This window comes from Oncorhynchus nerka, linkage group LG18, assembly GCF_034236695.1.
Source record: "Oncorhynchus nerka isolate Pitt River linkage group LG18, Oner_Uvic_2.0, whole genome shotgun sequence".
NCBI lineage: Eukaryota > Metazoa > Chordata > Actinopteri > Salmoniformes > Salmonidae > Oncorhynchus > Oncorhynchus nerka.
In genome coordinates, this window is record NC_088413.1 from 66029058 (window position 1) to 66173236 (window position 144179).

Consider the following 144179-nt stretch of genomic DNA (forward strand, 5'->3'; position numbering starts at 1 on the left):
TTGATGTGGATGTGTGTGGATTGGACAATTTTCCTGTCAAAATGTAATGAGTACTTTTGGGTGTCCAGGAAAATGTATCGAGTAAAAAGTACATTATTTTCTTTACGAATGTAGTGATGTAAAAGTTGCCAAAAATATAAATAGTAAAGTAATGTACAGATACCACAAAAAACTACTTAATTAGTACTTTAAAGTATTTTTACTTAAGTACTTTACACCACTGCCCAAATGCCTTCACACCAGTACATTAGCATACTTTATATACTGTTACACATGCACTTATCACATAGTAATCCATACATAAGTTAAGGCCATGCATACTGAGTTGAAACCTGCATAAGGTGCACATGTACAGTACATAAACAGATGCATGCTCCATATATTTATGCGGTGGATACAGTCACATTATATTGTTGTGGTATGTCACAAAATCATGTTACGATCACACATATCAATGTTAATTTTATATATATCAATATGTTGCTGTCTTGCTAAGTGGATGGTCTCTACAGAAGGTATAAATGGTCCAGCCAAATGGTTACTTGCATAGTAGCAACATCAGAAATAGATAGTGTCAATGTAACTAAAATATACAGTATGTACAAGAACAATATCAGTGATAAACGAGGTAGTTATATGCATACAATCAGGGGTAAAGTGGCTGAGCAGTGGGATAAAAACGAATAGTAGCAGCAACGTATGGCGTGTGTGTTAGTTGTCATGTGAATTCAGGCACTGCAGATAGTACTGAAGACTGTTCTGTCCGAACCACAAATGAACAAGGGAATCTATATTCGGGGAGCCTGTTTCTGCCCTACCCTGGACTTTGGTGCGGGTCATGTGATGTCTCCTTGATCATCTCAAATAGATAAGTTTGTCTAGCTGTGTCCAGTCCAGATGGTGCATGAAAAGGCAGATAATCTCAGGGACGAAGGATGTCAGCATTGCGCAGCAGCTGAAACCTGGTCCCGACTGAGTCTGAATGCTCCTTGGCGACAACACCACCAGTCTGCAGAGCATTGAAGCTGTAAAACAGGAAATAACAAAAAAATAAAAAATGAGAACACATTACAACCTTGTCCAACATCAATTCACCTCCCAAGTTAAGATAAGAATAAGAATAACCTCATACAATGCAATGAAAACGATATTCACCTGAAGTGCTGGTCTGCTGGTCTGTGGCAGTGGCCTGAAGTACGGAGTCAAGTGTTGTTGCAAGCCATAGCTTTCCAACAGCACTGTACCATCCTCCAGTCCAACCAGCTGTGGGATGTTGACCCCTGTCACAGTGCTGTCCTTCACAACACCAGCAATCTCAGACAAAGTATTCACTCTGGTCTTTCTGAAGCGCTGCTTGATGAGCCCGAAGCACCAGTCGGGGGCAAACTTGGTGTGGCCTGTGATCAGGAAGTGAAGATCCAGACTGTGGTAGAGCTTTTTGCATGGTCCGCCAGACACAATACCAGAGCACAAACGTGTTCTTGTTTTGGCCACTACAGTTATCACAATTCAGATGCACACGTGTTTCCCCAACTCCGCAGTTGGTGAAGAAATGGTGCATGTAGTTGATGACTGTGCTGCCTTTGCTGGATGACATGCCTTCATCAAGTACAGTTGAAGTCGGAAGTTTACATACGCTTAAGTTGGAGTCATTAAAACTTGTTTTTCAACCACTCCACAAATGTCTTGTTAACAAACTATAGTTTTGGCAAGTTGGTTAGGACATCTACTTTGTGCATGACACAAGTCATTTTTCCAAAAATTGTTTACAGACAGATTATTTCACTTATATATCCCTGTATCACAATTCCAGTGGGTCAGATGTTTACATACACTGAGTTGACCGTGCCTTTAAACAGCTTGGAGAATTCCAAAAAATGATGTCATGGCTTTAGAAGCTTCTGCTAGACTAATTGGAGGTCAATTGGAGGTGTACCTGTGGATGTATTTCAAGGCCTACCTTCAAACTCGGTGCCTCTTCGTTTGCCATCATGGGAAAATCAAAAGAAATCAGCCAAGACCTCGGAAAAACAATTGTGGACCTCCACAAGTCTGGTTAATCCTTGGGAGCAATTTCCAAACGCCTGAAGGTACCATGTTCATCTGTACAAACAGTAGTATGCAAGGATAAACACCATGGGACCACGCAGCCGTCATACCGCTCAGGAAGGAGATGCGTTCTGTCTCCTAGAGATGAATGTACTTTGGTGTGAAAAGTGCAAATAAATCCCAGAACAACAGCAAAGGACCTTGTGAAGATGCTGGAGGAAACTGGTACAAAAGTACCTATATCCACAGTAAAATGAGTCCTATATCGACATAACTTGAAAGGCCACTCAGCAAGGAAGAAGCAACTTCTCCAAACCTGCCATAAAAAAGCCAGACTACGGTTTGCAACTGCACATGGGGGACAAAGATCACGCTTTTTGGAGAAATGTCCTCTGGTCTGATGATGCAAAAATAGAACTGTTTGGCCATAATGATCATCGTTATGTTTGGAGTAAAAAAGAGGAGACTTGCAAGCCGAAGACCACCATCCCAACCGTGAAGCACGGGGGTGGCAGCATCATGTTGTGGAGGTGTTTTGCTGCAGGAGGGACTGGTGCACTTCACAAAATAGATGGCTTCATGAGGTAGGAAAATTATGTGGATAGACTGAAGCAACATCTCAAGACATCAGTCAGGAAGTTAAAGCTTGGTCGCAAATGGATCTTCCAAATGGATAATGACCCCAAGCATACTTCCAAAGTTGTGGCAATGGCTTAAGGACAACAAAGTCAAGGTATTGGAGTGGCCATCAAAAAGCCCTGACCTCAAACCTATGGAACATTTGTGGGCAGAATTGAAAAGGAGGAGGCCTACAAACCTGACTCAGTTACTCCAGCTCTGTCAGGAGGAATGGGCCAAAATTCACCCAACTTATTGTGGGAAGCTTGTGGAAGGCTACCCGAAACGTTTGACCCAAGTTAAACAATTTAAAGGCAATGCTACCAAATACTAATTGAGTGTATGTAAACTTCTGAAACACTGGGAATGTGATGATAGAATTAAAAACTGAAATAACTCATTCTCTCTACTATTATTCTGACATTTCACATTCTTAAAATAAAGTGGTGATCCTAACTGACCTAAAAATTGTGAAAACCTGAGTTTAATTGTTTTTGGCTAATGTGTATGTAAACTTCCGACTTCAACTGAAGTCTTACATCTTAGACAAATACATTTAAAGTCAGTTTTTCACAATTTCTGACATTTAATCCTAGTAAAAATTCCCTGTCTTAGGTGTTTGTGTCCTGGGTGGCATCCTCGTAATATTACTGCATTGTCCTCTGCATAGTTGTTGATGAAATTCACCACTCGCAGCAAGTCCTCATGCTTCAGGTGTAACCACCAAGCCTTAGATTGGGGTCTTTTATTTAGACATGTCATTTTAATATTACCTAAATAAAAAAATTAAATAAAATCCCAATCAATAGAGTAACGTTAGCAAGCCAGCTATCTAACCTCCGCTAATGTTAGCTAGCTAACAGCAAGCTTTCACCTGGGGTCTTTTTGTTTAGACATTTAACATTAGCTAGCTAAAAAATGAACTAAAATCCCAATCCATAAGAGTAACGTTAGCAAGCCAGCCGTCTAACCTCAGCTAACGTTAGCTAGCTAACAGCAAGCTTTAACTTTGTGTCTTTTGTTTAGACATGTAACGTTTTTACCTAAATCAGGGATTTCCTCATCGTCTGATTCATTTTCAGAGTAAGAGAGAGTTATCATGGCATGATCGTCCTCCAGAAAGTAGTGCATCACAACTTTTTCCAACTGACTTTTGTCAATAGTGCCTGATAAATTCAGGGTAGCAATGTTATTGAGAGCAGAAGCAACATATTTGCAGTTCTCTATGGCTAACGTTATATCTTTCGAAAAACTGCAGTAGAAAGGATTATCTACACATTACGAGCAGCTCATTTTATAGACACAAGATGCAACACCACAGACCAATCCAAACTCATCTCTCAGCATGTCCAACCCACTCATTCTCAGCCAATCATGGCTAGCGGGAAGGTTGCTCCCTTTCTCTGTGGCGAAACCAACTCTGCTTGTAATTTATTCCTATTTACAGATAACATACAAGTTTGATATTAAGGCACATGAAAGTTCACATGTTCTAGAAAGCATTTCTGTCAAAAAAACACATTTTGAAAAAAAGATTTACTTTCGAAAAGCTCTCTTATGAAGTCGTGACAAGCGACATACGTCAAGTTTCCTGAATCATGTCACATATGCTACCACTTGTTTTCTTTGCTATAGAAAAAGTAACAGTCCAGATTATAAATTCAGCAAAAAAAGAAACCTGCTCTCACTGTCAACTATTTTTATTATTTTCAGCAAACTTAACATGTGTAAAAATGTGTATGAATATTTGTATGAACATAAGACTCAACAACTGAGACATAAACTGAACAAGTTCCACAGACATATGACTAACAGAAATTGAATAATGTGTCCCGGAACAAAAGGGGGGGTCAAAATCAAAAGTAACAGTCAGTATCTGGTGTGGCCACCAGCTGCATTAAGTACTGCAGTGCATCTCCTTCTCATGGACTGCACCAGATTTGCCAGTTATTGCTGTGAGATGTTACCCCACCCTTCCACCAAGGCACCTGCAAGTTCCTGGACATTTCTGGGGGGAATGGCCCTTGCCCTCACCCTCGATCCAACAGGTCCCAGACGTGCTCAATGGGATTGACATCCGGGCTCTTCGTTGGCCATGGCAGAACACTGACATTCCTGTCTTGCAGGAAATCACGCACAAAACGAGCAGTATGGCTCGTGGCATTGTCATGCTGGAGGGTTATGTCAGGATGAGCCTGCAGGAAGGGTACCACATGAGGGAGGAGAATCTTCCCTTTAATGCACAGCATTGAGATTGCCTGCAATGACAACAAGCTCAGTCCGATGATGCTGTGACACACCGCCTCAGACCATGACAGACCCTCCACCTCCAAATCGATCCCGCTCCAGAGTACAGGCCTCGGTGTAACGCTCATCAGTGAAGAGCACTTTTTGCCAGTCCTGTCTGGTCCAGGGACGGTGGGTTTGTGCCCATAGGCGACGTTGTTGCCGGTGATGTCTGGTGAGGACCTGACTTACAACAGGGTGGAAAAATGCACAAAATGTTTCTTGAATTTAACATAGAAATGCTACCAAAAATATGCTAAAATGCGTTGCAAATAGTCATCCATGATTCAGATCATATTTTGAAAGAGGAAGCAAAATATTAAACATGTTCTCTTTTCAGTTTCCTCTATATACACAGAATGATGATAACTTAAGGATTTCTTACCTAATAATAATAATAATAATGTAAAATTAACAACTTTACAGAAAGACCTGTATGAAGGCCAACTCATAGAAGAGGAACTTTGAGGCAATAAAATATTTTCAGTCTGGAAAAGCACGAGGGCTTGATGGTATATGAGTATAGGTATAGCAGACCTTTTTTATGTACTCAATGATCCATTATTGGCATGTTTTAATTACACCAACAAAAATAGCAGACTTTCAGGTATTCATCAAGGTCTGATTTCATTACTACTAAAACATTACACAGGTAGTAGTATAAAGATCCAGTCCATTTAAAAGAACTGGAGGCCTCTTATAATGTGATGTAAAAATCCTGGCAAAATGCATAGCACATAGAATAAAAGTGGTTTTCCCAGATATTGTTCATCCTGATCAGACACGTTTTTTTACATGGACGATATACTGGAGATAAAGTTGAAGTTTACATACACCTTAGCCAAATACATTTAAACTCAGTTTTTCACAATTCCTGATATTTAATCCTACAAAATATTCTGTTTTAGGTTAGTTAGGATCACCACTTTATTTTAAGAATGTGAAATGTCAGAATAATAGTAGCGAGAATGATTTATTTCAGCTTTTATTTATTTCGGCACATTCCCAGTGGGTCAGAAGTTTACATACACTCAATTAGTATTTGGTAGCATTGCCTTTAAATTGTTACAGATAACCTTCCACAAGCTTCCCACAATAAGATGGGTGAATTTTGGCCCATTCCTCCTGACAGAGCTGATGTAACTCAGTCAGGTTTGTAGGCCTCCTTGCTCGCACACGCTTTTTCAGTTCTGCCCACAAATTGTCTATGTGATTGAGGTCAGGGCTTTGGCCACTCCAATACCTTGACTTTGTTGTTGTTAAGTCATTTTGGGGGTGTACCTGTGGAGTACGTTCATCTCTAGGAGACTGAACGCGTCTCCTTCCTGAGCTGTATGACGGCTGCGTGGTCCCATGGTGGTGTCCCATGGGGGTCTACAAAAAGATGTCTGAGGCCTTGGCTGATTTCTTTTGATTTTCCCATGATGTCAAGCAAAGAGGCACTGAGTTTGAAGGTAGGCCTTGAAATACATCCACAGGTACATCTCCAATTGACTCAAATGATGTCAATTAGCCTATCAGAAGCATCTAAAGCCATGACATAATTTTCTGGAATTTCCCAAGCTGTTCAACTTATTATATGTAGACTTCTGACCCAATGGAATTGTGATACAGTGAATTAAGTGAAATAATCTGTCTGTAAACAATTGTTGGAAAAATTACTTGTGTCATGCACAATGTAGATGTCCTAACCGACTTGCCAAAACAAACTATAGTTTGTTAACAAGAAATTTATGGAGTGGTTGAAAAACAAGTTTTAATGACTCCATCCTAAGAGTATGTAAACTTCCGACTTCAACTGTAATATTCAACAATTACTTGAAACAATTGAACATTATGAAACAAAGATACCAGGCCTGTTCTTCAAAGGAGATTTTGAAAAGGTGTTTGATAAAGTACGACTAGAATTTATATATGCCTGGATTACTTTCATTTTGTTGAAACTCTTATACAAATGGGTTAAAGTTATGTACAGCAACCCCAGATGTAAAATAGTATATAATGGTTACTTCTCAGAAAGTATTGAGCTTTTAAAAGGAGTAAAACAAGGTTGTCTGTTGTCTCCATATATATTTATGGCCATTGAAATGCTAGCCATTGAAATGTGATCCAACAAGAACATTAAGGGGTTAGAAATCCAGGCGATAAAAACAAATGTCAATGTATGCCGATGACTCAAGTTTTCTTAGGTCCTCAAACTGGATCCCTGCACAGTCTCATGGAAGATCTCGATCACTTTTCTAGCCTTTCTGGACTAAAACCTTATGAGTACATATTACGTATTGGTTCATTAAAAGAAAGCATTTACCAATAAAATGGGTGGTGAAGTAGACATACTTGGTATTCAAATCTCAAAAAATAATGAACTTACCGTAATCAATTTCAATAGAAAGTTTGCAAAAATTGATATGATTCTGCAACCATGGAGAGGTATTTGATAAAGTATGACTTGTCTATTAATGGGGGGGGAAATCACATTTATGAACTTTCGTCCTATAAGTTTACTTACTAATGGTGCTGCCTACTCCAGACTCCTTTTTTAATCATATGAGCAAAAAGTTTTAATTTGGACAAAATTAAATGTGCCTATTTATATAATGAATGTGTGTTTGGGGGGCTAAAATTAAATATGAATGCTTTAAACCTCACTAAAAGCTTCACTCATGCATAATACTTAAGCCAAAATGGTTCTCCAGTAGATTAAGGGTCATCCTTTCTTTATAAATTGCCTTTATACAGTCTACAACTTCTCATTTCCCTAATTGAAAATTCAATTTTGGAACCCTAGTGAAACGGAGACGATTTCTACACGCTGTGTGGCATGTAGAAATCCCATTCTGTGTGGCCTAACACTGAGCCATTGTTGCTTTTAGACATTATAGCGCCAACATAACAATTAATCAGGGCAGCTATAGTAGGAAAGAAAATGAATACTTATCGGCAAGGTGGTATCTGAGGACAGTGCCACATTCAAAGTCACTGAGCTCTTCAGTACAGGTCATTTGCTGCCAAATGTTTTTTTTAGTTAGACTGCATGCACGGTGGCTGAACTAGCCAATCCACCAATTTGAAGGTTTGTCTACATACTTCTGGCCATGTTGCGTAGCAGCCTTTATGTAGGCCTACGGTCAAAGTGTCATGAAAATAAAGCTTGAGCCATCAGCCACAAGAGTCTCACAGCCAGCCAAAGACCAAAAATACATTTTAGTTGATGGGAAAAAGTGCTCAAGTCTTATTTCGACACCATGCTAAAGTATGGACATCATTTTGACAGTAAACAAGTTTCAGACTTGACAGGTAGTAGTGTTATTCATTTTATTGTACAACATTGAATATTTATTGTAAATGTCATAGCTTTATTAAATCTGGCAATACAAAATAAATCTAAGCATATTACATCACCGCTTAACAGTTAAAATCAAAAGTTGAGAACTTAACAAAATGTAACTATTCTACAAATCACAAGAGTATATCAAGCCTTTGACAAAGTATACATTGCAGTTTCAGGGGTAGAAATAGCAAGTGTAACAGGTGTGAAGTGACTAGCTGGTTAACAGTGAGAGGCAGTTGTGTTCAGATGGTCACTGGTTCAAACCCAGGTTGGAGCTTGGACTCAAGTGCCAGAGATAAGACAAAATATAGGTTACATTAATTACAGAATGCATCTCAACCAACATTATATGCAGTTGATTTCCCAGGCACAGCAAACATTTAGCTTCAGAAGTTACAAAACAGTCCAAAACGACAGCCTGCTGTCTGGACACTGGAACCAACAGAGTCAAAAAGCAGAGTTCAGTACATCCTCATGGCCTGCTGCCATTGAGGGGACCACACCATAGGGCCAGTAAGCAGGGAGTGTATGCCTACCTATACTGGGTTGAAATAGCTGGGGAGGTGTGATCCAAATCATTCCCATCAGTAGAAAGGTGTTCTGTTCCATCGATTGTATTCGTGGCAGTGTGTTTAGTGCAGATGAACCCTCTATAAGCGGCCCTGTAGGAGCGGACCCGCCAACATGAGAATGAGCAGCGTAAACGCACTGGACTGCAAGGACACGCAGGCTCCTTTGGGAATGGTGGGGTTGGTGGTAGTGACAACATCGGGTACCTTGGTCATATTGGAACGTGCGCCACCGTCAACTTTGGTAGTGTTCACAGTCATCGCCGGGGACCTTGTTGTAGGCCTACGCCTAATGTTTTGTGAGAAGACCTGAAACATGAGCACAGGGCCGCGTCAGTGGCAACAAACTTCACGTATAGAAAAAAAAAACATTTTCCCAATTTAAATCTCACTTTCGTCCGACAAATTTAAAAAACGCAAGAAAGTGTGAAGTTACCCTATGGCAGGCAATATGTTTAATTGAGAACTTACAATTACGTGCCATCACCTTATGAAAGAGGCAGTTTTCCCCATAAATTACCTTTATCTTGGATTCAGTATCTGAAGGTATTACCGTTTGACATTGCGCTCGTCTCATATTATTAAAGGCACGTTAGATTAAACATTCTAGTCAGACTGGAAACACCAGAGGCCAATTATCCACGTCATCATTAGCGTGTCACTGAGAACGCGTCTATTTGTAAACAATATGCAATAGCCTATGCCATTTGACCTTTCAGAATACCTAGCCTACTCCCCAGAATGTTGGGTAGGCCTAACGTCAGTGTAATTAAATAAAGTGTATATTTCACAAATCAAACATTGCAAATCATTTCAGAAAAAAAAATCTTACTTGTGACAACTGCATGGCAAGGAGAAGGAAGCCAATGTAAGTGATCACCATTTTAGTCATGTTGTCAGGTTCTTTCTTAGCCTCAATTAGGTGAGTAGCGTAACCTGTCTGTCTATGACTATTTTCCCCACTCACGGTAAATGAGTAGAGTGTAAATCCAGGGGATTTTATACCCCCACTGATTGTGACTTCAGGTCAACAGGGTTCGTCCCCATAACCACCTGTCTAGTTTGCCCCTCCAATGGAAACCTACAATTTACCCCAAGCCTCCCATAAAACATGCTTTCTAAAACTTGGTCCTGGCCTTTCAATTAGGACATAGACAACCAGGTGAGGTGAGTTCCTTGCTAATTAGTGTAGCGACTTTATTTCATCAATCAAATACAAGGGAGGAGCGAACCGCAGATACTCAGCCCCATCCTGGAATGAGGTTGACACGTGCTTTACAGCGTCTTTCATTTACTGTCAGCAATTCCAATAATAACCTTCGTGTTTTTAATCACTGTCTTTTTTAGGCCTATATATCACGGTCAGTGAATATGCCTATTAATTCACAAGTTTATAATTTGAAGAGCTTGATACTATTATGATCTCTCCTCAGAGTTTATCACCTGTTGTCCTCCCTGAACATAATGGGGGCATTTTCTACACGTGGCCTATAGGTAGTTTATGATGTTGAAAATATAGGCTATTATGTTATATCCTGATGATAAATGTCAAATAAATGTTTTACACAGAAACAGGTCTAGTGGTAAATATAAACTATCTACCACAATGACAACTAATTTGGCCTTTACATGTTCGATGCACTGTTGAGAGCTACATCCTGAGGGGTTCGTGCTGATTGTATGGAGATTGTGACAGCCGGTTAAATGGCGTCCCTTGACAATGCAAGAACAAGATGTTTGTCAGGAGAAGTGCAGTATTATCACAAGGAGAGTAATACTTGGAATATGGAGGAGGAATGGAGGGAAAAAGAGAGTCAGAGGTCTAAGAGAGAGAGAGAGAGAGAGAGGGGGAGGAAGAGGGTGAGCTTGGGTCAGTTAAATGATGGGAAATAATATGGTTTGTTAAAGAAGAATGGTAGAAATTTTAAGCAGAGAGAGTTGGACAGGAGGAGAAGTGAGTGAGGGCAAAGGGGAAGATTCCCGGTGTTTGTGATGCTTGTCGTTTGGTGCGACGCAGACAGGGTGGCATGTGTGGAGAAACAGAAATCATTGTCTGTTCTTTTGAGTTTTGTTGAGTCTTTGCCCAACAGTGATGTTAGGATATATAAATGATCCTGTATGAGCTTTTATGCCGACTACATTACGTTGTTACAGGTGTCAAGCTTAGGGGCATGTGGCTACAGTGTGTAGGAGGGAGGTTCCTAGGTGTGAGAAGTGTGCAGACAGGCATGTGGCAGCAGTGTGTAGGAGGGAGGTTCATAGGTGTGAGAAGAGTGCAGAAGGGCATGAGACAAAGGAATGTGTAACATTGGGGAAAGTAGTGGTATGTGTTAATTGTAGGGGTGCCCATGGGGCTGGGGATCAGAAATGTCCCATGCGAGAGAGGCAGGTTGAGGTTTCTAGGGATAGAGTAGTACAGAAGTTGTCATATGCTGAGGCAGTGAAGAAAGTAGAAAAATATTTGGTCAAGGGGGAGGGATCCTGAGAGGAGTGGTGTAGGTAGTAGATCTGTACCAGTACAGAGGGAGGGATTCTGAGAGGAGTGGTGTGAGTAGTAGATCTGTACCAGCACAGAGGGAGGGATCCTGAGAGGAGTGGTGTGAGTAGTAGATCTGTACCAGCACAGAGGGAGGGATCCTGAGAGGAGTGGTGTGAGTAGTAGATCTGTACCAGCACAGAGGGAGGGATCCTGAGAGGAGTGGTGTGAGTAGTAGATCTGTACCAGCACAGAGGGAGGGATCCTGAGAGGAGTGGTGTGAGTAGTAGATCTGTACCAGTACAGAGGGAGGGATCCTGAGAGGAGTGGTGTAGGTAGTAGATCTGTACCAGTACAGAGGGAGGGATCCTGAGAGGAGTGGTGTAGGTAGTAGATCTGTACCAGCACAGAGGGAGGGATTCTGAGAGGAGTGGTGTGAGTAGTAGATCTGTACCAGCACAGAGGGAGGGATCCTGAGAGGAGTGGTGTGAGTAGTAGATCTGTACCAGTACAGAGGGAGGGATCCTGAGAGGAGTGATGTGAGTAGTAGATCTGTACCAGTACAGAGAGAGGGATCTGAGAGGAGTGGTGTGAGTAGTAGATCTGTACCAGTACAGAGAGAGGGATCCTGAGAGGAGTGTTGTGAGTAGTAGATCTGTACCAGTACAGAGAGAGGGATCTGAGAGGAGTGGTGTGAGTAGTAGATCTGTACCAGCACAGAGGGAGGGATCCTGAGAGGAGTTGTGTGAGTAGTAGATCTGTACCAGTACAGAGGGAGGGATCCTGAGAGGAGTGGTGTAGGTAGTAGATCTGTACCAGTACAGAGGGAGGGATCCTGAGAGAAGTGGTGTAGGTAGTAGATCTGTACCAGCACAGAGGGAGGGATCCTGAGAGGAGTGGTGTGAGTAGTAGATCTGTACCAGTACAGAGGGAGGGATCCTGAGAGGGGTGGTGTGAGTAGTAGATCTGTACCAGTGCAGAGGGAGGGATCCTGAGAGGAGTGGTGTAAGTAGTAGATCTGTACCAGTACAGAGGGAGGGATCCTGAGAGGAGTGGTGTGAGTAGTAGATCTGTACCAGCACAGAGGGAGGGATCCTGAGAGGAGTGGTGTGAGTAGTAGATCTGTACCAGCACAGAGGGAGGGATCCTGAGAGGAGTGGTGTGAGTAGTAGATCTGTACCAGTACAGAGGGAGGGATCCTGAGAGGAGTGGTGTGAGTAGTAGATCTGTACCAGTACAGAGGGAGGGATCCTGAGAGGGGTGGTGTGAGTAGTAGATCTGTACCAGTACAGAGGGATGGGCCAACAAGTGATATATGTTTCAGTAAGATTGGACTTTTGGCATTTATAGTAATGGTTATCAACTGTACAGCAGGGATGGAACGTAAGTCGCAGAAAATAGAGCTTGTGGTTGCAGCTGCGGAGAGGTATTTGTGTGTGCGATACACAGGGTGTGTCAAGTGGTTGTGTCCCATCCTTTCAGGCTGTTGGCCTGAAGTAGGACTAAATGCATTTAAATAGTGGAGTATAGCATTTATTATTATTTTTGTTTGTGTAGTGTTAGATGGTAGGGTATTTTTTTTTTTTTTTTTTTATATATATAAAAAAAAATACAAATTTAAGCAAAGTATAAGGGAGTTATACTCCAGTTTAGTAGGTGGCGGTAATGCAACATTTATTGGATGCTAACAACCGTTGAACCTAATCGAAGAAGACAACTAATTTGTCCTTTCACAGTTTCCGTAGTTTTGTGTTACGTCCAGTACTACCGGAAACAAGAAAAAAGCGATCCAATGCTCTAAGAGGTCGCAATCAGATCGATCACAACAACAAACCTGTTTTAGAATTTTGGTAGGTAGAAGAGTACGAAGTGTTTGCCTCTCCATGCTGCTGTGCCGCATTTCAGCAGTGAGCCAGAGCGTAGTGAGATGGGGAACGAGTGTTCGGAGAGGCGCCCTTCTCCACCCTGCACTCTCCTTCAACACCAGCCGTTGTCAAAATGTCAGCTCCACGGAAGGTACGGTTCACCCTGCAGCCGCCCAGGGTGCCGGGCCGTACCGCGACAGTGTGTTGCTTCCCCGTACTGAATTCCCCATGAAACTAACCGGACAGAATCTCATAGACCGGGAGGTACAGATACAACAGGTAAGACGAGTGCTCTAGTCTAGCATGCTAATGTCATACTAACTAGATAGCTTACCAGTGGGCCACATGTTTCGAAACGGGTGCGTGTGACCGATTGCTAAAGAATGTCAGATAAACAAACAAGAGGTTTACTAGCCACTGCAAGACTCATTTTGGTTAGCTAACTAACTAACCTTTCTCAATGAGACTGTGTCTGAAATTCAGCTCTGTGCCCGTGTTATGACTATAGACTTGACAGTAATATGTCAGTGTATTGATTCTGTCTGTGTCTAGGAGTGTGGCTTTGCAGAACTCTACTCATGGCAGAGAGAGAGGAAGGCCAAGAAGGAATACTGTCTCCACGATGGCCCCCCATACGCCAACGGGGACCCACATGTGGGACATGCCCTCAATAAGGTGTTGTTATTTGCTACATTTGACATTTTAGTCATTTAGCAGATAATCCAGCTGTGCAATATTTCTCAACTGGACTTGAACCCAGAACAGAGATTAATCCGTGATGGCTCTCACTGGCAAGACAAGGCCTTTATCATAATGATTATTTGGTGTTGTGTGTTCCAGATCCTCAAAGACATCCAGAACCGCTTTGAGATGCTGAGGGGGAAACAGGTTCACTATGTCCCAGGCTGGGACTGCCATGGGCTGCCCATTGAGCTGAAAGCACTGGGAGAGCTGGGAACCAGTGGACTGAGCCCTCTGCAGATAAGACAGAAAGGTCAGTGGGGCAGGGAACAGACAGCTGATACATTACTGGTCACTTATTGTGGATGGATGGAACTGACTAGGTATCAAACCCAGGTCACCAGCGAGACCTAGCAAGGATCATGTTAGCCTATTGAGCTGAAAGTGTAGGCTGTTAAAAGCGTAGGCATTCGCTTTTGGAGCTTACACAAATATTCAGGTTTCAGACAAAATTACTCATCACATGCCTGTGGTTCACTGAAACACAAAAACAGCTCTGCCTATTGATTTAATAGAATCTGATATCCCCCTGTGTAGGTATGACACCAGAAAAGCAGCTGTGTGTGTGTGTCTGTTGATGAACTGTGGTCCCTCTGCTCTCCAGCTCGGGAGTTTGCGGAGGGGGCGATCGCTCGTCAGCGCGCTGCCTTCCAGCGCTGGGGTGTGATGGCGGACTGGGATAAGTGCTACTACACCTTTGATGGGACTTATGAGGCAGCTCAGCTTAAGGTCTTCCAGGACATGCACAGCAAGGTGGGATATATTCTATCAATTTGGGTCAGCCTGCCTCTCCAGAAGATCTGACACTCATTCTTTCGCTTGCTCGCTCTCTCTCCCCCAGGAGCTAACTGTTTGTTCTTGTGTTGTAATTTCTAGGGTCTGATCTACCAGGACTACAAGCCAGTTTTCTGGTCTCCTTCCTCCAGGTAGGCAGCACTTAGTGGCTTCTGGATATTGTCTCTGCTACATAGCTCTTCCACATACTTTTGGCCATGTAGTGTATGTGGATACCCCTTCAAATTAGTGGATTTGGCTATTTCAGCCACACCCATTGCTGACAGGTGTATTTTATTTATTTAACTAGGCAAGTCAGTTAAGACCAAATTCTTATTTACATTGACGGCCTAGGAACAGTGGGTTAACTGCCTTGTTCAGGGGCAGAAAAACAAATTTTTACCTTGTCAGCTCTGCGATTCGATCTAGCAACCTTCCGGTTACTAGACCAACGCTCTGCCCACTAGGCTACCTTTCACCCAGTGTATACAAACGAGCACACAGCCATGTAATATAGACAGAGATTGGCTGTAGAATGACACGTACTGAAGAGCTCAGTTACTTTCAAAGTGGCACCTTTCCAACAAGTCAGTTTGTCAAATGTCTGCCCTGCTAGAGCTGCCCCGGTCAATTGTAAGCGCTGTTGTTGTGAAGTGAAAACGTCTAGGAGCAACAACGGCTCAGCCGCGAAGTGGTAGACCACACAAGCTCACAGAACGGGACTGCCGAGTACTGAAGCGCATAGTGCGTAAAAATCATCTGTCCTCGGTTGCAACACTCACTACCGAGTTCCAAACTGCCTCGGGAAGCAGCGTCAGCACAAGGACTGTTCGTCAGGAGCTTCATGAAATAGGTTTCCATGGCCAAGCAGCCACACACAAGCCTAATAGGTTTATGTTTAATTTATTTGCACCAAAAAAACAACTTATCGTCAACAATACAGATAAAAACATTTAAATAAAAATACGGTGTGCAGGTGTGGTCGGTAGCCCATGGGCTGATATGTAAACCACACCACAAAAAACTATACTAATTCTATTTTGATTTATTTCACCTTTATTTAACCAGGTAGGCCAGTTGAGAACATGTTCTCATTTTCAACTGCGACCTGGCCAAGATTTTTATTTTGTTTTACCTTTATTTAACTAGGCAAGTCAGTTAAGAACGAATTCTTATTTTCAATGACGGCCTAGGAACAGTGGGTTAACTGCCTGTTCAGGGGCAGAATGACAGATTTGTACCTTGTCAGCTCTGGGATTCGATCTTGCAACCTTTCGGTTACAAGTCCAACACTCTAATCACTAGGCTACCTGCCGCCCATGAAGATGAAGCGAAGCAGTGCGACAAAAACAACAACACAGAGTTGCACATAAACAAACGTACAGTCAATAACATAAAATAAAAATAGAAACATCTATAGATCTGTAGAAGAGTAGGGAGGAAAGGCAATAAATAGGCCCTCGAGGTGAAAATAATTACAATTTAGCATTAATACTGGAGTGATAGATTTGCAGATGATGATGTACAAGTAGAGATACTGGGGTGCAAAAGAGCAAGAGGGTAAATAATAATATGGGGATGAGGTAGTTGGGTGTGCTATTTACAGATTGGCTGTGTACAGGTACAGTGATAGGTAAGCTACTCAGATAGCTGATGCTTAAAGTTAGGGAGGGATATGTAAGACTTCAGCTTCAGTGATTTTTGCAATTCGTTCCAGTCATTGCCAGCAGAGACCTGGAAGGAAAGGCGGCCAAAGGAAGTGTTGGCTTTGGGGATGACCAGTGCAATATACCTGCTGGAGCGCGTGCTACGGGTGGGTGTTGCTATGGTGACCAGTGAGCTGAGATAAGGTGGGGCTTTACCTAGCAAAGACTTATAGATGACCTGAAGCCAGTGGGTTTGGCGACTAATATGTAGCGAGAGCATACAGGTCGCAGTGTTGGGTAGTATATGGGGCTTTGGTGTCAAAACGGATGGCACTGTGATAGACTACATCCAGTTTGCTGAGTAGAGTGTTGAAGGCTATTTTGTAAATTACATTGCCGAAGTCGAGGATCAGTAGGATAGTCTGTTTTACGGGGGTATGTTTGGCAGCATGAGTGATCGATGCTTTGTTGGGCAATAGGAAGCCGATTCTAGATTTAATTTTGGATTGGAGATGCTTAATGTGAGTTTGGAAGGAGAGTTTACAGTCTAACCAGACACCTAGGTATTTGTAGTTGTCCACATATTCTAGGTCAGAACCTTCCAGAGTAATGATGCTAGTCGGGCAGGAGTGTGTGGGCAGCAATTTGTTGAAGAGCATGCACTTAGTTTTACTAGTAGTTAAATGCAGTTGGAGGCCATGGAAGGAGTGTTGCATGGCGTTGAAGCTCGTTTTATTAATTTTTTAGCAGTCTCCAAAAAGGGCCAGATGTATACAGAATGGTGTCGTCTGCGTAGAGGTGGATCAGAGAATCACCAGAAGCAAGAGCGACATCATTGATATCTACAAAGAGAGAGAAGTCGGCCCGAGAATTGAACCCTGTGGCACCCCCATAGACTGCCAGAGGTCCAGACAACAGGCCCTCCGATTTGACACACTGAACTCTATCTGAGAAGTAGTTGGTGAACCAGGCGAGGCAGTCATTTGAGAAGCCAAGGCTATTGAGTCTGCCGATAAGAATGTGGTGTTTGACACAGTTGAAAGCCTTGGCCAAGTCAATGAAGACGGCTGCACAGTACTGTCTTTTATCGATGGCGGTTAGGATATCGTACATGAGTACTAAAATAAAAAAGTTTTTAAAACGGATATCAAAAATTATAAATGAATTGATCAGTAACTATGATCACCATGCGCAATGTCAAGCATCGGCTGGGATGATGTAAATCTTGCCGCCGTTGGACTCTGGAGCAGTGGAAACACATTCTCTGGAGTAATGAATCACGCTTCAGCATTTGACACTCTGACAGACGAATCTCCATAGACAATTATTCCTCCATAGAAAAGATTGTAAACGGCCCTTCAAATTAGTGGATTCAGCTATTTTCCGAATCCACCAATGGCATGCTCCTGGCGGATGTCAGCATAGTGCCAACTGTAAAGTTTGGTGATGAAGGAATAATGTTGAGGCTGTTATTCAAGGCTGTTTTTCGTGGTTTGGGCTAGGCCCCTTAGTTCTAGTTAAGATAAATCTTAATGCTACAGCAAACAATGACATTCTTGATGATTCTGTGCTTCCAACTTTGTGGCAACAATTTGGGAAAGGCCCTTTCCTGTTTCAGCATGACAATGCTCCCGTGCACAAAGCGAAGTCCATACAGAAATGGTTTGTTGAGATTGGTGTGGAAGAACTTGACTGACCTGCACAGAACCCTGACCTCAACCCCATCAAACACCTTTGGGATGAATTGGAACGCCGACTGCGAGCCAGGCCTAATCGCCCAACATCAGTACCTGACCTCACTAAAACTCTTGTGGCTGAATGGAAGCAAGTCCCTGCAGCAATAGTGGAAAACCTTCCCAGAAGAGTGGAGGCTGTTATAGCAGCAAAGGGGGGATCAACTCTATATTAATGCCCATGGTCTTGGAATGAGATGTTCAGCGAACAGGTGTCCACATTATTTTGGCCATGTAGTGTATCTCTGCTGCGTCTCTCCCCCCCACCCCTCCTTTCATTCTCCTCCTCCTTACCTCTACTTTTCTCTCTCTCTCTCCCCCCCCAGGACAGCTCTTGCGGAGGCAGAGTTGGAGTATAACCCACAGCACGTGAGCAAAGCAATCTATGCCACCTTCGCCCTGGCCACCCTGCCCCCTAAGATGGCGGAAGCTGTAGGGGAGTTGGGCAGCATTTCTGTGTTGGTGTGGACCACCCAACCATGGACCATCCCAGCCAACCAGGCTGTCTGCTTTATGCCCAATGCCCAGTAAGTGCTACTGTCAACAGACATCCCCTCACACACCTACCTGCACCTTCAGTACTATACGGTATAACTCCCACCTTTTGTAAATGTGTTTTAATATCTCACACACAGGTACTCTGTAGTGAAGAGGAGAGACAGCTCACAGCTCCTCCTAGTGGCCACTGAGCGCGTTTCCAGCCTGGCAACACTGCTGAGCACAGAGCTGGAGACTGTGGGCACTTTCACAGGTAAACTGGACACAGACAGACAGACAGACAGACAGACAGACAGACAGACAGACAGACAGACAGACAGACACAGACACATAAACATTGTCATGTCACTCTGTCACTTTCTCTTCCCATCCCCACCTCCAGGTACAGAACTTGAGGGAGGAGTCTGCCAGCATCCCACCATTCCCAGGAAGGAGGTTCCATTGCTTCCAGCTAATTTTGTGACCATGGGCAAAGGAACGGGATTGGTTCACACAGCTCCTGCCCATGGGATGGAGGACTACAGTGTGGCCTCCCACTTTAAACTATCAGTGGTGCGTTCCTTTACTAATATATCAATGGGATTGACAGAACAATATCAGTTGGTTAACTTCAAAAACATTCTGGCTTCCAGGCTAAAAGCCATCATGAACTTCCAATGACATCTGTCCTTGAGATGGGCACGGTTTGTATTTCTATTAAGCATTCCCATTAGCTCTTCCTGGGGTCCAATAATCAAATGTCCCAACGGATGTTAGTATTCGATTACTTGAGTGGGTGTTCATTTTCAGAGTGAACCAATTTCAGGACTATTTTAACAATGAAAAAGCTTTTGTCTAAATTACATTATCCTTGTGACATTTTTACTTGCAATGATATACCAAAGAGTTTAATAACCACTACATTTGAAATTCCTAATTTAAAGAAACTGCAAACTTTTGAGTGTAGTTTTTATAATGGTGCATTACATTGCTATTGCCCCACTTCAAATAGCAATTACAGGCACTCATCTAAGAGTTTCTACAATACCTGACACAGATCAACGCAAAACACTCACCAGAAACACTTTTTTTGTAACAATCAGTTATATCTTAGTGAAAATCACACTTCTCGTTCACTGTTGCTGCTAGCCAAACTACTGATGAAAAGCAGCATGGCCTCTGTTTACTTCTGCCGTGTGCATTTGTGTCGTTCTGATTGGTCGATAGTCTATCATTTTTTTGTGTGTAACTCTTTATATAACAATGAGAATTTAGACTCCGTATATCTGAACGTCATGATATTATTTGAATAGTAAAATAATTTCAATTACCCACCCCTAATCTGTATGGCTGTGTGTGTTTCCTCTGTTCTAGGAGTGTATCGTGGATGAGGAAGGCAGGTTCACTGAGCTGGCTGGGCCTGAGCTACAGAGTCTGTCTGTGATGGGGGAGGGCAACGATGCAGGTAGGAAGAAACGGTGTGAGAGAGACAGGGAGGATAATGCTTAACTTGTATTGTCTAGTTCAACTTCTTGCTCTCTTTGTACAAGCTTTTGTGTGTGTTTTGTGTGCATGTCAGTGATCTCCATGCTGAAGGCTGTCGGTTCTCTAGTGAAGGAGGAGGAGTGTGTCCACAGTTACCCGTACGACTGGAGGAGTAAAGAGCCTGTAGTCATCAGACCCAGCAAACAGTGGTTCATTGACATCGCCAGCCTCAAAGACAAGGCCAAGGTAGGAATCACACACTGGGGATAACTCTTACTTACTTACTGACGTTATTGTCCCCATGGGGAAATTCTGTTGCAGTGTCATGTACACATTCAAAGTGGCGTTTAAATACAAAACACGATTGACAAAACAACATAACATTTACACACCAATAAAAATAATAATAGTAAGAATAAAAAATTAAATAAAAAAAAAAAATGTAAAGAAGAAAAGACTAGCCTGCTGGCCTTACGGGGTCAATGGGAACATTTGCCCGAGCTATTTAGGAGGGATATCACACCTGGCACAAATTATTGTCTCGTTCTATTTTTCCTGCTGAGGGGTGCCCTATACCTGCGCCCAGAGGGGAGTAATTCCAAGTCCAGGTACAGGGGGTGGCTTGGGTCTAAAATGATTTTGTGAGCCTTACGGAGGGCCCTGACCTTAAAGATCTCATCCAGGCCTGTCTGTTTGACTCCAAATACCTTGCTTGCTGTGGTAATAATCCTTCTCGGCATGTTTTTCTGGCTGACAGGGGCATTGCCAAACCAACAAACAATACAAAAAGTTAAAATACTCTCAATAAAGGATTTGTAAAACAGAGTCAGTATAGTAGAGTCTACATTAAAAGAACCCAACATTTTGAGAAAGTACAGTCTCTGTTGGCTCTTTTTGTGGATCAGGTCTGTACATTTACTCCACTGAAGCTTATTGTCCAAAAGGACACCCAGATATTTATATTCCTCTACAATTTCTATATTCTGACCTCTGATAGATGTTGCAGAGGTAGGTGTTGTACGCTTCCTGAAGTCTATGCACATCTCTTTGGTCTTGTTGGTATTGAGGACCAAGTGTGATTCGTCACGCCACTCTACAAAGTCATGTAGGACCGGGCCATGATGTTCCTCGTCATCATGCAACAGGCTGATCAAGGCAGTGTCATCAGCGAACTTAACGAGGTGTCTGTCAGTATGGGAACTAGTACAACTATTAGTGTACAAGATGTACAGAAGTGGAGACAAAACACATCCCTGAGGAGAGCCTGTGTTGGTATTGCGTATATCCGACACGTGGGGACCTATTTTGTCTCGCTGTGAGCGTTGGCTCAGGAAGTCCAACAGCCAGAAAACCAGCCCCCCGTCTAAGGAGAAGTCCCATATGAGTCTCTGTGCCAGAATGTAAGGCTGGTGTTGAAGGCAGAAGAAAAGTCAACAAACAGAACCCTGACATGGGATTTGGCCCCCTCTAGATGTCTATAGACCATGTTAAGGAGACTACACCCTCTAGATGTCTATAGACCATGTTAAGGAGACTACACCCTCTAGATGTCTATAGACCATGTTAAGGAGGGTAAGAATGGCATCATCAACTCCTCTGCTAGGCTGATAGGCAAACTGAAATGGGTCGAGGAGCTTCTGGGTGACACTGAGAATATGACTTTTCACAATTTTCTCAAGGCATTTCATAACTAATGATGTCAAAGCGACAGGGAGGTAGTCATTCAGCACAGAGGGATTAGATGCTTTAGGAATGGGTATAATTATTGAGTTTTTCCACAACACTGGAACTTGTTGCTGGTTGAGTGAGGATTGGAAAATGTCTAAAAACATCAGCCAGTTGTTCAGCGCAGTGCTTTAACACATGCCCACTTATTTTGTCTGGGCCTGGGCTTTTTTATGTGTTACATCCCCTGAACAACTTAAGAACATCAGACTGTTGAACAACAACTCCCTCAAACATTTGTCATGATGCTTCCATTTGTTTTACTTCCGACACGAAGTTGTCTGATTCAAATCTTGAGAAGAAAACATTCAGTTCATTAGCCGTGTTCTGGCCCTCATGTCCCCCAAAGTCAGCACTGGTTTTTCACCTGCCCATATGGGGGGGCACTAGCCATGGATTTAATGCCATGCCAGGCTACCCTTGCGTTTCCTGAGGAGAGGCTCCTCTCCACCCTTGCGTTTCCTGAGGAGAGGCTCCTCTCCACCCTTGCGTTTCCTGAGGAGAGGCTCCTCTCCACCCTTGCGTTTCCTGAGGAGAGGCTCCTCTCCACCCTTGCGTTTCCTGAGGAGAGGCTCCTCTCCACCCTTGCGTTTCCTGAGGAGAGGCTCCTCTCCACCCTTGCGTTTCCTGAGGAGAGGCTCCTCTCCACCCTTTGCTTGTTTGCCTCCTTGTCCACCAGTATCTGTCTTTTTGTCTCACGTTGTACATCTCTTAAAGCCTGTCTATCACCCCCAGAGATGACTCTGTTCTCACTGCGATACATTGAGAGGGATTCTTTCAAACAGGTGATGATTCTCACTCGCATACACTTAGAACAGGTCCCACTCAGTAAGTTAGACTCTTAGAAACTGAGAATGATTCTTATAGAGCAGGGATCAACTAAATTCAGCTGCGGGAGGATTTTTTTTCTTCTTCCGCAGATGGTCAGGGGGCCGGAACATAATTACAAATAATTTGTAGACTGCAAGAAGCCCAAAAAGAGACAAAATTTGACTAAAACATTTAGTTGTGTCTTTCTGATTGTGTGTAGGAAGTGCTGGCTAAGGTGCGTGTGATCCCAGAATCGGCGAGGGGCAGTCTGTTGGCCCACCTGGACAGAAGACCGTACTGGTGTATCTCACGCCAGAGGAGCTGGGGTGTGCCCATACCTGTGTTCTACCACAAGGAGACAGGAGAGCCTCTCATTAACAAGTAACTACACACCCACAAACATACACACACACACACAACGCCACCCCGCTCTGACCCCTGCTCTCTCCCCCTAAAGGCACACTGTATCCCATGTGACCCAGCTGTTCTCAGAGAAGGGCAGTGACTGCTGGTGGGAGCTGCCCCTGGAATCTCTACTGCCACCAGAGGTGCTCAAGAAGGTGAGTCACCGCAGCACTTTAACTCACAAGTCAGTGAATATGGTTGTATGATTAAAAGAGGATTTTAGCACCTTGTGTGTGTGTGTGAAGGTTAACGTATGTGTGTGTTTGTCAGAGTAAAGCAGGAGAGGTAACAGACTACGAGCGTGGAGATGATGTGTTGGACATCTGGTTTGACAGTGGAACCTCCTGGGCTGCTGTTCTTGAAGGTGAGACTGTGTTTAGTTAACCTGGCAAAGCTACGTACGACATCTGCCAAGTATTCTTACACTAGCGATTACGCTTGTGTTTTCTTAGAATTCAAGGCTGTGTCTGAAGGTTGTTTTCTTAGCTAGGCCTAGCTAAATTACAACTTTCTAAGTGTCCTTACTGCACTAACCAGTTATTGAATACTGTACAAACTGCCTGGTGATGCTATCTCTCTCTGGCACATGGTGAATTGTTTATGCATTAGAAATGACTTCTATCTCATATATATGAAGCGTGTGTAGTCCTCGTACATCAGCCATTAGCTTTATCCCTCTCTGGAACACACCTTACTGAAGTGTTCTATAGTCACATAATAAGGATGCCTCATTTGTTTGGATATTGTTCTAGTTGTGGCATTTGGCAAGACTGACATCCAACATACAGCCACACAATTTCCCAAGGTTTACCCATGTTGTCCATGTGAGTGGTTGTGTTGTGTTTTCAGAAATGAAGGAGGAGAGTGACACTGACTCTGAGTCACGGCTCAGCTGGCTCCCTTCCTCCTTACGCAAACCCCTGGTGCCAGGTTAATAACCCCCAGACCCCTCTTCTACTCATCCCCCTCCCCCTCTTCTACTCATCCCCCTTCCCCCTCTTCTACTCATCCCCCTTCCCCCTCTTCTACTCATCCCCCTTCCCCCTCTTCTACTCATCACTCTTTCCCCCTCTTCTACTCATCCCACTCATCCCTCCTTCCCCCTCTTCTACTCATCCCCCTTCCCCCTCTTCTACTCATCCCTCCTTCCCCCTCTTCTACTCATCCCTCCTTCCCCTCTTCTACTCATCCCTCTTACTTCCTCCATCTCTTCTCTATATTTCCTTTTTTTCTATTGATTTCTGTTTCTTTCTCTCACTATTCCCCCTCTCTCTCTCTCTCTGCTCTCCCCCCCTTCTCTCCTCAGCATGTGGGACTCTGAGCACCTTGTTTGGGAGCTGAGCACCTTAAAGATTGGTTATCTATAAGATTCACTCCCTGACTGCGCTCTCTGTTTAGTCAGCAGTCTCTCTCTTTGGCAGCAAGGGAGGATCTCCCCCTGAAAGCCTGGTGGCTGTACCTGTGCTATTGTCTCAGGCAGGAGCACTACGGTCTCTAAGCCTCTCTCTAACCTCTACAGTACCCTGTGGCTTTGGAAGGCTGCCTCGCCATGTAACGTTTCTGTACTGTCTCTCCCAAGGCTGGCCACGGTGGAATGTCTGTCGCTACTACTTTCACGCAGGGCATTGGTCAAGGCATGGTTGCACAATCTTGGTATACTTGTCATGCATTGTCTCAATGTCCTCACTACCAGTGGCTGTGGTCTCTGTCCCTCTAGACTTGTCCTACCTCTTGTGGACAAAGTCAGTGACGTTCCCCTGATACTAACCATCTGCCTTTCTTCTCTGTTCGCATGAATTGTTTAAGAACAAAACACTGCAAAGAACTAAACATGTTTTTCCGCTCGCTCGCTCTCTCTCTCGTCAGACTCGAGGGCTGATGTGTATGTGGAGGGAAAGGACCAGATAGGTGGATGGTTCCAGTCCTCTCTGCTCACCAGTGTTGCCGTGCAGAAAAGGGCTCCCTACAAGTCAGTGAAATACTTTTTATATCTATGTGTGCTTGTTGTAAATGTGTCCGTAAGAAACCCAGAGAAGAATCTGTATTCATAACTTTCTCTCTCAGGGCTCTGATGATGCATGACTATCTCTCTCTTTCTCTCTCAGGGCTCTGATGATACATGACTTTGTGATAAGCGAGAAAGGAGAGAAGATGTCCAAGTCTTTAGGCAACGTAGTAGACCCCGATACAGTCATCCACGGGGGGGAGGTGAGAGGCTGTGGATGAGACCTAACCTTTCTGGAGAAACATACACACACTCCCGGGGTGGTCAACAGTGTTAGTCCTTAAAGGCTTTCACCCTACCCCACTCTATCTCTTTCCCTCTATTTATCCCAGGACCCCAGTGTGTCTCCTGCCTATGGAGTGGATGTGTTGCGTTGGTGGGTGGCAGAGTCCAACATCTTCTCTGAGGTCCAGATCGGCCCCAACGTGCTCAACTCAGCCAGAGACAGCATCAATAAGGTGAGTGTCATGGTGTCTACTATCTGTGGGTCTGTCAGTCTGTCTGTGTAGAAGTCTCGTTACCTGCTTCTCCACTTCGCTGTGAAAGCTCTTCCTCGTCTCGTTCTAGTTGAGGAATACCCTGAAGTTCTTGCTAGGGAATCTGCAGGGTTTTGACCCTCGTACTCAGGCAGTGGACCCTAAAGAAATGCACTACATCGACCAGTACCTACTGCACCTTCTACGGAACTACAGTATGAAGATGACAGATGCCTACAATGATTTTGGTGCAGGCAGGGCCATCCGCCTGCTCCAAGCCTTCATCACCAGAGACCTCTCCAAGTTCTACTTCAGCATCATCAAGGACAGGTACTGATACTCTTGCTAAATACTACTACCACTGCTATTGTTATTACATTGTCTACTACTACTCTGTTACACTTGACAACACTATAATGACTAATGTCATTGCTACTATATGGCACTATTAATAGTCTGTTACTCTCTCCCTCTCCCAGGCTGTACTGTGATCCTGAGGACTCGTTGGGTCGGCGGTCCTGTCAGACGGTTCTAGAGGAGATTCTGGACGGAGTGACGCGCTCCATCGCTCCTATCCTACCTCACCTGGCCGAAGAGGTCTACTTACACGCCCCAGGACATAACGGTATGGCCTTGTGTGTTTGTGTGTGCGCGTGCGTGCCTGCATGTACCTGTGTGTGTTTGTCTCAGTGACTCTGAAAGTCTCTATCTTCAGAGGGGGAGACCCTGTTCAGGAGTGGCTGGATTAAGAGCAGTCCTGTGTGGCGGAGGCCGGGATTGGAGGAAGCCGTGGAGGGGGCATGCGCTATCAGGGATTCCTTCCTGTCCTCTATCCCAGGACGCAATGCAGCCGAGTATGAGCTGACCATCGAGATTGAGCCTGGTCTACTGTTTGAACTCATTGAGGTAAGGGGGCAGAATGCGCTCTCTGATGTCCTCCTCATAATCACTATACCACAAACGGCTGAGATGTAGTTGTATGGAAGGGACGGTCTTTCAGGTCTCAGAAAGTTGGAGTCAAGTTGGCTACCACAAACTTTACCTATCTAATCTCTCTTTCTCAGTCTCTCCAAGACGAACCTACTTCCTCTTACTCTCAGCTAACAGAGCTGATGATGTCATCGCAGACAACCCTGACTAGCGCCCTGCCCAGAGACCTGCCCGCTGATGCCCTCATCAGCAACGGCAGTTTCCTCATCAACCTTGAGGGTGAGTCCCAGCTAAGCTAACACTAGTACATTTACAATGCTGTAGTAGCTGAATCCAAAATGAAACTCGGGGTTCTATAGGGCCCCCGAGTGGTGCAGCGGTCTAAGACACTGCATCACAGTGCAAGAGGCGTCACTGCAGTCCCTGGTTCGAATCCAAGCTGCATCACATCCGGCAGTGATTGGGAGTCCCATAGGGCGGCGCACAATTGGCCCAACGTCGTCCGGGTTTGGACGGGGTAGGCCGTCATTGTAAATAAGAATTTGTTCTTAACTGGCTTGCCTAGTTAAATAAAGGTTACTTTTAAAAATGTTTTTATATACAATCATATCTGCTTTAGCGGTTGTTTTGGCAGTGTAGGAGGTACAACTGAGTTAGAGCTGTCAAATCCACAAGCAGCTCCTTTCCATTGGCTACACGGAGTCACATTAAGAAATCCCATGCAGCCTTGTTTACAAGTTTGAACACTAGAATGTAAGATGTAATCTACACCTTTATTATGATGCAAATCCTCATGATTTAGTTTAAGGATTTTTTTTATTTGAGCGTCATTATTTCTATATAGCCTAGACTTTCTCATTCTGATCTTCTAACGCGAGTGGGGTGGATGTGGCTTCATGACACTGATCAAGATAAGCTGCTCACCAGTTTGACAGCTCCAACACAGTTAATAGCCAATTCATACTTGCTCTAGCAATTTGATCCGGAGGCTCTGTAAGGAGGGTTTGACACAGTTGATGGTAGGTGGGACAGGAGGTCCTGTATAAACACTCACCTTCTTGACAACTTCCTTCACAACATCTCTGCTCAGGGAAGCTCAAGAAGTATGAATGCTCTGACTACTTCTACGGAGGCCGCATCGCAGTAAATTCTGTACAGCCACTGCAGGTGTCGGATTGACCTTTTAGACCTACACCTATATTGCGTTTATACAGGACCTACTGCCCCCACCTACCGTCAACTAATCATGTACATACGGAGCTATAAGGAGCCCTCTACATTGTTACACATTTTGGGAGGCGCACAGGGATGAGGCTCCAGAGACTCCGAAATTGCATCACTCCCACCTTACGGAGCCTCTGGATCGCCAACCCGGAATTGGCTTTTACACCTCAGACTAGTGTTGAACGGTATACTGAAACTTCTGTACTTTTGGAAACTAGAATATGAAAAGGTTTCCGTACTATAATTTCTGTTACTTTCCAGAAGTGTCACGTGGGTAAAATCACACGGGAAGCCAGGCCAGAAATAAAAACTAAAAAGCCATATTACAACCAGTGATGTAGTGGAGGGTAAACACTGTTTACACCTTTTTTTATTTGTGAAAAAGCATTTACCTTTTTGGTTACCACTGCTCTAGAAAGTTGAGTGAAGTTCAATCTCATGCTTCACTCGGTGGGCTGATAATTCTAAGTGGCAAATTTTATTGGTCACATACGTGTTTAGCAGATGTTATTGCAGGTGTAGCGAAATGCTACTGTTTCTAACAGTGCAGTAATATCTAACAATTTCACAACAATATACACATCTAAAGTAAAGGAATGGAATTAAGAATATATAAATATTTGGACGAGCAATGTCAGAGTGGCATAGACTAAAAATAGTATATACAGTGGGGCAAAAAAGTATTTAGTCAGCCACCAATTGTGCAAGTTCTCCCACTTAAAAAGATGAGGCCTGTAATTTTCATCATAGGTACACTTCAACTATGACAGACAAAATGAGAGAAATCCAGAAAATCACATTGTAGGATTTTTAATGAATTTATTTGCAAATTATGGTGGATTGGTGGCTGACTAAATACTTTTTTCCCCACTGTACATATGAGATGAGTAATGCAAAAATGTGTAAACATTATTAAAGTGACCAGTGATTTCAAGTCTATGTACAGTGCCTTGCGAAAGTGTTCGGCCCCCTTGAACTTTGCGACCTTTTGCCACATTTCAGGCTTCAAACATAAAGATATAAAACTGTATTTTTTTGTGAAGAATCAACAACAAGTGGGACACAATCATGAAGTGGAACGACATTTATTGGATATTTCAAACTTTTTTAACAAATCAAAAACTGAAAAATTGGGCAGCAGCAGCCTCTAATGTGCTAGTGATGGCTGTTTAACAGTCTGATGGCCTTGGGATAGAAGCTGTTTTTCAGGCTCTGTCGCAGCTTTGATGTACCTGTACTGACCTCACATTCTAGATGATAGCAGGGTGAACAGGCAGAGGCTCAGGTGGTTGTAGGTGTCCTGGAGGGCAGGTAGTTTGCCCCCGGTGATGCATTGGGAAGACCACACCACCCTCTGGAGAGCCCTGCGGTTATGGGTGCAGTTGCCGTACCAGGTGGGGATACAGGATGCTCTCAATTGTGCATCTGTAAAAGTTTTAGGGTTTTAGGTGCCAAGTCTAATTTCTTCAGTCTCCTGAGGTTGAAGAACCACACTCTGTATTGGTGGACCATTTCAGTTTGTCAGTGATGTGTACGCTGAGGAAATTGAAGCTTTCCACCTCCACTGCGGTCCCGTCGATGTGGATAGGGGGTGCTCCCTCTGTGTCCTGAAGTCCACAATCAGCTCCTTTGTTTTGTTGACATTGGGTGACAGTTTTATTATTCTGGCACCACAATCCCAGGGCCCTCACCACCTCCCTGTAGGCTGTCTTGTCATTGTTGGTAATCAGGCCTACTACTGTTGTGTTGTCTGCAAACTTGATGATTTGAGTTGGAGGAGTGCTTAGCCACACAGTCATGGGTGAACAGGAAGTACAGAAGGGGCCTGAGCATGCACCCTTGTGGGGCCCCAGTGAAGTGGTGTTGTTTCCTACCTTCACCACCTGGGGGGAGGTCCATCAGGAAGTCCAGGTCCCAGTTGCAGAGGGCTGGGTTCAGACCCAGGGCCTCAAGCGTAATGATGAGCTTGGAGGGTACTAGGGTGTTGATTGCTCAGCTATAGTCAATGAACAGCATTATTACATAGGTATTCCTCTCGTCCAGATGGGATAGGGCAGTGTGCAGTGTGATGTCGATTGCATCGTATGTGAATCTATTGGGGCTGTAAGCAAATTGAAGTGGGTCTAGGGTGTCAAGTAAGTTATATGTAACCTTTATTTAACTAGGCAAGTCAGTTAAGATCAAATTCTGATTTACAATGACGGCCTAAGTTAGAGGTGACATGATCCTTGACTAGTCTCTCAAAGCTCTTCATGGTGACAGAAGTTAGTGCTACGGGGCGATAGTCATTTAGTTCAGTTAACTTTGCTTTCTTGGGTGCAGGAGACACAGATCGAATACAAGCAGAGAGGGGATAGTAGTACAGTGGTTCCCAAACTTGGGGTCGGGGATTCAGGGGTCCCCTAAAGTTGAAATTATCAAACATATTAATAACTTATCTTTAAATGGGTATAGAATCCAATATTTTAGAGTAAACTTTTACTGGTAGAATGCACTTTAATGTCATTGTGTTGGGACAGCCTGTGGAACCTAAAATTGATTGAAATATAAAACTGCTTTACAGATGGTAGTGACACAAACAATGTGAGGCTGAGGCAGGCTGCAATGCAGGAAGCAAACAGAGGTTACAGTGGTTCCCAAACTTGGTTGGTGGGGTCCCCTGAAATGTAAATGTGGTCCCCAGAGAATCTAATCTTAACAAACACAATAACAAGTTCATCTTCAAATGGGTATACTGCCCTTCCAAGCGAAAAGGCAGTAACTGCTCATAGTGTGGAACTGAGAAAAGGCTTTTATTTACCTTGGTTTCACAGTCACTTTATGCAGTTACTGCTTTTCTCCAGAACACAATACAATAGAGGCAGGATACTTGTCCACATATTTAAGCATGTATTTCATTTAGCAAAAATGACTTAACTAATTTTTGACCAAATGAGCAGTTACTGCCTTTTTGCTTGGTATAGACTACAACATTTTAGATTCAACTAAGGGCTTTTTATACGGGTGCACTTTAGGTGTTTACAATACAGAACTGAATTGCATGAGATACTAAGAACATGAACGTGATATGCATTTTGTCATTACATTAGGCCTTCCCAATAGACCTGCATGAAAATGCAATCAAACAATAGTTCTAAAAATGTTTTGGTTTATATCGGTGGTTGTTTGTCTTCTCTTTAGTTTACCCCTGCTCCTTTTCTTACCACTACATCCCTGATTACAACCTGTGTGTTGTGATTGCATTGTTTGCTCTAGAACCTGTTGGTTCATATGCCTTCCCACTGTGATAATATAGGCCTAAGTCAGAGACTATAAGAGACAGAATAAATTCAGCCACATCCGGTTTAGTCCACAAAGCATATTGTCCGGTTTTGTCCACAAAGCATACAGCATGGTAAAGCAAGTTAACATTTCCGACTACTAAACAACTATTGATTTAGAACCATGGAGAGTTACCGCAAGTCAAAGAAAACAGGAGCTGACTCCACTATTCCAGCACCATTTCAGCTAAATGCTTTGTGAACGTTTCAACATCATCAAATAACTTGTGCTTTAGTCTAATGCAGTGATAAGTAAAAGATTCCAAAAACAATTTAGTCCAATCAACGTAAGAGATCACATGGCTGTCCATGGTACTTGTGTGTGCGCGTAAGTAGAAAAAACACAGTTGACTCACTCTACTAGTAGAGAAACGCAAATGTCATCCTCTCATGTTGCCAAAATGGTTTATGACTCTGTCATACAGTACACACTTAGTTTTTGTTGTCCTAGGCTACCTGGCCAGGCCAGAGGCACAATGTATGAATTTATGGATGGATTAGATTTGCCGTTATATTCATTGGCCAGTACTTAAAATTAAGTAAAACCACAAATCCAACTCCCTATATCCGTCAATGGCTAATTTAGGAAATGTCCAATTTTAGCTAGCTAGCCACCAGAGGGCAACAATTACATTTTTTCTGCCAATGAAGTTTGGGTTGATGTGAAGCCAAGTCCAAACTGGTTTCCCAGAACCATTCACAGTTGAGCTCACTCAGTTTCTCAATGCTGATTGGCTATTATTATATACTTTTTTTTATTAAGGGAGGCCAAATTATTTGTAATCTGTAGCACCATGAAATCAGCCAAAACAAACTCAATAGCTCAGTGCATGCACACACTTATTGAATATGCATTCATTCACCTGTATTGTGAATAAGCCTAGGCTACATCGTGACTTACTGTTCAAATAAATGATTACCATTGTAGTTAAATTGATTGTGTAGTTTATTAATGCATACATGGCTGTCTTTCTAAAACAATCTAATGTGATAATAAACAGAGCAGTTTCTCTGACTTTGGCCAATATGCCTTTTTTCGCATTGTGATACTAAACCTGGTATCAGTATCTAAGTCAATTCTGGTGTCTGCTATCGCCAGTTAACACTTGATCTGATTGAATCTTTGCCTTAGGCTTCTTTTTTTTTTATAGGCAGCCCAATTCTGAACTTTGTTTTCACTAATTGGTCTTTTGACGAATCAGATCAGCTCTAAAAAAACAAGAGCTGATGTGATTGGTCAACACCAATTAGTGTAAAGAATATCAAAATTGGGCTGTCAGTTTAACGCAATCATAGTCTGTTCAAAACAGCCAAGTATTTTAGGGGTCATACAGTAACCTGGTTCGTGTTCACTATACACCAAACCTTAACTTGTCGAGTAAGAAACGTTTTAATATGGTGTCTGGTGTGCACTAATGAATATGACCTTTTAACCTCCCTAATCATAGCCCCTAGTAACATTTTCGCTCTGTCCAATCAGGTGGGGTTATCCGTGAGGACAGTGCTTACCAAGTAGCGGCAGTGCCCACCTCCATGGCCCGGTGCCCGAGGTGCCGGCGGTACACCTCAAGCTCTCCAGACTGCCCCTGCCCTCGCTGCCAGACCATCCTTACTAGGGCGCAGTGACACGTCCGCCCGCACCATCACAACCTGCAAATTGCCGTTTAACCCGGTCTGTCTGCTTGAACTGACTCCAGACAACTAGGGGTCAACCAAGAAAGACCCTGCTTAGCAACGCACTGAGAGGGGAAACAGCGACAGCCAGACTGTCTGGCAGTTACTCAAATGACATTATCTTTCTTCAGCTCTTCAACTGACATTGACTCTGGCATGTTGCCGCATGCAGTGAGGATGGATGGTTTACAAGACAGGCTTCGTAAAACAAAGCACACATTTTATTTTGATAGAGGGAATTGTCATAAGAGCTATGCAGTACTTTTGAGTTCATAAGACACCTCTCCCAAAGAAGGGCACATCAGTGATGTTTCCTAGAAAGGGACATGTATTGATAGTCCTGGACCCCTCCTATGAGGCACAGAGTGCAGTAATATACCTACTAAGAGAATCAAGTCATCGGGTCTGATTTATTGTATGTATTAGGATATATAGGGGATGGTACAACACTGAGCGCTTAGTTTTTTTAATTTGTATTCATGTTTAATGATAATCTGTATAGTTCTCCTGTCCACTTGTACGAAATCTATTAAATAAAGGATGATCATTAAAATACACTCGGAAGCCAAATAAGTGCAATATTCCTACAAATCCTCTTAAACCAGTGATTCCTATCACCCTTTGAAAACCAAGGTGTCATTCAGTAGGGTACAAATATCTGAGTCTACCTGAATGGTCTGGAGAGAATCCCATGGCGGTTTGTACTGAACGCCACATTTCCCCAAAACGTTCTTGGAACAGACATTGAAGTACGTTTGCTCCATTTAGTGTGTGGCTTGACGCAATGCATGACATATTAAGGGCAGTAATGCATTTAACCCACAACACAACCTCTCCCCATTTTTTCAGAACAGCACCATTTTTGTAAATGACCAGTTAACTGTTCTTACCCCAGGCCCAGAGAGAGAGAAACCATGCTGAGCATTAAACTTTTTTATTCTGCTGTCTGCCCCCAGTGGGGTCCCTCAGCCAGTGTCTAGATTACAGCTACAGAACAGTACAGCAGCATGTCTGTATCATACATCACTAATCTGAGGGAGGGATGCTTACTGAACAATCATACGGCACACACCCTGCAACCCCCTTTTGAGTGGGTTTTAAGTATGTTAAAAGGTAGAGTACTGGGGCTGCTAGGTATAGCTGGGAGACAAAAAGTGACATATCCAACTCCAACTAGGCCCCCCATATTCCATTCTGAAATACAGACTTGGACATTGATCAACCTAATACAATGTTACTTATTTGAATTGGAATAAGATGAGTGAGCACTGAATTAAATTAAAAACCCATCCTACCCTCCTATCATTTACACTTAATTAGATTCAACCTTTTTCTCAACTGAACACAAGTCTCCCTCATAACAGGGTACCTCTGCTTCCTGTACTGTACATGATAGGTAATATACCAGTTCACTACCACTCTCTCACTCCTATATTGAATGCTAGCAAGAACGAAAATGCACAGAAGCCCATCCTAGTTCCCTCGCTTCTACTCCCTCTCTCCCCCTCTGTCCTCTCTCTGCAGGTCTTCTACTCCCTCTCTCCCCCTCTGTCCTCTCTCTGCAGGTCTTCTACTCCCTCTCTCCCCCTCTCTGTCCTCTCTCTGCAGGTCTTCTACTCCCTCTCTCCCCCTCTGTCCTCTCTCTGCAGGTCTTCTACTCCCTCTCTCCCCCTCTGTCCTCTCTCTGCAGGTCTTCTACTCCCTCTCTCCCCCTCTGTCCTCTCTCTGCAGGTCTTCTACTCCCTCTCCCCCTCTGTCCTCTCTCTGCAGGTCTTCTACTCCCTCTGTCCTCTCTCTGCAGGTCTTCTACTCCCTCTCTCCCCTCTGTCCTCTCTCTGCAGGTCTTCTACTCCCTCTCTCCCCCTCTGTCCTCTCTGCAGGTCTTCTACTCCCTCTCTCCCCCTCTCTGTCCTCTCTCTGCAGGTCTTCTACTCCCTCTCTCCCCCTCTCTGTCCTCTCTCTGCAGGTCTTCTACTCCCTCTCTCCCCCTCTCTGTCCTCTCTCTGCAGGTCTTCTACTCCCTCTCTCCCCCTCTCTGTCCTCTCTCTGCAGGTCTTCTACTCCCTCTCTCCCCCTCTGTCCTCTCTCTGCAGGTCTTCTACTCCCTCTCTCCCCCTCTGTCCTCTCTCTGCAGGTCTTCTACTCCCTCTCTCCCCTCTCTGTCCTCTCTGCAGGTCTTCTACTCCCTCTCTCCCCTCTCTGTCCTCTCTGCAGGTCTTCTACTCCCTCTCTCCCCCTCTCTGTCCTCTCTCTGCAGGTCTTCTACTCCCTCTCTCCCCCTCTCTGTCCTCTCTCTGCAGGTCTTCTACTCCCTCTCTCCCCCTCTGTCCTCTCTCTGCAGGTCTTCTACTCCCCCTTTCTCAGTCCTCTCTCTGCAGGTCCTCCACAGCCTCCAGTAGGTGTAGTGCCAGGCTGTACTGGCCGTGGTTCTCAGGTAGGATCTCTATGAGGCGGCTCACCAGCCTGCTGGTCTGACTCAGGGGCACCGATGGGCACCCCAGCTCACTGGGGTCCTGGGGAAAACACAGATACACATGAATAGCATCAGTAACTCACACAAAACTAGGGGGTTGAATTAGTTACACAAGATGATGTTCAGTGGTTATAGGATGACGTCGAAGACTAGCTGGTCTCACCATGGCCTTAAGTGTTATGAAGGTGCCATAACGTGGTTATAGTGTGTATTCAGGAGGCTGGTAAGTCTCACTATAGGCTTGAGCCAGGTGTTCTACAGTGGTTATAACATGTTATAAGGTAACACAGAGGTTGATCTCACCATAGCCTTGAGCCAGGTGCAGAGTGTGGGGGGAAGGCGAGCCAGCAGCTCCATGGCAGGCCGGGTCTGGGTCTGGGTGTGGAGCAGGGAGTAGCTCAGCCTCTGACCTGTTAGAACCAACAGCTGGGAACCCAACACGTCCTTATCCTCCACCTCAAACATCACCTGACAACACACACACCACAGGCTTCAATGTCATATTTTGTGTGAGTGATCATATTCATTGTGTGTATAAAGTTATTAAATATGACAAGTGACATGAGTGTACGAATATGTACACTCATAGGATAGTTTTAGGTACACCACCCGCTCGTTTTATAAAGCAGACCGACGTCGATGCATTCGGTTACTGTTCTATTGAATGTTAGAATGGGCAAAACCAGTGACCGAGCGTGGTATGATCATTGATGCTAGGCACTCCGGATCCAGCATCTCAGAAACAGCCACCCAGGTTTACAGAGAATGGTGAGACTGACATAACATCCAGTCAGCAGCAGTCCTTTGGGCGAAAACAGCTTGTTGATGAGAGAGGTCGAAGGAGAACGGCAAGAACCGTGCAAGCTAACAGGCAAATAACAGTGCAGTATATCAGTACAGAGCGGCATCTCTGAAATGCACAACTCGTCGATCCTTGTCAGGGATGGGCTATTGTAGCAGACGACCACCCTGGGTTCCACTCCTACTAGAGAAGAACAAGAGGGCTCCAGTGAGAACACGGTCACCAACACTGGACAATTGAGGAGTGGAAGAACATTTAGTTCAGTTGAGTGGCCTGGTCAGTCCCCAGACCTCAACCCAATAGAGCATCTTTGGAATGAGAAGGAACAGGCTGTTCGCAGCATGAATGTACCAACGTCCAATCTGCAGCAACTGCGTGATGCCATCGTGTCAGCATGGACCAAAATCCATGTGGAACATTTCCAACACCTTGAAGAATTCAGGCTGTTCTGGAGGCATAGGGGAGTCCAACCCGGTACTAGATGGGTGTACCCAATACACTCACTGGGGGGTTTATGTTTTATGTGTTAGTATGTGTATCAGTTTCTATCCAGTTACCAGCAGATGTGTATTGAGGGACCTGTTGGTGTATGACTACCTACCTGCTCTGCCCGGGGGTCCAGGCCCTGGTTGTACAGCTCACACACCAGATGTCTGCGCAGGATGTCCGGGTTGACCTGCAGCAGGAGTCCCAGGTCCAGACACAGAGAGGGCCACGTCTTGTCCCCCGACCCAGACCCAGGGCCCTCCACCGCCTCCCTCTGGGTCGTCACCCAGCCTGTCAACACCCTGAGCAGGAACTCCTGTCTGAGGGAGACCAGGCCAGGGTCCATGTCTCCACTGGGCATCAGCTGGATGGACGACAGCTCTCTAAAGAAGGCATTCTTACCCTGGAGGAAGGAAAGACTTGCAGTGTATAGTGTAGGTCAGTGTTTCCCAACCCTCTCCTCAGGGCCATAGTGTAGGTCAGTGTTTCCCAACACTCTCCTCAGGGCCATAGTGTAGGTCAGTGTTTCCCAACCCTCTCCTCAGGGCCATAGTGTAGGTCAGTGTTTCCCAACCCTCTCCTCAGGGCCATAGTGTAGGTCAGTGTTTCCTAACACTCTCCTCAGGGCCATAGTGTAGGTCAGTGTTTCCCAACCCTCTCCTCAGGGCCATAGTGTAGGTCAGTGTTTCCCAACCCTCTCCTCAGGGCCATAGTGTAGGTCAGTGTTTCCCAACCCTCTCCTCAGGGCCATAGTGTAGGTCAGTGTTTCCCAACACTCTCCTCAGGGCCATAGTGTAGGTCAGTGTTTCCCAACCCTCTCCTCAGGGCCATAGTGTAGGTCAGTGTTTCCCAACCCTCTCCTCAGGGCCATAGTGTAGGTCAGTGTTTCCCAACCCTCTCCTCAGGGCCATAGTGTAGGTCAGTGTTTCCCAACCCTCTCCTCAGGGCCATAATGTAGGTCAGTGTTTCCCAACCCTCTCTCTCTAAAAACTGGCACACCTAACTCAATTAGTCAACTAATCATCAAGCCTGTGACTAATTGAATCAGGTGTGCCAGTTTAGGGTTAAAACAAACATGTGAAACATCTGGGGAGGCCAGAGGAGAGGGTTGGGAAACACTGACCTACACTATGGCCCTGAGGAGAGGGTTAAACACTGCATGTGTGTACTCTTTGGTTTACACTACGTGTTTGTCTCACCTTGCTGTCGAACAGGCTGAGTGGTTTGACCCTGAGACTGAAGGTCATAGCAGTGTGGAGTAGAGAGGCCAGGAGATAGTGGTGTTGTACAAGGGGGTAGTGAACTCCCTTCTGCTCCAGGGCTAGCTCTGCTAGGGAGGCAGGACCCTCTGCTTCCCCCCACACCTCCTCCACACACAGCTCGGGAGGAGTCACCTCTTCTACCCCCGAGTCTGCCTGGAGGAGAGAGGGGAGAGGGGTTCAGAGTAACCAAGGACCAGCCTCACTTGCCAGTATCACTATTAAAAACCATCCAAAGCGCAGTCTATCTGTGCAACTACAGATGCTTTAGTTCAAAAATAATTATTCTAAATCCCCGTGCTGCAGTAATGGTACACTGTGACAAACTCTCTTGCATGGTGACATGCACATATACCCACTTGCATGCAGCACATGCTTTTTACCTGTGCTGCAACGCAGGGAAACATTTTAATCTGCCCAACTGTATGCATCCATCCATCTTTTTTGATCCGTACCTCCATCAGAATCTGTAGCAGCTGAACACAGGAGCCCAGGAATGCTGTCATGGCACAGTCTCCCATTCCCACATCCTGAATACACACACAGACAGACGTTATCTACACGTCTATTCACAACCAAAACAAGTCCCAATCAGAGGAGAGGTATGTAGCTGTAAGGCTGAATAGGGCAGGGCTGCTCACCCGTCGACACAGGCGGTCCTTAGGGGCCTTCCCCACCTGTGGAGAGAAAACACAAACAGACGATCAATTGGAGCACTATGAAGAGAATCATGATCAGAATCAGGACACACCGGGGACTGATTTGAATGGTTACATCCCTACAGAATGTTTGTTTTGTATGTGAGAGTTCTGATGAACATATTCTGTAGGGATGTAATGATTCACAGATACGCATCGATCCCCGGCTCAAATGTTTAAGATAGGACTGAAACGGTCAGAAACTCGATTCAAACGTTACGTATCGCCGGTTCACTAACATGGCTCATATTACTTTATTTCCTCTACTTCAGTGTCGAGCGTTTAACTGTGTTGACAGTCATCGATCAATATCAGTAGCCTAGTCAAAGTGCACATTGCCTAACGCGAGGTCGGCCACCTGTCACCTTCAGCATTCAAATGTTTCAAATGGCTTGCGCAATATTAGGCTTTATTAGTTGAGTGACAAGTTCAACCGATGTAATTTCAAGGTTATTGTTATCAAAGGTGCTGTTGAAAACGGCATTTTACTGGAATAGCCTAAGCTACCGCTGGAGACAACTCTCATTTGGATATAGTGGACTAAATTCCACTCCATGGTGAAGGAAGATTGTGATGACTCCACAAACAGTGGAGCAGAGACCTGGGTTTGTGGAACCTAGGACCACCTCCATCGATTCGCCCAAGGTCAATCCTTCAAATGCATTTAATTATCGAACGCCTACCTTCTACCTATGTCTGTCCTCTGTAGTTGTGTGCCTTTGTTTGCTGAAATCCATACATTTTCAATAAATGTTAATCAAATACAACCACCGGCTTTGTCCTTGTTGAGATTCAATTGGCACATGCGCATTTGCGACGAGTTGCCATCTGAGCAACAGCAATGAGCAAACAGTCGGTGGTTGTTTTTGTTGAAAGTTTGAAAAAGTATGGATTTCGGCAAAAAAATAAATACAAAAAGCTGTGCTATATATTCATTTTAACAGTGGGGGGGGGAACAAAAAGCAAACATTCCCCCCTTATCTGATAGTGGGGTGGCTGGTGCCCAGTCTCCCTTGTGGCTTAGCCCTACATACACCATACATACTGAACAAAAATATAAACACACCATGTAAAGTGTTGGTCCCTTGTTCCAAGAGCTGAAATAAAATATCCTAGATATTTTTAATACGCACAAAAAGCTTATTTCTCTCAAATGTTGTGCACACATTTGTTTACATCCCTGTTAGTGAGCATTTCCTCTTTGCCAAGATAATCCATCCACTTGACAGGTGTGGCATATCAAGAAGCTGATTAAACAGCATGATAATTACACAGGTGCATCTTGTGCTGGGGACAATAAAAGGCCACTCTAAAATGTGCAGTTGTCACACAATGCAATTGGCATGCTGACTGCAGGAATGTCTGTCCACCAGAAGTTAATGTTAATTTCTCTACCATAAGCCGTCTCCAATGTCGTTTTAGACAATTTGGTACTGCGTCCAACTGAGCTCACAACCACAGACCACGTGTAATCACGCCAGCCCAGGACCTCTACATCCGGCTTCTTCACCTGCGGGATCGTCTGAGACCAGCCACCCAGACAGCTAATCGAATAATTTCGTCGCAAACTGTCAGAAACAGTCGTCTCAGGGGAGCTCATATGCGTGCTTGCGTCCTCACCAGGGTCTTGACCTGACTGCAGTTCGGCGTCGTATCCGACTTCAGTGGACAAATGCAGCACAGCCCCACGCTGAAAAGTGTGCTCTTCACAGATTAATCCTGGTTTCAACTGTCCCGGCAAACCGCGTGTATGGTGGCGGTGGAGTTGTGGTATGGGCAGGCATAAGCTACGGACAACGAACACAATTGCATTTTATCGATGGCAATGTGAATGGACAGAGATACCGTGACGAGATTCTGAGGCCCATTGTTGTGCCATTCATCTGCCGCCATCACGTCTCAGCATGAAAATGCATGGCCCCATGTCGCAAGGACCTGTACGCAATTCCTGGAAGCTGAACATGTCCCAGTTCTTCCATGGCCTGCATACTCACCAGACATGAGCATGTTTGAGATGCTCTGATTTGACATGTACTACAGCGTGTTCCAGTTCCCACCACATTCAGAAACTTTGCACAGACATTAAAAGAGGAGTGGGACAACATTCCACAGGCCACAATCAACAGCCTGATCAACTCTATGTGAAGATGTGTTGTGCCACATGAGGCAAATGGTGGTACTGACTGGTTTTCTGATCCACGCCCCTACTTTTTTTTTTTAAGGTACACTATATATACAAAAGTATGTGAAATACCTCTTCAAATTATTGGAACGGCTATTATTTCAGCCACACCCATTACTGACAGATGTATAAAACCAAGCACACAGCCATGCAATATCCATAGACAAACATTGGCAATATAAGTGCCTTACTGAAGAGCTCAGTGACTTTCAACGTGACACAGTCATAAGATGCCAACTTTCTAACAAGTCAGTTTGTCAAATTTCTGTCAGCCCGAAGGACGCATCTGGGTTTGGCAGCTGCCAGGAAAACACTACCTGCCCCAATGCATACAGCCAACTATAAACTTTGGTGGAGGAGGAATAATGGTCTGGGACTATTTTTCATGGTTCAGGCTAGGCCCCTTATTTCCAGTGGCATTCTAGACGATTCTGTGCTTCCAACTTTGTGGCAACAGTTTGGGGAAGGGCTTTCCTGTTTCAGCATGACAATGTCCCCGTGCAGAAAGCGATGTCCATACAGAAATGTTTGTCGGGATCGGTGTGGAAGAACTTGACTGGCCTGCACAGAGCCCTGACCTCAACCCCATCAAACACCTTTGGAATACATTTAAACACTGACTGCGAGCCAGGCCTAATTGCCCAAGACCTGTGCCCGACCTCTAATGCTCTTGTGGCTGAATGGAAGCAAGTTCCCACAGAAATGTTCCAACATCTAGTGGAAAGTCCATGTTAATGCCTGTGATTTTGGAATGAGATGTTCGACAAACATGTACTTTTGGTCATATAGTGTATCTGTGACAAACAGATGCAGAACTGTATTCCCAGTCATGTGAAATCTATAGATTAGAGCCTAATTACTTTTTCAATTTTCCTTTATATGAACTGTAACTCACTAAAATCTTTGTTGCATTTTGCATTTATAGTTTTGTTCAGTGTACATGTACATAATTTACACACACACAGCGAGAGAGAGGTTAGCTCAGGCAGATATAGCAAACACACACACACACACACACACAGCGAGAGAGAGGTTAACTCAGGCAGATATAGCACACACACACACAGCGAGAGAGAGGTTAGCTCAGGCAGATATAGCACACACACACAGAGAGAGAGGTCAGCTCAGGCAGATATAGCACACACACACACAGAGAGGTCAGCTCAGGCAGATATAGCACACACACACAGCGAGAGAGAGGTTAGCTCAGGCAGATATAGCAAACACACACACACAGCGAGAGAGAGGTTAGCTCAGGCAGATATAGCACACACACACACACACAGCGAGAGAGAGGTTAGCTCAGGCAGATATAGCAAACACACACACACAGCGAGAGAGAGGTCAGCTCAGGCAGATATAGCAAACACACACACACACACACAGAGAGAGAGAGGTCAGCTCAGGCAGATATAGCACACACACACACAGAGAGAGGTTAGCTCAGGCAGATATAGCACACACACACACAGAGAGAGGTTAGCTCAGGCAGATATAGCACACACACACACACAGCGAGAGAGAGGTTAGCTCAGGCAGATATAGCAAACACACACACACACAGCGAGAGAGAGATTAGCTCAGGCAGATATAGCACACACACAGAGAGAGAGAGGTCAGCTCAGGCAGATATAGCACACACACACAGAGAGAGGTCAGCTCATACAGATATAGCACACACACACAGAGAGAAAGAATTCAGCTCAGACAGGTATGGTATAACACACACACACACACACACACACAGAAAGAAGTCAGCTCAGACAGATACAGCTCAGAGTCCTAGCTCATCAGATCCATTTGCAGATTTGAATTTGTAATGGAAAATATGTGTTTATGCAAACCAATGTTAGTGCATCGTATCGAACCGATTCACATTGATTCCTTTCAAACTAAAATGTATCATTCCTGTATCGTTTCGGAGCCCGTGCATCTAGATATCGAATCGTGTTGAAAGGGAAAGATGCACATCCCTAATATTCTGCTCACCTTCTCTATAAGGAAAGCAGCAGCTGAGAAACATTTAACGATGAACGTGTTCCACATCATTGAAGAGATGCCTGCAGGAGAAAGAGAGAACCATCTTATAGCACAAACGAATGGACACACTGAGTGAATATTGCATAACGTGAAGCATAGTCTCACCCAGCTGGATGTGAGGACTTGAGACTAGCTTCAGATGTTCCACCGCCCAACAAAGATATCTCCCCTCCTACAGAGTGAGAAACAACAAAACATTTGATTGTACACCTCAAACTGTCAGTATATACAGTATCAGTCAAAAGTTTGGACACACCTACTAATTCCAGGGCTTTTCTTTATGTTTGACTATTTTCTACATTGTAGAATAATAGTGAAGACATCAAAACTATGAAATAACACATGGAATCATGTAGCAACCATAAACGTTTTAAACTAATCAAAATATATTCTATATTTGAGATTCTTCAAAGTAGCCACCCTTTGCAATGATGACAGCTTTGCACACTCTTGGCATTCTCTCTATCAGCTTCATGAGGTAGTCACCTGGAATGCAATTCAATTAACAGGTGTGCCTTGTTAAAAGTTCATTTGTGGAATTTCTTTCCTTAATGTGTTTGAGCTAAATCAGTTGTGTTGTGACAAGATAGGGGTGGTATACAGAAGATAGCCATATTTGGTAAATAACCAAGTCCATATTATGACAAGAACAGCTCAACGACAGTCCATCATTACTTTAAGACATGAAGGTCAGTCAATGCGGAAAATTTCAAGAACTCAAGTGCAGTCGCAAAAACCACCAAGCGCTATGATGAAACTGGCTCTCATGAAGACCACCACAGGAAAGGAAGACCCAGAGTTACCTCTGCTGCAGAAGATAAGTTCATTAACATTTCTCTACCTCATATTGCGCCAAAATAAAAGCAGCAGACACATCTCAACATCAACTGTTCAGAGGAGACTGCGTGATTCAGGCCTTCATGGTCGAATTGCTGCAAAGAAACCATTACTAAAGGACACCAATAAGAAGAAGACTTGCTTGGGCCAAGAAACACGAGCAATGGACATTAGACCGGTGGAAGTCTGCCCGTTGGTCTGATGAGTCCAAATTTGAGATTTCTGTCTTTGTGAGACGCAGAGTAGGTGAACGGATGATCTCTGCATGTGTGGTTCCCACTGTGAAGCATGGAGGAGAAGCTGTGATGGTGTGGGGGCGCTTTGCTGGTGATACTGTCAGTGACTTATTTCGAATTGAAGACACACTTAACCAGCATGGCTACCACAGCATTTTGCAGCGATACGCCATCCCATCTGGTTTGCACTCAGTGGGACTATCATTACCCAAAACACACCTCCAGGCTGTGACAGGGCTATTTGACCAAGAAGAAGAGTGATAGAGTGCGGCATCAGATGACCTGGACTCCACAATCACCCGACCTCAACCCAATTGAGATGGTTTGGGATGAGTTGGACCGTGGAGGGAAGAAAAAGCAGCCAACAAGTCCTCAGCATATGTGGGAACTCCTTCAAGACTGTTGGAAAAGCATTCCAGGTGAAGCTGGTTGAGAGAATGCCAAGAGTGTGCATAGCTGTCATCAAGGCAAAGGGTGGCTACTTTGAAGAATCTAAAATATACTTTCATTTGTTTAACACTTTTTTGGTTACTACATGATTCCATATGTGTTATTTCATAGTTTTGACATCTTCACTATTATTCTACAATGTAGAAAATAGTCAAAATAAAGAAAAAACATTGTTTAAGAAGTGTCCTAACTTTTGACTGGTGCTGTAGATGTGTATGTATGTGCATGTCTGTGTGTGTAAATGTGAGTGTGTATATAGATATGTATGGATGTCTGTGTGTATAGATGTGACTGTGTTGGATGTGAAGGTCTGTGTGCCGGTACTGTACGGAGCCCCACCTCTGGGTCTTTGTTCCACTGCACCACGTACTCCCAGCAGCAGTGGGCAAACAGCAGGTCAGGAGAGAGGGAGTCTGGGAAACGCTGACACACAGACACCAGCAGCTCTGGAGGAACACAGGAACACACACTAATAGAACAACAACAAATACACTTCCCTATGGAGGAATCAGGTTAGTGACCACAGGAGTACACACTCACCTGCTGCCCTGTTGAAGGCTGCATCCTCCTGGCTCTTTTCTCCCTTCCCCTGCTCTGGCTGGGAGGGCTGTTCCGTGCTCTCGGCTTCCCCCCTCCTCTGCAGCATGTCCTTCAGCCGCTCAGGGGCCAAGTCCTGCCTGAACACCCACTTAGCCACACTGTCTGCTATACCACCTGAGAGAGGACAAAGGGGAGAGAGAGAGCGCGTAGGTAATCACTGATCTACTGTATATGTGATTGTATTGTATCACTCTCACCAATCCCAACCCTCTCAGATCTGAGATTCCTTCAGGGATTATGGACTTTTTATTTCTTATAGTACATATCCAGTACCTCGGCCCCCCTCCAGCAGGGCTTTGACTGAACAGTGTGGTGTGGCGCTCCCTGGTGTTCCCTGAGGAGGAGGCACACACAGCAGTGTCTGCAGGGACAACACGTCCTCCAGCTGTCTCACACACACCGCCCACTGCTCCAGCTCCAACGACACCGCCTCCCACTCCGACTGGAACTGATACACACACACACACACAGAGTCAGTGACGAAGCACACATATCAGTGTGTGTGTGTGCTAGGGTGTGTGTGTTCACCCTCTCCTTTGCCAGAGCCAGGTGATTATATGTGTGTGTGTGTGTGTGTGTGTGTGTGTGTGTGTGGTGTGTGACCTTGGTTTCAGCCAGGATGGTGATGTTAGCTTTAGCAGCGCGGTGAGCCACTATTGCAGCCAACAGGGCGGCAGCAGAACTGTGGGACTGGACACACGCAGACCGCACCTGCTGCCACCAGGGGGAGACACACTGCATGTCCCACGACTCCTCCACCGCACCTAGGGAGAGGAGGAACACAGCCGTCTACAGAAGTCAATGGGAGCCTAGCCACATACCATCTAACCACAAGCTAACTCAATGTCATCACAGCACAGAACAGATTGGAAATAAGATGTGCTCACACACCTTTCATGGAGCTGAGGGCAGTGAGCAGTGTGTGTAGGTGTCTGACGGCCTCTGTTTTTTTCAATACTTCCTTCTCTCTGTGCAGCCATACACTCAGCAGCAGAGACTGAGGGAAAACACACACGGACAGACAAGATGGATGAGTAACATTTAATTATATTTCAAACAGTCCATTCTTCCTCCCATACCCAAATCCTCCCTTTCTAGAATCGGCTTCCTCTTATTCCTCCACCACCTCTTCACCCTCTCTCCCGCCTCTCCTCACCAGTAGTTGCTGTGGGCTGATGCCGGTCTTCTGCAGTGTGTTACAGACTTTCTGTAGAGGGCTCTCTCCTGTCAGACAGCCCCAGAACAGAAAGCTCCCTACAGGGGAAAAACACACACACACAAACTAACCTCTAATACACATATGTAATAGTGTGTGTGTCTGTGCGTGTCTTTGTGTCGTGTGTGTGTGTGCGTTTTCATTCTACCAAGCTGTGTCCAGTCTGCGTTGGGCCCTGGCACCACTCTGATCTCCTCTCCCTCACACTCCATCTGGGACAGGAAGCTCCGGACAGGAAGTGATGCGTCGGGGGAGTCCAGGGCGAAAGAGACGGAGGGGCGGGAGCCGGATGTGAGCTCTGCGTAGCGCTGCAGGGTAGGGGAGACACGGGCCAGCTCCTCCGCTATACCTGCAACCTCCGTCTGAAAAGGAAGAGGTGGATGTGGAACAAGAGAAAATAGAAGAGTGGTTCTAGATTCCAAATTGGTGAGTGTTGATGACAACTCAGCAATGGCCTGCCGTTTACTGCCTTGAATGTAGCTAGTTAATTCAGTGTCAGACTGCTGTACAACCAGTGGTGTTGGTTGTACTCACAGGTTCAGTGTGTGTGTCTGTGGTGGCCTCCCCAGTAGAGTGGAGCTGTTGGATGTCTGTGTAGAGCTGCAGCAGTTTCAGCTGGGAGGAACACAACTGGAACAACCCTTCATCTACCGCCTCAGGGTCTGCAGGGACAGAGCACACGGGCAACACACACAGGCATTAACCCACACACACAGACATTAAGACACCTATTTGTACACGGTTTAATAATATTCAACCTCAATACATATCCAGAAATACACAGTACCTTGCCCTTTGAGACTGGCCAGTAAGACTCGGGTGATGTTGGTCAGACAGGAGACTGGAGCATTCTTATTGGCTAGCAAAGACTCCAGGGCCTAAAGGACAGAGAGCAGTAAGTAGTAGAACTGACCCCACTATGTATGTGTGTGTGTGTGTGTGTGACCTGTTTCTTAACGGCAGGGTGTTTGATGTCCAGCAGTACACTCTGGGCCTCGCTCTCCAGGATATCTGTAGAGAGGAGGTCAAAGGTAAGAAAGAGCTCTTCTGGTTTGCCCTGTTCAAATACTTAAAGGGTAAAGGGTATCCTCCCATCTTTTAATTTCCCCCCTCCATCTCTGTCGTACCTGGTTCCACCTCTCTGCTCTTCAGTAGTGTGGTCAGTCTCTTCAGCAGGTGCATGTCCTTCGCCCTCTCACTCTTCTTATCACTGACATAGGGAACATAATCATTATGTCCCTTTGGTAAAACTACACAGGCTGTGTATGGTGCATTCGGAAAGTATTCAGACCCCTTCACTTTTTCCACATTTTGTTACGTTACAGCCTTATTCTAAAATTGATTAAATAAATAAACATCCTTATCAATCTATACATAATGACGAAGTGAAAACAGGTTTTTAGAAATGTTTGCAAATGTATAAAAAAATAAACTGAAATACCTTATTTACATAAGTATTCAGACCCTTTGCTGTGAGACTCGAAATTGAGCTCCGGTGCATCCCGTTTCCATTGATCATCCTTGAGATGTTTCTACAACTTGGAGTCCACCTGGGGTAAATTCAATTGATTGGACAAGATTTGAAAAGGCACACACCTGTCTATATAAAGGTCCCACAGTTGACACTGCATGTCAGAGCAAAAACTATGCCATGAGGTCGAAGGAATTGTCCGTAGAGCTCCGAGACAGGATTGTGTCGAGGCACAGATTTGGGGAAGGGTACCAAAAAAATGTCTGCAGCATTGAAGGTCCCCAAGAACAAAGTGGTCTCCATCATTCTTAAATGGAAGAGGTTTGGAAACACCTAGACTCTTCCTAGAGTTGGCCGCCCGGGCAAACTGAGCAATCGGTGGAGAAGGGCCTTGGTCAGGGTGGTGACCAAGAAAGGTCCCTCTGACAGAGCTCCAGAGTTGATCTGTGGAGGTGGGAGAACCTTCCAGAAGGACAACCATCTCTGCAGTACTCCACTAATCAGGCCTTTATGGTAGAATGGCCAGAGGGAAATCACTCCTCAGTGAAAGGCACATGACAGCCCGTATGGAGTTGCCAAAAGGCACTTAAAGGACTCTCAGGCCATGAGACACAAGATTCTCTGGTCTGATGAAACCAAGATTGAACTATTTGGCCTGAATGCCAAGTGTTACATCTGGAAAAAACCTGGCACCACCCCTACAGTGAAGCATGGTGGTGGCAGCATTATGCTGTAGGGAGGTTTTTCAGTGACAGGGACTGGGAGACTAGTCAGGATCGAGGCAAAGATGAACGGAGCAAAGTACAGAGAGATCCTTGATGAAAACCTGCTCCAGAGTGCTGATGACCTCATACTGGGCAAAGGTTCACCTTCCAACAGGACAACGACCCTAAGCACACAGCCAAGACAATGCAGGAGAGGCTTCGGGACAGGTCTCTGAATGTCCTTGAGTGGCCCAGCCAGAGCCCGGGCAGGAACCCAATCGAACATCTCTGGAGAGACCTGAAAATAGCTGTGCAGCAACGCTCCCCATCCAACCTGACAGAGCTTGAGAGGATCTGCAGAGAAGGATGAGAGAAACTCCCCAAATACAGGTGTGCTAAGCTTATAGCGTCATACCCCCAAAAAACTTGTCTGTAATCGCTGCCAAAGGTGCTTCAACAAAGTAGAGTAAAGGGTCTGAATACTTATCACATTTACATATTTCAGCTTTTTATTTGTAATAAATTTGCAAAAATTTAAAAAACGTTTTTAATTCATTTTAGAATAGGGTTGTAATGTAAAAAATGTGGCAAAAGTCAAGGAGTCTGAATACTTTTCGAATGCACTATATATGTGGAATCTTTCACAATACAAGAATTGTACTCCTGATCTTCCCAAGATGCCCCAACTGTACTACGAAGTGTGTGTTAGTGTGAATAGTCACCTGAGGGCCAGATGGAAGGGGACAGTGACAGTGCGTAGCGCTCCAGTAGCAGGGTCAAACAGACACACCTGCTGTGTGTGGAGCAGCCAGCCCTGACTAGTCACACTGTTCACCCCCATCAGCCGGTAGCCTGCATACAGCAACCTGACACATACACACATAGGAGAGAAGGAAATGGTTACTGGTTAAAGTAGTTCAAATGTTTTAGAAACATACGATTAGAACTGTGTGTGTGTGTACCTGCAGTGTTTCCCTACAGTGAAGGCTCCTACTCTGGGCCCCTGCTGTGTGCCCCACACCTCCAGGATGCCTCTCCTGGGTGCATAGATGACCAGGAACTGGGCGTGGCGCCGAGGGAGGGGCGCAGAGGGTGAGGACTCGCGCTCGCCCCGCCCCTCAGACACCTGTACCCAACCCAGCTGGGCATCCCGGTATCCTGGGAAAACACAGAAGTAGGTTATTATAACTAGATAAATAAGTAGGGCCTTTTTCCAAGTCAAACACTAGACCCTACTCAACATTAGCTGTCTATATACTAAACCAGATCATTCATTTGCTGATGAGTTGGGCTGTGATGATACCAGTATTGCAATATTTTTTCCATGGAAAAAAATGAAAACAAGAAGCAGACCAAACTCTTTGGTCCTTTAAAAACCTGCTATATGTTGAATATTGTGTACTAAATCTTGGAAATAAATTAATGTGACTCTGGATGACATGATGATGTTTGTTTCCAACATTAGCCCTGTTTTCATATTTTGTTTTCTTGCCACGATACTAATGATACTGATATCGTTCCGGCCCTACTGTTGAGTGTTGAAGGGAGAATTCTCTTTCACCCTTCCACATGCGGATAGCTATGCCTCTCCCCACGTCAAGCAGCGTGACCCTGCCGAAGTCATCTGTGACCCCAGCCAGAGTGTTACAGGGGGACAGACAGATGAACTCCCCGTGGCGCCGCGAGTCTGGGAGACCAAACCTGAGGGCGGGACACGAGAGGGAGGAAGGAGTTTGGGCTATGCAATCAGTTAAGTGAGAAATGTAAAAAAAAAAATTTTAAAAAAAAAAAAAGGCTAATTGATTAATGTTAAAGTAAATAAAAAGATAACTTGGCAATTTGACTGCGTAGATTGCATGTGCAGCACAAACAGTTCCCTAGTTCTTCTGACAAAAGGGATGGTGTTGGTCACCTGACTGCCATGGGCGTGGCTGGCTCCACCTTGGGCTTCTGTTTCTGAGTTGGCTCCTCCTCACTCTGTTTCTTCCAGCCCAGCCACCCACTGACGAGAGAGCGAAAGAGATCAGTGCGAAAGAAAGGCCAGATAGGAGAGACAGAGAGAAGGGGAGAGAAAGAGTGCAGAAAGAAAGGAGCCATGCAGAAGACAGACAGAGGGAGAAGAGGGAGAGGACATACAGAGTTATAATTCATTAGTTGTCAGGGAAGAGAGGCTATATATCAGTGTATTGATGTTGCTGCTTTGTGTCCTGTGTGGCTGTATCAGAGGTAGCATGGCTTAGTGAAGGCCCCAGCCGTATCAACACACCCACACACAGCACCACAGGGAATACTCACCATGATTAAAGGGAGCAGGAGGCCAAGATACTGACAACCGGGAAAAGACTCATACATACAATCACCAAGAAAAACACACACGCACCTGGCGGCGCTGAACAAGGCCGATGTGAGTTTGCTCGCCACAGCCAGAGCCACATGGGAGAGGAGAGGCTGGGAGCTACCCTGGAGAGAGATAAAAACAATATTTTATGACTGGACATTTTCGTGCTGATTTGGTAGAAATCTCCGCTCTGTTTACAGCAGGGGTGGGAAAAATAAGGCAATCCAGTCGGCGGAAGATTTGAGTAAAAACAATTTTTGGGGGTGGGGGGTAAACTATTTTAGGTTAAAATAACACTACAGGCTAGATAGAAAGTATGTCGAAATTATAATGGACCTTTATAAATGTTCAAATAACTGCCCTTTTTCAAAATAACGTCCCTCTGAATTCAGAAATCCTGATGTGGCCCACGAGCCAAAATTATTGCCCATCTCTGCTCTAGAGGGAATATAAATGTCAAAAATCACTGCTACTGGTCTGAACTAATGCCGACTGTGCTTACTTCTTAAAGAGTAACTACCGATCTCTCAAGGAGATAAATAGACAGGCATGAGGTGAAGAAAAAGATGGACAAACACACACCTCAATGGCATAGTAGAAGCCTGTGTAGGGTCCTCCCCCCACAGTTATGTACTGACTCATGGCGGGGGGGCTGCCCTTCACAGAGGCATGGAAACCCCCCAGGATAGACGCATTCTTCATCTGGTCAAACACACACAGCGTCATTATACCTGACAAGGGAGGGAGGGGCGGAGAGAGAGAGTACCGTTATAATGGAGAACATAGCTACACTTTCACTGTCTGTCAACCAGAATCCATGATCTTCTTCAACTTCTGCTCACCGTGCACCTGTCCTCCTGCCCCTCTCCCTGTCCTCCTGCCCAACTCCCTGTCCTCCTGCCCCTCTCCCTCCAGCCCCCCCCCATCCACTCCCTGTGCCCCTCCACCCATCTGACCCTCCCTCCTCGACTCTCTCACCCACGCTGCTGTGGTCTACGATGGTGTCCATATCCTGTAGACCCCACTTCTTATAGGCCAGAGGAGGAGGATGGACCACCTCACTGCCTGCTGCCGCTGCTGAGGGGGCGAGTAGGGAGAGAGAGAGAGGTAAAGACACAGAAAGTTAGGAATAATGAGTAAGAGAAGGGGTTTGGAGAAAGAGGTTAAGGAAGTGAGGGTTGCCAGAGAAATAGGAGATGAAGGAAAGAGTTGAGTAAATGGTGTGGAATGACTAAATCACCTCAAGCCACAATACACAAAATATACCCCCAAAAATACTACATGTACTACCCTAAGTGTCAAATACTAGCTTTTGTGCGTGTGTCAGTACCTGCATCCTTTCTGGCGAACTCTGTCAACCCAGCCAGCAAATAGAGAACATGGTTCTATTAAACATCATGTAACCTTTATAGCACAATTACTATGGTACTGCAACTAGTTTTACAACTACGAACATTAACCTACAGCGCTGTGAAAAAGTATTTCCCCCTTGCTAATTTTCTCTACTGTTGCATTTTTTTATACTGAATGTTATCAGATCTTTAACCAAAACCTAATTTTAGATAAAGGGAACCTGAGTGTACAAATAACACAACAATGACATACATATTTTACAAACAAAGTTATGCAACACACAATGCCCCTGTGTGTAATTGCCTTACACTCAATAACGGTTTGTGCCACCTTTAGCTGCAATGACTCCAACCAAACGGTTCCTGTAGTTGTTGATCAGTCTCTCACGTCACTGTGAAGGAATTTTGGCCCAGTCTTCCATGCAGAACTGCTTTAACTCAGTGACATATGTGGGTTTTCAATCATAAACTGCTCGTTTCAAGTCCTACCACAACATCTCAATAGGGATTAGGTCTAGACTAGGCTATTCCAAATGTGTTGCTTTTTAACCATGTTCATGTAGACTTGAATGTGTGTTTTTGGATCATTGTCTTGCTGCATGACCCAGCTGCCCTTCAGCTTACAGACGGATGGCCTGACATTCTCCTGTAGAATTCTCTGATACAGAGCAGAATTCATGGTTCCTTCTATTCAGGCAAGTTGTCCAGGTCCTAAGGTAGCAAAGCATCCTCAAACCATCACACTACCACCACCATGATTTACCGTTGGTATGGCAACACAGTGCCATCACTAACACAGAGAGGCTGCTGCCTACATACAGACTTGAAATCATTGGCCACTTTAATAAATGGATCACTAGTCACTTTAATAATGCCACTTTAATAATGTTTACATATCTTGCATTACTCATCTCATATGTAAATACTGTATTTTATACCATCTATTGCATCTTAGCCTATGCCACCCTGTCATTGCTCATCCATATATTTATACTTATACTTATTCCATTCCTTTACTTAGATTTGTGTGTACAATGTATTTTTTGCGGAATTGTTAGATTACTTGTTAGATATTGCTGCACTGTCGTAACTAACTGTGGAATGCAGTTTTTGGTTTTCGCCAGACATAATGGGACTCATCTCATCCAAAAAGTTGACTCAAGATGGCCAAAAAGCACCTGGAAACACCTGGATGATCATCAAAACTCTAGGATGAATATTCTATGGACAGATAAGTAAAAAGTATATGTTTTTGGAAGACATGGGTCCCATTATGCCTGGCGAAAGCCAAACACTGCATTCCACAGTAAAAACCTTATACCAATGGTCAAGAATACATTCTGCTCTGTATCAGAGAATTCTATAGGAGAATGTCAGAGCATCTGTCTGTGAGCTGAAGCTGAAGGGCAGCTGGGTCATGCAGCAAGACAATGATCCAAAACACACAGTCAAGTCTACATGAAAATGATTAGAAAGTAACAATTTTGAAGTTTTGAAATGGCTTAGTCAAAGTCCAGACTAGAGGTCGACCGATTATGATTTTTCAACACCGATACCGATTATTGGAGGACCAAAAAGGCCGATTAATCGACGATTTAATAAAATAAAAAAATTGTAATAATGACAATTACAATAATACTGAATGAACACTTATTTTAACTTAATATAATACATCAATAAACATCGATTTAGCCTCAAATAAATAATGAAACATGTTCAATTTGGTTTAAAAAATGCCAAAACAAAGTGTTGGAGAAGTAAAAGTGCAATATGTGCCATGTAAAAAAGCTAATGTTTGAGTTCCTTGCTCAGAACATGAGAACATATGAAAGTTGGTGGTTCCTTTTAACATGAGACTTCAATATTCCAAGGTAAGAGGTTTTAGGTTGTAGTTAATATAGTATTTATAGGACTATTTCTCTCTATACCATTTGTATTTCATATTCCTTTGACTATTGGATGTTCTTATAGGCACTATAGTATTGCTAGTGTAACAGTATAGCTTCCGTCCCTCTCCTCGCCCCTACCTGGGCTCGAACCAGGAACACATCGACAACAGCCACACTCCAAGCAGCGTTACCAATCGCTCCACAAAAGCTGCGAACCCTTGCAGAGCAAGGGGAACAACCACTCCAAGTCTCAGACCGAGTGACGTTTGAAACGCTATTAGCGCGCACCCCGCTAACTAGCTAGCCATTTCACATTGGTTACACCAGCCATTAGGCTGATAGGCTTGAAGTCATAAACAGTGCTGTGCTTGCGAAGAGCTGCTGGCAAAACGCACTAAAGTGCTGTTTGAATGAATGCTTACGAGCCTGCTGGTGCCTACCATCGCTCAGTCAGACTGCTCCATCAGTCATAGACTTAATTATAACATAACACACAGAAATATGAGCATTTGGTCATTAATATGGTCAAACCCGGAAACTATAATTTTGAAAACAAAATGTTTATTATTTCAGTGAAATACGGGACCGTTCGGTATTTTATCTAACGGGTGACATCCATCAGTCTAAATATTCTTGTTACATTGCACAACATTCAATGTTATGTCATAATTACGTAAAATTCTGGCAAATTAGTTCGCAATGAGCCAGGCAGCCCAAACTGTTGCATATACCCTGACTCTGCGTGCAATGAACGCAAGAGAAGTGACACAATTCCACCTGGTTAATATTGCCTGCTAACCTGGATTTCTTTTAGCTAAATATGCAGGTTAAAAAAATATATACTTCTGTGTATTGATTTTAAGAAAGGCATTGGTGTTTATGGTTAGGTACAGTCGTCCAATGATTGTGCTTTTTTTCGCAAATGCGCTTTTGTTAAATCATCCCCCAGCGTTGCATCGATTATATGCAACACAGGACACGCTAGATAAACTAGTAATATCATCAACCATGTGTAGTTATAACTAGTGATTATGATTGATTGATTGTTTTTTATAAGATACGTTTAATGCTAGCTAGCAACATATCTTGGCTTCTACTGCATTCATGTAACAGGCAGGCTCCTCATGGAGTGCAATGAGAGACAGGTGGTTAGAGCGTTAGACTAGTTAACAGTAAGGTTGCAAGATTGGATCCACTGAGCTGACGAGGTGAAAATCTGTCGTTCTGCCCCTGAACAAGGCAGTTAACCCACCGTTCCTAGCCAATCATTGAAAATAAGAATGTGTTCTCAACTGACCTGCTTAGTTAAATAAGGGTATAAAATAAAAGGTATAAAATATATATATATATATATATATATAAAAAAAATCGGCGCCCAAAAATACCGATTTCCGATGGTTATGAACACTTGAAATCGGCCCTAATTAATTGGTCAGTCCGATTAATCGGTCGACCTCTAGTCCAGACCTAATCCCAATTGAGATGTTGTGGCAGGACTTTAAACGAGCAGAAAATTAATCCACAGCCAAAAATTAATCCACAGCAATGTGAGAGACTGATCAACAACTACAGGAAGCACTTGGCTGCATTCATTGCAGCTCAAGGTGGCACAACCAGTTATTGAGTGTAGGGGGGCAATGACTTCTTCACACAGGGGAATTGGGTGTTTCATGTTAATTAAATAAATAAAATAAGTATCAATTTTTTGTTATTATTTGTAAACTCAGGTTCCCTTTATCTAATATTAGGTTATGGTTGAAGATCTGACAACTTTCAGTATCAAAGATTATTTATTTTAAATCGAGAAAATTACTTCTAATTTGCTGTCAAAAAGGGGAAAAGCCTTTTTGACAGCACTGTACCTCTACTGCTACTACAGTACCTCGACAGACACAAAACACACACACACAGAGCAGTACCTCGACAGACACAAAACACACACACACAGAGCAGTACTTTGACAGACACAAACACACACACACAGAGCAGTACCTCGACAGACACAAAACACACACACACAGAGCAGTACTTTGACAGACACAAAACACACACACACAGAGCAGTACCTCGACAGACAAAACACACACACACAGAGCAGTACCTCGACAGAAAAAAACACACACACGGGAGCAGTACCACGACAGACACAAAACATACACACAGAGCAGTACCTCGAGCCACCTGGTTTCTGCAGGCGCGTAGAGACTGAAAGAGACTGAAGCCATCAATAGTGACCAGGGCTGCTGGGTAAAGAATGCTCAGCTCCTCATGCTAAGAGAGAGAGAGAGAGTGAGAGAGCGAGAAATTCATAAATACAAAGTGTCATGAAAAGAACCTTGATACCCAGGCCCAGACAGCTATCAGTGTTTTGGTGTGTGCTACAGCCGTACCTGCTCGGTGACACCAGGGTGGCGGGGGATCTCGTAGGTGCGACACTTGAGCCTCAGGACAGGATCCTCATTCAACAGCTGGGCTAGGAGTAGGACCCCACTCTGACAAAAACACACAAAACACCACTGTTAGAATAACATTAACACACCAGCCAGACTTCCAGGTAACAAGTCAATACTGCTGTACTGCACCTCTGTGTAGAAGCGAACATAACCAGATGAGAAGCCCACTACAATACAAGTCCAGTCTGGCCGACCTGTGGAACTCCTGAACACACACACACAGACAGACAGAGTTAATACTTATCATTAGAACACAAACCTACATACACATTGATATGTACACACAAGTGATCATACATGGAGGATGGACACACACACAGACAGTGTCGTACATACTAGATGGCTTACCTTTTCTGGCTGGCCAGAGGTATACAGATGACACTGCTCACACTCTCCCTGTAAAGAGGCAGGCACGCACACACACACAGTCGATATGTATACTTTTACAATGTAAGTAATAATGAACTTGCCGTGTCAATAAAGTAAATTGAATTTAATTGAATCTAATCTTGACTTCTTTCTGTGTCCTTTCCTTTCCTCACATTCTCTCAGTCTAACCTCCTCTCTCATTCATCCATTCATCTCTTCCCGCTCCTCCTCCGTTCTCTTCCCTCCCCTCCTCCGTTCTCTCCCCCTCCTCCGTTCTCCCCTCCCCTCCGTCCCCCCTCCGTCCCCTCCGTTCTCCCCCCCTCCTCCTCCGTTCTCTTTCCCCCCTCCTCCTCCGTCTCTTTCCCCCTCCTCCTCCGTTCTCTTTCTCCCCCTCCTCCGTTCTCTTCCCCATCCCTCCGTCTCTTTCCTCCTCCTTCTCTTTCCCCCTCCTCCTCCGTTCTCCCCCTCCTCCCTCCTCCGTTCTCTTCCTCCTCTTCTCTCCTCCCCCTCCTCCGTTCTCTCCCCCCTCCTCCATTCCCCCCCTCCTCCTCCCCCTTCCTCCATTCTCTTCCCCCCTCCTCCTCCATTCTCTTCCCCCCTCCTCCTCTTCCCCCTCCTCCGTTCTCTTCCCCTCCTCCTCTTCCCCTCCTCCGTTCTCTCCCTCCTCCGTTCTCTTCCCCTCCTCCTTCTCTTCCCCTCCTCCGTTCTCTTCCCCTCTCCTCCGTTCTCTTCCCCCTCCTCCGTTCTCTTCCCCTCCTCCGTTCTCTTCCCCCCCTCTCTCCCCCTTCCCCCTCCTCCGTTCTCTTCCCCCCTCCTCCTCCATTCTCTTCCCCCCCTCCTCCTCCGTTCTCTTCCCCCCTCCTCCGTTCTCTTCCCCCCCTCCTCCCCGTTCTCTTCCCCCGCCTCCTCCCCGCTCCCTCCCGCTCCTCCGTTCTCCCTCCCGCTCCTCCTCCGTTCTCCCCCCGCTCCTCCTCCGTTCTCTTCCCCCCCCTCCTCCTCCGTTCTCTTCCCCCCTCCTCCGTCCTCTCCCCCTTCCTCCGTTCTCCCCCCTCCTCCGTTCTCTCCCCCCTCCTCCGTTCTCTCCCCCCTCCTCCGTTCTCTTCCCCCCCCTCCTCCTCCGTTCTCTTCCCCCTCCTCCTCCGTTCTCTTCCCTCCTCCTCCCGTTCTCTTCCCCTCCGTCTCTCCCCCGTTCCTCCCCCGTTCTCCCCCCCGCTCCTCCTCCGTTCTCCCCCCCCTCCTCCTCCGTTCTCTTCCCCCCTCCTCCGTTCTCTTCCCCCCTCCTCCTCCGTTCTCTTCCCCCTCCTCCCCCGTTCTCTTCCCCCCTCCCCCGTTCTCCCTCCCGCTCCTCCTCCGTTCTCCCTTCCCCTCCGTTCTCCCCCCCGCTCCTCCTCCGTTCTCTTCCCCCTCCTCCTCCGTTCTCTTTCCCCCCTCCTCCGTTCTCTCCCTCCGTTCTCTTCCCCCCTCCTCCTCCGTTCTCTTCCCCCTCCTCCCTCCGTTCTCTTCCCCCTCCTCCTCCGTTCTCTTCCCCCTCCTCCGTTCTCTTCCCCCTCCGTTCTCTTCCCCCCCTCCGTTCTCTTCCCCCCCTCCCTCCCCCCTCCTCCTCCGTTCTCTTTCCCCTCCTCCTCCGTTCTCCCCCTCCTCCGTTCTCTTCCCCCCTCCTCCTCCGTTCTCTTCCCGCTCCTCCCCGTTCTCTTCCCGCTCCTCCCTCTGTTCTCCCCCCTCTCCCCCTCTGTTCTCCCTCTGTTCTCCCCCTCCTCCCTCTGTTCTCTTCCCTCTGTTCTCCTCCCTCCCTCTGTTCTCTTCCCCCCTCCTCCGTTCTCTTCCCCCCGTTCTCTCCCCCTCCTCCCTCTCTCCCTCCCCACTCCTCCTTCTGTTCTCTCCAACCCCTCCTCCCCCCGTATTCCCCCCCGTTCTCTCATTCCCTCCTCCCCCTGTTCTCTCACCCCTCCTCTGTGCTGAGAGTTCCACTCCAGGACACAGCCAGGGTCATCTCCTCTCGGCCGCCATCATCTGTCCGCCACTTCGCTGCAAGAAAGAGGAGACAATGTCAACACACACCCCGCCAACAGCAGTGTATGTGTCATTGGGGAGATGTTTATGTATTTGAGGACATTGACTTTGTTTCATGTAGCTTTAATAAGGGTAGGGTAGAGAGAATTTGTGTGTACATTAACATGCGTGTCTGTGTTTTGGGACACATACCTGAGAGGAACACAGCCTTGTGGTCTTTGGCAACCACCATCAGGTCTGAGCAGGGAGACAGAGAAACCACACAGTCCTGCAGCCAGGGGGCACTCCCTGCAGCACTGTCCTCCTCCACCCCCTAAGGAACACAACAACAGGACCACACCTTATAGATCACAGAGGGCTATGGAAGGGTGCTATCTGATTTAGGCTAGTCTTCAGCTAAAGAAGATAAATAGTGTAAGAGACAGACAAACTGACCGTGGTGGTGCCACTGCCATCTTCTTTGGCCTCAGGGTTATCCCATGACCCCCAGTCTGAGTCGTCCCAGGCCAGCTCATTCTCTGAGCGAGAGAGATCAATCACAACTATTAGGTGGTGCAATCCAGAGTCAATTGTCAGTTAAAATGTTAGTGGTTCTTTGTAACTCAGCTGGTAGAGCATGGTGCTTTTAATGCCAGGGCAGTGGGTTTGATTCCTGGGACCACCCATAAGTAAAATGTGTGCACACATGACTAAGTCGCTTTGGATAAAAGTGTCTGCTAAATGGCATATATTATTATTATTATTATTATTATTATAATAGTTAGGCTATAAAGCTAAACATTTATTAAAATCAGGTGATGCATGATACACACATCTTTGGACTGGCAGGGGCAAACTAACAAAGAAGGCGGAGAGAAAGCTGAGCATCAAGTACAAGAGACCTCCCCCGACCCAAAGAGAGAAGGGATGAAGTTGGTGGGGGGGGAAGGAAAGAGATTAACAGAACTCGCATTGACAGTGGGACTCCTGTTGACATAGTCTGACTGCAACATCCATGTACAATGGCTCAGGGCTTTGAGTATGTGTATGTATGCTTATGTGTGTGAGTGTGTGTCTTCCTTTGTCCAGCATCATGCGGTAATCTGTTCAAGCGCCCTCCTGTAGGATGACTCATATGACAAAGGGCAAATCCCCCCTCCTTCCTCCCTCTTTCCATCTTCATCTGCCTCCCGCTGGTACTGCAGCTCTCCAGGTCTCACCTGCACTACACTTTGCGCTCATCAACTGCTATAATCTCTAATTCTATTATTCATGATGTGACAGGTCAAAGATTTAAAGAGACATAGGAATACGTGCATTCTTTACACTCCCTGGTATTTGTAGCACTTAGATCACTGGAACAAAATTTGCGACTTGAGTTGTCAGAGAGTTGTCAGATTCTGCAGGCATGAGATGACAAGTGACGTAGCCCATAGAACAAATTACAGTCTAATTTCAACTGGATTGTCAACAACAAGTTGTGCAATTTGTGAACCATTATTTGGTCTCAATTTTTTTTACACACACTTTATATAAGTCTATAGCAAATTTTGCTGTTTGTATACCTCGTCTCTTTTTTCAAAGCAATCAAACAAGTCGGTCATAACCAGCAATTTAGCTCGCCCAGAGCTGAGCGTTAGCTAGTTAACTTACCGGTTTTCTTGTCCCCCAAAGAAGGGTTGTTTTGCTGGTTCTGGAACAAGAACTCCCGGACTGCTTTGAGTTCTTGGACCCGGCAGAACTCGAGCAGGCAGCAGGACATTTCGACCCCGTCCCGACGAGGCAGAGGGGATACAGGGAATTAGCCAGCTAAGCTAACGTTAGCTGGCAGCTGCAGTCCAACGGGGAAACAACAACGTTGCAGTATGATGAAGTTAGCGCTAATCAAGAAGACAAGACTCCTCAGGGATCCTTTGCGTTGAAATATGTATCGTTTCCATGAATGTTAGTAAACAAATACATGTACAAAGGTGTTGCTGTCAGTGGATTTCGTTAATATTTGCACCGTTTCAACCCTTTACTTCAAGTGTTTTGGTGATGACCAATGACTGACTGTATTGCGATGACACATCGCTAACCATAAAATACAATCTCGAGGCACTTTTACAGAGACGATTTCGTGTACGTCGCCCTCTATGGCTCAGGAAGGCAGGTTCAACAAATAAAATTGAGCTTTGTTCAAGGTCAGCAAAGGTTGACAATTCAACACAGCAAAAAACGCCTACCCTTCAGGCTTGAATCGATAATTACATTGGTGCCAGTATAATAATAATATGTGAAATCTATTGGTGCTGCCTTTTCACACGGGGTTTAAACCTGGGATGCATCTTGAGAGGACCGCACCGGCTTTTGCATAATATGAACCGTGTACTGTTCTTGAATGCACCAGAAGCCTGCGAACATTTCACTGCGCAAACCATAGAACAAACGGCATTTGTTATGACTCTGACATTATCAAACTCGTTTTAATTTGCTGTTCATGCCATTTGATTTTTCCACGTTGGATGTAACAAAACGTCATACATAATGATGATAAACAGCTTGTCCTAGTTTATCGCTTTTGATACAATGTAACTCTTCGTCCTGAGTGTTCGAAACAGCGGCTTGCTGGAGTGGACAGCTTCTTACTTCCTGATGTATGTTTCAACAGCGAATGGAAATTATTATGGAGGGGTTGTGCAACCCAGTTTGTGGCATGAAATATCTAGCGCTGCAACATGAAAATAAATCATGTGTCTAAATAACTGACTGGTCAGTTTAACGGCAGACAGTATGCTAATACAGTCTGTTTTATTCTAGCTTGCTCTGCGGAATCCTTACAGCCTTCAAGATGCTTGAGACTCCTCCTGGCTATCCCTTCGAAGAGATAGAATATGAGGACATAGAAGTTGAAGAGGTAAGTGTCGTATGATTAGCTGCCTATAGTACCAAACAATTCGCCTTTTGTGAGGGGAAATTACAGTAACCTTGTTGAATAGAAGTTTAGTGTTGTGATCATCCATGCCACTTCTGTGTCAGTTTCAACTATGGAGCCAAGATAGGCTACCTCTTTCAAAACACCAGCAGTATCTAATGATTTTTATAAACGGGGTGGTTCAAGCCCTGAATGCTGATTGGCTGACAACCATGGCATATCAGACCGTATACCACGGGTATGACAAAGCATTTATTTTTACTGCTCTAATTAGTTGATAACCAGTTTATAATAGCAGTAAGGCACCTCGTGGGTTTGTGATATATGGCTAATACACCACGGCTATGGGCTGTGTCCAGGCACTCCGCCCAGGCACTCCGCGTTGTGTTGTGCTTAAGAACAGCCATTAGCCGTGGTATATTAGCCATATACCACACTTCCTCTGGCTTTATTGCTTTAGTAGATTATACAGAAAATTACGAGACCGACCACCACTCAGCAACATGTTAGATTATAACCTAGAAGAGGACCCGTTGTCCAGGACTCACAGAAGGGACAGAAATTAAAACACAATTATTTATATACTCACTATTTATATATACCACCTCGTCTCCATCTTGGCACTACCCCACCATTGTAAAAAAATATTTTGGAAGCTATAGAAATGCATTTATTAATGTCTACATTTGTTTTTCCATATTTATTCTATTACAGACACCTTAATGCATAGTTTCAAATTGTACTATGTAAGTTAAACATTAAACAAAATATATAAATATTTTCTTTAACGTATAAAACAAATACAGTACTAGTTGAAAGTTTAGACATCTACTCATACCAGGGTTTTTCATTATTTTTACTATTTTCTACATTTTCTACATCTTCAGTATTATTCTACAATGTGGGAAATAGTATACAATAAGAAAAGCCCTTGAATGAGTAGGTGTGTCCAAACTTTTGACTGCTACTGTATATTTTTGACCTTGAAACATTTAATTGAAATACTGTAGAATTCCATTCATTCCTATGGATGACTGCTTCTTCTGGCTGCATCAAAGCCTCTCATTGGCCAATACAAAGCATCAGCAAACCAGGGTTTATATACATTATTGTGAAAACACAACATTTTCCTTGAAAGCATGTTACTAGACTAGAGCTGCTGTGTTTTATATGTGTGACATTTGTTTCTTTGTGTTTCTCCAGGTTGTTGGCAGAGGGACATTTGGAGTTGTCTTCAAGGCTAAATGGAAAGGCAAAGATGTGGCCATCAAGACCATAGAGAGTGAATCTGAGAGGAAAGCTTTTGTAGTAGAGGTACAGGAACCTCCTCTCCTTACCTGCTGTAAAGCATGGTTTTTCGTTTAACCCTGTTTTTGGGGGTCTAGTCTATTGTTGAAATAAGTTTTGTTATCCCAATCCCACTAACATTTATGGACTCTTTTGATATTAGGTAGCAGCAGTCAAATGATATCCAGTTACAATGTAAATTAAGCAATACATGAATGTTAAGATGGTGAGATCCGTTTCACTTATCCATGTCTCTTCTTCATCCAGCTCCGCCAGCTTTCCAGAGTAAATCACCCAAATATTGTCAAGCTCTATGGCTCATGTGATAATCCAGTGAGTACATTCAGGAGAGTTGTCTTCTTAGTATGATTTGCCTGGTGTTCAATTATATACTTTAGGCCCATGCGTAATTATTCATTTATTAGTGATTTATTATTCATTTAATAGGTCTACAGATTTTCCTCTATATTAACCCCACCGTTTGCAATCTCATACTCTAAGTGTTTTCCCTTTTTATCAAAATGATTGTGACATTCTCACACAGGTGTGTCTTGTTATGGAATATGCTGAGGGTGGCTCCTTATACAATGGTAAGAAATCAATTCAGCTTCATTTAAACATAGTATTTTCTTTCATGTCATTTCTTAGCTATATCAATAAGTGTATTGTTAGTGCTTCTATTTGCCAACCATAGCTTGAATCCCTCATCTTAGTCGAAGTGCATTTAACAGTGTATCAATCTCCCACTATATTTCTGTCTAGTTCAGTGTGGTGTCTTGTGCAAGGGATTCCTACTGTATGTCATTGTTCAAACATGATCTGTGAGGGTCTGTGCCAGTTAACTCTGTCTGTTCTGTGCGCCCCACCCGACTCTCTCTCTCTCTCTCTCTTGACTGTGTTGTCTGTCCATTCCAAGTGCTGCATGGAGCTGAGCCCCTGCCCCAGTACAGTGCATCCCACGCTATGAGCTGGTGTCTGCAGTGTGCTCAGGGTGTATCCTATCTCCACGCCATGAAACCCAAGGCCCTCATTCACAGAGACCTCAAACCACCCAAGTATGGCCCTTTTGTTTGTGCTGTTGCTTAACTGCCTGTTTCAGGGTTGCAAAATTCCAGGAACTTTCCCAAATTTCCTCAGTTTTCCAGAAATCCTGGTGGGAAGATCCCTGGAATTACGAGGGAATAAGCAGAAAATGCAGGAGTCCTCCAACCAAGATTTCTGGAAAACCAGGGAATTGTGGCAAACTTACCAGAACTTTGCAATCTGTTTACAGTACTTAAAAAAAAATAATATATGGTACCAGTCAAAAGTTTGGACACACCTACTCATTCGAGGGTTTTTCTATATTTTTACTAATTTCTACATTGTAGAATAATAGTGAAGACATCACAATTATGAAATGACACATGGAATCTTGTAGTAACTAAAAATGTGTTTAACAAATCAAAATATATTTGAGATTCTTCAAATTAACCACCCTTTGCCTTGATGACAGCTTTGCGCATTGGCATTCTCTCAACCAGCTTCATGAGGTAGTCACCTGGAATGCATTTCAATTAACAGGTGTGCCTTGTTAAAAGTTAATTTGTGGAATTTATTTCATTAATGTGTTTGAGACAATCAGTTGTGTTGTGACAAGGTAGGTTTGGTATACAAAATATAGCCCTATTTGGTAAAAGACCTAGTCCATTATGTCAAGAACAGCTCAAAAAAGAAAAGTCCATCATTACTTTAAGACATGAAGGTCACTGAATTTGGAAAATTAAGAACTTTTAAAGTTTATTCAAGTGCAGTTCCAAAAACCATCAAACGCTATGATGAAACTGGCTCTCATGAAGACCCAGGAAAGGGTCTGAAAAAGGAAGACCCACAGGAAAGGAAGACCCAGAGATACCTCTGCTGCAGAGGATAAGTTCATTAGAGTTAACTGCACCTCAGATTGCACCTCAAATAAATGCTTCACAGAGTTCCCGTAACAGACACATCTCAACATCAACTGTTCAGAGGAGACTGCGTGAATCAGGCCTTCATGGTCGAACTACTGCAAAGAAACCACAACTAAAGGACACTCATGACTTTCCTGTGCAGATCCGAAGGATCAGGTTACAGTGAGTCAGCTCTACAGCGCCCTCTCTCTCCCACAGAGGGGGAGAGGGATGGAGTTAGGCAGTTTTATGACGGTCGTAAATTAACTCAGCAAAAAAAGAATTTGCCAGTTCTTGCTGTGAGATGGTACCCCACTCTTCCACCAAGGCACCTGCAGGTTCCCGGACATTTCGTGCTCAATGTGATTGACATCCGGGATCTTCGCTGGCCGTGGCAGAACACTGACATTCCTGTCTTGCAAGAAATCACGCACAGAACAAGCAGTATGGCTAGTGGCATTGTCATGCTGGAGGGTCATGTCAGGATGAGCCTGCAGGAAGGGTATCACATGAGGGAGGGGGATCTCTTCCCTGTAACGCACAGCGTTGAGATTGCCTGCAATGACAACAAGCTTAGTCCGATGATGCTGTGACACACCACCCCAGAACCTGACGGACCCTCCACCTACAAATCGATCCCACGCCAGAGTACAGGCCTTGGTGTAATGCTCATTCCTTCAACGATAAACGTGAATCCAACCATCACCCCTGGTGAGACAAAACCGTGACTCGTCAGTGAAGAGCACTTTTTGCCAGTCCTGTCTGTTCCAGCGGCGGTGGGTTTGTGCCCATAGGTGACGTTGTTGCCGGTGATGTCTGGTGAGGACCTGCCTTACGACAGGCCTAGAAGCCCTCAGTCCAGCCTCTCTCAGCCTATTGCGGACAGTCTGAGCACTGATGGAGGGATTGTGTGTTCCTGGTGTAATTCGGGCAGTTGTTGTTGCAATCCTGTATCTGTCCCGCAGGTGTGATGTTCGGATGTACCTACCCTGTGCAGGTGTTGTTACACGTGGTCTGCTACTGCGAGGATTATCAGCTGTCCGTCCTGTCTCCCTGAAAGGGATAAAGAAACCAGTTGTTTGTGTCATCCGTTTCGGGACAGTACCTGAGTAAGTTCACTCAGGTGCTTCGCTATATCACATTTGACATTGTCCGTAAGCTTGAGTTCATTTGCACACAAAAAAATCCTACAATGATGGAAAGACCTGTGTTGTCCTTGTTAATGCAGACAGAAAACAGCTCCAACTTCTTAATCATAGCCTCAATTTTGTCCTGCGCATTGAATATAGTTGTGCAGAGTCCCTGTAATCTGTGTTGTTGTATGTGTCGAACTGCTTTGCTTTATCTTGGCCAGGTCTCAGTTGCAAATGAGAACTTGTTCTCAACTAGCCTACCTGGTTAAATAAAGGTGAGAAAAAAAATACATGTAAAATCCTAAACTCAGCAAAAAAATAATTGATAACCAGCACATATCACATTTCTGTCCCTTGATAACCAGCATATTTCTGTATGTTGTAAAAGCGTTACATGGTCGCTGCCAAGATCATTGTATAATGCAGAAAATACACGAGAGTTCAGGGGCCTTGCTTTTACAAAGTTAACCATTTTCACTGTAGTGTGCAAAACGTCTTTCAAGCTGTCAGGCATTCCCTTGGCCGCAAGAGCCTCTCGATGGATGCGGAAGTTTATCCAAGTGGTGTCGGGAGCAACTGCTTGCACGGGCGTTACCACTCCACTATGTATCCCTGTCATAGTGTCACAATCGCCGTAATCACACTCGGAACAAAGCGCAGCGTGAAATCGGTTCCCCCCAAAGGTGCGGCAAAACCTGACTCTATAGGGGAGGGTCCGGGTGGGCATCTAGCCGGCACAGGTGGCACATCTAGCCGACACAGGTGGCACGAGGATGAGACACAGGACGTACCGGACTGGGAAGGCGCGCTTGAGGCCTAGTGCGTGGAGACGGCATAGCTGATGACACCCACTTCAAGTGACACCCACTTCAAGTGCGAGTAGCAGGCACAGGACGTACCGGACTGGGGAGACATAATGGAGACCTGGTGCGTGGAGCCGGCACAATTGGTACAGAACAGATGACAACCTTCACACAGTGAGTGTGGGGAGCTAGCACAGGATGTACTGGGCTGTGGAGGCGCACTGGAGACCTGGTACGTGGAGCCGGCACAAATTGTACCTGAACGATGACACACTTCGCACGGCGTGTGCGAGGAGCTGGCACAGAACGTACTGGGCTGTGGCGGCGTACTGGAGACCTGGTGCGTGGAGCCGGAACACATGGTACCGGACAGATAACACGCTCCTCAGGACAAGTACAGAGAGCTGACTCAGGTGGCATCAGACTGATAACACGCTCCTTAGGGCGAATGTCGTGCATCATACATCAACACAACAACTCTCTCATTTCTCTCTCCTCCAATTTCTCCCTCTTCTCCCAGAATGGCTCTGGTTCACTCCTCGGCTCCGCCAACCACCCCGTGTGCTCCCCCCCCTCATTTGGGCTTTCTATGTGGCCGCGAACCCCGGCGTTGTCGCTGTCCTCCCTTCTCTCCTTGCGTCTGCTTCCAAGGAAGGCTTTCGTCTCCTGCCATAATTTCCTGGTGGCAGGTAGCCTAGTGGTTAGAGCATTGGGCCAGTAACCAAAATGTTGCTAGATCGAATCCCCGAGCTGACAAGGTAAAAATCTGACTTGCCTAGTTAAATAAAAATAATATGTACAAAAATGGTATCTGTTTGCTTTTATACATGTCTTACTACTCGAAAGTCGTCTTTATTCTCACTCAAACTCCCGTCGCTTATTTTTCAAATTGTCATGTTTCATTGCTGAATGTCTGTGCAAGAATGAAGGTTTCCCGCGAGAGAGTAACGGTTAATGTGAAAGGATGGTAATTATTTGAATAGGCTACCTATATTTGACATTGTGTTGTTATTACACTGAACACTATATGGTTTAATTAGATTTTTGCCAGTGAAACGAGGCTACTCAGGCGAGAAAAAAACTCACCCAAATGTATAGCCCCGTTGGAAAATATAAATATACTGTTTGAAAATGTGAAGGAAAAAAAAACATTAAAAAAAAAAATTTGAATCACATTTTTATTTGGCGTACCCCCAACTGCATTGCACATACCCCAGTTTGGGAATACCTGCTCTAGGGTATCTATTCTAAACAAACAGAGTGAAGACTAAGGCCCACTGAACACCCTGTGGTACACCTCTGGAAGATGCGTTCTATCAGACACTCCGAGACCAACCTACTACAACTACAAAGGACATGGTGACCTCTGGTGGACAACCAGAGACTTTCTGATGAACTACTCTCCACAGACTGATCGAGTGATTTCACCAGAGTGAGACGACAAAGACATACAAGCGTAAATATGTACTTTGTATTTCTAAATCCGAATGAGCGGTTGTTAGGGTGCTAAATATCCACATTTACAATGAGCATATTATTCAACTGTATGTATGATAGTTGAATCCCTTTGTCTCTCCTCCCGCTCTTTCGTTTCCCATCCCCTTTCATTGGGGCGGCAGGTAGCCTAGTGGTTAGAGAATTGGGCCAGTAGCCGAAAGGTTGTTGGATCGAATCCCTGAGCTAACAAGGTAAAAATCTGTCATTCTGCCACTGTTCCCCGGTAGGCTGTCATTTTAAATAAGAATTTGTTTTTAACTGACTTGCCTAGTTTAAAAAAGGTTAAATAAAAAGTAATAAAACATTTTTTTAATTATGTAACCAGCCATCATATCGGGTTAGTCCACTAGGGACTTTTCATTGCATCATGTTAGTAACCAATGAATAATCTATCCTGTGTGTGTTTATGTAATTCTGTGTTATTTATTTAGTTAGTAAATAAATAATTAAGCCAATTTGTGTATCGCTGATTCATCCTGGAGACTAGGGTTGGTGCAGATTTGAAGTCAACAACATTCTGAATGAGACTGATGAGGTAATAATGATAATTAATGGATGACTGGTATAACAACATATTTATATCTGTAGAGTTCATTTGGGAAACGGTAACTCATTAAACAAACTTTCCATGGTGACCCAAGATTGCTAATGAGTTAATTGTTACATGATTAGTTTAAACATCGTAAAAATTAAACATAGTTAATTGATTTGGTAAAATAATCATCATCGCATTAATGGTACTAACGTCACGACAACACCAATAAGAAGAAGAGACTTGCTTGAGCCAAGAAACATGAGCAATGGACATTAGACCGGTGCAAATCTGTCCTTTGGTCCAAATGTGAGATTTTTGGTTAGCCGCCATGTCTTTGTGAGACGCAGAGTAGGTGAACGGATGATCTCTGCATGTGTGGTTCCCACCGTGAAGCATGGAGGAGAAGCTGTGATGGTGTGGGGGTGCTTTGCTGGTGATACTGTCAGTGATTTATTTCGAATTGAAGGCACACTTAACCAGCATGGCTATCACAGCATTTTGCAGCGATACGCCATCCCATCTGGTTTGCACTTAGTGGGGCTGTCATTTGTTTTTTTCAACAGGACAATGACCCAACACACCTCCAGGCTGTGTAAGGGCTATTTGACCAAGAAGGAGAGTGATGAGGGCTGCATCAGCTGACCTGGCCTCCACAATGACTCGACCTCAACCCAATTGAGATGGTTTGGGATGAGTTGGACTGCAGAGTGAAGGAAAAGCAACCAACAAGTGCTCACCATATGTGGGAACTCCTTCAAGACTGTTGGAAAAGCATTCCAGGTGAAGCTGGTTGAGAGAATGCCAAGAGTGTGCAAAGCTGTCATCAAGGCAAAGGGTGGCTACTTTGAAGAATCTAAAATATTTTTTGATTAGTTTAACACTTTCTTTGGTTACTACATGATTCTGTATGTGTTATTCCATAGTTTTGATGTCTTCACTATTTTTCTACAATGTAGAAAATAGTAAAACAAATTATAAAGAAAAACCCTTGAATAAGTAGCTGTGTCCAAACTTTTGACTGGTACTGTATATTTAATCCCGAAGAGTCTATTAACACATCTAAGTAAAAAAATGTTAAATCCCATCAGAATCCGTCAGTTTAAGCTAGAGATATCCGTTCTTTTGCATAGGCTGCGTCTCAATCCACTGCAATGTCAGCCTTCTGCATCTGGGGTGGAAAGTGGCCGAGCTACAGCTGTGTTTTTCAGATCATGAGACATCCTGAAAATCGGTAGTCTCACTAAAATGTCAGAAGCGTCCGAAATGTCTGTATCGTCAAACTATTATGACCACTCTATGGAAAGGGGAGACTCTCATTGCTCTATGACCCCCACAAGTGTCACTGGACTCTGAAGTTGGTAACGCTGATGTGCCAACTTCTGTCTGTAGCGTCTGAACCATTTGCGCTACAAACTAATATGACCCCACTATGGAAAGGAGAGACTCACGTTTGCTCTATGACCCCCGCAAGTGCCATGGGACTCGTCTGAAGGTAACCCATACAAACAAATGGAGGTAGTTTTGTGCCAACAAAAAATAAGGGGTTAAATATGTGTCCAAAAAAACTAAAATATTTTCTGAGCTTTCTTATATCTCCTAGATATAGGACAGACACTTCAAAACCTTATTGCTTATGTTTTATTTGTTTGACAGTCTTTTTTAATTTGTGTGTTATTCAATGTGTTTCTATGGGCTGTAGTAGTAGTAGTAAAGGCAAAATTCAAAATCAAGTAGCTAAATGATCCATGTTAAGGCCGCCTTCGCAAAACAATTCCCCCCAACAGCTTAGACTTCTAGAGGTTAATGAGGTTGTACTCTCTGAACCTAAACCATAGCCACGTGTTTCAGTCTGCTACTTGTACAGGGTGGCACAGTGTTGAAGATCTGCGACTTTGGTACAGCCTGTGACATCCAGACACACATGACCAACAACAAAGGAAGTGCAGCCTGGATGGCACCAGAAGTGTTTGAAGGCAAGTAACCTTTAGCAAGGGGTTTTCCTCCTTTCATTCAAAAGCAGAAGACCAAAATGGACCAAGCACCAAGTCTCTCTGTTTCACCAATAGAACAATCTAGGATCTCAGTCTAACCTGTATTCCTTCACTCACCTGTATCTCTCTGTGACTCTGTTGTCCAGGCAGTAACTACAGTGAGAAGTGTGATGTGTTCAGCTGGGGCATCATCTTGTGGGAGGGGATCACTCGTAGAAAGCCCTTTGACGAGATTGGAGGATCGGCCTTCTGCATCATGTGGGCCGTGCACAGAGGTGAGAGGTTTCCGAGCCATAGACGCTTAGTGTAGTTACATACACACAGAGGAATAAAACCGAAACCGCAAAATGTCTGTGTAGTGAAGTGGATTATAGGTTTGAAAGAAAATCTTACCTAGTTGTTAGATGAAGATGAGTAGAGGAAGCCACTTTAGGCTATTGATATTCCCCCACTGACATGCCATTCTCTTGTATGGGTTATCAGGGACTCGCCCCCCCCTGATAAAGGACCTCCCGGAGCCCATCGAGAATCTGATGACACACTGCTGGGACAAAGACCCTTCCCAGAGGCCCTCCATGGAGGAGGTCAGGAACACCATGGCAAGCCTCATGAAGGTACAGTACTGGAAAACCCCACAGACCCATGAGGTCAGAACTTCACATTCACAGCACTAATAATAACCCATAGATGTTAGTAAAAACCTGCAGCTTATTTCTTAGTTATTATCAAATGGTGTCTCTTCCACAGTTTATGACAGTTTGATTTTAGATCTGCGATTCCTGTTAGCATTGTGTACTCTTCCTCCATGTGTATGCAGTACTTCCCAGGATCTGATGAGCCTCTCCAGTACCCTCACCAGTGTCCAGGCAACAGTAGGAGTGGCTCATCCTCAGCCACAAGCACAGGCCAGTCCCATAGATTTAAATACTCTGTGAAGGTTGACAGATTTTATTAACAGTTGTTAACAAGTATCACTTTACATTGTACTAACATTGTGCTATGTAGTAATTGCTTTCAAAATGCATATTCATGAAATTCAGAAGATTCTGTTATTGCAGCAGTTTCTGTAAAAACAGATTGAAAACGCCATTGTCTCTTCTGTAGGTTCCAATGCAGACAACACTATCAACAGCTACCGAACTGAAAGCAACATGGAACACAGAACAAACTGTCAAGGGAGAGATGACACCCTGAAAAGCATTGAAGCTAGATTTCCACTTCAGTTTAAACAATCAAAGGTGATGCAGATATAGTTGGAGTGTTAAGTTCTCATCCATACCAATGTTCATGCTGTTCATGTTCCTTCTCAGGGGGGAACATTACGCCCCAGCCTGCCCTCGTCCAGAAGGGCTAGTGTGGAGAGCCTGCCTGATCGTGAGCGTACCCAGAGTCCTGCCCCCACTGAGATCAAAGGGCAATGTGCTGGCCAATCGGGGCCAGAGCTGAGGGTTTCTATCAGTCCCACAGGTATGGGCCCTATTTAGTTTTGGTTGTCGTAATAGAGCCAGCTTACAGAATATGTTATATGACCGGAATCTACTGTATGTCTGACACATTGTCACTGCAGTGTTCACCAGGGGGCAGTACCATACAACATACAGTAAACATGTCATACTTACCAGTATGTTTTCTATGTCTTCAGATATGAATGGTTTGGACAGCTCCATCCCCATGGCATATCTGACACTGGATCACCAGCTGCAGGTACTACAGGAATGGGGAGTTCTTTCTCCATTCATCTTCAATGCTGACTGATACTGATAACCAACCAGTCACATTTGATACACTATCTAAAAGCTTACTTACTACCTTTTTGGGGATTTCATGTGTCCTCTACTTGAAATATGAAATATGTTAAAGAAGTTAAGTCATTTACAATGAGAACAATGTGATAAATTGTAAGTGCATGACGGTGATGTGTGTTTCTGGGTTGTGTTTAGCCCCTGGCCCCATTCTCTAACTCCAAAGAGTCCATGGCTGTGTTTGAGCAGCACTGCAGAATGGCCCAGGAGTACCTTAAAGTGCAGACTGAAATCACCCTTCTCACCCAAAGAAAGTATGTCACATATTACCATATATACAGTGCCTTCAGAAAGTATTCATACCCCTTGACTTATTAATTTTGTTGTCGAACAGCCTGAATTCAAAATCGATTAAATTGCTTTTTTTCTCGCACCCATCTACACACTATACCCCATATTCACAAAGTAAAAAAAACATGCTTTTTTAATTTTAGCAAATTTAAAAGAAAGTCATATACAGAAATATATTTTTTACATACAGTACCAGTCAAAAGTTTGGACACACCTACTTATTCCAGGGTTTACCTTTATTTGACTACCTCATGAAGCTGGTTGAGAGAATGTCAAGAGTGTGCAAAGCTGTCATCAAGGAAAAGTGAAGCTACTTTGAAGAATCTCAAATATATTTTTATTTGTTAATACTTTTTTGGTTACTAAATTATTCCATATGTGTTATTTCATAGTTTTGATGTCTTCACTAATATTCTACAATGTAGAAAATAGTAAAAATAAAGAAAAACCCTAGAATGAGTAGGTTTGTCTAAAACTTTAGACTGGTACTGTAAATATTCACATCCCTGAGTTAATACTTTGTAGATGCACGTTTGGAGGCAATTTACAGCTTTGAGTCATCTTGGGTATGTCTGTATCAGCTTTGCACATCTGAATTTGGGGGTTTTCTCCTATTCTTACTTGCAGATGTTCTCAAGATCTGTTAAATTATATAGGGAGTGGCAGTGAAAAGCCATTCCACAGATTTTCTTTGGGATTCAGGTCTGGGCTTTGGCTAGGCCACTCAAGGACTTTCAGATCTTTTTCGGAAGCCATTCCAGCATTGCTTTGGCTGTATGCTTAGGGTCATTGTCCTGTTGGAACGTAAATCGTCGCCCCAGTATAAAGTTTTTTGCACTTTGAAGCAGGTTCCTATCCAAGTATATGTCTTTATTTGGCTCGATTCATTGTTCCCTCTATCCTTACCCGTCTTCCATTTCCTGCCACTGAAAAGCATCCCCATAGCATGATGTTTCCACCGCCATGCTTCACGGTAGAGAGACTGGTGAAGAGCTGTGGCTGTTTTTCTCCAGACATAGTGCTGTGCATTCAGGCCAAATAGTACAATTCTTGTCTCATCAGACCACAGAATATTTTGCCTGATAATCTCAAGATTCTTTCAAGTACCTTTTTGCAAACTGCAGGTGTGCTGTCATGTGCCTTTTTCTCAGGAGTGGCTTCCGTCTGGCCACTCTCCCAAAAACCCCAGATTGGCGCTGTGGAGACTTTTCTTCTGGCAGGTTCTCCCATCTTAGCCAGTGGTCATTGGGTTCTTGCTCACTTCCCTGCCTGAACTCCTTCTGCTAGCTCTAGGCAGAGTCTGGGTAGTTCCATATTTTTTCAATTTCCCAATGATGGAGACCATTGTGCTCTTGGAAACTCTAGAAATCGTTTGCACCTGACCTCAATTTGGAGTGTCATAGAAAAGGGGTGGGAAATACTTATCTATAGGAGTTATTTCTGTATTTCATTTTCAATACATTTGCAAACATTTCTAAAAACATGTTTTCACTTTGTCATTATGGGGTATTGTGCATAGATGGGTGAGAAAAAAATCTGTTGAATCCATTTTTGATTGCCCCCATCTATCTTCAGAGCTCGGGCTGCTAGGTGACCTAAACTGGGACATGCTTAACACCCCGGCCATCCTACAATCTAAGCTTGATGCCCTCAATTTCACACAAATTATCAATGAACCTACCAGGTATAACCACAAATCCGTTAACACGGGCACCCTCATAGATATCATCCTAACCAACCTGCCCAAAAATACACCTCTGCTGTTTTCAACCAGGATCTCAGCGATCACTGCCTCATTGCCTGCATCCGTAATGGGTCTGCGGTCAAACGACCATCCCTCATCACTGTCAAACGCTCCCTAAAACAGTTCAGCGAGCAGGCCTTTCTAATCGACCTGGACGGGGTATCCTAGAATGATATTGACCTCATCCCGTCAGTAGAGAATGCCTGGTTATTCTTTAAAAGTGCCTTCCTCACCATCTTAAATAAGCATGCTCCATTCAAAAAATGTAGAACCAGTAACAGATATAGCCCTTGGTTCACTCCAGAACTGACTGCCCTTGACCAGCACAAAAACATCCTGTGGCGTACTGCATTAGCATCAAATAGCCCCTGTGATTTGCAACTTTTCAGGGAAGTTAGGAACCAATAGGAAAGCTATGGCTAGCTTTTTTAAACAGAAATTTGCATCCTGTAGCACAAACTCAAATAAGTTCTGGGACACTGTAAAGTCCATGGAGAATAAGATCACCTCCTCCCAGCTGCCCACTGCACCGAGGCTAGGAAACACTGTCACCTCCGATAAATCCATTATAATTGAGAATTTCAATAAGCATTGGCCATGCTTTCCACCTGGCTACCCCTACCCCGGTCAACTGCCCGGCACCCCCCACAGCAACTCGCCCAAGCCTCCCCATTTCTCCTTCACCCAAATCCAGATAGCTGATGTTCTGAAAGAGCTGCAAAATCTGGACCCCTACAAATCAACCGGGCTAGACAATCTGGACCCTCTCTTTCTAAAATTATCTGCCGAAATTGTTGCAACCCCTATTACTAGCCTGTTCAACCTCTCTTTCGGATCATCTGAGATTGCAGAAGATTGGAAAGCTGCCACAATCATCCCCCTCTTCAAAGGGGAGACACTCTTGACCCAAACTGCTACAGACCTATATCTATTCTACCCTGCATTTCTAAGGTCTTCGAAGGCCAAGTTAACAAACAGATAACCGACCATTTCGAATCCCACCGTACCTTCTCTGCTATGCAATCTGGTTTCAGAGCTGGTCATGGGTGCACCTCAGCCACGCTCAAGGTACTAAACAATATCATGACCGCCATCGATAAGAGACATTACTGTGCAGCCGTATTCATCGACCTGGCCAAGGCTTTCGACTCTGTCAATCACCACATTCTTATCAGCAGACTCAACAGCCTTGGTTTCTCAAATGACTGCCTCACCTGGTTCACCAACTACTTCTCTGATAGAGTTCAGTGTGTCAAATCGGAGGGCCTGTTGTCTGGACCTCTGGCAGTCTCTATGGGGGCGCCACAGGGTTCAATTCTCGGACCAACTCTCTGTATACATCAATGATGTCGCTCTTGCTGCTGATGATTCTCTAATCCACCTCTACACAGACGACACCATTCTGTATACGTCTGGCCCTTCTTTGGACACTGTGTCCAACCTCCAGACGAGCTTCAATGCCATACAACTCTCCTTCCGTGGCCTCCAACTGCTCTTAAATGCTAGTAAAACTAAATGCATGCTCTTCAACCAATCGCTGCCCGCACCTGCCCACACATCCAGCATCACTACTCTGGATGGTTCAGACTTAGAATATGTGGACAACTACAAATACCTAGGTGTCTGGTTAGACTGTAAACTCTCCTTCCAGACTCACATTAAGCATCTCCAATCCAAAATTAAATCTAGAATCGGCTTCCTATTTCGCAACAATGCATCCTTCACTTATGCTGCCAAACATACCCTCGTAAAACTGACCATCCTACCGATCCACGACTTCGGTGATGTCATTTACAAAATAGCCTCCAACACTCTACTCAACAAATTGGATGCAGTCTATCACAGTGCCATCCGTTTTGTCACCAAAGCCCCATATACTACCCACCCTTGAAACCTGTACGCTCTCATTGGCTGGCCCTCGCTTCATACTCGTCGTCAAACCCACTGGCTCGAGGTCATTTACAAGTCTCTGCTAGGTAAAGCCCTGCCTTATCTCAGCTCACTGGTCACCACAGCAGCACCCACCCGTAACACTCGCTCCAGAAAGTATATCTCACTCGTCACCCCCAAAGCCAATTCCTCCTTTGGCCGCCTTTCCTTCCAGTTCTCTGCTGCCAATGACTGGAACAAACTGCAAAAATCACTGAAGCTGAAGACTCATATCTCCCTCACTAGCTTTAGGCATCATCTGTCAGAGCAGGTCACAGATCAATGCACCTGTACATAGCCCATCTGTAATATACCCGGTCCAACTACCTCATCCCCATACTGAATTTATTTATTTGTCTTGCTCCTTTGCACCCCAGTATCTCTACTTTGTGAAAATTAATATTTGTGTCATTCTCAAAACTTTTGGCCACTACTGTACAGTACATCTTATAGTATCTAGTATCTCTACTTGCACATTCATCTTCTGCACATCAATCACTCCAGTGTTTAATTGGTATATTGTAATTGCTTCGCCACCATGGCCTATTTATTGCCTTACCACATTTGCACACACTGTATATAGACTTTTTTACTGTATTATTGACTGTATGTTTGTTCCATGTGTAACTCTGTGTTGTTGTATGTTTCAAATTGCTTTGCTCTACTCTTGGCCAGATCGCAGTTGTAAATGAGAACTTGTTCTCAACTAGCCTACCTGGTTAAATAAAGGTTAAATAAATAAATAAGAATTTTGAATTCAGGCTGTAACACAACAAAATGTGGAATATGTCAAGGGGTATAAATACTTTCTGAAGGCACTGTATATATTCACAGTCACTTAAGTCACATTATTTATGTATATTAATTATAGGTATTTCGTTTTCTTAGTAGTTGTAGCAGTTGTTTTTAATCGTTTTAGGCCTATTAGTAGTTAACAACTTTTTATGGTGTAAATGTAAGTTTCAGTTTCTTCTTATTATTATTTCATTGTTATTATTGTTAAACAGTAATTGCATATTATTCTTGGAACCGTTTTTTTTTTTTGGGGGGGGTACTCTTGAAAAAGAGATGGTGCATTTCGAGTTTTCATCCTGCACAATTTCAAATAAATGAACATTTACCAGCCTCCCTATGCTTTGACAGAAGATGTTCGTTCAATTTGCAGACACTGTACCTCAGATGACACTGTACTCTAGTGTGACTAATGACTTACTGGTTTACTTGTTGTATCTGTTGTGATACCAGTTACTCTTAACATGAGTAAATTCATTAGAATTTGTTTCCAAAACTGTATAGTATTTTACTGTGTAGTCATTTATTGTACAGTTACAGTGAATATAGGCTACCTAAATGCTAAACATCTTCTCTCTCCCTTTGTGGTGGTGATGTGTAGGAAGGAGCTGATCTCTGAGCTGCACCAGGATGAGAGGCAGCAGCAGAACACGTCCCGTCTGATTCAGGAACACAACAAACTGTTGGACGAGAACAAGAGTCTCTCCACCTACTTCCACGTTTGTAAGAACAAGCTAGAGCGGATCCAGAGTCAGCAACAGACGAGTTAGAATGCCTCCTGATGTGTGCCTGTTGCACTAGAATTGTCCTCAGATCAGCAGCAGCCGAAGACACTGTCTGTCAAGTGGCCATTTTGTGATGTCTCTTCTGTTGACCCTCAGCTGTATTGGGATCAGAAGCAGCCAAATATACCTACCATATTTGTAATGAATCCTTCATATTGCTCAACTGTTTTTGGATGAGCAGCTAAAGAGACTGGCCATTTGTTAACACTTCCCTGTTGCTCTTAAACTGTTCTTGGATCATTGGCCAAAGAGGAAAGCCATACTATTATGAATGTTTTGTAGATCCTCAACTGATCCACAGTCAGCAGCAGACTGCACAAAGCAGGTCTCCCCTCAGGTCCTTGCTCCCCAATGCGCTGTACAGTTAAGATACTCTGCCGCATTCTGTACAACAATAATATTGTGCAAGATGTCTCATTAACAGCTCAGTTCATTTGCACGCATGTCTCGCAAAGACGTTATTCTATTCTGCCAGAGGAACAGTGGACTCGTTGAACAAGGGAAGCCTGGAGGCCCTGTATCATCTTCTCCTAATGCAGTTGCCTCTAGAGATTGATCTTTGGTCAGTTTTCTATTCCCCTCCCCAATGTTTAAAGTTAGGATTTGAGGAGGACAAGCTGATCCTAGATCTGTGCCTAAGCTTAATTTATGCTCTTAGTGTGGCTTCCAGGAAGTATCAGAGTGTTGTTGGTGTTGTTAAGGTGAATGACTTGCAGTAACACCTCAGACGACTTGAGGTGTTTCCTGTCTTGCGGCAGATGTCTGTCCCCTCCCCAGGGCTGTTGTAGAGGTGCTAGTATTGAAAGAAGTGGCTCAGCTTGTTGTTCTTCTCTGGCTCTGACCACTCTGTGACAGCTAGCTTTGTATGGAGATGACTAAGATATGCACAAAAGGCTGTCATTTCATATATATTTGCGTCTTTTAAAATTTCTATGGCATTCTTATATCTTTTCCCCTTTTCATATGCACTGGCTCATTGAGAAGTAAGGACACTATTTTAAATGGATCTTCATTTTTATGATTTTTATATAGCCTATACTTTTCCATGTTCGGTGAATCAGCAAAGTTTTACATTTGTTTTGAGATCTTTCTTGGAGGTTTTAGATATTTCTTTTCTCATTCTCTAAATGTAGAATGCCACCACCACTAAGTATTCGTTTCTATTTTTTGTTAATTTAGTCAATTATTTGACTTTTGTATCCACCCCTATAGTGATAAATGTGTATGTGCTGGTTGTGGACTAAGTGTTTGGTCTTGTTCTAGCACTTCCAGAAATGTGTTATACACTTCTGTTCGCTTTATTTGCCCTCTGTGTGCGCGTGCGTGTTCACAAGTTGCCTTAGGCTATATCTCACTTTCTGTACTGTATTTTTAAAAATAGCATTTTGACTTGCAAAACCAGATGTCGTCAATGCACTTTTGAATGTACAGTGAGGCTCAAAACGTATTGGGACATTGACACATTTGTTGTTGTTTTGGCTCTGTACTCCAGCACTTTGAATTTGAAATTACACAATGACTATGAGGTTGAAGTGCAGACTGTCAGCTTTAATTTGAGGGTATTTATTTATTTTCATATCAGGTGAACCGTTTAGAAATTACATCAATTTTTACCCCCCACCCACCCATTTTAGGGGACCAAAAGTATTGGAACAAATTCACTTGTATGTGTATTAAAGTAGTCAAATGTTCAGTATTTGGTCCCATATTCCTAGCACACAATGATTACATCAAGCTTGTGACTCTACAAACTTGTTGAAAATAATTAGCTGTTTGTTTTGGTGGTGTTTCAGATTGTTTTGTGCCCAATAGAAATGAATGGTAAATAATGTGTTGTCATTTTGGAGTCACTTGTTGGATGTATTTGATCTTTGTTTTGGTTGTTTCAGGTTTTGTGCCCAATAGAACTGTAAATGGGGGGACGATGTACAAAAAGTGCTGTAATTTCTAAACGGTTCACCGTATATGGATGAATTTACCCTCAAATGAAAGATGTCACTGTCCCAATACATTTGGAGCTCACTGTATATCTAAGGATTTCAAAAGTACTCAAATAAAAGGTATTGCACACAAGAAAAGGCTATTTTTACATTATTTGTATAAAGGACATCGCTAATATAATGTTGCCCTAGCATATCTTTTTGATTTAATTTGCACTTTGTGTGTCACTCAGTGTATCGGACATGCCTGTATACTTAAGTGCATAAAACAGTTCCTAATATCTACGATTTCAATGGTTTTGGTATATTCTGTAGAATCATATCTGCACAAATGTCCTTTATTTCAATTGACTTGTCCCTTTCTTTAAACCACTTGGTGACACCCTTTGAGCACTGTTTTTTAATCTCCTTTATTTCATCTCCTTTATTTCAGTTTTGTGCTCATTTATGCGCTTGATGCATAACAAATCATTTTGGTAGCCCCTGTTCACATGTGTGCTTCTCAAACCTACTGAGTAAAGTTATGTACTCCTTTAAAGCTACATGGAACACAAATATAAACGCAACCATTTCAAAGATTTGACTGAGTTACAGTTCATATAAGGAACTAGTCAATTGAAATAAATTCATTAGGCCCTAATCTATGGATTTCACATGATTGGGAATACAGATATGCATCTGTTGGTCACAGATACCTTCAAAACAGGTAGGGGTGTGGATCAGAAAACCAGTCAGTATCTGGTGTGACCACCATTTGCCTCATGCAGTGCGACACATCTACTTCGCATAGAGTTGACCAGGCTGTTGATTGTGGCCTGTGGAATGGCTGTGCGAAGTTGCTGGATATTGTCAGGAGCTGGAACAAGCTGTCGTACACGTCGATCCAGAGCATCACAAACATCCTCAATGGGTGACATGTCTGGTGAGTATAGAAGAACTGGGACATTTTCAGCTTCCAGGAATTGTGTACAGATCCTTGCGACATGGGCCGTGCATTATCATGCTGAAACATGAGGTGATATCTTTGGATGAATAGCACAACAATGGGCCTCAGGATCTCGTCACGGTATCTGTGCATTGAAATTCCCATCAATAAAATGCAATTGTGTTTGTTGTCCGTACTTTATGCCTGCCCATACCATAACCCCAACGCCACCATGAGGCACTCTGTTCACAACGTTGACATCAACAAACAACTTGCACTAACGATGCTGTACACGCTGTCTGCCAAATGCCTGGTACAGTTGAAACCGGGATTCATCAGTGAAGAACACACTTCTCCAGCGTGCCAGTGGCCATCAAAGGTAAGCATTTGCCCACTGAAGTCGGTTACGACGTCGAACTGCAGTCAGGACAAGACCCTGGTGAGGACGAAGATCATGCAGATGAGCTTCCCTGGTTTCTGACAGTTTGAGCAGAAATTCTTCTGTTGTGCAAACCCACAGTTTCATCAGCTGTCTGGTTGGCTGGTCTCAGACGATCCCGCAGGTGAAGAAGTCAAATGTGCAGGTCCTGGGCTGGCGTGGTTACACGTGGTCTGCGGTTGTGAGGCCGGTTGGACGTACTGCCAGGTGGCTTGTGGTAGAGAAATTAACATTAAATTCTCTGGCAACAACTGGTAGAAATTCCCCCCATTCAGCATGGCAATTGCACTCACTCTCAAAACTTGAGACATCAATTGTCACGTTCTGACCTTAGATCTTTTATTATGTCTTTGTTTTAGTATGGTCAGGGCGTGAGTTGGGTGGGTTGTCTATGTTCTTTTTTCTATGATTTGGGATTGCTGTGTTCGGCCTGGTATGGTTCTCAATCAGAGGCACCTGTCAATCGTTGTCCCTGATTGAGAATCATACTTAGGTAGCCTGGTTTCACTTTTGAGTTGTGGGTGTTTTGTTATCTGTGTCAGTGTTTGGTCCAAACGGTACTGTTTCAGTTTAGTTATTTCACGTTGTCGTTTATTGTTTTTGTTTCAGTGTTCACGTTAAATATCAAGATGAACACTTACCACGCTGCGCTTTGGTCCTCTCTTTCATACGTCGACCGTTACATCAATGTTATGTGACAAAACTGCACATATTAGTGTAGCCTTTTATTTTCCCCAGCACAAGTTGCACCTGTGTAATGATCATGCTGTTTAACCAGCTTCTTGATATGCCACACCTGTCAGGTGGATGGATTATCTTGGCAAAGGAGAAATACTCACTAACAGGGGTGTAAACAAATTTGTGCACAAAATTTCAGAGAAATAAGATTTTTCTGTGTATGGAACATTTCTGTGATCTTTTATCTCAGCTCATGAAACATGGGACCAACACTTTACATATTGCGTTTATATTTTTGTTCAGTATAAATTTAGTATATGAGGAAGGTATGGAACAAAATCTGAAAGCATTTTTATGTTTCTGAAGTATGTTTTTGTGTCTCCCAGTTGAAACAGCACAGTGACAATAGATGGGGTTTGCTTTGTCTGCAGTGCAGTGAGGATGACGGCTATATCACTGACTAGTGACTAACATGACTGGCTTGTGACGGTTAAGAAGACTGATGATCCCACTCACCGTCATTCCTGGCATTCCTGTTACAAGCTAGCTACTGTGAAAATACAGTTAAAGTAAGAAACCTACTACAGTATCTTCATCACATGGAGCATTCACTTGTTTCTTGCCTGTAAATGTTATATTGTTCTCTGGAAGGTAAATGTTGTGGCTACAGCATGATGAGCTGCCTGACCTTAACCTGAGGGATATACCCTGCATGGTGAATAAATATACTTACATTGACTTGTTTCCGAGTATGAAGTTATATCCAAAAACTACAACATTATGTTGTGAAGTATGTATGATAGATATTGTGTTCATAATGTTTGCAAATCCAAGTTACTTGAAAGTGTTTCAAAAGTTACCATCATATTTCAGTAGCTTGATTAGGTCAAAACTGGTGTATGATAATCTTGGATGCAATAATTTGATTTGGTTCAATTTCAAGTTCTGTGTATGAAAGCTTCCATACAATCATTCAGTCTTAAACTAAACATTTGCACAGAGTTTGAACCCAAGTCCCCACCCACCAACCTGCCCACGCAGGAATGTATCCTACATGTTTCCATCAAGACAAATAACAAGCTTGTCTGTCACTGCTGTGTCATCTGTAATCTCTACTTTAAAAAGAAAGGAGTAGAGGAAACAGGGGAATTGACAGTATGGTTTGGTGACAGACTAATTCCTCAAAGCCCCCCAGTTTGGCTAAGCCTAGTCCTCCACTTCCTTTTATCGAGAGCTCTCCTATTTTCTTTCACTTGCAGAAATGTCTTGATCAATATCAGGTCATGTTCAAACGTAGGCAATGGTCTCCTGTTGTTTAGTTTTCTGAGAGCCTTGTCAGTTTGACTGTGTGTACTTGTGTCTCCCTGTCTATTTTGTCTCCAGTATCTGTTGTAGAAATGCATTGTTGGCAGTAGCGTATATGGGACATGACTAGCAAAGCAAAATCTGTGTTTCTTCCTTGTCAATTTTACACTGCATTTGAAGCATAGGTAAATTGTGTGATTATCCCCATCACTGGCTCCTTGCATTACCACTTTGTACATCATTTCCTGCTGTTGAGCAGATAGAATCAGCTTTGGTTATTTATACCACTTGACATTGAGAATGTGGGCTGATCTGAATACCACCCAGGGAAAATAAATGGGCTCCAGCAGCAGCAAGTCTGTGGCAACCTGATAAAACGTAATGGCTTGCCAGCTCCTTGGGGATCTGCTGTCTCTATATTATAAATCACGCTCTCTCTGCCTGACTAATGCAGCCTCCGTACTGAACCAATAGTCCTATGTTTCTGCATAATGCAGAGGAGAGGACACTCTCTCAACCTCTGAATCATATCTGTCTAATTATGTAACACATGGCCATAAATGATGAATGAAATTGTGATTGTCTATAATTGATCATTCATATGAAATGTAGCTCTGTTGTTTGTCCAGGTGAGATTCTTGTTCTGGTGGAGACTCACACATTCTGTCTTACAGCCTGGAACAATTATCTTGAAATAGGTTGTCTGGATGTTTCACTGTGGGTGACTAAAGCCTTGTTCACAGGCCTTTAATGCTCAAATGCTCAGTTTTTGTTTTTGAAATCCGTTTTGGAAAACTGACTGCCCAAACTACAAGTGACTAAATCTGGTTGATGTGTGTTCAGCCAGCAGTCATTTGTTTACATGGCTACGTTAATTGTCATGGCGGGTGTGTGCGCAGTGGTGTAGGATGATTGGTTGTGGTGCTCATGCTTCCCATCGCTCAGAAGTGAGGTAGCTAGCAAGCTGATACGTTGACAACAATGCCTGCCATGGATGTTTCCCAGTTGCTTTAGGTGTTCAAAATCACAGTGTAAGAACACTTTTAAAGCCTCATTCACTAATTTGTCTGTAAATAATTAACAAGTTAGTTAGCTAGCTACCACATGTTCTTGTCAAACTGTGAACAGAGTAGATAGCAAGCAACAAGATATGCCAAATAGCAGTCTAAAACCCACTTAAGAGCAAACGGAACGACTTGATTAGTGTAGTGCCAACAACGCAGCCACTGCCAGCTAGCCTACAAAGTCAACAACGGAGCCACTGCCAGCTAGCCTACTTCAGCAGTACTGTATCATTTTAATCATTTTAGTCAATAAGATTCTTGCTACGTAAGCTTAACTTTCTGAACATTCGAGACGTGTAGTCCACTTGTCATTCCAATCTCCTTTGCATTAGCGTAGCCTCTTCTGTAGCCTGTCAACTATGTGTCTGTCTATCCCTGTTCTCTCCTCTCTGCACAGACCATACAAACGCTCCACACCGCGTGGCCGCGGCCACCCTAATCTGGTGGTCCCAGCGTGCACGACCCACGTGGAGTTCCAGGTCTCCGGTAGCCTCTGGAACTGACGATCTGCGGCCAACAAGGCAGAGTTCATCTCAGCCTATGCCTCCCTCCAGTCCCTCGACTTCTTGGCACTGACGGAAACATGGATCACCACAGATAACACTGCTACTCCTACTGCTGTCTCTTCGTCCGCCCACGTGTTCTCGCACACCCCGAGAGCTTCTGGTCAGCGGGGTGGTGGCACCGGGATCCTCATCTCTCCCAAGTGGTCATTCTCTCTTTCTCCCCTTACCCATCTGTCTATCGCCTCCTTTGAATTCCATGCTGTCACAGTTACCAGCCCTTTCAAGCTTAACATCCTTATCATTTATCGCCCTCCAGGTTCCCTCGGAGAGTTCATCAATGAGCTTGATGCCTTGATAAGCTCCTTTCCTGAGGACGGCTCACCTCTCACAGTTCTGGGCGACTTTAACCTCCCCACGTCTACCTTTGACTCATTCCTCTCTGCCTCCTTCTTTCCACTCCTCTCCTCTTTTGACCTCACCCTCTCACCTTCCCCCCTACTCACAAGGCAGGCAATACGCTCGACCTCATCTTTACTAGATGCTGTTCTTCCACTAACCTCATTGCAACTCCCCTCCAAGTCTCCGACCACTACCTTGTATCCTTTTCCCTCTCGCTCTCATCCAACACTTCCCACACTGCCCCTACTCGGATGGTATCGCGCCGTCCCAACCTTCGCTCTCTCTCCCCGCTACTCTCTCCTCTTCCATCCTATCATCTCTTCCCTCTGCTCAAACCTTCTCCAACCTATCTCCTGATTCTGCCTCCTCAACCCTCCTCTCCTCCCTTTCTGCATCCTTTGACTCTCTATGTCCCCTATCCTCCAGGCCGGCTCGGTCCTCCCCTCCCGCTCCGTGGCTCGACGACTCATTGCGAGCTCACAGAACAGGGCTCCGGGCAGCCGAGCGGAAATGGAGGAAAACTCGCCTCCCTGCGGACCTGGCATCCTTTCACTCCCTCCTCTCTACATTTTCCTCCTCTGTCTCTGCTGCTAAAGCCACTTTCTACCACTCTAAATTCCAAGCATCTGCCTCTAACCCTAGGAAGCTCTTTGCCACCTTCTCCTCCCTCCTGAATCCTCCTCCCCCCCCCCCTCCCCCTCTCTGCAGATGACTTCGTCAACCATTTTGAAAAGAAGGTCGACGACATCCGATCCTCGTTTGCTAAGTCAAACGACACCGCTGGTTCTGCTCACACTGCCCTACCCTGTGCTCTGACCTCTTTCTCCCCTCTCTCTCCAGATGACATCTCGCGTCTTGTGACGGCCGGCCGCCCAACAACCTGCCCGCTTGACCCTATCCCCTCCTCTCTTCTCCAGACCATTTCCGGTGACCTGCTCCCTTACCTCACCTCGCTCATCAACTCATCCCTGACCGCTGGCTACGTCCCTCCCGTCTTCAAGAGAGCGAGAGTTGCACCCCTTCTGAAAAAACCTACACTCGATCCCTCCGATGTCAACAACTACAGACCAGTATCCCTTCTTTCTTTTCTCTCCAAAACTCTTGAACGTGCCGTCCTTGGCCAGCTCTCCCGCTATCTCTCTCAGAATGACCTTCTTGATCCAAATCAGTCAGGTTTCAAGACTAGTCATTCAACTGAGACTGCTCTTCTCTGTATCACGGAGGCGCTCCGCACTGCTAAAGCTAACTCTCTCTCCTCTGCTCTCATCCTTCTAGACCTATCGGCTGCCTTCGATACTGTGAACCATCAGATCCTCCTCTCCACCCTCTCCGAGTTGGGCATCTCCGGCGCGGCCCACGCTTGGATTGCGTCCTACCTGACAGGTCGCTCCTACCAGGTGGCGTGGCGAGAATCTGTCTCCTCACCACGCGCTCTCACCACTGGCGTCCCCCAGGGCTCTGTTCTAGGCCCTCTCCTATTCTCGCTATACACCAAGTCACTTGGCTCTGTCATAACCTCACATGGTCTCTCCTATCATTGCTATGCAGACGACACACAATTAATCTTCTCCTTTCCCCCTTCTGATGACCAGGTGGCGAATCGCATCTCTGCATGTCTGGCAGACATATCAGTGTGGATGACGGATCACCACCTCAAGCTGAACCTCGGCAAGACGGAGCTGCTCTTCCTCCCGGAGAAGGACTGCCCGTTCCATGATCTCGCCATCACGGTTGACAACTCCATTGTGTCCTCCTCCCAGAGCGCTAAGAACCTTGGCGTGATCCTGGACAACACCCTGTCGTTCTCAACTAACATCAAGGCGGTGGCCCGTTCCTGTAGGTTCATGCTCTACAACATCCGCAGAGTACGACCCTGCCTCACACAGGAAGCGGCGCAGGTCCTAATCCAGGCACTTGTCATCTCCCGTCTGGATTACTGCAACTCGCTGTTGGCTGGGCTCCCTGCCTGTGCCATTAAACCCCTACAACTCATCCAGAACGCCGCAGCCCGTCTGGTGTTCAACCTTCCCAAGTTCTCTCACGTCACCCCGCTCCTCCGCTCTCTCCACTGGCTTCCAGTTGAAGCTCGCATCCGCTACAAGACCATGGTGCTTGCCTACGGAGCTGTGAGGGGAACGGCACCTCAGTACCTCCAGGCTCTGATCAGGCCCTACACCCAAACAAGGGCACTGCGTTCATCCACCTCTGGCCTGCTCGCCTCCCTACCACTGAGGAAGTACAGTTCCCGCTCAGCCCAGTCAAAACTGTTCGCTGCTCTGGCCCCCCAATGGTGGAAAAAACTCCCTCACGACGCCAGGACAGCGGAGTCAATCACCACCTTCCGGAGACACCTGAAACCCCACCTCTTTCAGGAATACCTAGGATAGGATAAAGTAATCCTTCTCACCCCCTTACTAGATTTAGATGCACTATTGTAAAGTGGCTGTTCCACTGGATGTCTTAAGGTGAACGCACCAATTTGTAAGTCGCTCTGGATAAGAGCGTCTGCTAAATGACTTAAATGTAAATGTAATGTAAATGTAAATAAATCAGTTGCATGGCCAGGAATCTGATTTATAATCTGATTTCAAACCACTTAAGAAGGAGGTTTGAAATGTGGTTTGAAATATCTGATTCCTTGTGCTTTTTGGCTGTTCAGACTGTAGGAAGCAGAACAGATTTGAATTGGATATGAAAAACAATTTGAGTCCCTTCAAACTGCCAATGCCGATTTTGAACATTCAAAGCAAGTGGGAAACGTCCATGGCAGGCATTTTTCTCACTTTTGTTTTTGTAAGTCTAGGTATTTGTATGTGGCCTGAATTGGTTCCCAATCAGAGGCAGCTGTTTATCGTTGTCTCTGATTGAGGACCATATTTAGGTAGCCATTTTGTCTAGGGTATTTGTGGGTTCTTGTCTATGTGTAGTTGCCTGTTAAGTACTCTTTGTATAGCGTCACGGTTCATTTAGTTAATTTTGTTAGTTTTGTTCAGTGTTCATTCTTATAATAAAGAGAATATACGCATACCACGCTGTGCCTTGGTCTCCTCGTTACGACGGCCGTGACAGAAGAACCCACCATAAAAGGACCAAGCAGCGTGTAAATGAGGAGCGGACATCCTGGACCCGGGAGAAAGATGAGTGGAGGACATCCTGGACCTGGGAGGAGGTAATGGCAGGGGACAAGACCTTGGAAGCAGGTGGAGATAGCACAGGAGGAACGGCGACGATACGAGGGACACAGCAAGGAAGCCAGAGAGGCACCCCCAAGAAAAAGAAATTGGGGGGCACACAAGGAGATTGGCTGAGTCAGGTTGGAGACCTGAGCCAACTCCTCGTGCTTACCGTGGGGAGCGTGTAACTGGTCAGGCATCGTGTTATGCAGAGATGCGCACGGTGTCTCCAGTTCGCATTCTTAGCCCGGTGCGCTCTATTCCAGCTCCTCGCAGTTGCTGGGCTTGAATGGGCATCCAGCCAGGACGGATGGTGCTGGCTCAGTGCTCCTGATCTCCAGTATACCTCCTTGGACCAGGATATCCTGCGCCGGCTCTGCATACTGTGTCTAAGGTGCGTCTGCACAGCCCAATGCGTCCTGTGCTAGCGCCCCGCACTTGCCGGGCTCAAGTGAGCATCCAGCCAGGACACGCATTGTGCCAGCTCTACGATGCAGATCTCCAGTGTGCCTCCACAGTCCAGTACAACCTGTGCCTCCTCTCCGCACTCGCCCTGAGGTGCGTGTCCCCAGCCCGGTACCACCAGTTCCGGCACCACGCACCAGGCCTCCAGTGCGCTTCCAGAGTCCAGTAAGTCCTGTGCCTCCTCTCTGCACTCGCCCTGAGGTGCGTGTCCCCAGCCCGGTACCACCAGTTCCGGCACCACGCACCAGGCCTCCAGTGCGCTTCCAGAGTCCAGTAAGTCCTGTGCCTCCTCTCCGCACTGTCCCCAGCCCCACCAGTGAGGTCCAGTGCGTGTCCCCAGCCCAGTACCACCAGTTCCGGCACCACGCACCAGGCCTCCAGTGCGCTTCCAGAGTCCAGTAAGTCCTGTGCCTCCTCTCCGCACTCGCCCTGAGGTGCGTGTCCCCAGCCCGGTACCACCAGTTCCGGCACCACGCACCAGGCCTCCAGTGCGCTTCCAGAGTCAAGTAAGTCCTGTGCCTCCTCTCCGCACTCGCCCTGAGGTGCGTGTCCCCAGCCCGGTACCACCAGTGCCGGCACCACGCACCAGGCCTCCAGTGCGCTTCCAGAGTCCAGTAAGTCCTGTGCCTCCTCTCCGCACTCGCCCTGAGGTGCGTGTCCCCAGCCCGGTACCACCAGTGCCGGCACCACGCACCAGGTATCCAGTGCAACTCGGGACTCTGGAACCTCCAACGACGGGGCACAGTCCGGAACCTCCAACGAATGGCCACAGTCCGGAACCTCCAACGACGGGCCACAGTCCGGAACCTCCAACGACGGGCCACAGTCCGGAGCCTCCAACGATGGGCCACAGTCCGGAACCTCCAGCGACGGTCCCCAGCCCGGGGTATAAGTTCAGGTTTGCGCTGTCACACCCTGACCTTAGTTATCTTTGTTTTCTTTATTATTTTGGTCAGGTCAGGGTGTTACTAGGGTGGGTATATTCGTTTTTTTTGTCTAGGGTATTTGTGGGTTCTTGTCTATGTGTAGTTGCCTGTTCAGCACTCTTTGTATAGCGTCACGGTTCGTTTTGTTCAGTGTTCATTCTTATAATAAAGAGTGTGGTATGTACGCATACCACGCTGCGCCTTGGTCTCCTCGCTACGACGGCCGGAGATGGGCGGGAAAAAACAGATATGTAATCCATTTTGAATTCTGGATATAACACAGAAAATGTGGAATAAATCAAGGGGTATGAAAACTTTCTGAAGACACTGTAAATGTCTTACCCGTGATGAAACGTTTTCACACATAGCTAAGTGTGGCCTACCGGATCCCCACATTTCCCACTATCCCACACCAAATAGCCTGAAGCTACAGGACTCATCTTGCAGGCTCTGTTTCTTTACTGGGGAGCATTGCGAACCATAGGTGTGGATTTTTGTTACCAGGTTACATGTACATTGAATAACACAGCAGCATTTCTGAATGTTTGGTTAGTTCTGTACAACATAAAAACAATGACAAAGTTGGCTATTTTACAATGGGGCTCAATGGGAAAGAATGTCTGTTTTCCCCAACTTGTGGGTGTGGTCGAAGGGAATTCATTTTTATGATGTGAATATTCACTCAGAGTAGGCTCTGGAGTGGCGCAGTGGTCTAAGGCACTGCATCTCAGTGCTAGAGGCATCACTACACACCCTGGTTCGATTCCAGGCTGTATCACAACTGTCCGGGATTGGGAGTCCCATAGTGTGGCGCACAATTGGACCAGCGTTGTCCGGGTTAGGGTTTGGCCGGGGTAGGCCGTCATTGTAAATAAGAAATTGTTCTTAACTGACTTGCCTAGTTAAATAACTAGGTTTTAAAAAATAATAATTAAAGGCTGGAGACTGTTCAGTCAGTCAAGGATCTATAGCAGGATGAGATTATGCTTTCTGGGTCCTATAGGTGTAGGCTAACAGGGATGTGAATGAGTGAAGAGCATCTACTCAAGGGGAAGATGATGATGTGCACTATGGGATTGTTTTTCTCTGAGTGGTGATAAGCAGTTAATGGGGGTTAGTAATAAATGTCATAAGTGAGATGTATTAATCTTAAATCATGCTGTCAAAATGTAGTGTTTATTTTTGTTATGTCTTCGGGTTGGCATGATGATATGCATCCAGAGGATGTTATTTTAGCCTATTGATGGTGGTTTAAAGGATCTTCATTATCCCTAGCCATTCTCCCGTTCCTCGCTGCGCGGTGAATCACACACATCTAGAATAACGGAATTTACGGTGACATGGTTGTGAAGGCAATTCACCAATCCCAAATGCGCCCACCATTTGGAGTAAAATTTCAACTCTACGGGGGCTTTGGTGTAATTTCTGCACAGCGCAATGTTGTGAATGAGGGACAGGGTGACGTCAGCGCTCGAATGTCAACAATGTAGAGCTGGGCGAAAGCATTTCATACGAGGGATACAAACAGCAGAGGAGGAAGCTGCACGCTGTTTTTCAAAGAGACAAAAACGATAACATATATTAGGCCTAACCACGCGTTATGCGTTATAATACGAAATATTGATGACTATTGCTAAACACTTTCAACAGTTTGGAGTGGGTGCTGCTGAAGCCACCATGTGGAATCAATCTAATTTGTAAGAGACCGACGGAGCGCTGACGTGCAAGAAAACAGGAAAGTTAAGGTGAGCTTATTACTGTTTTGTTACCTAGGCCTATATGCAATTACATGATGGTTTTGGTTTAGAGTGCGTCCTTTCCCCTGTGTTGCTTTTTCCCATTTGCAGTGCTAATGCATTACATTACATTCTTATACATTCGTTGACATAAAATCATAAATATGCATGCATAACATTATTATGCATGAAGACGGTTGTTTTTTGTTGTTTAATTATCAGCTTAGCGCACCAATAGCCTTTATTTGTCTAATAATACATTGAGGTGATCTTCCCATTGCGCAGAGCGGTGACAGTGCGCTTTGTTGCGCAGGGAATGTTTTTCGAACGAGGCTGAGTGGTCGCTGCATGGTCAATATGACATGAGGGCACTGTCATTTTGCGGAAAGAGGGGGCAGAGCGGGACAAAGGATCTCGTCGAGTAGCTCGTATTCCCGCCATTGGCCGCTATAGAAAGACATTTAATTATTTGTTTCCAACGAATTAGTGACTTGCAATAATGCAGTGTTGATTTTAACGAACGAACACGGTAAATAGATTGCACATGGACATGTTTTGTGCTTGCTAGGTGTCAGTAAACCGCCGTGATATGTTCAGCTATTGAAATAGGCTACTATAAGAATTTCCATAGAGAACTGTGTCACGGCTAGATGTCGCTCTGCTCCCCACGTGTTAGGCTACCAACACCAATTACAGCGGACAATAAATCTTAACAAATGCAGATGAATGCCTGATTCTATTTATACTTTTTTGAATCACCAATTGAATGACCTAATGTTTTTATGGATTGATTCAAATTTGATTGAGTATAATGGATTTCGTTTCAGTGCCATGCATGAACCTCAATGTTCCTCTTGGTCTACCCCTTCTGGCCATCTAATAATATTGTAATCTTTCAATCTGAATTGTGGTGTCACTCCCTGCCCTGTTTTTTGCATCTGATCTTAATAAGGTCATTTGCTTTTCCTTATCTTTCCTTGTTTAAGGTCTCACATGATGGGGAAAGGGCATCAGTAACTCAAATACTTCAGTTATTGGATTCCCGGGAAGCAGACTTACATCATTGTTTTGAAAGGAATTTGTCTCAAATTAACCTACCTGTTTCATATTACCTCACTATTCTAAACAATATTCTTGGCAATTTAACTATTAAACCACAAATACTACTGTAAAACGTAACGTTGTAAATACAGCAGGCATAAAAAACAGAAAAGAGACAGGAGGAAAGAGAGAAAGAGTGACAGAGAGAGATAACATAATGAGAGAGAGAACATAATGAGAGAGAACATAATGAGAACATAATGAGAGAGAACAATGAGAGAGAGAGAACATAATGAGAGAGAACATAATGAGAGAGAGAACATAATGAGAGAGAACAATGAGAGAGAGAGAACATAATGAGAGAGAACATAATGAGAGAGAGAACATAATGAGAGAGAACAATGAGAGAGAGAGAACATAATGAGAGAGAAAACATAATGAGAGAGAGAACATAATGACAGAGAGAGAGAGAACATAATGAGAGAGAGAACATAATGAGAGAGAACATAATGAGAGAGAGAGAACATGAGATAGAACATAATGAGAGAGAGAGAGAACATAATGAGATATAACACAATGAGAGAGAGAGAGAGAACATAATGAGAGAGAGAGAACATAATGAGAGAGAGAGAACATAATGAGAGAGAGAACATAATGAGAGAGAGAGAGAACATAATGAGAGAGAGAGAACATAATGAGAGAGAACACAATGAGAGAGAGAGAACATAATGAGAGAGAGAGAACATAATGAGAGAGAAACATAATGAGAGAGAGAACATAATGACAGAGAGATAACATAATGAGAGAGAGAGAGAACATAATGAGAGAGAGAGAACATAATGACAGAGAGAGAACATAATGAGAGAGAGAGAGAACATAATGAGAGAGAGAGAACATAATGACAGAGAGAGAACATAATGAGAGAGAGAGAGAACATAATGACAGAGAGAGAACATAATGAGAGAGAGAGAACATAATGAGAGAGAGAGAACATAATGAGAGAGAGAGAACATAATGAGAGAGAGAGAGAACATAATGAGAGAGAGAGCATAATGAGAGAGAGCATAATGAGAGAGAACATAATGACAGAGAGGGAACATAATGAGAGAGAGAGAGAACATAATGAGAGAGAGAGAACATAATGAGAGAGAGAGAGAACATAATGAGAGAGAGAGAGCATAATGAGAGAGAACATAATGAGAGAGAGAGAGAGAACATAATGAGAGAGAACATAATGAGAGAGAGAGAACATAATGAGAGAGAGAGAACATAATGAGAGAGAGAGAACATAATGAGAGAGAGAGAACATAATGACAGAGAGAGAACATAATGAGAGAGAGAGAGAGAACATAATGAGAGAGAGAGAACATAATGAGAGAGAGAACACAATGACAGAGAGAGAACATAATGAGAGAGAGAGAGAACATAATGAGAGAGAACATAATGAGAGAGAGAGAGAGAACATAATGAGAGAGAGAGAGAACATAATGAGAGAGAGAGAACATAATGAGAGAGAGAGAACATAATGAGAGAGAACATAATGAGAGAGAGAGAACATAATGAGAGAGAGAGAGAACATAATGACAGAGAGAGAACATAATGAGAGAGAACATAATGAGAGAGAGAGAACATAATGAGAGAGAGAGAACATAATGAGAGAGAACATAATGAGAGAGAGAGAACATAATGAGAGAGAGAGAACATAATGAGAGAGAGAGAACATAATGACAGAGAGAGAACATAATGAGAGAGAGAACATAATGAGAGAGAACATAATGAGAGAGAGAGAGAAAACATAATGAGAGAGAGAGAACATAATGAGAGAGAGAGAGAACATAATGAGAGAGAGAGAACATAATGAGAGAGAACATAATGAGAGAGAGAGAGAAAACATAATGAGAGAGAGAGAACATAATGAGAGAGAGAGAACATAATGAGAGAACATAATGAGAGAGAGAGAACATAATGAGAGAGAGAACATAATGAGAGAGAACATAATGAGAGAACATAATGAGAGAGAAAACATAATGAGAGAGAACATAATGAGAGAACATAATGAGAGAGAGAACATAATGAGAGAGAGAGAGAAAACATAATGAGAGAGAGAGAACATAATGAGAGAGAGAGAACATAATGAGAGAGAGAGAACATAATGACAGAGAGAGAACATAATGAGAGAGAGAGAGAACATAATGAGAGAGAGAGAACATAATGAGAGAGAACATAATGAGAGAGAGAGAGAACATAATGAGAGAGAGAGAACATAATGAGAGAGAGAGAACATAATGAGAGAGAGAGAAGAACATAATGAGAGAGAGAGAACATAATGAGAGAGAACATAATGAGAGAACATAATGAGAGAAAACATAATGAGAACATAATGAGAGAGAAGAACATAATGAGAGAGATAATGAGAGAGATAATGAGAGAGAGAGAGAGAACATAATGAGAGAGAGAGAACATAATGAGAGAGAGAGAGAACATAATGAGAGAGAGAGAAAACATAATGAGAGAGAGAGAGAACATAATGAGAGAGAGAGAACATAATGAGAGAGAGAGAACATAATGAGAGAGAGAGAGAAAACATAATGAGAGAGAGAGAACATAATGAGAGAGAGAGAGAACATAATGAGAGAGAGAGAGAACATAATGAGAGAGAGAGAGAGAACATAATGAGAGAGAGAGAGAGAACATAATGAGAGAGAGAGAGAACATAATGAGAGAGAACATAATGAGAGAGAGAGAACATAATGAGAGAGAGAGAACATAATGAGAGAGAGAGAACATAATGAGAGAGAACATAATGAGAGAGAAACATAATGAGAGAGAGAGAACATAATGACATAATGAGAGAGAGAGAGAACATAATGAGAGAGAGAGAACATAATGAGAGAGAGAGAACATAATGAGAGAGAGAACATAATGAGAGAGAGAGAACATAATGAGAGAGAGAGAGAACATAATGAGAGAGAACATAATGAGAGAGAGAACATAATGAGAGAGAGAATGATGAGAGAACATAATGAGAGAGAGAGAACATAATGAGAGAACATAATGAGAGAGAGAACATAATGAGAGAGAACATAATGAGAGAACATAATGAGAGAACATAATGAGAGAGAGAGAACATAATGAGAGAGAGAGAACATAATGAGAGAGAGAGAACATAATGAGAGAACATAATGAGAGAGAGAGAACATAATGAGAGAACATAATGAGAGAAACATAATGAGAGAACATAATGAGAGAACATAATGAGAGAGAGAACATAATGAGAGAGAGAGAGAAAACATAATGAGAGAGAGAGAAACATAATGAGAGAGAACATAATGAGAGAGAGAGAACATAATGAGAGAGAGAGAACATAATGAGAGAGAGAGAACATAATGAGAGAGAACATAATGAGAGAGAGAGAACATAATGAGAGAGAGAGAACATAATGAGAGAGAGAGAGAACATAATGAGAGAGAGAGAACATAATGAGAGAGAACATAATGAGAGAGAGAGAGAAAACATAATGAGAGAGAGAGAACATAATGAGAGAGAGAGAACATAATGAGAGAACATAATGAGAGAGAGAACATAATGAGAGAGAACATAATGAGAGAACATAATGAGAGAGAAAACATAATGAGAGAGAACATAATGAGAGAGAGAACATAATGAGAGAGAGAAAACATAATGAGAGAGAGAGAACATAATGAGAGAGAGAGAACATAATGAGAGAGAGAGAACATAATGAGAGAGAGAGAACATAATGACAGAGAGAGAACATAATGAGAGAGAGAGAACATAATGAGAAGAGAGAGAACATAATGAGAGAGAGAGAAACATAATGAGAGAGAGAGAACATAATGAGAGAGAGAGAGAACATAATGAGAGAGAGAGAGCGTAATGAGAGAGAGAGAGAACATAATGAGAGAGAGAGAAAACATAATGAGAGAGAGAGAGAACATAATGAGAGAGAGAGAGAACATAATGAGAGAGAGAGAGAAAACATAATGAGAGAGAACATAATGAGAGAGAGAGAACATAATGAGAGAGAGAGAGAACATAATGAGAGAGAGAGAACATAATGAGAGAGAGAGAACATAATGAGAGAGAGAGAGCGTAATGAGAGAGAGAGAGAACATAATGATAGAGAACATAATGAGAGAGAGAGAGTGTAATGAGAGAGAGAGAACGTAATGAGATAGAGAGAGAAAAAACATTGAGAGAGAGAGAACAATGAGAGAGAGAGAATACAACCCATATTTATGTTGATTTATTTTCCCTTTTGTACTTTAACTATTTGCACATAACTACTAAACTGTAAATAGACATAATATGACATTTGAAATGTCTTTATTATTTTGGAACTTCTGTGTGTGTAATGTTTACTGTTCATTTTTATTGTTTATTTCACTTTAGTTTATTATCTAGTTCACTTGCTTTGGCAATGTTAACACGTTTCCCATGCCAATAAAGCCATTAGAGAGAGAGAAAGAGAGAGGATATCAAGGAGGGAAAGCTAAAGATAGCGAGAGTACAGAAAGAAAGAGAAAATGAAAGCAATAGATGGAGAGAGAAGGACGTTCATCCTTCTCTACACAGTTTGGTCTGGCGCTAAGGCATCCCCAGAGACAGTCTGTCCTTATCACCTTGGACCTTGATGGGAGTAGTAAAGGGGAGAGGAGAGGAGGCGTCACTCCAATCGCTTTTCCTGCACCTCAGCAAACCTTTCAGACGAACGGGAATCCTGATACACCCTCAGTCACACCCTACACTTGACTTTCACTACAATGTATACTGTCAATTATACATGCACCTCACAGTATTGTCTGTACTCTGTACATACTAAAGGGATGTGCTTCAAGACTGCCTGCCAGACAGTGTGTTGAAGAATAACTTAGGAGGTGATGTCTCGTATTGATAGATTCTGTACTAAATGGGTAGATTCTGTAGTAAAATGCCAGATGTCTTTCTCTGGTTGAGTTGAATCCAATGCATTGGTTTCACTGTCTGCATCTCCCCCTCTGTGTGGCAGCACTGAGAAACACCTCACAGTGCTTCACCATACATAATGTAAGAAATTAGATATGCAGGATGCCCTCCTCAGAAAGATAGCCTTCTGAGGACGTTTTTTCCCCACTGTAGATATACATTTATCAGTATACTGTATCTCTATTTTTGAGTTGACACTGGATGACCTGACAAAGGACCACAACAACCAGTGGATCTTCCTCTGCCAATCCCCATTCCCAGTCAGTTCCCATCAACCCTCCCAGTCAGTTCCCATCAACCCCTGTGTACTGCCCCATCAACCCCTCATTCCCAGTCAGTTCCCATCAACCCCTCACGTACTGTCACCCATCAACCCCTCACCCCCCCCATTCCCCCAGTCTGTACTACCTACCCCCATTCCCAGTTTCCCATCAACCCCTCACGTACTGTACTGCCTCACCCCTCATTCCCAGTCAGTTCCCAACCCCTCAACCCCTCCCCCACGTCAGTTCCCATCAACCCCTGTACTACCCTACCCCCATTCCCAGTCAGTTCCCATCAACCCCTCACGTACTGTACTACCTACCCCCATTCCCAGTCAGTTCCCATCAACCCCTCACGTACTGTACTACCTACCCCCATTCCCAGTCAGTTCCCATCAACCCCTCACGTACTGTACCCCCATTCCCACCTTCCCATCAACCCCTCATTCCCAGTCAGTTCCCATCAACCCCTCACGTCAGTTCCCATCAACCCCTCACGTACTGTACTACCTACCCCCATTCCCAGTCAGTTCCCATCAACCCCTCACGTACTGTACTACCTACCCCCATTCAATTCCCCTTTGATTGTACCTTTCCTTTGTGATGTACAATGTCTCTGTACTCTGTATTTCTGTACTTGAGCTTGGATGACTCGGGGACAGTGTATTTGGAGGGAGGCTAACTTTAAGGCCGTCCCAGTGGGGATAGGATGTTTATGTGGTGCGGAGAAGGGATCTGTAGCTTCAACCTCCATTTGAACGGACCTGGCCTGGGTCAAGAAATGTATGCTTTAGTTGTTTGTTGAACCAGGACTGTTCTCTCATTTACCAGGCAATTCTTGAGCTACCCAAGTGTTGTGTGAAAACAAACAGACAAAAAAATAGATTTGTACAGAAGTTGTGTATAGTTTTCTCTGTGCGGTACAGAAACTCCCTGTCTGAATGTGTGTGTGTGTGTGGTTGTGGCTCCCATCTTGGCTCTTATACACTGGGGTGCAACCAGTGGTGGCAGGCACACTGACAAGGTGATGAGGTATTCTGAGCCACCAGTGGAATCTGGTCCACATACAAACACACACACACTTGCACACACAGACGGACATAGACACACAGGCGGACGAACACACACAAAACACCCTCTGGCAATGTTCTCACATGACGGAGATGAAAATAGACCTGCATTCAGTTCAGCCAGTCCGAGTTATTCAGTTTACCATCAGTGACTCAATATGCTCCCACAAAATATACAGATGCAATCTACAGCCTACACTCTGTATACCAGGGGTCTCCAACCCTGTTCCTGGAGTTACCCTCGTGTCGCTTTTCACTCCAACCCCAGTTGTAACAAACCTGATTCAGCTTATCAACCAGCTAATTATTACAATCAGGTGTGCTAGATTAGGGTTGGAGTGAAAACCTACAGGACAGTAGTCTCCAGGAACAGGGTTGGAGAGCCCTATTTTAGACTACAGGACAGTAGTCTCCAGGAACAGGGTTGGAGAGCCCCGTTTTAGACTACAGGACAGTAGTCTCCGGGAACAGGGTTGGAGAGCCCCGTTTTAGACTACAGGACAGTAGTCACCAGGAACAGGGTTGGAGAGCCCTGTTTTAGACTACAGGACAGTAGTCTCCAGGAACAGGGTTGGAGAGCCCCGTTTTAGACTACAGGACAGTAGTCACCAGGAACAGGGTTGGAGAGCCCTGTTTTAGACTACAGGACAGTAGTCTCCAGGAACAGGGTTGGAGAGCCCTGTTTTAGACTACAGGACAGTAGTCTCCAGGAACAGGGTTGGAGAGCCCTGTTTTAGACTACAGGACAGTAGTCTCCAGGAACAGGGTTGGATAGCCCTGTTTTAGACTACAGGACAGTAGTCTCCAGGAACAGGGTTGGAGAGCCCTGTTTTAGACTACAGGACAGTAGTCTCCAGGAACAGGGTTGGAGAGACCCGTTTTAGACTACAGGACAGTAGTCACCAGGAACAGGGTTGGAGAGCCCCGTTTTAGACTACAGGACAGTAGTCACCAGGAACAGGGTTGGAGAGCCCTGTTTTAGACTACAGGACAGTAGTCACCAGGAACAGGGTTGGAGAGCCCTGTTTTAGACTACAGGACAGTAGTCACCAGGAACAGGGTTGGAGAGCCCTGTTTTAGACTACAGGACAGTAGTCACCAGGAACAGGGTTGGAGAGCCCTGTTTTAGACTACAGGACAGTAGTCACCAGGAACAGGGTTGGAGAGCCCTGTTTTAGACTACAGGACAGTAGTCTCCAGGAACAGGGTTGGATAGCCCTGTTTTAGACTACAGGACAGTAGTCTCCAGGAACAGGGTTGGAGAGCCCCGTTTTAGACTACAGGACAGTAGTCTCCAGGAACAGGGTTGGAGAGCCCCGTTTTAGACTACAGGACAGTAGTCACCAGGAACAGGGTTGGAGAGCCCCGTTTTAGACTACAGGACAGTAGTCACCAGGAACAGGGTTGGAGAGCCCTGTTTTAGACTACAGGACAGTAGTGTCCAGGAACAGGGTTGGAGAGCCCCATTTTAGACTACAGGACAGTAGTCACCAGGAACAGGGTTGGAGAGCCCTGTTTTAGACTACAGGACAGTAGTCACCAGGAACAGGGTTGGAGAGCCCTGTTTTAGACTACAGGACAGTAGTGTCCAGGAACAGGGTTGGAGAGCCCCATTTTAGACTACAGGACAGTAGTCACCAGGAACAGGGTTGGAGAGCCCCGTTTTAGACTACAGGACAGTAGTCACCAGGAACAGGGTTGGAGAGCCCCGTTTTAGACTACAGGACAGTAGTCACCAGGAACAGGGTTGGAGAGCCCTGTTTTAGACTACAGGACAGTAGTGTCCAGGAACAGGGTTGGAGAGCCCCGTTTTAGACTACAGGACAGTAGTCACCAGGAACAGGGTTGAGAGCCCTGTTTTAGACTACAGGACAGTAGTGTCCGTTTTAGACTACAGGACAGTAGTCACCAGGAACAGGGTTGGAGAGCCCTGTTTTAGACTACAGGACAGTAGTCTCCAGGAACAGGGTTGGAGAGCCCTGCTATACAGAATGTGATTGTCAAAATGTTTCTGTGAGATTTATTTTGCTTTCCTGTAAGCTGTCCACAAATCTACAGAGTGTTGCTGATATGACAAACAACTAAACCTTGCACTTGACTTTTCCTACAAGCACTGACTTTGCTGATAACTTCATTATTGAGGAAAAATGTGCTTATGTGATATGTGGCTGTATCACCTAGTTCTTGTTCTTGATAAGAGCGTCTGCCTATTGTCTGAAATGTAAATGACAAGGCAGTGAGAAGTTACAAGTGAATCCTGTTATTTTACTGAGAGACAGCGACAATACGCCCCCGCACATACACAGCGCAAGAAGTGTGTTTCACACCTTCACTCTCCTCCCAACCGTATGCCGGTCACAGGATGCAAACCGCCAACCTGAACCTGCCCACCTCACACACACACACACACACACACACACACACACACACACACACACACACACACACACACACACACACACACACACACACACACACACACTCACTCAAAGTCACTGAAGTAGAACACACGCCACACTTGACACAATAATATCCTCCTTAAGGTGTATTGTCAAAGCTCAATCTTGCTCCACAAATCTATGGTGTGTTGCTGATATGACAAAAAACCAACAACATTGCAATTGAGTTTTCCAACACACCAACTAGGGCTGTGGCGGTCATGAAATTCTGTCAGCTGGTTATCGTCATGCAAAAGGCTGCCGGTCTCGAGGTAATTGACCATTAATTAACATAAACATGTTTAGCATCTCAAGGCTCCACTCATACAAGCAGCATACAATCCTCTGACGCATGCCATTGGAACATCTACATTTAAAAAAGTCTAATAAGTCAATTGAATATACACCATCACAATAAATTCATTCTTTATTTTCGTCAGGTCTAAAGAAACATTATGATATGAAGAAAATGTATTTCAGAAGAATAGAATATGAGTTGGCCTACTGTATGTTAACTGGTTATGTACCATGCCATAGGCTGTAGGCTTGTTCATTTAGCAGACAAGGTATGCTTATAAATCCCGTGCCATTATTTTATATTATATAATTTTATAGTAAGAAGAATATATTTGGACAGCTGAATAAAATAGAATGGATATATTTCCCATTCCGGAGTGAGAGTGTGTGCATATGAAGTGGCAATGTTGAGCGTAAAAGGGATCATTTGAAACAGGTCCTATATGCTAGATTAAGAGTTATTTGGCATCTTTAGTTGTGAATGATACAAACCTTAGAATGCATTAGAAATCAAAATATATACTGTATGGGCTGCATGATGTGACTACAGGCTATTGATGATTTCAGAAAATCGCAAAAAAAAGCTTGCTCTCTGTTCCTTACCTCAGGCTGCACACACTGTTCTCTCATCAATATATTATATTTTCACCTATCAGACTATTCTCAATTTAATCTTGTCTTTACTAATATGTCAAATTAGTTTAGATTTATACTGAAGAAAAATATAAACAGAACATGTAAAGTGTTGTTCCCATGTTTCATGAGCTGAAATTAAAGATCCCAGAAATGTTCCATAATCACAAAAAGCATATTTCTCTCAAATGTTGTGCACAAATTTGTTTACATCCCCATTAGTGTGCATTTCTCATTTGCCAAGATAACCCATCCACCTGACAGGTGTGGCATATCAAGAAGCTGGTTAAACAGAACGATCATTACACAGGTGCACCTTGTGCTGGGGACAATAGAAGGCCACTCTAAAATGTGCAGTTTAGTCACACAACACAATGCCACAGATGTCTCAAGTTTTGAGGAGTGTTCAATTGGCATGCTGACTGCAGAAATGTTCACCAGAGCTGTTGCCAGAGAATTGAATGTTAATTTCTCTACCATAAGCTGCCTCCAACATCGTTTTAGAGAATTTGGCAGTATGTCCAACCGACCTCACAACCACAGACCACGTGTAACCACAGCAGCCCAGGACCTCCAAATCTGGCGTCTTCACCTGCAGGATCGTTTGAGACCAGCCTCCCGGACAGCTGATTAAACTGAGGAATATTTCTGTCTAATAAAGACCTTTTGTGGGGAAAAACTCACTCTGATTGGCTGGGCCTGACTCCCCACCCATGGCTGCGTCATGTGAAATCCATAGATTAAGGCCTATTGAATTTATTTCAATTAACTGATTTACTTATATGAACTGTAACTCAGTAAAATCGTTGAAGTTGTTACATGTTGCGTTTATATTTTTGTTCAGTATCGAATGGTCCATTATCAAATGGGTATTCTCCCAATGGGCTCTGTTCTTGCAACTACCCCGTGCTTCATTTGTGAAACCAAGTGAAATATGTTCGGGAACATCGATAGTAACATGTTTTCACAACAAAGCATATTTAATTGAACTGTTGACAGCCCTTCTGCGTGCTGGAGGAAGGAATGAAGGAGAGAGGTGAAGAGATGGAAACTCATGGTGGTGAAATATTCTGTAGCTAAAGGTATCATGTGTCAGTCTATTAATTATGACATTTTAGAAAAATCCATATTACTAGGCTATTCAAAATCTAAAACAAATTCACTATAATTGTAGGCTTTATTTTAATTAGATTCATTTAGGCTAGACCAATTATGTACCAAAGATATCTTAAATCAGTATTACGTTTCTCTGATTTGCGTAATATGCTGTTGGCTATGTATTGTATAAAGGCACAATCAATATTTTAATTCTGGGGGGTTTTCGGACTTGGGCTCATATACGGTATGGCCTATGCTTATGCATAAGCTCTAATTTGCATATGGGTGTTTTGAATTAATCATTACCTTAGAAAGCACTGTCCATTTAGTTGTTAGGCTTTGAAACAACCTCCACAAGAACCATGTTTTCCACTCAGTTTCAACCTGTTAAACTTCTTTCTTCAAATTGATAGATCACAATGAGGTGAGCTTTAAAAGCACATACTGTTTTGATGATTAGTGTTTGATGTGATTTTCCATTGCATTTGCATTTGCATTGATGTCAGAGTGGTTAGAGGGACAATAGAGCCCTGAGTGCCAGGCCATTGGGACCTGATGGAGGGACAATAGAGCCCTGAGTACCAGGCCATTAGGACCTGATGGAGAGAAAATAGAGCCCTGAGTACCAGGCCATTAGGACCTGATGGAGGGACACTAGAGCCTTGAGTACCAGGCCATTAGGACCTGATAGAGGGACAATAGAGCCCTGAGTACCAGGCCACTGGAACCTGATGGAGGGGCAGTAGAGCCCTGAGTACCAGGCCATTAGGACCTGATGATTGTTAGCAAGTTGGGTAGGCTACTACAAAGGCATGTCCAGAGTGCATTAGTGGAGATTACCGTGACTCAAAGGTCATGTAGAATGTTACTGTGGTCATGTCTCATCCAGAACGCCGCAGCCCGTCTGGTGTTCAACCTTCCCAAGTTCTCTCACGTCACCCCGCTCCTCCGCTCTCTCCACTGGCTTCCAGTTGAAGCTCGCATCCGCTACAAGACCATGGTGCTTGCCTACGGAGCTGTGAGGGGAACGGCACCTCAGTACCTCCAGGCTCTGATCAGGCCCTACACCCAAACAAGGGCACTGCGTTCATCCACCTCTGGCCTGCTCGCCTCCCTACCACTGAGGAAGTACAGTTCCCGCTCAGCCCAGTCAAAACTGTTCGCTGCTCTGGCCCCCCAATGGTGGAACAAACTCCCTCACGACGCCAGGACAGCGGAGTCAATCACCACCTTCCGGAGACACCTGAAACCCCACCTCTTTAAGGAATACCTAGGATAGGATAAAGTAATCCCTCTCACCCCCCTTAAAAGATTTAGATGCACTACTGTTCCACTGGATGTCATAAGGTGAATGCACCAATTTGTAAGTCGCTCTGGATAAGAGCGTCTGCTAAATGACTTAAATGTAAATGTAAATGTAATGTCTCTTGACTGCCAGTGTGGCGGTAATACGATCATCGTAACAGCACTAGCACCGACTTTGCTGATAACTTCATTATTGAGGAAAAATGTGCTTATGACAACTGTGATATGTGGCTGTATCACCTAGCTATCTTAAGATGCATGCACTAACTAACTGTAAGTTGCTCTTGATAAGAGCGTCTGCTTATTGTCTGAAATGTAAATGACAAGGCAGTGAGAAGTTACAAGTGAATCCTGTTATTTTACTGAGAGACAGTGACAATACGGCTCCGTACATACACAGCATTTTAATGAGTTTTAATGAGCAGGCTTTCTTTCATGATTTGTTTTATTTTGACTGGAGCAAGATTGAGCTTTGACAATACGCCTCAAGGAGGATATTATTGTGTCAAGTGTGGCGTGTGTTCTACTTCAGTGTGTGTGTGTGTGTGTGTATGTGTGTGTGTGTATGTGTGTGTGTGTGGGCAGGTTCAGGTTGGCGGTTTGCATCCTGTGACCGGCATACAGGTGGTTGGGAGGAGAGTGAAGGTGTGAAACACACTTCTTGCGCTGTGTATGTGCGGGGGCTTATTGTCACTGTCTCTCAGTAAAATAACAGGATTCACTTGTAACTTCTCACTGCCTTGTCATTTACATTTCAGACAATAAGCAGACACTCTTATCAAGAGCAACTTACAGTTAGTTAGTGCATGCATCTTAAGATAGCTAGGTGATACAGCCACATATCACAGTCGTCGTAAGCACATTTTTCCTCAATAATGAAGTTATCAGCAAAGTCAGTGCTTGTAGGAAAAGTCAAGTGCAAGGTTTAGTTGTTTGTCATATCAGCAACACTCTGTAGATTTGTGGACAGCTTACAGGAAAGCAAAATAAATCTCACAGAAACATTTTGACAATCACATTCTGTATTTTTTATTTTTTATTTCACCTTTATTTAACCAGGTAGGCTAGTTGACAACACCTTTATTTAACCAGGTAGGCTAGTTGAGAACACCTTTATTTAACCAGGTAGGCTAGTTGACAACACCTTTATTTAACCAGGTAGGCTAGTTGACAACACCTTTATTTAACCAGGTAGGCTAGTTGACAACACCTTTATTTAACCAGGTAGGCTAGTTGACAACACCTTTATTTAACCAGGTAGGCTAGTTGAGAACACCTTTATTTAACCAGGTAGGCTAGTTGACAACACCTTTATTTAACCAGGTAGGCTAGTTGACAACACCTTTATTTAACCAGGTAGGCTAGTTGACAACACCTTTATTTAACCAGGTAGGCTAGTTGAGAACACCTTTATTTAACCAGGTAGGCTAGTTGACAACACCTTTATTTAACCAGGTAGGCTAGTTGAGAACACCTTTATTTAACCAGGTAGGCTAGTTGACAACACCTTTATTTAACCAGGTAGGCTAGTTGACAACACCTTTATTTAACCAGGTAGGCTAGTTGAGAACACCTTTATTTAACCAGGTAGGCTAGTTGACAACACCTTTATTTAACCAGGTAGGCTAGTTGACAACACCTTTATTTAACCAGGTAGGCTAGTTGACAACACCTTTATTTAACCAGGTAGGCTAGTTGACAACACCTTTATTTAACCAGGTAGGCTAGTTGACAACACCTTTATTTAACCAGGTAGGCTAGTTGACAACACCTTTATTTAACCAGGTAGGCCAGTTGACAACACCTTTATTTAACCAGGTAGGCTAGTTGACAACACCTTTATTTAACCAGGTAGGCTAGTTGACAACACCTTTATTTAACCAGGTAGGCTAGTTGAGAACACCTTTATTTAACCAGGTAGGCTAGTTGACAACACCTTTATTTAACCAGGTAGGCTAGTTGACAACACCTTTATTTAACCAGGTAGGCTAGTTGAGAACACCTTTATTTAACCAGGTAGGCTAGTTGACAACACCTTTATTTAACCAGGTAGGCTAGTTGAGAACACCTTTATTTAACCAGGTAGGCTAGTTGACAACACCTTTATTTAACCAGGTAGGCTAGTTGACAACACCTTTATTTAACCAGGTAGGCTAGTTGACAACACCTTTATTTAACCAGGTAGGCTAGTTGAGAACACCTTTATTTAACCAGGTAGGCTAGTTGACAACACCTTTATTTAACCAGGTAGGCTAGTTGAGAACACCTTTATTTAACCAGGTAGGCTAGTTGACAACACCTTTATTTAACCAGGTAGGCTAGTTGACAACACCTTTATTTAACCAGGTAGGCTAGTTGACAACACCTTTATTTAACCAGGTAGGCTAGTTGAGAACACCTTTATTTAACCAGGTAGGCTAGTTGAGAACACCTTTATTTAACCAGGTAGGCTAGTTGAGAACACCTTTATTTAACCAGGTAGGCTAGTTGACAACACCTTTATTTAACCAGGTAGGCTAGTTGACAACACCTTTATTTAACCAGGTAGGCCAGTTGACAACACCTTTATTTAACCAGGTAGGCTAGTTGACAACACCTTTATTTAACCAGGTAGGCCAGTTGAGAACACCTTTATTTAACCAGGTAGGCTAGTTGAGAACACCTTTATTTAACCAGGTAGGCTAGTTGACAACACCTTTATTTAACCAGGTAGGCCAGTTGAGAACACCTTTATTTAACCAGGTAGGCTAGTTGAGAACACCTTTATTTAACCAGGTAGGCTAGTTGAGAACACCTTTATTTAACCAGGTAGGCTAGTTGAGAACACCTTTATTTAACCAGGTAGGCTAGTTGAGAACACCTTTATTTAACCAGGTAGGCTAGTTGACAACACCTTTATTTAACCAGGTAGGCTAGTTGACAACACCTTTATTTAACCAGGTAGGCTAGTTGACAACACCTTTATTTAACCAGGTAGGCTAGTTGACAACACCTTTATTTAACCAGGTAGGCTAGTTGACAACACCTTTATTTAACCAGGTAGGCTAGTTGACAACACCTTTATTTAACCAGGTAGGCTAGTTGACAACACCTTTATTTAACCAGGTAGGCTTTATTTGGTAGAACACCTTTATTTAACCAGGTAGGCTAGTTGAGAACACCTTTATTTAACCAGGTAGGCTAGTTGAGAACACCTTTATTTAACCAGGTAGGCTAGTTGAGAACACCTTTATTTAACCAGGTAGGCTAGTTGAGAACACCTTTATTTAACCAGGTAGGCTAGTTGAGAACACCTTTATTTAACCAGGTAGGCTAGTTGACAACACCTTTATTTAACCAGGTAGGCTAGTTGACAACACCTTTATTTAACCAGGTAGGCCAGTTGACAACACCTTTATTTAACCAGGTAGGCTAGTTGACAACACCTTTATTTAACCAGGTAGGCCAGTTGAGAACACCTTTATTTAACCAGGTAGGCTAGTTGAGAACACCTTTATTTAACCAGGTAGGCTAGTTGACAACACCTTTATTTAACCAGGTAGGCCAGTTGACAACACCTTTATTTAACCAGGTAGGCTAGTTGAGAACACCTTTATTTAACCAGGTAGGCTAGTTGAGAACACCTTTATTTAACCAGGTAGGCTAGTTGAGAACACCTTTATTTAACCAGGTAGGCTAGTTGAGAACACCTTTATTTAACCAGGTAGGCTAGTTGACAACAACTTTATTTAACCAGGTAGGCCAGTTGAGAACACCTTTATTTAACCAGGTAGGCTAGTTGACAACAAGTTCTCATTTGCAACTGCGACCTGGACAAGATAAAGCAAAGCAGTGTGACACAAACAACAACACAGAGTTACTCATGGAGTAAACAATAAACAAGTCAATAACACAGTAGAGAAAAAAAGTCTATATATAGTGTGTGCAAAAGGCGTGAGGAGGTAGGCAATAAATAGGCCATAGGAGCGAATAATTACAATTTAGCAGATTAACACTGGAGTGATAAATGAGCAGATGATGATGTGCAAGTAGATATACTGGTGTGCAAAAGAGCAGGAAAGTAAATAAAATAAAAACAGTATGGGGATGAGGTAGGTAGATTGGGTGGGCTATTTATAGATGGACTATGTACAGCTGCAGCGATCGGTTAGCTGCTCAGATAGTTGATGTTTAAAGTTGGTGAGGGAAATAAAAGTCTCCAACTTTTTTGCAATTCGTTCCAGTCACTGGCAGCAGAGAACTGGAAGGAAAGGCGGCCGAATGAGGTGTTGGCTTTAGGGATGATCAGTGAGATACACCTGCTGGAGCGCGTGCTACGGATGGGTGTTGCCATCGTGACCAGTGAACTGAGATAAGGCGGAGCTTTACCTAGCATGGCGGCAGCTTTCCAATCTGTAGGGATCTCGAACGATACGAAAGAGAGGTTGAAAAGGCTAGTAATAGGGGTTGCAACAATGGCGGCGGATAGTTTTAGAAAGAGAGGGTCCAGATTGTCTAGCCCAGCTGATTTGTACGGGTCCAGGTTTTGCAGCTCTTTCAGAACATCTGCTGTCTGGATTTGGGTGAAGGAGAAGCTGGGAGGCTTGGGCGAGTAGCTGCGGGGGAGGCGGAGCTGTTGGCCCGGGTTGGAGTAGCCAGGAGGATGCCATGGCCAGCCGTTGAGAAATGCTTATTGACATTTTTGATTATCATGGATTTATCAGTGGTGACCGTGTTACCTAGCCTCAGTGCAGTGGGCAGCTGGGAGGAGGTGCAGCAGGGCTCTCCAACCCTGTTCCTGGAGAGCTACGGTCCTGTAGGTTTTCACTCCAACCCTAATCTAGCACACCGGATTGTAATAATTAGCTGGTTGATAAGCTGAATCAGGTTTGTTACAACTGGGGTTGGAGTGAAAAGCGACACGAGGGTAACTCCAGGAACAGGGTTGGAGACCCCTGGTATACAGAGTGTAGGCTGTAGATTGCGTCTGTATATTTTGTGGGAGCATATTGAGCCACTGATGGTAAACTGAATAACTAGGACTGGCTGAACTGAATGCAGGTCTATTTTCATCTCCATCATGTGAGAACATTGCCAGAGGGTGTTTTGTGTGTGTGTGTGTGTGTGTGTGTGTGTGTGTGTGTGTGTGTGTGTGTGTGTGTGTGTGTGTGTGTGTGTGTGTGTGTGTGTGAGACTGTCTTTGTGCGTGTGTGTGGCTCAGAATACCTTATCACCTTGTCAGCGTGCCTTCCACCAATGGTTGCAACCCAGTGTGTAAGAGCCTAGATGAGAGCCAGATGCCTGTCTGGAACCACCACACAAACACACACACATATGCAGTCAGACATGGGAAAACGGCTAGTTATGGCTGAAAGAAAATCTCAGTGCCAGGACACGGCTCATTATAGACCGGGCAGGAGCTACTAATTCTGTGCCAGCAGGGATTTTCTATACCGCACAGAGAAAACTATACACAACTTCTGTACAAATCTTTTTCTTTTTTTAGTCTGTTTGTTTTCACACAGTCCTGGTTAAACAAACAAATAAAGCACCATGTCTGCCTTGTGCATACATTTCTTGACCCAGGCCAGGTCTGTTCAGAATGAGGATGAAGCTACAGATCCCCTCTCCGCACCACACAAACACCCAATTCCCACTGGGACGGCCAGAAGCTTCTAAAGCCGTGACATAATTTTCTGGAATTTTCCAAGCTGTTTAAAGGCACAGTCAACTTCGTGTATGTAAACTTCTGACCCACTGGAATTGTGATACAGTGAATTATAAGTGAAATAATCTGTCTGTAAACAATTGTTGGAAAAATGACTTGTGTCATGCACAAAGTAGATGTCCTAACCGACTTGCCAAAACTATAGTTTGTTAACAAGAAATTTGTGGAGCGGTTGAAAAACAAGTTTTAATGACTCCAACCTGAGTGTATGTAAACCTCCGACTTCAACTGTATTTGCACCTGTGATAGACAATGCTGCGAACATGAAGGCTGCTTGGTCTAAAGTGGAGGAGTCCTACCCTCACATCACACCCATTGGCTGTGCTGCTCATGCATTGAATCTGCTCCTCGAGGACATAATGGCACTGAAAACAATGGATACACTCTACAAGATAGCCAAGGAAATGGTTAGGTATGTGAAGGGTCATCAAGTTATAGCAGCAATCTACCTCACCAAGCAAAGTGGGAAGAATAAGGGCACCATATTGAAGCTGCCCAGCAACACCTGTTGGGGGGGTGTTGTCATCATGTTTGACAGTCTCCAGGAGGGGAAGGAGTCTCTCCAAGAAATGGCCATATCACAGTCTGCCGATATTGACAGCCCCATCAAGAGGATCCTCCTGGATGATGTATTTTGGGAGAATGGTAAGCAGCCTGAAACTCCTGAAACCTATAGCAGTAGCCATTGCACGGATTGAGGGAGACAATGCCATCCTGTCTGATGTTCAGACTCTGCTTGCAGATGTTAGAGAAGAAATCCATACTGCCCTGCTGTCACGCCCTGACCTTAGAGAGCCTTTTTATTCTCTATTTGGTTAGGTCAGGGTGTGACTAGGGTGGGCAATCTATGTTTTCTATTTCTTTGTTGGCCGGGTATGGTTCCCAATCAGAGGCAGCTGTCTATTGTTGTCTCTGATTGGGGATCATACTTAGGCAGCCTTTTCCCACCTGTAGTTTGTGGGATCTTGTTTTGGTACTGTGCTGTTTAGCCCTACTAAACTTTATGTTTAGTTTGTATTTGTTGTTTTTTCGGCGTTCTTTGAAATAAAGAAAGATATACGCCTACCACGCTGCGCCTTGGTCCACTCATTCCATCAACGAACATAACATCTGCCCACTTCACTGTTGTTCCAAGCAGAGGAAACTGCAGTTCTGAAATACATCAAAAAGCGTGAAGACTTCTGCCTGAAGCTCATATACATCGCAGTGTACATGTTGGACCCCAAGTATGCTGGCAAGAGCATCCTGTCTGGTGCAGAGATCAACAAGGCCTATGGTGTCATCACTACCGTGTCTCGCCACCTTGGCCTGGATGAGGACAAGGATCTTGTTTGTTTCAACTCCTCAAATTCAGAGCAGAGCAGACTACTAAAATGGATGTGTAAATTATCATTAATTCTGGAAAATGTATGGTTAGTTTTGTCGCGCGTGGTTTACGGTACCACGTAAAGCTATCAGCATTTTAGTCAAATAAAGATTGTTATACTAGCTGTTTGGATGACTGTGTTTTATAAGTGTAAAACAATTATATAAGCAATTGGGAACTAGTTCTCATTCTGAGAAATAAGGTAGGCCACTTGATTTCAATACCTAAACAAAGTGGACAGGCAAGCATGCTGTTCAAACGGTTGGAGACAGGTCATAACAATTCAACTATTTTGCCTTGTTAGCTGAATTCAGTGCTTGTGAAATTACATCTATATCTAAACTGTCTAAACTTGAAAAATAAAAAGTAGCTGGCTACTCACTAGCACGTTGGCTTGTGCTTGAGAGAATGTTTATGAGACTGGTGTTAATTTTCTATAATGCCTGCTACATTATTAGTGAATGCGCATTATGCATGGTTCTGGTTACATTTGTAACAAAAAGGGCATTTTTAAAGACAGACCTGAAAGCCAGATACAATGAAATGCAGTGTATTTGACCTGTAATTGTACAACAAAGCTCATTTAGAGAAAACGTTTTAAAAAATGGAGATATACAGTACCAGTCAAAAGTTTGGACACACCTATTCATTCAAGGGTTTTTCTTTATTTTTACTATATTCTACATTGTAGAATACTAGTGAAGACATCAAAACTATGAAATAACACATATGGAATCATGTAGTAACCAAAAAAGAGTTAAACAAATCAAAATATATTGTATGTTTTAGATTCTTCATAGTAGCATTCTCTTAACCAGCTTCACCTGGAATGATTTTTCCAACTGTCTTGAAGGAGTTCCCATATATGCTGAGTACTTGTTGGCTGCTTTTCCTTCACTCTGCGGTCCAACTCATCCCAAACCATCTCAATTGGGTTGAGGTTGGGTGATTGTGGAGGCCATGTCATCTTATGCAGCACTCCAATACTCTCGTTCTTGGTCAAATAGCCCTTACACAGCCTGGAGGTGTGCTGGGTCATTGTCCTGTTGAAAAACAAATTATAGTCCCACTAAGCGCAAACCAAATGGGATGGCGTATCGCTGCAGAATGCTGTGGTAGCCATGCAGGTTCAGTGTGCCTTGAATTCTAAATAAATCACAGACAGTGTCACCAGCAAAGCACTCCCACACCATCACACATCCTCCTCCATGCTTCACGGTGGGAATCACACATGCAGAGATCATCCATTCACCTACTCTGCATCTCACAAAGACACAGCATTTCGATCCAAAAATCTCAAAGTTGGACATTCCACCGGTCTAATGTCCATTGCTCGTGTTTCTTGGCTCAAGCAAGTCTCTTCTTCTTATTGGTGTCCTTTGTAACGGTTTCCTTGCAGCAAATTGACAATGAAGGCCTGATTCACGCAGTCTCCTCTGAACAGTTGATGTTGAGATATCTGTTACTTGAAATCTGTGAAGCATTTATTTGGGCTGCAATCTGAGGTGCAGTTAACTCTAATGAACTTATCCTCTGCAGCTGTGGTAACTCTGGGTCTTCCTTTCCTGTGATGGTCCTCATGAGAGCTAGTTTCATCATAGCGCTTGATGGTTTTTGCGACTGCACTTGAAGATACTTTTTTTTGTATTGACTATATTGACTGACCTTCATGTCTTAAAGCAATGATGGACTGTCGTTTCTCTTTGCTTATTTGAGCTGTTTTTTCCATAATATGGACTTGGGCTTTTACCTAATAGGGCTATCTTCTGTATACTACCCCTACCTTGTCACAACACAACTGATTGGCTGAAGACCAAACTAAATTCCACATATTAACGTTTAACAAGGCACACCTGTTAATTTAAATGCATTCCAGGTGACTACCTCATTAAGCTGGTTGAGCGAATGCCAAGAGTGTGCAAAACTGTCATCAAGGCAAAGGGTGGCGAATCTCAAATCTCAAATATATTTTGAATTGTTTAACAATTTTTTGGTTACTACCTGATTCTATATGTGTTATTACATAGTTTTGATGTCTTCACTATTATTCTACAATGTATAAAATAGTACAAATAAAGAAAATGAGTAGGTGTATCCAAACATATGACTGGTAATGTGTATTGTGAATTGCCCATAAATGTGAAAATATTGAGATATAAGTTTTAGGCCATATCGCCCTAGCAACTCCAAAATAGAGATACAGCATACAGATATATCTACAGTGCATTTGGAAAGTTTTCAGGCCCCTTGACTTTTTCCACATTTTGTTGTGTTACAGCCTTGTTCTAAAATGTATTACATAGTTTTTCCCCCCTCATCAATCGACACACAATACCCCATAATGATGAAGCAAAAACAGGTTTGTGGACATTGTTTGTAATTTATATCTAAAAATATATATATTTATCACATTTCCATAAGTATTCAGAACCTTTACTCAGTACTTTGCACACACAGTACATAGATCTTTCTATTTGTATTTTATTTTGTGTTATTGACTGTACGTTTGTTTATGTGTAACTCTGTGTTGTTGTCTGTGTCACACTGCTATGCTGTATCCTAGCCAGGTCGCAGTTGTAAATGAGAACTTGTTCTCAACTGGCCTACCTGGTTAAATAAAGGTTAAATAAATAAAAAATATATACTTTGTTGAAGCACCTTTGGCAGCAATTATAAGGCCTCGAGTCTTCTTGGGTATGACACTACAAGCTGGCACACCTGTATTTTGGGAGTTTCTCCCATTCTTCTCTGCAGATCCTCTCAAGCTCCATCAGGTTGGATGGGGAGTGTTGCTGCACAGCTATTTTGTATTTGTATTTATTGTGGATCCCCATTAGCTACTCTTCCTGGGGTCTGAAAAATTAAGGCAGTTATACCATTTTAAAACCATTTGAATACATTCATAACAAATTTCACAACACACTAAGTGTGTTCCCTCAGGCCCCTACTCTGCTACCACATATCTACGACACAAAATACATGTGTACGTGTGTGTATAGTGCGTATGTTATCATGTGTGTGCATGCATGTGTCTGTGCCTATGTTTGTGTTGCTTCACAGTCCCCGTTGTTCCATATTTTTATCTGTTTTTTTAAATCTGATTCTACTGGCTGCATCAGTTACCTGATGTGAAAAAGAGTTCCATCTAGACATGACTCTATGTAGTACTGTGCACCTCCCATAGTCTGTTCTGGACTTGGGGACTGTGAAGAGACCTCTGGTGGTATGTCTTGTGGGGTATCTGTGTCTGAGCTGTCTGCTCGTCGTTTAAACAGACAGCTCGGTGCTTTCAACATGTCAATACCTCTCACAAATACAAGTAGGGATGAATCTCTCCTCCACTTTGAGCCAGGAGAGATTGACATGCATATTAATAATGTTTTCTATATGTGTACATCCAAGGGCCAGCTGGGCTGCCCTGTTCTGAGCCAATTGCAATTTTCTTAAGTCTGTCTTTGTGGCACCTGACTACACGACTGAACAGTATTCCAGGTGTGACAAAACTAGAGCCTGTAGGACCTGCCTTGTTGATAGTGCTATTAAGGTAGAGCAGGGCTTTATTATGGACAGACTTCTCCTCATCTTAGCTACTGTTGTATCAAAATGTTTTGACTATGACAGTTTACAATCCAGGGTTACTCCAAGCAGTTTAGTCACCTCAACTTGCTCAATTTCCACATGATTTATTACATGTTTTAGTTGAGGTTTAGGGTTTAGTGTATGATTTGTCCCAAATACAATGCTTTTATTTGGGACAAAGCATTCTGAAACTAACTTAAGCTCTTTGTTAAGTGTTGCAGTCATTTCAGTCACTGTAGCAGCTGATGTGTATTGTGTTGAGTCATCCGCATACATAGACAAACTGGCTTTACTCAAAGCCATTGGCATGTCGTTAGTAAAGATTAAAACATTAAGGGGCCTAGACAGATGCCCGGGAGAATTCCTGATTCTACATTGATAATATTGTAGAAGCTTCCATTAAAGGACACCCTATATGTATGTTCTGTTAGACAGGTAACTCTGTTATCCACAATACAGCAGGGGGTGTAAAGTCAAAACACATGTGTTTTTCCAGCAACAGACTAAGGTCGATAATGTCAAAAGCCGCACTGAAGTCTAACAAAACAGTCCCTGCAATCTTTTTTATCATCAATTTCTCTCAGCCAATCATCAGTCAAATGCGGTGCTTGTTGAATGTCTTTCCCTATAAGCGTGCGGAAAGTCTGTTGTCAATTTGTTTACTGTAAAATAGCATTGTATCTGGCCAATACAATTTTCCCCAAAACTTTACTAAGGGTTGGTAACAGGCTGATTGGTCGACTATTTGAGCCAGTAAAGGGGGCTTTACTATTCTCATGTAGCTGAATGGCTTTTTCTTCCCTCCAGGCCTGAGGGCACACACTTTCTAGTACTTAAGTTGAATATATGGCCAATAGGAGTGGCGATATCGTCCGCTATTATCCTCAGTCATTTATCATCCAAGTTGTCAGACCCCGGTGGCTTGTCATTGTTGATAGACAACAATTATTTTTTCAGCTCTTCCACACTAACTTTACCGAATTTAAAATTACAATTCTTGTTTAATCTTGCCAATGAAAAAATCATTAAAGTAGTTCAGTAACATTCATTAAAGTAAAATCAGTTGGTTTTGTGATGAATGAGGTCTCTCCAGAGATGTTAGATTGGGTTCAAGTCCTGGCTCTGGCTGAGCCACTCAAAGACACTCAGAGATTTGTCCCCAAGCCACTCCTGCATTGTCTTGACTGTGAGCTTAGAGTTCTTGTCCTGTTGGAAGGTGAACCTTTGCCCCAGTCTGAGGTCCTGAGTGCTCTGGAGCAGGTTTTCATCAAGGAGCTCTCTGTACCTTGCTCCGTTCATCTTTCCCTCCATCCTGACTAGACTCCCAGTCTCTGCCGCCACCATGCTTCACCGTAGGGATGATGCCAGGTTTCCTCCAGATGTGACGCTTGGCATTCAGGCTAAAGAGTTCAATATTGGTTTCATCAGACCAGAACATCTTGTTTGTCATGGTCTGAGAGTCCTTTAGGTGCCTTTTGGCAAACTTCAAGCATGCTGTCATGTGCGTTTTACTGAGGAGTGGCTTCCATCTGGTCACTTTACCATAAAGGATTGATTGGTGGAGTGCTGCAGAGATGGTTGTCATTCTGGAAGGTTCTCCCATCTTCACAGAGGAACTCTGGAGCTCTGTCAGAGTGACCATGACCAAGGCCCTGGAGCTCTGTCACCTCCTTGACCAAGGCCCTTCTCTCCTGATTGCTCAGTTTGGCCGGTTGGCCAGCTCTAGGAAGAGTCTTGGTGGTTCCAAACTTCTTTCATTTAAGAATGATGGAGGCCAATGTGTTCTTGGGGACCTTCAATGCTGCAGACAGATCTGTGCCTCGACACAATCTTGTCTCGGAGCTCTACGGACAGTTCCTTCGACCTCATGACTTGGTTTATGCTCAGACATGCACTGTCAACTGTGGGACCTTATGTAGACAGGAGTGTGCCTTTCCTAATCATGTCCAATCAATTGTATTTTATACAGGTGGACTGCAATCAAGTTGTAGAAACATTTCAAGGATGATCAATGGAAACAAAATGCACCTGAGCTCAATTTCGAGTCTCATAGCAAAAGGTCTGAATACTTATGTAAGTAAGATATTTCTGTTTTTATAAAAAACTGTTTTTCTTCGTCATTATGGGGTATTGTGCGTAGATTTGTTTATTTCATACATAACAAAATGTGGAAAAGGGAAGGGGTCTGAACACTTTCCGAATGCACTGTATATCTATAGTGTGGAAAATACCAGGTGGCGAATCGCATCTCTGCATGTCTGGCAGACATATCAGTGTGGATGACGGATCATCACCTCAAGCTGAACCTCGGCAAGACGGAGCTGCTCTTCCTCCCGGGGAAGGACTGCCCGTTCCATGATCTCGCCATCACGGTTGACAACTCCATTGTGTCCTCCTCCCAGAGCGCTAAGAACCTTGGCGTGATCCTGGACAACACCCTGTCGTTCTCAAATAACATCAAGGCGGTGGCCCGTTCCTGTAGGTTCATGCTCTACAACATCCGCAGAGTACGACCCTGCCTCACACAGGAAGCGGCGCAGGTCCTAATCCAGGCACTTGTCATCTCCCGTCTGGATTACTGCAACTCGCTGTTGGCTGGGCTCCCTGCCTGTGCCATTAAACCCCTACAACTCATCCAGAACGCCGCAGCCCGTCTGGTGTTCAACCTTCCCAAGTTCTCTCACGTCACCCCGCTCCTCCGCTCTCTCCACTGGCTTCCAGTTGAAGCTCGCATCCGCTACAAGACCATGGTGCTTGCCTACGGAGCTGTGAGGGGAACGGCACCTCAGTACCTCCAGGCTCTGATCAGGCCCTACACCCAAACAAGGGCACTGCGTTCATCCACCTCTGGCCTGCTCGCCTCCCTACCACTGAGGAAGTACAGTTCCCGCTCAGCCCAGTCAAAACTGTTCGCTGCTCTGGCCCCCCAATGGTGGAACAAACTCCCTCACGACGCCAGGACAGCGGAGTCAATCACCACCTTCCGGAGACACCTGAAACCCCACCTCTTTAAGGAATACCTAGGATAGGATAAAGTAATCCTTCTCACCCCCCTTAAAAGACCTAGATGCACTATTGTAAAGTGGCTGTTCCACTGGATGTCATAAGGTGAAAGCACCAATTTGTAAGTCGCTCTGGATAAGAGCGTCTGCTAAATGACTTAAATGTAATGTAATGAAAATAGTCCTTAGAACTCTATCTTTCTGAGGAGAGCATCCTGCATATCTAATTTCTTACATTATGTATGGTGAAGCACTGTGAGGTGTTTCTCAGTGCTGCCACACAGAGGGGGAGATGCAGACAGTGAAACCAATGCATTGGATTCAACCCAACCAGAGAAAGACATCTGGCATTTTACTACAGAATCTACCCATTTAGTACAGAATCTATCAATACGAGACATCACCTCCTAAGTTATTCTTCAACACACTGTCTGGCAGGCAGTCTTGAAGCACATCCCTTTAGTATGTACAGAGTACAGACAATACTGTGAGGTGCATGTATAATTTATAGTGTACAGTGTAGTGAAAGTCAAGCGTAGGGTGTATCAGGATTCCCTTTTGTCTGAAAGGTTTGCTGAGGTGCAGGAAAAGCGATTGGAGCGACTACTCCCATCAAGCCTGATAAGGACAGACTCTCTGGGGACTCTCCCTTTACTACTCCCATCAAGGTCCAAGGTGATAAGGACAGACTGTCTCTGGGGACGCCTCTCCTCTCCCCTTTACTACTCCCATCAACCCATCCAAGGTGATAAGGACAGACTGTCTCTGGGGACGCCAGACTGTCTCCTCTCCTCTCCCTTTACTACTCCCATCAACCCATCCAAGGTGATAAGGACAGACTGTCTCTGGGGACGCCTCTCCTCTCCTCTTTACTACTCCCATCAACCCATCAACAGACCATCAAGGTGATAAGGTGATAAGACTGTCTCTGGGGACGCCTCTCCTCTCCTCTTTACTACTCCCATCAACCCATCCAAGGTGATAAGGACAGACTGTCTCTGGGGACGCCTCTCCTCTCCCCTTTACTACTCCCATCAACCCATCCAAGGTGATAAGGACAGACTGTCTCTGGGGACGCCTCTCCCTCTCCCCTTTACTACTCCCATCAAACCCATCCAAGGTGATAAGGACAGACTGTCTCTGGGGACGCCTCTCCTCTCCCCAACCCATTTACTACTCCCATCAACCCATCCAAGGTGATAAGGACAGACTGTCTCTGGGGACGCCTCTCCTCTTTACTCCCCATCTTTACTACTCCCATCAACCCCATCCAAGGTGATAAGGACAGACTGTCTCTGGGGACGCCTCTCCTCTCCTCTTTTACTACTCCCATCAACCCATCCAAGGTGATAAGGACAGACTGTCTCTGGGGACGCCTCTCCTCTCCTCCTTTACTACTCCCATCAACCCATCCAAGGTGATAAGGACAGACTGTCTCTGGGGACGCCTCTCCTCTCCTCTTTACTACTCCCATCAACCCATCCAAGGTGATAAGGACAGAGACTGTCTCTGGGGACGCCTCTCCTCTCCCTTTACTACTCCCATCAACCCATCCAAGGTGATAAGGACAGACTGTCTCTGGGGACGCCTCTCCTCTCCTCTTTACTACTCCCATCAACCCATCCAAGGTGATAAGGACAGACTGTCTCTGGGGACGCCTCTCCTCTCCCCCATTTACTACTCCCATCAACCCATCCAAGGTGATAAGGACAGACTGTCTCTGGGGACGCCTCTCAGACTGTCTCTCCCTCTTTACTACTCCCATCAACCCATCCAAGGTGATAAGGACAGACTGTCTCTGGGGACGCCTCTCCTCTCCCTTTACTACTCCCATCAACCCATCCAAGGTGATAAGGACAGACTGTCTCTGGGGACGCCTCTCCTCTCCCTTTACTACTCCCATCAACCCATCCAAGGTGATAAGGACAGACTGTCTCTGGGGACGCCTCTCCTCTCCCTTTACTACTCCCATCAACCCATCCAAGGTGATAAGGACAGACTGTCTCTGGGGACGCCTTTACTACTCCTATCAACCTATCTGGGATATGACCTTGGGGACTCCCCTTTACTACTCCCATCAACCCATCCAAGGTGATAAGGACTCCTCTCCTCTTTACTACTCCCATCAACCCATCCAAGGTGATAAGGACAGACTGTCTCTGGGGACGCCTCTCCTCTCCCCTTTACTACTCCCATCAACCCATCCAAGGTGATAAGGACAGACTGTCTCTGGGGACGCCTCTCCTCTCCCTTTACTACTCCCATCAACCCATCCAAGGTGATAAGGACAGACTGTCTCTGGGGACGCCTCTCCTCTCCCCTTTACTACTCCCATCAACCCATCCAAGGTGATAAGGACAGACTGTCTCTGGGGACGCCTCTCCTCTCCCCTTTACTACTCCCATCAACCCATCCAAGGTGATAAGGACAGACTGTCTCTGGGGACGCCTCTCCTCTCCTCTTTACTACTCCCATCAACCCATCCAAGGTGATAAGGACAGACTGTCTCTGGGGACGACTGTCTCTCCTCTCCTCTTTACTACTCCCATCAACCCATCCAAGGTGATAAGGACAGACTGTCTCTGGGGATCAACCCATCCAAGGTGATAAGGACAGACTCTCTGGGGACGCCTCTCCTCTCCCCTTACTACTCCCATCAACCCATCCAAGGTGATAAGGACTCTTTACTACTCCCATCAACCCATCCAAGGTGATAAGGACAGACTGTCTCTGGGGACGCCTCTCCTCTCCTCTTTACTACTCCCATCAACCCATCCAAGGTGATAAGGACAGACTGTCTCTGGGGACGCCTCCCCTCTCCCCTTTACTACTCCCATCAACCCATCCAAGGTGATAAGGACAGACTGTCTCTGGGGACGCCTCTCCTCTCCTCTTTACTACTCCCATCAACCCATCCAAGGTGATAAGGACAGACTGTCTCTGGGGACGCCTCTCCTCTCCCCTTTACTACTCCCCATCAACCCATCCAAGGTGATAAGGACAGACTGTCTCTGGGGACGCCTCTCCTCTCCCTTTACTACTCCCATCAACCCATCCAAGGTGATAAGGACAGACTGTCTCTGGGGACGCCTCTCCTCTCCCCTTTACTACTCCCATCAACCCATCCAAGGTGATAAGGACAGACTGTCTCTGGGGACGCCTCTCCTCTCCTCTTTACTACTCCCATCAACCCATCCAAGTGATATGGACAGACTGTCTCTGGGGACTCTCCTCCCCTTTACTACTCCCATCCAAGGTGATAAGGACAGACTGTCTCAACCCATCCAAGGTGATAAGGACAGACTGTCTCTGGGGACGCCTCTCCTCCTCCTCTTTACTACTCCCATCAACCCATCCAAGGTGATAAGGACAGACTGTCTCTGGGGACGCCTCTCCTCTCCCTTTACTACTCCCATCAACCCATCCAAGGTGATAAGGACAGACTGTCTCTGGGGACGCCTCTCCTCTCCCCTTTACTACTCCCATCAACCCATCCAAGGTGATAAGGACAGACTGTCTCTGGGGACGCCTCTCCTCTCCTCTTTACTACTCCCATCAACCCATCCAAGGTGATAAGGACAGACTGTCTCTGGGGACGCCTCTCCTCTCCCAACCCATTTACTACTCCCATCAACCCATCCAAGGTGATAAGGACAGACTGTCTCTGGGGACGCCTCTCCTCTCCTCTTTACTACTCCCATCAACCCATCCAAGGTGATAAGGACAGACTGTCTCTGGGGACGCCTCTCCTCTCCTCTTTACTACTCCCATCTCCCATCAACCCATCCAAGGTGATAAGGACAGACTGTCTCTGGGGACGCTGTCTCTCCTCTCCCCTCTTTACTACTCCCATCAACCCATCCAAGGTGATAAGGACAGACTGTCTCTGGGGACGCCTCTCCTCTCCTCTTTACTACTCCCATCAACCCATCCAAGGTGATAAGGACAGACTGTCTCTGGGGACGCCTCTCTCTCCCTTTACTACTCCCATCAACCCATCCAAGGTGATAAGGACAGACTGTCTCTGGGGGACAGACCTCTCCTCTCCCCTTTACTACTCCCATCAACCCATCCAAGGTGATAAGGACAGACTGTCTCTGGGGACGCCTCTCCTCTCCCCTTTACTACTCCCATCAACCCATCCAAGGTGATAAGGACAGACTGTCTCTGGGGACGCCTCTCCTCTCCTCTTTACTACTCCCATCAACCCATCCAAGGTGATAAGGACAGACTGTCTCTGGGGACGCCTCTCCTCTCCTCTTTACTACTCCCATCAACCCATCCAAGGTGATAAGGACAGACTGTCTCTGGGGACGCCTCTCTCTTTACTACTCCCATCAACCCATCCAAGGTGATAAGGACAGACTGTCTCTGGGGGACGACTGTCTCTCCTCTCCCTCCTTTACTACTCCCATCAACCCATCCAAGGTGATAAGGACAGACTGTCTCTGGGGACGCCTCTCCTCTCCCTTTACTACTCCCATCAACCCATCCAAGGTGATAAGGACAGACTGTCTCTGGGGACGCCTCTCCTCCCTCTTTACTACTCCCATCAACCCATCCAAGGTGATAAGGACAGACTGTCTCTGGGGACGCCTCTCCTCTCCCTTTACTACTCCCATCAACCCATCCAAGGTGATAAGGACAGACTGTCTCTGGGGACGCCTCTCCTCTCCCCTTTACTACTCCCATCAACCCATCCAAGGTGATAAGGACAGACTGTCTCTGGGGACGCCTCTCCTCTCCCTTTACTACTCCCATCAACCCATCCAAGGTGATAAGGACAGACTGTCTCTGGGGACGCCTCTCCTCTCCCCTTTACTACTCCCATCAACCCATCCAAGGTGATAAGGACAGACTGTCTCTGGGGACGCCTCTCTCCTCTGCCAACCCATTTGACTACTCCCATCAACCCATCCAAGGTGATAAGGACAGACTGTCTCTGGGGACGCCTCTCCTCTCTCTTTACTACTCCCATCAACCCATCCAAGGTGATAAGGACAGACTGTCTCTGGGGACGCCTCTCCTCTCCCCTTTACTACTCCCATCAACCCATCCAAGGTGATAAGGACAGACTGTCTCTGGGGACGCCTCTTCCTCTCTCCCCTCTTTACTACTCCCATCAACCCATCCAAGGTGATAAGGACAGACTGTCTCTGGGGACGCCTCTCTCCTCTCCTCTTTACTACTCCCATCAACCCATCCAAGGTGATAAGGACAGACTGTCTCTGGGGACGCCTCTCCTCTCCTCTTTACTACTCCCATCAACCCATCCAAGGTGATAAGGACAGACTGTCTCTGGGGACGCCTCTCCTCTCCTCTTTACTACTCCCATCAACCCATCCAAGGTGATAAGGACAGACTGTCTCTGGGGACGCCTCTCCTCTCCTCTTTACTACTCCCATCAACCCATCCAAGGTGATAAGGACAGACTGTCTCTGGGGACGCCTCTCCTCTCCTCTTTACTACTCCCATCAACCCATCCAAGGTGATAAGGACAGACTGTCTCTGGGGACGCCTCTCCTCTCCCCTTTACTACTCCCATCAACCCATCCAAGGTGATAAGGACAGACTGTCTCTGGGGACGCCTCTCCTCTCCCCTTTACTACTCCCATCAACCCATCCAAGGTGATAAGGACAGACTGTCTCTGGGGACGCCTCTCCTCTCCTCTTTACTACTCCCATCAACCCATCCAAGGTGATAAGGACAGACTGTCTCTGGGGACGCCTCTCCCTCTCCCCAACCCATTTACTACTCCCATCAACCCATCCAAGGTGATAAGGACAGACTGTCTCTGGGGACGCCTCTCCTCTCCCTTTACTACTCCCATCAACCCATCCAAGGTGATAAGGACAGACTGTCTCTGGGGACGCCTCTCCTCTCCCCTTTACTACTCCCATCAACCCATCCAAGGTGATAAGGACAGACTGTCTCTGGGGACGCCTCTCCTCTCCCCTTTACTACTCCCATCAACCCATCCAAGGTGATAAGGACAGACTGTCTCTGGGGACGCCAGACTGTCTCTCCTCTCCTCTCCTTTTACTACTCCCATCAACCCATCCAAGGTGATAAGGACAGACTGTCTCTGGGGACGCCTCTCCTCTCCCCCCATTACTACTCCCATCAACCCATCCAAGGTGATAAGGACAGACTGTCTCTGGGGACGCCTCTCCTCTCCCCTTTACTACTCCCATCAACCCATCCAAGGTGATAAGGACAGACTGTCTCTGGGGACGCCTCTCCTCTCCTCTTTACTACTCCCATCAACCCATCCAAGGTGATAAGGACAGACTGTCTCTGGGGACGCCTCTCCTCTCCCCCAAGGTGATAAGGACAGACTGTCTCTCCCTACTACTCCCATCAACCCATCCAAGGTGATAAGGACAGACTGTCTCTGGGGACGCCTCTCCTCTCCCCTTTACTACTCCCATCAACCCATCCAAGGTGATAAGGACAGACTGTCTCTGGGGACGCCTCTCCTCTCCTCTTTACTACTCCCCATCAACCCATCCAAGGTGATAAGGACAGACTGTCTCTGGGGACGCCTCTCCTCTCCCTTTACTACTCCCATCAACCCATCCAAGGTGATAAGGACAGACTGTCTCTGGGGACGCCTCTCCTCTCCTCTTTACTACTCCCATCAACCCATCCAAGGTGATAAGGACAGACTGTCTCTGGGGACGCCTCTCCTCTTTACTACTCCCATCAACCCATCCAAGGTGATAAGGACAGACTGTCTCTGGGGACGCCTCTCCTCTCCCCTTTACTACTCCCATCAACCCATCCAAGGTGATAAGGACAGACTGTCTCTGGGGACGCCTCTCCTCTCCCCTTTACTACTCCCACTCCCATCAACCCATCCAAGGTGATAAGGACAGACTGTCTCTGGGGACGCCTCTCCTCTCCCTCTTTACTACTCCCATCAACCCATCCAAGGTGATAAGGACAGACTGTCTCTGGGGACGCCTCTCCTCTCCTCTTTACTACTCCCATCAACCCATCCAAGGTGATAAGGACAGACTGTCTCTGGGGACGCCTCTCCTCTCCCCTTTACTACTCCCATCAACCCATCCAAGGTGATAAGGACAGACTGTCTCTGGGGACGCCTCTCCTCTCCCCTTTACTACTCCCATCAACCCATCCAAGGTGATAAGGACAGACTGTCTCTGGGGACGCCTCTCCTCTCCTCTTTACTACTCCCATCAACCCATCCAAGGTGATAAGGACAGACTGTCTCTGGGGACGCCTCTCCTCTCCCCTTTACTACTCCCATCAACCCATCCAAGGTGATAAGGACAGACTGTCTCTGGGGACGCCTCTCCTCTCCTCTTTACTACTTCCATCAACCCATCCAAGGTGATAAGGACAGACTGTCTCTGGGGACGCCTCTGATAAGGACAGACTGTCTCTGGGGACTCTCTTACTACTCCCCATCAACCCATCCAAGGTGATAAGGACAGACTGTCTCTGGGGACGCCTCTCCTCTCCCCTTTACTACTCCCATCAACCCATCCAAGGTGATAAGGACAGACTGTCTCTGGGGACGCCTCTCCTCTCCCCTTTACTACTCCCATCAACCCATCCAAGGTGATAAGGACAGACACTCTCTTTCTCTCTTTCTCTCGCTCTCTTTCTCTCCTCCATTAACAATCTTTCTGTGGTGCTCTAGCAGTGGTCTGTCATGTGATTCTGTCTATTTCACACCTATATCCTTTGATTTTTCATCATGACTGTCCGCAAACCTACATCTAAACCTATATTCCTTCAAATTCCTATATGACATAAACATTTATGCATTGATACATTGATAAAACTTGTTGGCCTTTTCTACTATTGCTCATTCAATATTTGATGAATCCATCTGTTTGCACCTTGCAACAAGGAAAATGTGTCACTTGCACAGAAGAAATGTGTTGAAAGTACGTGTTCCTGACATTAAAGCACCTCCTAAGTCCTGATGCATGCTGTTCCATGCACTCGTATCTGTGCTGCAAGGACATCATATTCAATAGGCATTGTTTTTGGTTGAGTCATCAACTATTGACAATTCATGTTCACAGCATGACAGTTGTTTTAACATTGTGGTTGAATATTTGTGCTTCTTGGCACATCAGAACCCTCCCCCCACATGCCCGTAGAATGGGTGCTGCGTCAAGTCTAATGTTCGTCACTGTTTTTTGACCAATCAAGTCGATAAAGGCATGACTACTCCTCTGTTTCAATGCTCTTGAATTATACACTACCGTTCAAAAGTTTGGGGTCACTTAGAAATGTCCTTGTTTTTGAAAGAAAAGCACATTTCTTTGTCCATTAAATTAACATCAAATTGATCAGAAATACAGTGTAGACATTGTTAATGTTGTAAATGACTATTGTAGCTGGAAACAGCAGATTTTTTAAATGGAAAATCTACATAGGCGTACAGAGGCCCATTATCAGCAACCATCCTCTGTCCAGTGTCTGTGTTCTTTTGCCCATCTTAATCTTTTATTTTTATTGGTCAGTCTGAGATATGCCTTTTTTAGTTTAGTTTAGTTTAGTTCATTTTATTTTTACAGGGACAGTGCACATTAATCAACGTTTCAGTAAAAGTGCCGGTTTTAGCCAGCCGGCTAATTTTCAACCGCAGTCCCTGGGCAGGTTATTAAAAACAATTACAATATAGACAATAGCACCATAGAACAAGCAAGACATAGCAACATAGGACAAGCAAGACATAGCATACAGACAGAGCAACATAGAACAAAAAGCAGCAAGACAAAATTCATAAAAGCAACAAAGTGTTTCCACACCTCACAAGCTACAGACAACAGACAACATGGAAAGTGGCAACACACAGCTAGGGACCATGTTCACAAATCTGATTGACCTTCAGCCATGTCTTCAAGCATTTTGTGAAAGTGTGATATGTGGTGCAGTTATGTGTGTCTGATGGCAGTGTATTCCAGACATGGGAAGCTCTCACAGAGAATGCAGATTTACTAAAGGTGCTTTTCCTTAGGGGAACTATACAGTCACCTCTCATGGCAGACCTTGTGGATCTGCTGCCATATGTCTGGGTTTTCTGTTTAACAAAAATATTGAGTGGAGGGGGAGCCAGGCCATTAAGGATCTTGAATACAAGACATGCGTCGGTGTATTGCACAAGATTTTCCCAACTCAAGAGTTTGAGACCCAACTCAAGAGTTTTCTTTGCAACTCTGCCTAGAAGGCCAGCATTCCAGAGTTGCCTCTTCACTGTTGACGTTGAGATTGGTGTTTTGTGGGTACTATTTAATGAAGCTGCCAGTTGAGGACTTGTGAGGTCTCAAACTAGACACTCTAATGTACGTGTCCTCTTGCTCAGTTGTGCACCGGGGCCTTCCACTCCTCTTTCTATTCTGGTTAGAGCCCGTTTGCCCTGTTCTGTGAAGGGAGTAGTACACAGCGTTGTACGAGATCTTCAGTTTCTTGGCAATTTCTCACATGGAATGGCTTTCATTTCTCAGAACAAGAATAGACTGATGAGTTTCAGAAGAAAGGTTTTTGTTTCTGGCCATTTTGAGCCAGTAATCGAACCCACAAATGCTGATGCTGCAGATACTCAACTAGTCTAAAGTAGAACAGTTTTCAGCTGTACTAACATAATTGAAAAGGGGTTTTCTAATGATCAATTAGCTTTTTATAATGATAAACTCGGATTAGCTAACACAACGTGCCATTGGAACACAGGAGTGATGGTTGCTGATAATGGGTGTCTGTACGCCTATGTAGATATTCCATTAAAAAAAACATCAGTTTCCAGCTACAATAGTCATTTACAACATTAACATGGTCTACACTGTATTTCTGATCAAGTTGATGTTATTTTAATGGACAAAAATGTGCTTTTCTTTCAAAAACAAGGACATTTCTAAGTGACCCAAAACTTTTGAATGGTAGTGTATTTAGACATTATGGCATGTTTACCTACAGGCTATGGTAAACATTTACTGTATCAAGTGTGGCCGACAGTCTGTGGTTTATCGAAATCGAGAGTCTGCGATTTCCCTGCCATCACGCACTATTGGAGCTCCACCCAAGCAAAGCATTTGATTGGTTTGATGTTTTTATAAAACATTTTTAATGTATTTTTTATTTAACCTTTATTTAACGAGGCAAGTCAGTTAAGAACAAATTCTTATTTACAATGACGGCCTACCTTGGCCAAACCCGGACAACGCTGGGCCAATTGTGCGCCCTGGCTTTCCAAGATGGCGTAGCAGTCGGACGTGTGTTTTGTCTTGTCCCGTCCTGTATAGTGTAAATATAGTTTTTTTCCTCGTTTTTTTCTGTATATATTTCGTACATATTTTAATCTCACTTTCCAACTACAGGCTGAATATACTCTCCTGCAACCCGCATCACCCAATGTGGTACGGATCTGCTTTTTCTATACTTTAGAATCGGAACCCTCATCAGAAGCTAGCCGCTAACTAGCTAGCCACTGCTAGCGGTCTTCAACGCTAACTAGGACACCAGCGCGACATCTACCCAAAGCATATCAGACTGCTTTTTCTCTACCACATCTCCGGATTCCTACCGCAAGCTCTGAACCTTTATACCGGATCATCGTAAATAGCTAGCTGCAATCCGAGTGGCCACTCCTGGCTAACGTCTCTGTCCCAGAGCAAGCACCAGTTAGCCTGGAGCTAGCCTCGAGCTAAGCCCATCTCCCGACTAGCCGAAGAGGTCCAAAGATACCTAATTTGCCAATTGGCCTGGACCCTCTACTGACCCTCTGCTGCCGACACGGAGCCCCGCCGATCCATCACGACTGGTCCGCCGACATAATCGTCCGAGGGGGTTTCAACAGGCTTTTCCGCTGCGACATCGCCAAAGATCCATCTGCTGGCCAAGGCCCGCGAGCTTTCTGAATCGCTGTATCTCCAGCTCACCGCATGAAGAGGAATAAACAGACTCCCCCCATCGCGACGTCCCCCAAAGGTTAACTCTCTAGCCCTCGCTATCTCCCTGCTTGCTAATTCGGCCTGCTAACGGCTTGTCAAGCTCCGGTCCGCTAACTGCTACCTTGTCTAACTTGTCTGGCCTACGAACTGTTAGCTTGTTAGCACAGGCCTGCTAACCGTCTGAACCACCGCGTCCCAATCACTCTCTGACCCCATTTACTTTCTATCTCTTTTTGATTTTTAATTTGTTTATACCTTCCGGAAACCTGCCTCACCCAATGTGATACGGAATCGCTATTACTTTTACTTTTATTTTTATGACACACTCAAGAACCTCCAGACGCTAACCAGCTAACTAGCTACAAGCTAGTTAGTCATTGTTAGTTTAAAAAAAAAAAAAAAAAACCTGGATAACACTCGCCAGCCCAGCCCCCCTGCCCATCCACCGCTGCCCCCTGGACACTGATCTCTTGGCTACATAGCTGACGCACGCTGGACTGTCCATTAATCACGGTACTCCTTTCTGCTTGTTTGTCTTACCTGTCGGCCCCGTTGCCTAGTCAACGCCATTTTACCTGCTGTTTGTTGTGCTAGCGGATTAGCCCCGCCTACTGTTTTTAGCTAGCTTTCCAAATTCAACACCTGTGATTACTGTATGCCTCGCTGTATGTCTCTCTCAGATGTCAATATGCCTTGTATACTGTTGTTCAGGTTAGTTATAATTGTTTTAGTTCACAATGGAGCCCCTAGACCCACTCTGCATACCCCTGTTACCTCCTTTGTCCCACCTCCCACACATGCGGTGACCTCACCCATTACAACCAGCATGTCCAGAGATACAACCTGTCTCATCATCACCCAGTGCCTGGGCTTACCTCCGCTGTACCCGCACCCCACCATACCCCTGTCTGCGCATTATGCCCTGAATATATTCTACCATGCCCAGAAACCTGCTCCTCTTATCCTCTGCCCCCAACGCTCTAGGCGACCAGTTTTGATAGCCTTTAGCCGCACCCTCATACTACTCCTTCTCTGTTCCGCGGGTGATGTGGAGGTAAACCCAGGCCCTGCATGTCCCCAGGTACCCTCATTTGTTGACTTCTGTGATCGAAAAAGCCTTGGTTTTATGTATGTCAACATCAGAAGCCTCCTCCCTAAGTTTGTTTTACTCACTGCTTTAGCACACTCTGCTAACCCTGATGTCCTTGCCGTGTCTGAATCCTGGCTCAGGAAGGCCACCAAAAATTCAGAGATTTCCATACCCAACTATAACATCTTCCGTCAAGATAGAACTACCAAAGGGGGCGGAGTTGCAGTCTACTGCAGAGATAGCCTGCAAAGTAATGTCATACTTTCCAGGTCCATACCCAAACAGTTCGAACTACTAATTTTGAAAATTACCCTCTCCAGAAATAAGTCTCTAACTGTTGCCGCCTGCTACCGGCCACCCTCAGCTCCCAGCTGTGCCCTGGACACCATTTGTGAATTGATCGCCCCCCATCTAGCTTCAGAGTTTGTTCTATTAGGTGACCTAAACTGGGATATGCTTAACACCCCGGCAGTCCTACAATGTAAGCTAGATGCCCTCAATCTCACTCAAATCATCAAGGAACCCACCAGGTACAACCCTGGGCACCCTCATAGACGTCATCCTGACCAACTGGCCCTCCAAATACACCTCCGCTGTCTTCAACCAGGATCTCAGCGATCACTGCCTCATTGCCTGTATCCGCCACGGAGCCGCAGTCAAACGACCACCCCTCATCACTGTCAAACGCTCCCTAAAACACTTCTGTGAGCAGGCCTTTCTAATCGACCTGGCCCGGGTATCCTGGAAGGACATTGACCTCATCCCGTCAGTTGAGGATGCCTGGTCATTCTTTAAAAACTTCCTCACCATTTTAGATAAGCATGCTCCGTTCAAAAATGCAGAACCAAGAACAGATACAGCCCTTGGTTCACTCCAGACCTGACTGCCCTCGACCAGCACAAAAACATCCTGTGGCGGACTGCAATAGCATCGAATAGCCCCCGTGATATGCAACTGTTCAGGGAAGTCAGGAACCAATACACGCAGTCAGTCAGGAAAGCTAAGGCCAGCTTCTTCAGGCAGAAGTTTGCATCCTGTAGCTCCAACTCCAAAAAGTTCTGGGACACTGTGAAGTCCATGGAGAACAAGAGCACCTCCTCCCAGCTGCCCACTGCACTGAGGCTAGGTAACACGGTCTCCACCGATAAATCCACGATTATCGAAAGCTTCAATAAGCACTTCTCAACGGCTGGCCATGCCTTCCGCCTGGCTACTCCAACCTCGGCCAACAGCTCCGCCCCCGCAGCTCCTCGCCCAAGCCTCTCCAGGTTCTCCTTTACCCAAATCCAGATAGCAGATGTTCTGAAAGAGCTGCAAAACCTAGACCCGTACAAATCAGCTGGGCTTGACAATCTGGACCCTCTATTTCTGAAACTATCTGCCGCCATTGTCGCAACCCCTATTACCAGCCTGTTCAACCTCTCTTTCATATCGTCTGAGATCCCCAAGGATTGAAAGCTGCCGCAGTCATCCCCCTCTTCAAAGGGGGAGACACCCTGGACCCAAACTGCTATAGACCTATATCCATCCTGCCCTGCCTATCTAAGGTCTTCGAAAGCCAAGTCAACAAACAGGTCACTGACCATCTCGAATCCCACCGTACCTTCTCCGCTGTGCAATCTGGTTTCCGAGCCAGTCACGGGTGCACCTCAGCCACGCTCAAGGTACTAAACGATATCATTACCGCCATCGATAAAAGACAGTACCGTGCAGCCGTCTTCATCGACCTCGCCAAGGCTTTCGACTCTGTCAATCACCATATTCTTATCGGCAGACTCAATAGCCTCGGTTTCTCGGATGACTGCCTTGCCTGGTTCACCAATTACTTTGCAGACAGAGTTCAGTGTGTCAAATCGGAGGGCATGCTGTCCGGTCCTCTGGCAGTCTCTATGGGGGTGCCACAGGGTTCAATTCTCGGGCCGACTCTTTTCTCTGTATATATCAATGATGTTGCTCTTGCTGCGGGCGATTCCCTGATCCACCTCTACGCAGACGACACCATTCTATATACTTTCGGCCCGTCATTGGACACTGTGCTATCTAACCTCCAAACGAGCTTCAATGCCATACAGCACTCCTTCCGTGGCCTCCAACTGCTCTTAAACGCGAGTAAAACCAAATGCATGCTTTTCAACCGATCGCTGCCTGCACCCGCATGCCCGACTAGCATCACCACCCTGGATGGTTCCGACCTTGAATATGTGGACATCTATAAGTACCTAGGTGTCTGGCTAGACTGCAAACTCTCCTTCCAGACTCACATCAAACATCTCCAATCGAAAATCAAATCAAGAGTCGGCATTCTATTCCGCAACAAAGCCTCCTTCACTCACGCCGCCAAGCTTACCCTAGTAAAACTGACTATCCTACCGATCCTCGATTTCGGCGATGTCATCTACAAAATGGCTTCCAACACTCTACTCAGCAAACTGGATGCAGTCTATCATAGTGCCATCCGTTTTGTCACCAAAGCACCTTATACCACCCACCACTGCGACTTGTATGCTCTAGTCGGCTGGCCCTCGCTACATATTCGTCGCCAGACCCACTGGCTCCAGGTCATCTACAAGTCCATGCTAGGTAAAGCTCCGCCTTATCTCAGTTCACTGGTCACGATGGCAACACCCATCCGTAGCACACGCTCCAGCAGGTGTATCTCACTGATCATCCCTAAAGCCAACACCTCATTTGGCCGCCTTTCGTTCCAGTACTCTGCTGCCTGTGACTGGAACGAACTGCAATAATCGCTGAAGTTGGAGACTTTTATCTCCCTCACCAACTTCAAACATCAGCTATCCGAGCAGCTAACCGATCGCTGCAGCTGTACATAGTCTATTGGTAAATAGCCCACCCATTTTCACCTACCTCATTCCCATACTGTTTTTATACTGTTTTTTTTTCATTTTTTATTTACTTTTCTGCTCTTTTGCACACCAATATCTCTACCTGTACATGACCATCTGATCATTTATCACCCCAGTGTTAATCTGCAAAATTGTATTATTTGCCTACCTCCTCATGCCTTTTGCACACATCGTATATAGACTGCCCATTTTTTTTCCTACTGTGTTATTGACTTGTTAATTGTTTATTCCATGTGTAACTCTGTGTTGTCTGTTCACACTGCTATGCTTTATCTTGGCCAGGTCGCAGTTGCAAATGAGAACTTGTTCTCAACTAGCCTACCTGGTTAAATAAAGGTGAAATAAAAAAATAAAATAAAATAAATAAATAAAAAAAGTCCCTGATTTCACCAGGCTTCCACCCCATTGTAGCTACTTTCTGCCATTGACTGCACCATGCTTACCGATTATGTCCCAAGTCTGGGCATCCTGGCCCAGAATTGGCACAGCTCATGGCTACTGGGTTGAGGTTGAATAACTTTTCCATAGATCTGGCAACCAATCTGGCATGGCAAGGCATGATTAGTATAGCCTGGGATCAGATGGTAAGATGGGTCATTGTTGGGTCATACCCTGGGTCATTGGGTCATTGGGTCATACCCTGGGTCATTGTTGTTTTCGGGGGTGCATTAATCCATGCATTTCATGGGTGGGCCTCCAGATAAGCCAAATCCCATGTTGTTTATCCCCATCCTCTATCATTCTCTATGGGACCTCCAGTTAAGTATAGGCCGTATTTGATATGAGAATGAGTCTCGGCACCACTGGGCAAAACAGCGACAAAGGCCTTGCAGACGAAGAGCCAGCATGAAGCCAGAGAACATGTCACTAGGAAAGAGGCCTGTAGAACTCATCAAGCTCTTTGTGAGTGTGTGAGCGAAGAGAGTGAGAGATGAAACCTTGAGAAGCTTCATGCAGAGAGAGGAGTTAGGCAAGCAGGCATGGAAACCCTACAGAACCACGGGAAGGAACGCAGGCAGAGCTTGAGAGAATGAGCTGGGTCCTTGGAATGCACTTTAACTGTGGCTACGTGGTACATGCTGTCAGTCATTAACCAACCTGAGTAGGACTGTGAGGTTCCTCCTGGGAGCCAGCCGACCAGACTCTGTGACATAGAGTCATGTGCTCTACGAACACCGAGGGGTCATTGAGGGGGGGGGGGGGCAGGTAGCCTAGTGGTTAGCGTTGGACTCGCAACCGAAAGGTTGCAAGATCGAATCCCTGATCTGACAAGGTAAAAATCTGTCGTTCTGCCCCTGAACAAGGCACTGTTCCTAGGCCATCATTGAAAATAAGAATTTGTTCTTAACTGACTTGCCTAGTTAAATAAAGGTAAAAAATAATTGAGAGGGAAAACCAGTCAAGTAAACAAACACAGGTTATCTTTGTTATGTTTGATCCCTTAGTCAGCGTTTCCACCTCTTTTATTTGAATGTGGAAAGAACATGGTTTTGTCCTGCTCCACTTCTCTTCACGGGTTCTTATTCTAAAAATACTTTTGTTACAAGAGTTATGGTGACTGTTGATAAGTTAGAGTAATAACCTCATGTCAATACAAAACAAAATTGCACTATTATTTCTTACTGTAAATAATGCCGTTAACATGACCCAGGTTATCACACAACCAACTAGTGTTGGATCTGTGACACCCACTTGTATAGGTCATATCGTCACTAATACTGCAGAGCTTTTCTACAAAGCAATATCAGTTCCCATTGGCTGTAGTGACCATAACAAGTGTTAACAAGGCATAACAAGGCATGGCCTAAAGTTATTCATAAGAGATCATTCAAAATGGTTTTTTCAGGACTATTTTGTTGAAGATGTAAAAAATGTACAGTACCTGTCAAACGTTTGGACAAGAGTGTGCAAAGCTGTCATCAAGGCGAAGGGTGGCTGCTTTGAAGAATCTCAAACAAAAAATATTTTGATTTGTTTTACACTTTTTTTGGTTACTACATGATTCCATGTGTGTTATTTCATAGTTTTGATGTCTTCACTATTATTCTACAATGTAGAAAATAGAAAAATTAAGAAAAGCCCTTGAATGAGTAAGTGTGTCCAAACTTTTGACTGGTACTGTATGTTGGTCTGATGTTTATGAGGAGAATCCAGATGCAGCACTTGGAGTATTTGGAAAATGATTCCTGCAACAGTTGACAAACATGCAGAGAATTGTTAAAGCCCCCTGGATTGATGATGAATTGCTAAATTGTATAGTTGAAAGAAATTATACAAAAGAGGTTTCAAACAAGTCAGGCAATTCAGCTGATTGGTTGACATACTGTCAATTGAGAAATGTTGTGAATACACCTTTTTTTAAATAAGAAATTATATTACATAAATAAGATAAATCATATAAAAAATGATGGAAAAAAATCATTTTTAGCACTGCAAATTATATTATGGTCAGAAAACCCAATTCCTCTTCATTGTTCATTGAAGTTGATGGGTCATTTATAACAAAACCTTTTGATATAGCCAATCATTTCAATGACAATTTCACTGGTAAAGTGGACAAACTGAGAAGTGAAATGACAACATTGAAGAGTGAACCATCATATTTGTGTATTGAAGATCTAATAATGAAAGAGAAGGATTGCTGTTTTGAATTTGGTCAAGTTTGTGTGGAAGAGGTGGAAAAACCATCAGTAATGATAATACACCAGGTATAGTCAACCTATATGGGAAACTATTGAGAATGGTAGCAGACTGTATTGCCACCCCTATTTGCCATGCTTTTAACGAAAGCAAAAATGAGTGTGTGTGTCAAGAGATGTGGAAGGAAGCTAAAGTAATTCCACTACCTAAAAATAGTAAAGCACCCTTTGCTGGCTCTAACAACCGACCAATCAGTTTGCTGCCTGTTTTTAGTAAACTGATGGAGAAAATTGTGTTTGAACAAATATAATGCTATTTTTCAAAGAACAAGATAACCACTGATTTTCAGCATGCATATAGGGAAGGGCACTCAAGATGTACTGCACTGACTCAGATGACTGATGATTGGCAAAAAAAAAATGGATAATAAGATGATAGTTTAAGATGTATTGTTAGATTTCAGTGCAGCTTTTTATGTTATTGATTATAATTTGTTATTGTAAAAACTCACTTGTTATGGCTTTATATCACCTGTCATCACATGGTTGGAGAGTAACTTATCGAATAGAACCCAGAGAGTGTTCTTCAATGGAAGCTTCTCTAACATCAGATATGTACAGTGTGGTATTCCTCAGGGCAGTTGTCTTGGGCCGTTACTCTTCTCTATTCTTACAAATGATTTGCCACTTGTCATACAAGAAGCTAAAATTACTATGTATGCCGATGATTGCACACTCTACACATCAGCACCTGAAGCCAGGGAGTTCACTGAGAATCTTACCAAGTAGTTAGTCAGTGTCGGTCAGTTATCATGGTCAAGTCATATTGACAAAGTTGTGAAGATGGGGAGAGGTATGTCTGTCACACCCTGATTTGTTTCACCTGTCCTTGTGATTGTCTCCACCCCCTCCAGGTGTCGCTTATTTTCGCTGGTGTATTTATCCCTGTGTTTCCTGTCTCTCTGTGCCAGTTCGTCTTGTATGTTTTTCAAGTCAACCAGGGTGTTTTCCCGTACTCCTGCTTCTATTCTCTTTTTGATAGTCCTCACGGTTATGACCCTGTTTCTGGGCTCCGTACCCTCCTGCCTGACAATTCTGCCTGCCCTGACCTCGAGACTGCCTGCCACTCTGTACCTCCTGGATTCTGAACTGGTTTTGACCTTTTGCCTGTCCACAACCATTTTCTTACCTATCTCTTTTGGATTGATTAATAAATATCAAAGACTCAAACCATCTGCATCCCGTGTCTGCATCTGGGTCTCGCCTTGTGCCCTTATAATGTATGTTACAAAAAGATGGTTCTGATCTTGTCCCATCTTGATTACTGTTCAGCAATATGGTCAGGTGCAGCAAAGAAAGACCTAGCTGTCACGTTCTGACCATAGTTCTTTTGTGTTTTCCTTGTTTTAGTATTGGTCAGGACGTGAGCTGGGTGGGCATTCTATGTTGTGTGTCTAGTTTGTCTATTTCTATGTTTGGCCTGATATGGTTCTCAATCAGAGGCAGGTGTTAGGCATTGTCTCTGATTGGGAACCATATTTAGGTAGCCTGTTTTGTGTTTTGGTTTTGTGGGTGGTTGTTCCCTGTCTTTGTGTTTTATGCACCAGATAGGGCTGTTTCGGTTTTGCCACGTTTATTGTTTTGTAGTTTGTTGATGTTAAGTGTCTCTTATTAAAGAACCATGAACTTCAACCACGCTGCGTTTTGGTCCTCCTCTCCTTCCCAGGAAGAAAGCCGTTACACTAGCAAAGTTGCAGCTGGCTCAAAACAAAGCAGCTCGTCTTGCCCTTAACTACACACACAGAACTAACAACAACAACATGCATGGTTAAGGGTTGAGAAGAAATTGAATTCTTCCCTTCTAGTCTTTTTATAAAACATTTGTGTGTTGAAAATGCCTAACCTCTTGTATAATCTATTTGCATACACTTCAAACAGACATACATACTCCAGCAGACACGCCACTATGAGTTTCTTCACTGTACCCAAACCAAACAGATTTAATGCGTTGTGCAGTTATGTATAGAGCTATGCCATCATGGAATGCTCTGCCACCAGAGGTTACTCAGGCAAAAAGCAAGTTTAGCTTTAAAAAACAGATAGAAAAACACATTTTCTCACAGTGCCTAATTTAACTTTACTATATATAAGAATCGGAATATGCGTATATGAATAGTGTGTAAATAGTATTTTAATTGTCTCTTAGTGTCTTTCTAATATATAACTCTTATTTAATTTTAATTTTATTGAATGTAATGTAATATCTTATGTCCTTGTCTATAACTGTGGTGAAATCCTCCTCTCTCTCTCTCTCTCTCTCTCCCTCCCTGCCCTCAGTTTGAAATAAGACTACAGATCATAGCAATGTTTGATGTAACCGTGGAGAATAATGTGCCAATACTGAAGGATGTGAGACTGTGCCCTATGTGGCGGAGGTTACACCTGTCTTCTCACATTATTATGCTCCCACATTCATTTTCATGTTTGTGACTGTAACAAGACATGGTTTGGTCTTTGATGTGAGGGGATTAGTGTTTGTGAGCCTCGACAGCCCTGGGACAGATTATATAGTACAGTAGGAGGTAAATTAACAACCACTTGGTCATACTCGCATGCAGTCATACACCACCATGCTTTTACCCTCCAATATGAAAACAAGCTTAGGTTAAAAATGCTATATCCTCCTACAACATGCGATATCCTCCTACAACATCCTCCTACAAGTATTTTTTTAACCTTTTACTTGGATTGCTCACAAAAAAATATATTGTCTCATACACTGGATTAGGTGCAGTGAAATGGGTTATTTTACAGGGTCAGCCGTCGTAGTACGGCGCCCCTGGAGCAAATTAGGGTTAAATGCCTTGCTCAAGTGCACATCGACAGACTGTTGTCGGCTCAGGTATTAGAACAGCGACCTTTTGTTTACTAGCCCAACCTCTAACCGCTAGGCTACCTGCCGCCAAACATGGTCTATTTTCTAGTTTCTTGGTAAGAGCTCTCACAAGCCCCCACAGCACTGTCATACACATCCAATATATGACATATAATCACATTTGAGTGGTCCCTTAGAGATTGACATTATACAAGTCTCTCTATGAAATAGCCTGGAATCTTTTGGCCAGCTGTGAATATATTACAGATAATGATGCAGAAATGGCTGCTGTGTCATGTTAATTGCGATGTGTGTGGTGCATAATCTGCTCATTTTGCGATGACACAAAGCAGTTAGTTGGTCTTTGGGGCTCGTGTTAATGTTCCTCATCATGTTCCATTAACATTGATGGAGCTGTGGAGGCCCTAAGAGGCGTTTCTTTGGGCGTAATCTAATGACTTTGGTAGGGACAGCGATTACAGAGAAAATACCATATTTTGATGCATATGTTAGAGCAGGGGTGTCAAACATCAACCGTTCCGCGGGAGGTTTGAGTAAAAACATGCACATTTCTCCCGGCTAGGAAATATTATGCATTTTAAGTATGGCCCTCCAGACCTTGGTGAAGACCGAATGCTGCCCGCTGGTCAAAATACATTTTGACACCCCTAGGCTAGAAGGACAGAGATCAAAAAGATACAGTTAGTCGGGAGAATGTTGAGGATTGTTGGGGAACTACATTGATACCATGTGATCCGTAACCTTTCTTTCTTACTTGATTGAATATCACCCATAACTCATTTTGGGTGGGTTCCCAGCCGATAACTTTTGTGTTGGCACTAGATGCTCTAGAATACTCCCATCGCATTAATCCACAGATGTGAGACATCCAATCATATTCAAGGAACACCTGAGTTTAACTGAAACCCTAGTGTGCACGACATGGAGACAGAAGCAAAAGCCCCAGGCCATAAATGATGTCAGCCGCAGAGCTGAAAGAAGAGGAGAATGGATGACTTCAGTCAGGAAATGCACTGATAGCCATTGAAGAGTAGGTCGCTACAGATGGAAACTCCCCTGTTTGGGTTAGGACATGTGTAATGTATACACTCACCTTGTTGGTTGGGACTTGATCATCAAGGCCTGCAGCTTTTATTAGGGTCAGTAGTTGTCATGATCACTGTCTTCATGTGAGATGGGAGGATTAGACAGAGAGGGGGGGGTGAGATGTCTCTTCTTAAGAATATCTCTTCTTAGCAATATCATGTAACCTAAACACACAGGTAAACCTAAACGCACATGTAAACCTAAACGCACATGTAAACCTAAATGCACATGTAAACCTAAACGCACATGTAAAACCTAAACGCACATGTAAAACCTAAATAAACCTAAACGCACATGCACATGTAAACCTAAATGTAAACCTAAACGCACAAACACACAGGTAAACCTAAACGCACATGTAAACCTAAACGCACATGTAAACCTAAACGCACATGTAAACCTAAACGCACATGTAAACCTAAATGCACATGTAAACCTAAACGCACATGTAAACCTAAACGCACATGTAAACCTAAATGCACATGTAAACCTAAATGCACATGTAAACCTAAACGCACATGTAAACCTAAATGCACATGTAAACCTAAATGCACATGTAAACCTAAATGCACATGTAAACCTAAATGCACATGTAAACCTAAATGCACATGTAAAACCTAAACGCACATGTAAACCTAAACACACGTGTAACCTAGATGTGCTGTTGACGTCAATGCATGATTTGCCACAAATATCTGAGTTAGAATTTGTCCCTTCCAGAATACATTTACAGAGCCTGACCACTATGACAGATCACATCATTGTGTACTGTATTATCTTTCTTTAACACATTAAACAGGTATATTTCCCGTTATGGAAACACTGTAGGTGTGGAACGACCCACACGTGTACTTTTGCTTTCAGCTGCAGAGAATGATAGTGTTAACCAGTGAATGAAATATCCTACATGAAAGCGGTTTGGCACAACATTCCTCTCGTTGTGACCATTTGTCAACAGAGGTTTTACACCTTCATGGTATTCACTCAAACTATTTTTACATGGACTATTTTTACATGCATTTTGTCCTCATACATCAATATTAGTTCTGATCATTTCCACATGAGCAAAATTATAAAATATCCAGATACATTTAGCCTTTATTTAACTAGGCAAGTCAGTTAAGAACAAATTCTTATTTTCAATCACGGCCTAGGAACAGTGGGTTAACCGCCTTGTTCAGGGGCAGAAAAACAGATTTTTACCTTGTCAGCTCGGGGATTTGAGCTTGTAAACTTTCGTTTACTAGTCCAACACTCTAACCACTAGACTACCTGCTGCCCCAATTAATAGTCCCTATGGATTATGATATTGATTCAAGATGATTATTTGAGTGATGTTCTGTTTTCCATGTATGTTTTAGAGGAAGTGGAAACGGTGGCTGTTGCCCTGACACTCAGAGGTGCCAAAGACCCAGTTCCCTGTATTTCTTCTCCCTCTGAAGTACCCCAAACTAGAATGTATTCAACAGAGAGTCACCCTGTGGTTTTGTCTCACAGACTTTCTCTCACTTCCTTCACGTTTTTGGCCCTTAATGTCCTCTTGACTTTCCCTGCTGTGATATTTCACCAGGTCCTCCCTCACATTGACATTAAGGTTGTGCCTTCTGTCACAGCCCAAACCTCCTTTCCTCCCCCAGACTATTTCCACTTGATCTGACAACGGATGCTATACTAATGGAGGCGCGATAAACTGTGAAAGCATGTCGTTGTTGTTCCTGACCTGTACTGTTTTTAACTTGTTAACCACAGGGCATTGCAGATATGAGTGGACCCCTAATGGCATTTCATTTTTTGTTGTTGCAATTTACAGATATTTTTATATTTTCACTCCTCTTTCTCAATTCAATTCAGTTCAATTCAAGGGGCTTCATTGGCATGGGAAACATATGTTAACATTGCCAAAGCAAGTGAAGTCTCTCTCTCCCTCTCACTCTCACCGGCTGTTGTGAGGTCGTCACCCAGCTCTGGGGTGAAACAGGATCAGCCACAGATCTCCTGGTGTGCTGCCAGCGCCAGCCAGGGACCACACACAATTCCCAGGGGGCCGAGGGTGAAAACTTTGAGGTTTTATGCACCATTGAATCTGACATGATTTCTTTTTCCATTCGCTTTCATCCAATACGTAAGTGTGGACTGTATTTGTGGAATCGTTCTCAATGTATAAATCTTCAATTTATAAGGTTCTTGTATTTTGCGAGGCGAAACTGATGCATTCAGAGAAAATATCTGTTGTTTGTACTGACATGGCTTTTGTCAGTCATGAAGCAGCCCTGCAGACACACACACACACACACACACACACACACACACACACACACACACACACACACAAACACACACAAACACACACACCCATTCACTAGCCGGTCCATGTTTGACCATGAATGAATAGTTCTCTACACTCACTGACTGCTGGGGTTATTCCTGGCCAGCGCAGCAGTGTGTGTTTCTATCACATGGCCGGTCGGCTAGCTGAGCTTTCTGTTACCATTTTAAACTGGGCTGTGGTTGTGAATCACCCTGGGTTGGCTGGGCTGACCAACATAACACTTAGCTGTGGTAGGTCAGGATTCACTCCTCCTGCACCCTCCGTTTAGTTCACTTTAGTTTAGTCACCACCATATGGCAAAAATACTCTACAGCCTACTACACCGTGACCGCGCTCCCCACTGACTGGCTGGCTAGCATGGATGCCTTCCTGCTGGTAGCCATGAGAAATACCTGCCCAGGCCCTCTGAGGGAGAGGGTTTACTACGGCACATTTAACTGGAGTCACTGACCTTGCCGTGGACTAGAGAGAGACATGATACTTTTCTGTAAAGTTGTCTGAGGTATGCATTGCATGAGTCATGGTTATGGTGGATGCTGAAGTAGCGAACAAGGTGAAATTGAGTATTGATAGTGAGTGGCCAGGGATGGAAGCCACTGTATCATGTCAGCGTCTAGATGGGAGTAGATTGTAACTTACACCACTACTACTACTGTGACTCACTCACTCACTCCACACACACACACACACACACACACACACACTCTTTTTCCTTCTCTCTCGCTGGCTCTTTCTCTCTACTCTGTAGTTAAATCATGAACTACTCAAAAAGGATGATCTCTATTCTTCATGATGTATACATTTCACATGACGTATGCTCTTACTTAGTCCATTTGAAATGAATCAGTCCCTTAAATTGAACAGGCTGGCCGTGCACAGGTCGTCTCGCCCTTCAGTTGCCTCTCGAGTAACCCTTAAATATGCCGTTATCTTGTCTGCAGGGCCAGTGGAGAGCTCGTTTGCAGTAAATTCAATTTCACTTGACAATTCCAGGGTGACTTATAGCAGTAAAGAAGATTGAGAGTTGCACTAACAGTGTTAGGAATGACCTCAGAAGACATATATCATGGGTTACACTGACCTTCTGAAAGTGAGACATCCTAACCCTGATTCTGGAACAAAGAGGTATTGTTAAACACAGATGATGTGACTAGTGTATTTCCGGCCCAGCAGCTCTGGGCAAGGGCCCTGGTAATGTACTCCGTTGCCCAGATCCTTTTGCGTTCTTAATGTCACTCGTTTAATGTCTCATGCAACCTAATGGCCCTATTGTTTACTGATTATGTCTTGGAAGAAAATAAGTCAAACATTGTGCTATTGATTTCAGATGTAGCCGTCGAGCTGGGTCTCACATAAAACCCACTCTCAAACCCTCCTTTTCTTATTCTCTCACACACACCCCCAACGAGCGCACACACACACACACACACACACACACACACACACACACACACACACACACACACACAAACACATGCAGACACATTTTCGTGAGTTGAAAATAAGACATAATCAGGGCAGGGAGAAGACAGGAGGGAGGAAAGTAGGGCATAACAGTTGTCAGGGGTGTATAGTGTACCACCACTATCGGCCCTCAAGTGGGGAGCCCTGAATTATTACTGTTTGTTAATTAATATTTCTCTGCCAGCCCAGAGGAAGACTGTGGCCCCGCTCTCTGTGCTCTGTGATAAATAATTTACGTTTGTTTGCTGATAATCTCGATCAGATCTGCCGATGGCCACAAGGGGTGTGTTTTCTCTCTCACTCAGGGGGCAGCCTTAGATGTGTGGCTGTTTGATGGACACAGATAGGTTGAATATAGGCTAGCCTCACTTTTAACTATCATGTTATAATATTGCTCACTAAATTACTCTACGTTTCCGTGCGTTCCCTGTGGAAATTCCACGTCGAAAAATGTATAATAGAGCATTTATTTTCAGTGACTCACCTGGATATGTCACTACTTCCGCCGAAGTTGGTCCCTCTCCTTGTTTGGGTGGCGTTCGGCGGTCGACGTCACCGGCTTTCCAGTCACCATCGATCCATGTTTCATTTTCGTTTTGTTTTGTCTTCATTGTACACACCTGGTTTCCATTCCATAATCAGTGTTCCTTATT

General features: G+C 44.5%; 4 protein-coding genes and 1 long non-coding RNA gene across 12 annotated transcripts in view; 3 read left to right on the forward strand and 2 right to left on the reverse strand.

Moving 5' to 3' along the window:
• Positions 1–8254: 8254 nt before the first annotated feature.
• Positions 8255–10002, reverse strand: LOC115146363 (uncharacterized). The gene is made up of 2 exons (XR_003866129.2): positions 9686–10002; positions 8255–9162 (listed from the first exon to the last, which is right to left on the reverse strand). It is a non-coding gene; the product is annotated as an uncharacterized LOC115146363 (long non-coding RNA).
• A 3068-nt stretch (positions 10003–13070) lies between these two features.
• iars2 (isoleucyl-tRNA synthetase 2, mitochondrial) lies at positions 13071–33176 on the forward strand. Of its 2 annotated transcripts, XM_029688384.2 has the most exons (22): positions 13071–13473; positions 13747–13869; positions 14035–14188; positions 14540–14688; positions 14812–14861; positions 18415–18615; positions 18724–18839; positions 18969–19138; positions 19940–20030; positions 20145–20296; positions 22806–22966; positions 23043–23145; positions 23261–23354; positions 23840–23920; positions 24857–24959; positions 25096–25198; positions 25328–25453; positions 25563–25801; positions 25951–26096; positions 26187–26377; positions 26536–26680; positions 32426–33176. In XM_029688384.2, exons 1-22 carry the CDS (start codon positions 13213–13215, stop codon positions 32569–32571), a joined length of 3105 nt encoding a protein of 1034 aa, XP_029544244.2. In that variant the 5' UTR covers positions 13071–13212; the 3' UTR covers positions 32572–33176. The 2 variants fall into 2 exon arrangements, with proteins under 2 accessions (XP_029544244.2, XP_029544245.2); XM_029688385.2 differs by lacking the exon at positions 23840–23920 and having other exon boundaries at positions 13072–13473.
• Positions 33177–34887: 1711 nt separating this feature from the next.
• On the reverse strand, positions 34888–60584 carry rab3gap2 (RAB3 GTPase activating protein subunit 2 (non-catalytic)). 5 transcript variants are annotated; one of them, XM_029688377.2, is made up of 35 exons: positions 60117–60584; positions 58920–59002; positions 58677–58797; positions 58418–58499; positions 56454–56501; positions 56235–56310; positions 56043–56144; positions 55824–55923; positions 51742–51762; positions 51390–51488; positions 50994–51142; positions 50454–50533; positions 49986–50075; positions 49635–49774; positions 49036–49231; positions 48796–48939; positions 47026–47108; positions 46845–46909; positions 46686–46776; positions 46433–46560; positions 46047–46260; positions 45839–45936; positions 45574–45679; positions 45286–45446; positions 44956–45130; positions 44623–44796; positions 44422–44528; positions 42665–42731; positions 42509–42579; positions 38281–38316; positions 38023–38169; positions 37580–37795; positions 36496–36783; positions 35396–35560; positions 34888–35132 (listed from the first exon to the last, which is right to left on the reverse strand). In XM_029688377.2, the coding sequence occupies exons 1-35, from the start codon at positions 60223–60225 to the stop codon at positions 34980–34982; spliced, it is 4185 nt and encodes a 1394-aa protein (XP_029544237.1). In that variant the 5' UTR covers positions 60226–60584; the 3' UTR covers positions 34888–34979. The 5 variants fall into 5 exon arrangements, with proteins under 5 accessions (XP_029544237.1, XP_029544240.1, XP_029544239.1 ...); XM_029688380.2 differs by having other exon boundaries at positions 38095–38169; positions 60117–60558; XM_029688379.2 differs by lacking the exon at positions 51742–51762 and having other exon boundaries at positions 51390–51485; positions 60117–60582.
• An 87-nt stretch (positions 60585–60671) lies between these two features.
• On the forward strand, positions 60672–80221 carry LOC115146354 (mitogen-activated protein kinase kinase kinase 7-like). The gene is made up of 15 exons (XM_065004276.1): positions 60672–61099; positions 61263–61359; positions 62581–62691; positions 62932–62997; positions 63209–63254; positions 63581–63719; positions 70406–70534; positions 70699–70823; positions 71032–71162; positions 71366–71453; positions 71653–71786; positions 71859–72015; positions 72191–72252; positions 72489–72604; positions 77708–80221. The coding sequence occupies exons 2-15, from the start codon at positions 61294–61296 to the stop codon at positions 77874–77876; spliced, it is 1539 nt and encodes a 512-aa protein (XP_064860348.1). The 5' UTR covers positions 60672–61099; positions 61263–61293; the 3' UTR covers positions 77877–80221.
• A 10975-nt stretch (positions 80222–91196) lies between these two features.
• Positions 91197–144179, forward strand: part of LOC115125176 (transcription regulator protein BACH2-like) — a 74573-nt gene continuing 21590 nt past the window's right edge. For 2 of the 3 annotated variants that reach the window (XM_065004277.1, XM_065004279.1), the window contains exons 1-2: positions 91197–91456; positions 117197–117300. In XM_065004277.1, the coding sequence (XP_064860349.1) occupies positions 117232–117300 (69 nt within the window). In that variant the 5' untranslated portion in view covers positions 91197–91456; positions 117197–117231. The remainder of the gene's footprint in view (positions 91457–117196; positions 117301–144179) is intronic. The other variant, XM_065004278.1, reaches the window with a different exon arrangement.

Coding starts and splice junctions, on each gene's coding strand:
- iars2 (XM_029688384.2), top strand. CDS start 13,213: ATGCTGCTGTGCCGCATTTCAGCAGTGAGCCAGAGCGTAGTGAGATGG. Junction 23,355..23,839: donor CTGGGCTGCTGTTCTTGAAG/GTGAGACTGTGT, acceptor TTGTGTTTTCAG/AAATGAAGGAGGAGAGTGAC. Junction 25,802..25,950: donor TTCAGCATCATCAAGGACAG/GTACTGATACTC, acceptor TCCCTCTCCCAG/GCTGTACTGTGATCCTGAGG.
- rab3gap2 (XM_029688377.2), bottom strand. CDS start 60,225: ATGTCCTGCTGCCTGCTCGAGTTCTGCCGGGTCCAAGAACTCAAAGCA. Junction 56,502..58,417: donor ACTCTCAGCACAGAGGAGGG/GTGAGAGAACAG, acceptor GCCTCTTTACAG/GGAGAGTGTGAGCAGTGTCA. Junction 35,561..36,495: donor TGGACCCCCGGGCAGAGCAG/GTAGGTAGTCAT, acceptor GTGTGTTGTCAG/GTGATGTTTGAGGTGGAGGA.
- LOC115146354 (XM_065004276.1), top strand. CDS start 61,294: ATGCTTGAGACTCCTCCTGGCTATCCCTTCGAAGAGATAGAATATGAG. Junction 63,720..70,405: donor AGAGACCTCAAACCACCCAA/GTATGGCCCTTT, acceptor CACGTGTTTCAG/TCTGCTACTTGTACAGGGTG. Junction 71,454..71,652: donor ATCCTCAGCCACAAGCACAG/GCCAGTCCCATA, acceptor TCTCTTCTGTAG/GTTCCAATGCAGACAACACT.